General features: G+C 40.6%; 2 protein-coding genes, 1 long non-coding RNA gene and 1 pseudogene across 9 annotated transcripts; all 4 read left to right on the forward strand.

The window, feature by feature from the left end:
* Nucleotides 1–7,192: 7,192 nt before the first annotated feature.
* LOC134223619 (uncharacterized) lies at nucleotides 7,193–8,752 on the forward strand. Its single transcript, XR_009982654.1, has 3 exons — nucleotides 7,193–7,302; nucleotides 8,394–8,484; nucleotides 8,650–8,752. It is a non-coding gene; the product is annotated as an uncharacterized LOC134223619 (long non-coding RNA).
* A 4,149-nt stretch (nucleotides 8,753–12,901) lies between these two features.
* Nucleotides 12,902–61,246, forward strand: LOC134202422 (RING finger and transmembrane domain-containing protein 2). 7 transcript variants are annotated; one of them, XM_062677435.1, is made up of 4 exons: nucleotides 12,902–13,023; nucleotides 23,194–24,922; nucleotides 24,981–25,196; nucleotides 60,146–61,246. In XM_062677435.1, exons 2-4 carry the CDS (start codon nucleotides 23,303–23,305, stop codon nucleotides 60,377–60,379), a joined length of 2,070 nt encoding a protein of 689 aa, XP_062533419.1. In that variant the 5' UTR covers nucleotides 12,902–13,023; nucleotides 23,194–23,302; the 3' UTR covers nucleotides 60,380–61,246. The 7 variants fall into 7 exon arrangements, with proteins under 7 accessions (XP_062533419.1, XP_062533421.1, XP_062533413.1 ...); XM_062677437.1 differs by having other exon boundaries at nucleotides 12,916–13,007; XM_062677429.1 differs by having other exon boundaries at nucleotides 12,925–13,073.
* A 15,827-nt stretch (nucleotides 61,247–77,073) lies between these two features.
* LOC134223684 (uncharacterized) lies at nucleotides 77,074–79,819 on the forward strand. The gene is given in 2 exon segments (XM_062702901.1): nucleotides 77,074–78,902; nucleotides 78,905–79,819. Coding segments are annotated over 2 exon segments (1,299 nt in total). The 5' UTR covers nucleotides 77,074–78,334; the 3' UTR covers nucleotides 79,636–79,819.
* An 11,687-nt stretch (nucleotides 79,820–91,506) lies between these two features.
* Nucleotides 91,507–92,272, forward strand: LOC134206346 (uncharacterized; annotated as a pseudogene).
* Nucleotides 92,273–144,179: the final 51,907 nt, after the last annotated feature.

Raw genomic sequence — 144,179 nt, forward strand, 5'->3', positions numbered from 1 at the left:
GCAACTTTTTAATTTTACCAATGGTTTTGCTAAATGTGGTTGCATTTCGTAAGCTCGCTGGTAGGTACTGCCTGCGAGTGACGTTTCGCAAACAAATATATATTTTTGATAAGTACATCATTTTTTTTTCGGTCTTTTTTATATAAGTACATCTTTGTTTTATTCACAGATGCACCGGTTTGTAGGCCACTACCAGTAGTCGATGGATGGCAGTGCCGTTGATGATGTTGATCAACTTGAGCTCCTTGAAAGATGTGGAACCGTGCTGCAGGTACTGCTGTCTTTGTTATATAGGGGAACGATTCGGCACTTCATCCCATAGCTCCTATTTCCATCCCATCAAAACAAAGTAATAAAAAGGAATTTGGTTTGTTTCTTATTTTTGTGATTTTTTTCACCTGTGAGCACGCGGGTTAGCAAAAAGAAGCGACAAGATTAGTGTTGTATTTCTTTGTTTTGCGATTAGATGAATATATGTTCAGTGAGATGAAAATCGGAACAGTTCCCCTATATGCCATACATTCAGTTCAAACATTTACAAAAATGTTGGCTCAATATTTCGGCAGAAAGAAAAAAATAGAAATGAAAGTCAAAACCAAAAGTTTCCAAACCTGAAAGCAGCGCCGTAGCGTGTGGTTGGCAGGGTTGGCCCCCGCCAAGGACGCCAGACTTTAGGGGGGCGCCGAAATTCAGAATTTCGCTATGTGAAATATGACAAATTATTCACAAATTCACTGGTTCAAAGTAATACAGATTTAACCTCTTATCACGATTCTCTCGGGGACTACATCCATAATAAATCGTTTGACGTATTTTCAGAAGGCTCTGTTCCTCAGAAAACCGATACAGGTTATTACCGAATGGTAACACTTTGTGTATGGTGTTGAAATGCTGGGAAATAATTTGTCAAGTTAGAGTCTAACCGTCATTCCAAAACGGGTAGGCGATGAATTAAAGCGGTGAATGTTGGCAATGTGGTTGGGAAATGAATACGGTTACCAAAAATATGAGCTCCAGAGGCTTCGATGAAGAAGGCAAAAAAGGAAGAAAAAGATCAGTCGAGGTACGAGATACTAAGAATCTACAGCCAATTCGCATCTTTGAAGTTTATTTCATTCCTCGTGAAACTCGGAATTTGGAGATAAGTCCAATATTGTGACGTTCGGGAACGAACTAAGTGGGAATCCAGCTACGTGCGTGTGTGGTGATTGCGCCTTTTCGACGCCTCTGTAGGTTCTATTAACACGAGAACGCCATCTTGCAAGTCGGCGTCCTGTTGCCGGTAGTTATCCGCTTGCCTAAGTGCACCTCCGGAGCGAATACTGCCAGGAATTACCAGGGGTTGCCAACTGTTGGCCCCAGTTCTGCGAGACGACTTCCGTGGACCAAAGCTATCCGGTCGGCAGACGACTTCCAGTGAGCGGTGCGTAGTGTACAAGCCACCGAGAGAACCACCGAGCCTGCTAACATCCTGCCCATAGGTGCCGGGACTTCTACGTATTCCTGAAGGTACTTTCTCGTCCGAACCGACGGGCGGTAGCACGCCACGAACGCCATTTTGTCATACGGCGTCCTGACAACGACAGCTATTGTTCGTCCCAGTTTTTCTCACAGAGAGAGAGAGGCCTTTTGCGCCCACCCCGGAAGCTGCCGTTGGTCAGACCAGCAGCTTGATGTCTAGGATAGTCCCTTTATGGGACAGCAAGAACTCCCGGGGTCATAACGTTTCAAGGTATCACGTATCGTCAGCATGCTCCCCTAATTTGGAAATGTCTTTTTCATAAATTACTTGATGGAAGAGGAAATGGAAGGAAAAGGAAGGAACAGAAAATGCAAGGAAAGGAGCATGAAAAAGAAAAAAAGGAAAGAAAAAAGAAAGAAAAAAAGGAAAAAAAAGGGAAAGGAGCACTAGATAAGGACTTAAATAAACCAAAGCCGAAACACAGAGTAGACTAAAAAAGCGTAAATCAAATTCATATAGTTTTTGTTCGGGCCTAAAAAAATCAAACCTTTATCTAATGGTAAGTACTGATAACAAATTTGTGTGAATTTGAGATAAATTAGCTCATTTTATGCAGACAAACTATGCGATCGCATTTGATCCAGTGTAATCTTTATAAACTGGTAAAGGTTAACGGGGTAAGTATTTGAAATGATGGTATGCTGAATATAAGAATATGCATCGAGGGATTTCAGTAACGACGGCAACTACTTTCGTCAAAGTTGAAATTTATTGGTTCAACCAAAACAACCAGTGCCACCAAACTACCGTCAGACCCACTCCAAAAATTTATATATCTTGATCCGAATAGGCCCGTTGGTTATTCTGGCCATCAATCAATACACTCCGGAATTGTTTTGTTCTTGATACGACTTGGACCAATCGCTATTCTCACAATCAACCAATTCACTCCAAATTTGAAGTTCATTGAAAGATCAGTAGTAAACAAACCACCGACCAAGTCACTCTGGAGTTGGATTTTTCGTCATCCAAAGGTCATCCAATCCACTCCTTAAAAGGGTTCTTCTTGATGTGACTAGGTTCGATAGCATTCAAACCACGAACTGGCACAATTGAGAGCTATTTTATTAACCTAATTAAATTCTATGAACTATTGAGAAATGGACTGTATATTTTTATTTCGTTTTTGAGGACGGCTACTGTTCTTGTCTTGAATTATTGAAACAAGATGTATATTTATCCAGACAGTTTCGACACAATGGTGTCTTCATCAGGAACAAATACCGTATTTTTCCCTGATGAAGACACCATTAACTGTGTCGAAACGTCGGATAAATATACATCTTGTTTCAATAATTCAAGACTGCGTAGCCGTCCTTAAAATCGAAATTAAATCCTATTTTTTCGAGAATCCACGCACTACTGGATCTAGTTTGTTTTACTTGCATTTGTTTATTGAATCTTTCAGAAAAGTGTTAAACTTCATGGGATTTCTAAAATGTTCTGGTCTTTTTATAACTTTTACTTCCTACCTATTGGAACACATGCAGGTTATAAAGGCTTTAGGAGTTCATAAAACAAAAATTCATTAGATCCTCCCTCAAAAAAAAGTTAATTTTTAATCTCCCTGCTCTTAACACGCTCTTTGTTTTGAACATTTGCAAGAGTGAGGGGCGCCCAATAAAGGTTTCGCCAAGGGCGCTGGGCATCCACGCTACGGCTCTGCCTGAAAGAATATGTTTCTTACGCACCAAAATTTCATATCTTGTTCCAGCAAAACAGTTTGCTGGTAATAAACCAGCAATACAGTTATTTGCTGAAATCCAGTAAACGTTCATAGAATTTACTGAAAATCAGCAATAGTCATATTATTGCTGGAAATCCAGCAAGCGTGTTCATCTGTCAAATTCAAGTCACGGGGAGAGATAAACATTCGCGAAAATAGCACGTCCGCCATATTTTCTACGATTCCAAAAGTTCACGTGTAAGCAGCTATTTCTTTAAATTTGAAACATTTAAAATGGAGCTCTGAACTGCAGTCTATTGTCCAGACGTTGAAATTTGAGAACTGAGATCTCGAAGAATTGTTTGGTAAGTAAAGTATTAATCGCATTTTCTTAGCAGGTATTAGGCAGCAGGACGAGAAAATGGCCGACACATTAAAGTGCTTTTTTTGCAAATGACTTGTGGAAGGATATGTTGACGGTTTGCGGCGACATATTAATTATCACAGCGACAGAAAAGACTTCAATAAAAATCTGGTACATTACACTTGCATGCAACCCGGGTGTAGGATGAGCTACAGGAAGTTTTCCAATCTGAAACATCATCTTATAACAAAACATCCCCTCCCTAGCTTATCAGAGCCAAGCCCCTCAAAGCTAGTTTCACAAGGAAAAGTGGAAGCCTACGAAGCATATGACGAAGAAGCTAGCACTGGCCCTTGTACAGACCCTGAAGAATACGAACCGGAAATAACTCGTTTGGAGTCATTGCGCCAGTTTGTTGCTATTTCCGTGTGCCGTATGAAAGCTGACATTTCCCTAACTGAAACTAGAACCAGCCAAAGTATGTCCTTCTGTGAAGCGATAATAGGTCAAATAAACGAATATGTATCACACACGGTGACGGCATTCCTTGACCAATTTGCTACTCACATCGAATCAGAACAAGTTATCAAACTGCAGAACAACCTTATAATAGACAACATTTTTAACGAGGTTTCTACTCCAGTAAAACAACAAGCTTATCTCAAAAAAACAATTCCGGAGACAAGAACCATTATGCTGAAAGAACGGAAAGGGAAACGTTTTGTGAAAGGAAAAGAAGCTACCGTTAAGGTAAGGATATTTTAAATATAACCATAGTAAAAATAGTAATAACTTATTTTTTGCAATTCCTGATCATAATACCTGGTTTACAGTTGACATTTGAGTGATGAAACGGCCTACTTTTCCATACAAATGAAATGGGTGCTTTAATGAACATTATGCAACTCAAATGGGTTGCATAAAATCCATTAAAGCACTCATTTGGGTGCTATAATGGAAAACCAGTATTAAAACATTAGTTACATGACCACATTTAGCTTAATTGGCTTGGGTGAGTGTTCAAACAGTGTGTTCTCTATGTTACGTAATAAATGAAATCATTTGATGAGAACGACATCAAATTCTCCAAAGGCAGGTTTATCTATCGCCTTATGGTCTGTCGAACACACCATGGGGCACGATAACATGGAATCTGTTTGTTTTCTGCAGCAACATGATTTTTTGGCAAGATTGGTCATGTTAAGTAAATAAAATTGTAGTATTTTGGTACAGATTTATCATATTTGAGTACATTTTTGGTTATTGCAAAAAATAGCGTGTGCAACTCGTTGCAAAACTCGATTTTTTCAGCACTCGTAGTATTCATCCAACTCGGCAAGCCTCGTTGGATAAACGTACAACTCGTGCTGAAAAAATCATCTTTTTGCAACTAGTTGCACAAACTACTATTTTATATCTTTTTCAGATTTATAATACTTTTCAATACATCTCTATTATTGAATCGTTAAAACTGGCTCTGAGATTTTCTGAAAATCGCAATGTTTTGTCAAAGCAAGATGAAACTCTCCGTGAGCCTGGCATTCCTCCAATATATGCAAGCAATACAGATGGATACGCGTATAGGAATAGTGCTTACTTTGAGAAATATCCGGATGCTTTGAGATTAATCATTTATGAGGACGACGTTGAGCCATGTAACGCATTGAGCTCCAGATCAGGAAAACAAAAGATTGCTGCTTTATATTTCAAAGTGCAGAACCTACCCACACAGTTTAATTCTTCGACGAGATCGGTATTCCCATTGATATATGCGAAGTCTGCAGATGCCAAACGTTATGGCTATAACAGAATCCTAGCACCGCTCATCGTCGATTTAAAAAAACTAGAAGTTGGTTTGAAGGTATATTATGGTCAAGAGGAGTACTTCATGCGCGGAGCGGTCGTTGCTATAGCTGGCGATACATTAGCCGTTCACGAGCTGTTCGGTTTATTGGGACCTTCCGCCAATATGTTCTGTCGAGAGTGTACCATAACCAGACCTGAATTCCATGAAGATCCAACCATGAACGCATACCCATCACGTGACGAGCAATGGTACAATACTAATCTTGATCTTCTTCGGCGGAAGTAAATTTCACCAACAGAATGCGGACTGAAACCAGCAGGATGCATCTTAAATGAGCTTAAAGTTTTTCACATAACTAAAAACCATTCATTCGATACCATGCATGATCTGACGGAAGGGGTGATACCAATCACGATACAGCTAGTTCTTTCTCGATACTATAAGGATAAGAATCTTGGATTTACTATAGATTTTATCAACCATCGACTAGCAACTTTCAATTATGGCTACCGCGATCGTAAAAATAAGCCATCATCCAACATAACAGCGCAAATGCTGCTTCAACCAAAAACTCACAGAATGCGACAAACGGCGTCTCAATATCTTCTTTTTCTAAGAGCTTTTCCGTTTCTTTTCAAACACAAGGTAAAGATGATTGCCCATATATGCCTCTGATTAGTTGCCTTATCAATATAACTCGCATATCGTGTTCGCCAACAGTGCCGGATTTTCTACTTGCGGAACTTGAAATTGAGATCAAAATATTTTACAACATGTTTTTTTGTTTGTTCAAACGACGACCGAACAAATTACACCATCTGTATCATTACCCACAATGCATCAAAGAAATGGGACCATTGCAACAGTACGATTGTCGTGTTTTTGAACAAAAAAACAAGAATATTAAAACACAAATGAACGCAGCAAAAAATTTCAAAAATGTGTGTCTCAGCTTGGCTAAACGACAACTGTTTGCGCAAGTATTCAGTATTGCAGAGCGTCCTTTCAATAACTCATTAACTTTCCAATCTGGAAAAATGTGTTTGATGAAAAATTTGAAATCAGCTTCCATGTTGGTTTGTAATCTAGAAGACAGATGCTTTTCTCCAAAAGAAATAGTGTTCAATGGGGTCCAATTTCGCGTTAATTGCGTCGTATCACTTAAGACATCCAACATGATTGGGTTCCCTACTTTTACAGGAAGTACAGGAAATTGTTGTAACAAACGACAAACCTAAGATGCTGCTCATATTGTGGGAAACAATTAACTTTGATGAAGTTCTGCAAGCCTACCAAGTCGAAAGTACCAGACAAGAAGTGCTAGTTACACTGGAAAACATACATTGTCACACTACATTCGCGTTTTGGAAAACGTATAATAATATCATCAATTACATATCGCTAAGAATATACAACAATGATTATTAATATTTTGTAATCAACGATTGAAACAACTTTTAAATAGTTCGAGAAGATTGAAACGATTGAAACAACTTTTTAACAGTTCGAGAAGATATCGTTGATATAGAAACATTTTCACAGCTGAATGAGATGGATTTTAATCTTTTAAACCTAAACACTGGACAGAGGAAAAAAATCAAAAAATTCAGGGGCAAATTGCCAATTACTCAAAGCATACTAAAAAAGAACACATCGATAACGGAGATTACGAGGAATATGAATACATCGAGTATGAAGACGAAATGGGAATTTCATTGGAAAAGATAATTTTATTACTAATTATAAATACAGCAGTGAAGTACTTAATATAATATGACTACTAAAAATCTTTTTCAGGAATTTGATATTGACTGCTTATTCCAACAGACACCAGAAGGAAGAACTATTATCGAAAAACTACATGAACAAAAATCTGTCGACATCAAATTAATCAAAGCGATCACAACCATCTCAAGCGACTATCTCATCAACAGATTTGAATAGTAAGTAAATTTAAATCAAACATAATTCACAATTATTATGGTTGCTTGCTTTCTACTTTCTATGTGACTATTCCATGTGTAAATATGGGATACTCATTGGTTTTAGCATTATCAAAATTTTACTGAAGTTATTCTCCTAATTTATTTGCACTAAAAAACTACAAATGTTAATACTTAATGCTATAACAAAAAATATATTTACATTCAATAAATTGTTCATTAATCTGATGTCTATCACTAAAAATATTACTAACTTGATCAATTTTATATCCAATAAATATGGAATAACACAACAGCTTGAAAGTTGAAACCACAAACATGAAGTAGTCTATTAGCATCCGCACTCTGCTGGCAGTTTTTGTTGCCATAATGCTACGTTTAGACAGGGTAGTGCTACGTTTAGACAAGGCAAGTGAATTGAGCAAGTCGCTTGAATCGGACGCGAACTAAACATGTAAACACCTTAATTCAATTCACTTGAATGAAAAGAAAGTTGAACATGTTCAACTTTTGGTAAGTCAATTGTATTCAACTAAGTTGTTCAACTCACTTGCCCTGTCAAAACGTAGCATAATGCTACGTTGTGACAGGGCAAGTGAATAGAACAACTCAGTTGAATTCGATTGATTCTGCCAAAGTTGAACATGTTCAACTTTCTTTCGTTCAAGTGAATTGAATTAAGTTGTTTACACGTTCAGTTCGCGTTCGATTCAAGCGACTTGCTCAATTCACTTGCCCTGTCAAAACGTAGCATAAGAGAGTTGAACAACTCAGTTGAATTCAATTGACTTGTTTAATTTTGTTTTCGTTCAAGTGAGTTTAATGATGGTATTAAGCCGTTCAATTCACTTGCCTTGTCTAAACGTAGCATAAGGCAATGTATTAAATACTAAGCGTTGGTCAGAGTAAACGCGACGCGCTGTGTGACGCGACAGCCTTTAACAATCCTTTACATTCGTCATATCACAAGTCTCGTTTATTCTGGCTTCACCCTATAGGCCGCGGCGCGCCGGCACGGCATCAATGTAGGCATAATCAAACAAAACCAGGAAAAAAACATAAATTTATGAACTTACTTGTCTCATTCACAGTCATCCAAGTGCTCATCATAAAAACATTGTTGCAAAATCTCTGGTCAATAAATATGATGTTTTGAGATCGAACAGCGCTGAAGTGCCACAGGTACGTTTGCTATTTTTGTTGCTTGTGTTCTCGCTTGTTTTCTTGTTTCCAATAATATGCACTCAACTGTGAACAAGGTGAACACTAGTAAGAAATGATTTTATTTACCACCTACCATACCTTTCTTGAACATTAAACCTACCATACCATTATTAAACATTTTAGAATTCATACGAACATTGCTGACCATAAAGGATAAAAATCCATCCTGAGGCGTTAAAAGTGTCAATAAAGGATCGCAAAAATTGCAAACCTCCTGGAAGGCATCATTGAATGGATAAATGTAAATGGCTTTTGATGTAATTGTTATCATTATATTAAACACTACTTTTCTAATCTAATCTAATCTAATCTCATACTTGCGTAGTCAATACTTGACAGCATCCTGGAAAATGACGGTTTCTGAATTCCGTCATTTTTCTTTTCATACGGCCAGGCCAACTACGCAGTATGTACCGCAGAGATGACTCCTAGATATTGAGCGACTTCAGGAATACCTAAAGTCACTTAATAGCTTGGAATCGAGAGGAAAGGAAGAAAGCGTGGACCTCCCGTACCAAACGCTTCCAATAATATAGATCATGGTTTCCCAAACTGTGGGTCCCGACCCCCAGGGGGGTCGCGAGTGGATTGTTGGTGGGTCGCTTAGAACAAATATTAATTGCAGCTCGATTTTTTTTTTCAGGATCATAATTTCAAGTCCAAACCGCATTCTATTTTAAATATTCATCACCACGCTATTTTAGAAAACATTTATGCCTAAAAGCTGTCATCTTAGTGAAGTAAAATAAAAACGTTAACATTTTGACAAACAATATCATGTTCGTCATTTTTTGCCATTTGTACATGTAAGGTACCGTGAATATTTTTTATGTGGAAGAATCCGAAACAGATGACATTCTAATTCAATTAATGCTTAATACTAGATACTTGGTAAAATGCATTTTTTTCATAGGTGGGTCGCGAGACATATTGAATTTTGCTAGGTGGGTCGCATACCCAAAAGTTTGGGAAGCTCTGGTATAGATACCTAATATATAATAAAAATCGTGTGCGTATTTATGTATAATGTATATAAGTTTGTTTATGTGTGTATATATGCATGTGTGTATATGAGTGTGTATGTGGGTTTATATGTGTAGTGAATGTGTGTGTGTGCTTTTGTGTGGGTGCGTGCGTATTTAAATAAATTTACAGTTTATCAAAACCTTACCACGCACTGAACTGATTAACTTTATTACCGGCCGCGCAATGCAAAACACAAAATTTCGGCAAATCGCGCGATCGTTCTGCCGTCCGAAACGAGAGCCAACACGCACTGCACTGATTAACTTTATTATCGGCCGCGCAATGCAAAACACAAAATTTCGGCAAATCGCGCGATCGTTCTGCCGTCCGAAACGAGAGCCAACACGCACTGCATTAATTAACTTTATTACCGGCCGCGCAATGCAAAACACAAAATTTCGGCAAATCGCGCGATCGTTCTGCCGTCCGAAACAAGAGCCAACACGCACTGCATTAATTAACTTTATTACCGGCCGCGCAATGCAAAACACAAAATTTCGGCAAATCGCGCGATCGTTCTGCCGTCCGAAGCACGAGCCAACACGCACTGCACTAATTAACTTTATTATCGGCCGCGCAATGCAAAACACAAAATTTCGGCAAATCGCGCGATCGTTCTGCCGTCCGAAACGAGAGCCAACACGCACTGCATTAATTAACTTTATTACCGGCCGCGCAATGCAAAACACAAAATTTCGGCAAATCGCGCGATCGTTCTGCCGTCCGAAACGAGAGCCAACACGCACTGCATTAATTAACTTTATTACCGGCCGCGCAATGCAAAACACAAAATTTCGGCAAATCGCGCGATCGTTCTGCCGTCCGAAACGAGAGCCAACACGCACTGCACTGATTAACTTTATTATCGGCCGCGCAATGCAAAACACAAAATTTCGGCAAATCGCGCGATCGTTCTGCCATCCGAAACAAGAGCCAACACGCACTGCATTAATTAACTGTCTCACCGGCCGCGCAATGCAAAACACAAAATTTCGGCAAATCGCGCGATCGTTCTGCCGTCCGAAACGAGAGCCAACACGCACTGCACTAATTAACTTTATTATCGGCCGCGCAATGCAAACCACAAAATTTCGGCAAATCGCGCGATCGTTCTGCCGTCCGAAACGAGAGCCAACACGCACTCCATTATATTAAACACTACTTTTTGATATAAAGAAGGATGATGTCGAGCAGTATACATTGGGCTATCGGAGCAGCACAAATCCGGTGTTGATCATCAAAGCCCAACTGTACTGTGAAGGAGTTTGTTTTATCCGTATTGGAAAACGTTTTTTGGTAGACCCGAAATTGAGGAAGCGTTCGGAACATTAATTAGGGACACATTACTTTTTCAACTGTAAATTTGATGCCGCACATGCTAACTTTTTCTCATTTTTTACGGGGGCTATTTTGAACATAACTAAGCCATCCACTACCATGAATGATTTCATCGTAAAGTTGAAATAAGCTGTTAACTGTTTTTTACCGATTTCACATGAATTGATAAATAAAAATTGGTGCATATGAATGGAAAATAAATATTGTTAAATGAGTTGCTTTTCTATGACATGTAACATCAATGAATTAGGCAAAAATCTTTACAGCCACTTTCATTTATTGATTGCATTAACTGATACATGTCTAGATAAGTTATCTCATTCTCCTAATTAATATATTCTTATATCCAGCATTTCGCGCACGGTAATGTCTGCCGTTTTTTGACACTGCCTAGAAAAGTGTCAAAAAACGGCAGCCATTACCGCGCGCGATATGCTGGAAATTAATTGCACTTTCTGGTTTACAGTATGCTGATATTTCAGTAATGTGATGAAATTGCTGGAAAAACAGCAAATTATTTTGATTTTAGTTTTACTGACCGTCCAGCAAACCATTATCGACATTGCTGAAAATACAGTTGAGTATCTGTCATTTTTATGATTGTTATGTTTGCTGTAACAACAGCAAAGTAAATTTTGCTGGATGAATTGCTGGTTTTACAGCTCGGCAAAATCCAGCAAAATTTTGCTGGTTTTCAGCGAGAAAAATTTGGTGTGTACACGCACTGATACTGGCTACCAGTCAATTCAAAGTACGAGAAAACAGTGTGGCCATTACCCAGCTCGGTCGTTGATTTTCCAGTATTTGTTTACATTTCGACTCACCAATATTTGGATGTACACTTTATATTACATACGAGAATCGAGAGATAAATATTGGCTTGCGAGCAGTGAGAACCCCTCAACATGAAAGTGGAGATGGAAGAAATACGGTGAGAGTACGATTTTATAGCATTAAAATAGACTGACACATTTTGTTCTTTTAAAAATATCTAAGAAAACGATGTAAAAATGAAATAATGAATATTTAGCGTCTTAGGGGAAAATGTTACAAGGTTAAAATACTTCAAATTTCCATTTTCTTCCGCTATATTCATATGAATATAGCGGAAGTAAATGGAAATTTGAATTATTTTAACCTTGATGTAAAAATGTTAATATTTTAATCTCATAATCCTATGAATTTCCGTAAGTCAAGTATCCATATTCCATATACAGATGTACTCGACTTGCGGCTAGCTGCAGTTTAGCTGGAATGCAAACTTCATAAAAAACTGTACTTGTTTCGACTATAATTTCTAATTCTCATTCCATCTAATCAAGTCGGCTGTCTGCGGCTTGGATTTGTTCAAGAGAATCACCCGACATGCAACGTATGATTTTCACCTTTTCACATGCAAAATATGACGTATGACGATGGTGAAAAAGAAATTAGAACGATCCATTTTTCTTCACTGTTCCATTATTGTCTCATACGTTTATTTTGACTAATTTTAAATCTTATCATCTATACAATTATTTAAATCTTTGATTTTTTTGCTTCAAATATTTATTCATCATGTTGTGAATGTTTCTTAAATCGTGCATCAATCAAATTTGATTTTTATTTGATGTGGGTTGTATTGGACGAGTTTTAATATGTTCTTTATATGCTGCAACATGTAATATGCCAATATCAACACCATCGGTTATCATTCTCTTATTCCATCTTGGATTCACATAGTAGCAACGTGACTCTCAGGTGAGACTGAGTGACTGGTAACCAGTGTTACCATTTGATTGAAATTAATTTGAACAACCCAAAGAAATAATGCTAAGATAAGAAACCTATTTTCAAAATTCATAATTTAACATTATTTTTGAGTCTCAGTTTAGTGTTTTGAAATTCAAATGAGGCATTTTCTAACCTCAAAAAGGAAAGATCTCGAACTATCCTGCTACTCATAGCTTTAAATATATCGCACGCGGCCAAGACGAAACCGAATACAACATTGCGCCAACACTGCCATACAGTGCGGCCACAGAGCAGTCAGAGTCTGACAGTCCACAGCGGTATCTCGTACCAGTCAGTCAGTCCAACGAGTCCCAGAGTATAGAGAGCGAGTGTCGCGTTCATGTGTGAGTCAGATAGTAGGTACATACAGCAGGAAGACAAAGTTGAATCATGGTGACAAATTTTACACGGTCAGTCTGAACTTTCCAGATGCGATTTTAGTGTTGTTTCCAGTGAGTTTTTTCGAATGTTGGCGACCTTGCCAGTTGTTTTTTGCATTAGATAAGTAGATAATTGCAGATAAGATAAATGAGACTGTCCCAAACGGTGGCTAAAGTGACCCGTGGAAGCGACTAGAAATCGAAGAAAAAACAGGGTGCGTTTCAATGGTGTTATGTGCATAGATGGGTGAATGATGACGAGGCTTGTGTGGTGTACATTTTTCTCGCTTAGCTCAGCTTAATAATGCTATATAGGTTTACATTATCTGCAGACATAACAAATTCCAGAGCCCCAGGAAAAAAAAAACACATTTCGATCTGATACCAAGTGACATTATCTAGTGCTATGTGACGAAATATCGTTATTATTGATGAAAAGTTTATCCCCCTAATGGCCGAATTGTGGTGAGGTGATTGTGTTTTGACAGGTGGGCTCCTGTTTGCAGCTCGAAGATCAAACACAACTGCAGGTGACGATGATGTCATGCAGTCTGTATCTGTACACCTATGTACAAATCGTAAATAAAAACGGATTATCTTATCAACTCGCATCATTCGGTGGTCTCCCACTTCGTTGTTTTCTAATTTCGAAACTGGTTCAGTGTTGTTGAGCAAAAAGTTGAACGATTTGCGCTACAAAAATAGTACGAGGCTTGGTTCAGTGTGTTTTGTTTACATAAATTCTGAAAACTAAACTACGTGTATGTAAAATACCGAATTGAACAATATTATCTCTAATTCGATGAAATCGTCGGACAAACAGTTTTGCTCCTTGACCTCACTTCACCTAACGTAAAAAGTACACGTGATTATTTTCAATAACTATAATAAAACCTCGAATAAAACTGAATATGCATATTATAACAGTTCGAAAGGCAGACTGGTATACAATCTGATTGCATTGTGTAACGTGGTGTAACAGTTCAATAGATAAATATGTACTAGTCCCACCATTTGGGCTACTGTTTATAATCGACTGTTATTTTATTCCTTTCACAACGATAATAAGCAATTTAAAATTAGTCGTTTTGGCCGTGTCCTCAAACTGCTAAATGCTACGTAAAAACAAATACCAGAGAGCGATTCATGGTCCAAATACCAAAAACTTCTCTTATCTGATATGATAAACGGAATGTTCAAAACAGTTTCAGGAGTAATTTGGGCTTATTCTACGAGTAGAGCGACGTGCGACGACTCATCTCACGTCGTTCGAGCAATCTCACGTCACTCCACTGGCGTTTCTAAGCTGGAGGTCATGTACTATAGTAGGTATTTATTTCTACGCTTTTAGCCAAATCAGTTTTTTGCCTTTCTCGTACAACAAAGTTGAACCGAAGAGCTATCATTTTACTCCACTTTCCCCAAAGACCCAAAAGACCGCATGGGAATTATTGTGACAAAACGTAATTCCAAGGCCAGCGTATCGCAATCTTTTCCGTGAACGACTTGAAATGTGCTCTGCCTTCAATCGCCTCTACTGTCGCCTCTCCACATCTCAATATTGAAGGGACCACCGAGATAGGGAGAGTTTGGAGGGAAAATTAAAATGGGTACTAGATCCAAAAACGCTCGTTGCTATGAAAAACGACAACAAAACAAATGTCATTTGCTGTTGTTGATATGTTTGTTATTTTTCAAAAATGGTGTAGTAGCCTAAACATTTGAACATATCGACATAAGGAGAGTGAATCCTGTACAAAATATGATCAGAACACATCGAGATAGAGAGATATCTATATGGGGAGGTTATCGAGATGTAGAAAACCCAAATGTATGTAGATTGGAGGGACTGATGAAATCATCGACATATGCCAAATTCGTTTTTAAACCTGGGTCAGTGCCAACCCGAACCCTGAATAAAAATAACATTTTCAGTTCCATCTGTCATTGGATATGTTGGTGTGCGTAGCATCGTGTTTGTTTTGATTCGAAACATACAGTCACTCTCAAAATTGAGCGTACAGCATGGATTAGATGAATATATTCGAAATTCCAAAGAAAATTTAATTGTTGGCTCGGTTGTTTTCAATGCATTTCAATATTCATCCCTTCCTTCAATGTATGCGTACATAAAATGGTTGAAATTTTTTCTCTTAAGTTCATTTATTTGAAAATAATCTCAAAATACGCCTATTACATGTTACAAAATTGAGCGTACAGCAAACTTTTTTCTATGAAACTTCTTATTATAAACACGATTAATGTATTTTAATATTGTTTTTTTCATGATTATATTTATAATAATAAACATCCGCTACTTAAACATTCACTGTTTTGAAATTAAACCATGTTTTAATCAAAATGGCGAACAAGTAAGATGTATAAACAATGCTATTTAACAATTCAATGCTGCTGGGCAAAATAGATGCTTTAAGATATGGATTTCGCCAGCATCGTGTCTTATATATGATAGATAATCGAAATCGAGCGAGACATAAGATAAATTTGGGAAAATTCAGTCGGTAAATGATGAAAAGAGATGTAAACATACAGAGAAAACGACAAATGTTAGAATGGCATATTTCAAATTAAGTATAACTTTATTTGAAAGTCGATGTACAGGTAGCTTATAAGCTCAGGACACTCATTAATAATAATATTAATAAAAGAGCAACACACGGATACATTATAAGATGTCATTTTATATTTGAAGACTCAGTCACCGTAGGAACAAATTTGGTTGAATCATTTAAATTCACCAAGATATCATTAAAAAGCTGCCGAACTCTTAAACAAGTTTATTTTTACTCGCCACATGGAAATCATCCAATTGTATCCCTTATGGTAACAGATCGTGGAGTTTAATCCAAATTTAATTATGAAATTACGATTTTAAGCTATCTTTTCAATATTCAATCAGAAGTGCTCTACGGGGTTGAAAAGCTGTTTTTATGTTCGGTACCTTAACATGCACCTTGTACTTTTAGAATTTAACTGTGAATGATTGGATTCAATAATATTACTCTTATTGATAGACCTGAAACAATAATCGAGCTTTAAAACAAATTTAAGTTAAAGACATTCATTTCATTTATTTAGTCTACATCTATACAGATAACACTGAATCAACAATTTGACGCCACAATACACGGTTCGAGGCCGCATCTCTCCATCCTCGAATACGCCCCACGCTCGCCAAGTCGTTCTGCACCTGGTCTGCCCATCTCGCTCGCTGCGCTCCACGTCGTCTCGTACCTGCCGGATCGGAAGCGAACACCATCTTTGCAGGGTTGCTGTCCGGCATTCTTGCAACATGCCCTGCCCATCGTACCCTTCCGGCTTTAGCTACCTTCTGGATACTGGGTTCGCCGTAGAGCTGGGCGAGCTCATGGTTCATTCTTCGCCGCCACACACCGTCTTCTTGTACACCGGCACGGCAAATGCTGGGTAAAGCGTACCATTGGTACTTCGCGTACCTGAAGGAATAAAATAGACCCCATCTCGCGGTCCTTAGCCTCTTACCCAGCAACTCCTATCCCTACCTCCCCGCGGTGCTGGCCGGGATACGAGCAACCTTAGGGAAGATCGGGTAACCAACCCCGGTGGGAACTATGGTCGTATGCTGACAGGGAAGGGGGGTTTGCTCCTCTCCGGAGGTGCAAATCTTATTGAGCGTCTGTTCTCCATGTCAGGATCGGCTCACAACAGCGTCTGTTCTCCATGTTAGGGGCGGCTGATCATCGTCCGAGTGCCAGCGAGGGACTCTAAGTGAAACTGTGCACCATGGTCCACCGGAAATAAGGAGGAATGGTCCTCCGGAAATTTAGGGGGTTTGGTGTCAGGCCCTGCAAGCCAGCCTTTAAAAATCATAAGCAACGAACAATCAACAAGTTAAAGACATACTGAATTTGAATTATGTCATTCCTAACATTTGTCGTTTTCTCTGTATGTTTACATCTCTTTTCATCATTTACCGACTGAATTTTCCCAACTTTATCGTATGTCTCGCTCGATTTCGATTATCTATCATATATAAGATACGAAGCCGGTGAAACATACAAATTAAAGTATCTATTTTGCCTAGCAGCATTGAATTGTTAAATAGCATTGTTCTTACCTCTCACTTATTCGCCATTTTGACCAAAACATGGTTTAATTTCAAAACATTGAATGTTTAAGTAGCGGATGTTTATTATTATAAATATAATCATGAAAAAATAATATTAAAATACATTAATCGTGTTTATAATAAGAAATTTCATAGAAAAAAGTTCGCTGTACGCTCAATTTTGTCCCATCTAATAGGCGTATTTTGAGATTATTTTCAAATAAATGAACTTAAGTGAAAAAAATTCAACCATTTTATGTACGCATATATTGAAGGAAGGGATGAATATTCAAATGCATTAAAAACAACCAAGCCAACAATTAAATTTCCTTTGGAATTTTCGAATATATTCATGTAATCCATACTGTACGCTCAATTTTGAGAGTGACTGTATGATCCATGTCAGTCAAGGGCCTCATACGCCTGTCACTGGCGAACAAATCTCGTGTACTCTGCATCGAAGCTTGGAACCAGTGTTAGGGCGCAATCGTTAATGCGAACATTTCGGTTAGTTACTGCAAATAAATTCTGTTTCGAGTCCCTTTAATCAAGCAGGTATCTCAAGCGTACCACATCGTTATATTGCTGCATGATTGAGTGTTTAATTTTGATAAAATATCGAGAACAAAAGTGTGCATAAAAATTGCCTCGCCATAACAAAAAGGTGGTAGCGAATTAACACTGTTGTTTACATTTTAGAACCAACACATGTCGGGGTAGGGATTCAGTGCTCCGCCTTCTCCCCCTGAGTGCAGTGCACTGCCAGTGCGTTGGCCTAAAAGATATTTTAGTTACCAGATAAAGATTGTCGCTGTCCGGAACATCTTTTGCTGGCGAGGATAGGGGATCTAAAAGTCAACGAAGGAAAAATACATACGATTTGACAGTTAGGTACCACACATGTTTCGGACAGCAGAACAAAGGGAACCAAAACGACAATCTTTATCTGGTAACTAAAATATCTTTTGTTGGCCTTGACTAATCAGATCATGATAAATAAAGATGTTTAAGTGCGTGAACTGATTTTTGCGGATAGTAGAATTTACTTTTGGGCGGATATAGGGGGGATGGCGGCTTTGGCAGGTTTTTTCTATTATTGTCAGGGGGGTTTCTCCTATGTATTTAATTATATTCTATTATAATCCGGTGCATATTTTTATACCAAGAATTCCGTATAGAATTAATGTAAAGGAGATTTTCTATTTTACAAGAATTCATCTAATAAAGCTATGTCCATTTAGAATCCGGAATAATAAAATCATCTGTATCTCGGTAACGGATTGACGCACAAATAAGGTTAATACATCAAAACAAGGGTAATTTACTGTACTTTAAGGAAAAATTTTTAGTACAAATAATTTCTTCTTGTTCTAGTTAAAATTCGCACCTTCTTCTTTATTCCTATCATCAAAAGTTGCATACCTCCGGAGTCAACTTCCTTGGCACATTTGTTCAACATTTTGGTCATCTGAGTCGCGTCCCGAGCTGTTTCTCCACTTTTTCCACTTTTCTTAAGCTTCCGCTTCATTACTGCCCAAAATACCTCGATGGGCCGGAGCTGTGGGCAGTTGCGTGGATTTATGTTTTTATCGATGAAATCTTCGTTATTATCGCGGTACCACTGGGTGACTTCCCGGCTGTAGTGGCAACTCGTCAAATCTGGCCAAAACTTCACGGGACCTTTATGGGCTTTATGGAAGGTCGACCGCGGTTTATGAGACATTTCTCCTTGTACAGCTTCGAGTCTATCGTCTTATTCGTCACAAACACTTAGGTCTTTGCCCCACAGTTGCATATCCCTTGCCACAATCATCCGTTTTTTTCGCAAGTTTGTCCAAAAAGCAAACTAAACCCGAAAACATATCTAAAAATACATGAGGAAAAATCCGCGGACCAAATTTCCGAGGTGTGAGGCTACCTTAATGCTAGGAGTCCCTTCTGAAATTCCTAATCTTTCAATAGTCCAACATGGAAAACTTAAGAACGTTTTGCTCCGGAAGTTCCTTCAGGAATTCCTCCGAAAGTTCATTCAGGAATTTCTCCATTAATTCATCCAGGAATTTCTTCGAAAAACTTCCTGCTTCCTGGAGGAGCTTCCGTAGGATTTTCTGAGTTAGCTTCCGGTGAAACTCGTGAAGGACTTCCGGCTGTGCACCTCGCCTTCTTGTTCCCGTCGGATCGTTGTCGAGAACCATTTTCACCGGATTACTGTCCGACATTCTGGCTACGTGCCCGGCCCACCGCAGTCTTCCGATTTTCGCGGTGTGAACGATGGATGGTTCTCCCAACAGCTGATGCAATTCGTGGTTCATTCTCCTCCTCCACGTTCCGTCCGCCATCTGCACCCCAACATAGATGGTACGCAACACTTTCCTTTCAAAAACTCCAGGTCTCGTGTCCGTAGAGAACTACCGGTCTAATAAGCGTTTTGTAGATAGTCAGTTTAGTACGGCGGCGAACTCTATTCGATCGAAGCATCTTACGGAGTCCAAAGTACGTACGATTTCCAGCCACTATGCGCCTCCGAATTTCTCTGCTGGTATCGTTATCGGCGGTCACCAGTGAGCCCAAGTACACGAATTCTTCAACCACCTCGATTTCGTCACCACCGATAAAAACTCGTGGTGGGTTGCTTAAATTATCCTCTTGAGCCTCTTCCTATCATGTACTTCGTCTTCGACGTGTTGATGACTAGTCCAATCCGTTTAGCTTCGCTTTTCAGTCTGATCTAGGCTTCCTCCATCCTCTCAAAGTTACGTGCCATGATATCAATGTCGTCGGCGAAACCAAATAACTGGACGGACTTCGTGAAAATCGTACCACTCGTGTCAATCCCTGCCCTTCGTATTACTCCCTCCAAAGCGATGTTGAATAGCAGACACGAAAGACCATCACCTTGCCGTAACCCTCTGCGCGTTTCGAAGGGACTCGAGAATGCCCCTGAAACGCACATCAGCCAATCGTCGCCTTGATCAACCGTATTAGTTTATCCGGAAATCCGTTTTCGTGCATTAGCTGCCATTGCTGATCCCGATCGATTGTATCATATGCGGCTTTGAAGTCGATAAATAGATGATGTGTAGGCACGTTGTTTTCACGGCATTTCTGCAATACCTGAAGTACGGTGAACACCTGATCTGTGGTAGAGCGTTCACCCATTAATCCCGCCTGATGCTGCCCCACGAACTCTCTTGCAATTGGTGTTAGCCGGCGGCATAAAATTTGGGAGAGTACCTTGTAGGCGGCGTTCAGCAATGTGATTGCGCGGTAGTTGCTACAATCCAGCTTATCGCCCTTTTTGTAGATGGGAAACATGACACCTTCCATCCACTCCTGCGGCAGAACCTCATTCTCCCAAACCTTGGTAATCACCCAGTGCAGCGCTCTAGCCAGTGCCTCACCACCGTGTTTAAACAGCTCTCCTGGAAGATGGTCAACTCCAGGGGCTTTGTTGTCGGCCGATCTCCTCCTGGATTTCCTGGAGATTCGGAGCTGGAAGTCGCATGTCCTGCGCGCGTGCTTCTAGGTTCATCGCCAGTCAGGTGCTCTTCATTGTGCTGCCGCTACTTTTGGATCACCTCACGCTCGTTTGTAAGAAGGTCCCCGTTTATGTCCTTACACATAACGGGCTGTGGCACGTGGCCCTTACGTGAACGGTTCAACTTCTCATAGAACTTTCGTGCGTTATAAGCGCGGTACAGTTCCTCCGTTTCTTCACGGTCTCGATCTCGATCTTCCTGCTGGCGCTTTTTCCTCCGGAAAATCGAGTTTTGTCTGTTCCGCGCCCATTTGTATCGTGCCTCGTTCGCCCTCGTGCGGTGTTGCAGCAATCTCGCCCATGCTGCATTCTTCTCCTCAACTAACTGCTCACATTCGCCGTCATACCAGTCGTTTCTCTGATCCGGAGCCACCGTGCCTAGTGCAGCGGTTGCGGTGCTTCCAATGGCGGATCGAATATCTCTCCAGCCATCTTCAAGAGATGCTGCGCCTAGCTGCTCTTCCGTTGGGAGTACCACTTCCAGCTGCTACGCGTAGTCTACCGTCTTGTAGCCGCCTAATGTTTAGCCGCGGCGGACGCCTCCGACGCGTGTTGATCACCGTCGAGAGTTTTGAGCGCAGACATACTGCAACGAGGTAGTGGTCGGATTCAATATTCGCACTGCGGTAAGTGCGTACGAAGTACGTGATGTCGGAGAAGAATTTACCGTCGATTAGAACGTGGTCGATTTGGTTTCCGTTACTTGATTAGGTGATTTTAATGTGGCCTTGTGGATATTCTTGCGGGGGAAGAAAGTGCTTCGGACTACCATTCCGCGGGAGGCTGCAAAGTTTATGCATCGTTGGCCGTTGTCGTTCGATACGGTATGCAGACTATCCGGTCCGATGACCGGTCTATACATTTCCTTCCTTCCTACCTGAGCGTTCATGTCACCGATGACGATTTTGACGTCACGAAGTGGGCATCCATCGTATGTCTGCTCCAGTTGCGCATAGAACGCTTCTTTCTCGTCGTCGGATCTCCCTTCGTGTGGGCAGTGCACGTTGATGATGCTATAGTTGAAGAAACGGCCTTTTATCCTCAGCTTGCACATCCTTGCATTGATTGGCTGCCAATTGGATGCGTTGACGCATCTTACCCAGCACTATGAAGCCGGTTCCCAGCTCGTTGGTGGTGCCACAGCTTTGGTAGAAGGTAGCCGTTCGATGCCCGCTTTTCCACACGTTCTGTCCTGTCCAGCAGATTTCCTGCAGCGCTACGACATCGAAGTTGCGGGGATGTAATTCATCGTAGATTATCTTGTCGCAACCTGCGAAGCCTAGCGACTTGCAGTTCCATGTTCCCAGCTTCCAATCGTGATCCTTTATTCGTCGCCTAGGTCTTTGCCGATTATATCGAGTCGTATTATCTTCTATGTCGTTCGTAATAGTTGTTTTTAAAGGCGGCTTATTGGGCCTGCGCAAACCTCCTGTCTCGTCGGAGGGCCGTCGTGTCAGGGCTGTTTAGCGTCCCACCTAACACCAGGACTTGGGCTTGTGCGCTTTGAGCGGCACACGGCTGCTTTGGCGGAGCCTACTTGCGGATTCATGCAGCTTTTTATAGAGGTTTAACAGGGCCCACTGTCAAACCCCACCACATCCTAGGCAGGCGCTGGCCTGAAAGATATCGCCAGTGAATGCATACAATAATTCAAGGCAGAATTACAGAAGTAATTTTTGAAAGAATTTCCGAAGAAAATTCTGAACGCACGAAAGAGTTTTTTGAAGCATTTCAAAAGATTTCTGCATATTATTTAAGAAAGAATTCTATTCGATATTCCTCAAATATATTTTTCTGAGAATTCTTAGCGGATTTTGTGAACGGGTTTCAAGGGGAATTCCCAAACTCATTTCATCCACCGACCTTATTTAGGACACAATGAACTGAATGAACTTAGGAATAACTTCCCTAACAATTATTTTTGATACTGTTCCACGAACTCTATTGCAATTGGTGCTAGTCGATAGCATAAAATGTGGGAGAGTACCTTGTAGGCGACAATTACTTGCTACAATCCAGCTTGACGCACATTTTGTTGGTGGGACACATTTTCCATCTATCTTCCATTGCCAAATCTGAGATTCGTGGTCCGACATAGGATGTTTTCGGATGGAAAAATTAACGACTACCTGGACATAGTGTATCCAACTGCAGCAACCGGAATCTCTGGACTGACTTCGGTACTTGGCCGGTCATCCGCTGAAGTAAGAAAGCATTATCGGGGTGGTATAGATCCGTCGCCGGGTATCATCTTAGGAATAAGGAATTACTTTCACAGTCTTATATAGTATTGTTCACTTTACCGAATGGTTACGCAATTTTGAAGATGCACTCAATTAGGTATCTGTTTTACTATTTGGTGTCTATCGTGTAACTTCACAAAAAAATCCAAATCTTTAACGTCCTTGATAAATAAACGGAAACGTCATTACTGAGAAAAGTTCTGTAGAATATTATTAGTTGCAGGAAACATCCTATAATTAAAGTATTCTTTTATATTTCAGATTTCTACTATGATAACAATATAACGAATACAGCTTAACCTGACGCATCCGCTGGCAACAATGCTTGACAACAAAGCCGTATAAACCAGAACAAACAGCAGCGCGTAAAATGTCCGATACCGTACCCGAGCCGCCAAAGCAGCATTCGAGCTCGAGCACTGAGATATCATCGCAATCGCCCTCGGCTCCCAGTGCGGTGGAATCGCCACTAGCAGCTTCTTCGCCGTCGTCGACCGATTCGCCCGCTATCATCGAAACCACCAACACTACCCTGACGTTGGACGATCAAGGAAAGCCACCGTTAGCCACAGAAGAAGATTCCAGTAGCACAACTAGCAACATTCCAGCGGTCACCGTGACCGTTATCGAGAGTTCAGTTTCAGCGCGGAACGGTTCCTCAACGATTGCCTCATCCATTCCGGTTGAATCGACAGTTACGGCCACGGTCCACCAGCTCGCGATCACCGTTGAGCGACAAGCATCAACCAATTCCACTGAGGGAACCATGTCGAACAGTAACAACAATAGCAACGCCGGCGGTTCCGGATTCCGAAATTCGTTTAACGGGCGAGTTCCTTTCGCAAGAATTCTATCTACCGGCAGCTCCGGTGAACGGCGAACGATCGGCAATGATGCGGGACGTGTCTCAGGAAACCTAAGCAATAATCTGTTGAATGACATTTTTGCCTTCGTGCAGCAAGCGCGCAACCCAAATAGTCTATTCTCGTCGGAAAGACGAAATCTATTTCTACAGTCCGGCCGATCCGTGTCCCACATGCCAGGAAGCAGCACACCACCGATCGGTCACGCCACCACCGGCAATCCAAGCGATGTAGTTATTGATCTTGACAACGCTACCGGACCGTCTCTCCGTTCGTCCAACAATGAAATCTATCCTATTTCGACATCCTCGTCTATCAACAGTGGCATCCGGCCAAACTCCTGGATGCCTACCAACGCAACAGATGATGACTCTGCGGCCGGGCGCGCATCCATTATGCCGAATTTCAACTATCACCACCATCACCATCATTTCCACAACCACCAGCCACTGTCCACCATTCACCCCCACCAACATCTCCCGCACCCCCAACCAGTACTTCTGCAACAAATGCAAGCAGCTCAGCAAAGTCAATCAGCTTCCTTGGGAGCAAGCGTCCCCGTTAACGGAGGTGCAGCCAACGAACTCCCTCAACGGCCGAGCTCTCCAACTAATCCAAATCCTAACAATGGCACTCGCAGCAACAGTGTCAGCTCCAATCAGCCAACCGATGAGGCCACTGTCCATGAGGCCCTTAACCAGATACCAGAGGCTCGGGCCATGATGGACACATTTGCCCGGTACATCCCTCTGTTGTTCATCCTGGTCACCAAACTGTGCTACGATCACCTGGACGGCATCGTTCACTTCCTCGCCCTATTGATGACCTTTTCCCACGCTAATTGGGTTGTGCGCCAGGAGATATCCAAGCAGGCTCAGAAACGAATAGTGGTCCTGCTACGTGAACTGCTGTTCATCGGAATCGCTCTGGCCGTCGTCGGTTTTGTTCTCGAGCGAAAGAACATCTTCCTCAGCATCCTGTTCATGCCGGATCTCTCCGAGCCGCAGAGCCTCAAATCCCTGCTATTCTCCGTGTGTATGTCCGATCTGGTGCTCAAACTGATCACCATCATTGCCAAGATCATAATCACCCTAATGCCTCCAAGCGTGATCGAGTACAAGAGTCGGGTAAGTCGTTACATTTCGCCTGTACCGGGAAAACCATATTGATCTTTTTCTATCGTAGGGCAAAATATATCTGATGGCGGAATCGCTATCCCAGTTATACCGTGCCGCCGCTCCCATCCAACCATGGTTGATATTCCTGTTCGAGTCTTATTCCGGTTCTGAAAAGATCGTCGGCGTCATTCTGTCCGCAGTATATATGGTTGCCAAATCATCAGACTTGCTCGATCGCATTAAGTTCTGCAAACGGTCGGTTATCAAGCTTCTGCAGAAAACGGTGAGTAGTGAAAAATTACCTGCGCTAAGTTACGGGTCCATACCCAACGTAACTTCAAAAACCAAAGCCCAACAACCCACCTCTCGTAACGCTTTTTCTAGAATACTAGCAGATTGGAGGGGTTTCGGAAAAGTCTACGAAAGTCTACTAGGGGAGGGGTTTTAAATGGGTACAAATATTATCCATTTTGGGATATTGAATGGAACTACAGCAACCATTCGCTAACTGGGCTAGAACATCGGTCCCAGTTAACGTTTCAAATTAAAAATCTGGCAAATTCTGGGGAAAATATTTGTCATTATTCTAACTAGGAACGTGACCTTATTAATTTAACCAACATTGAAAATTTCATTTTAAGAATCTTTCTATGCTTTTGCTTTATGTTTTTCAACATTAATCGTCTTGCAGGGAAATATTCTGCTGCCAACATATTTCTCAAAACAATTCATTGTCCGTAAGGAAAAGAAAGCTTTATTACCTTTTAAGTATTTCGGGACATTCAGATCTTAACTCAGGAATTTCTGAAATTTGGCAGTAAGGGTTACGGTATTGCTTGCATCGCGGAACTTTCAATCGATTTCCATATGTTTGTATTGGATTTACACGTTCTCTACCCAAAAGACTGAATCATCAAGTGAAATTTCCTCAAAAAAAAATCCGACATTGGGTTTGTTGACGCATTATTGATATTAATTCATTTTAGCAAACACCAGAACAACTAAAAATAATCTGATTTTGAGCGAATTTGGGTTTAAAATGAATTTACAATGTTGTGAAAACTCATATGTGAATATGTACATTATGTGGAAGATAATGATTTGAAAAATGTATTGGAGGTAACCACTTTCCCTTCTATGGGACTCGAACCCACGACCCTCAGTACGCTAGACTGGTGCATTAACCAACTAAGCTACGAAGCGTACTGAGGGTCGTGTCTAATCATTATCTTCCACATAATATATGAGCATATATGAGCTTTCACAACATTGTAAATTAATGTCCAAGTCGGGTGGTTTGATCCCAGAAATAATTAACAATTAACTTTGATTGAACTTAAAAATGAATACAGAACACCAGAAGTTTGAAATTTATTCTTTCCTTGCTAATTTGAATTTTACTTTTTGCGCCTTTTCCGAGTTTGTCGTGGCGATTCTAATACACTATAAACTATAACGATGACTAGTCGATAAAATGATTATATTGTTCCTGTTTTTCGAATTAGAAATAACTTTATTAAAAAAAACAGCTTGTTTACAATAGTTTAATGCGCTTTCATGAATTCAAAATTCGTTCATTGTTAATGTTTTCTATGAAAGCGGGAAAGAATAAAATGTAAATATCCCGTGACCTCTCTCAATGAAAATGAAAATCTCAGTACTGATAGCAGCAACGGAAGTGCAGCTAGGCGCAGCTTCTCTCGAAGATAGCTGGAAGAATATTCGATCCGCCATTGAAAGCACCGCAACCGCAGCACTCGGGCACTCGGCACTGTGCCCCCGGATCAAAGAAACGACTGGTATAACGGCGAATGTGATCAATTAGTGAAAGAGAAGAATGCAGCATGGGCGAGATTGCTGCAATACTGCACGAGGGCGAACGAGGCACGATACAAATGGGCGCGGAACATACAAAACTCGATTTTTCGGAGGAAAAAGCGTCCACATGAAGACCGAGACCGTGAAGAGATGGAGCAAAGGTACCGCGCTTATAACGCACGAAAGTTCTGTGAGAAACTGAACCGTTCACGTATGGGCCACGTGCCACAGTCTGATATGTGTAAGGACCTAAACGGGAACCTTCGTACGAACGATCGTGAGGTGATCCAAAGATGGCGACAGCACTACGAAAACCACCTGAATGGCGATGTGGCAGACAACGGTGGCGGTATGGAAATGGACCAGGAAAGCTGTTTAACCACGGTGGTTAGGCACTAGCTAGGCTGGGTAATTACCAAGGTTTGGGATTGCCGCAGGAGTGGATGGAAGGTGTCGTGTGTCCCATCTACAAAAAGGGCGATAAGCTGGATTGTAGCAACTACCGCGCAATCACATAGCTGAACGCCGCCTACAAGGTACTCTCCAAATTTTATGCCGCCGACTAACGCCAATTGCAAGAGGGTTCGTGGGGCAGTACCAGGCGGGATTTATGAGTGAACGCTCTACCACAGATCAGGTGTTCGCTGTACGTCAGAAATTGCAGAAATGCCGTACGTACATTGGACTCCGCAAAGCGCTTCGATCAAATAGATTTCGCTCCGTAATAAACTGACTGAAGACCAGATTATTTAGAAATGAGGCACTTTCAAATGCGTGTTTTTCTTAGCTTTAATTTGATCGAAAAACTTTCTAAGAATGGAACAAAAGTCATGCATCTTTATTTCAAAGAAATTCTCACAGTTTCCTGTTGACGCCGCTTGTCATTCGGCGCACACCTTCACCTTCTGGCTAGCTGATTCCACCAATTCTTCATACGGCCAATGTCAGCGACTGCTCCCTTCGTCTTCAGTTTCTGGTTAATAATCACCCAAAAAAACTCTATTGTATGGAATAATTCGATGGATTCAGATTTTTTGGGATAAATTTGATTCCACTATTGTAGTAGGGAAAGAGCTTTGGTTGTGGGCACCCTTTTGTCCTTGTTCCATAACTTTGGCCCTAGTTGTTCTTATGCTGACATTTGTATACCAATAGAAAGCTAGACTGATAACCTTACGACTAGCGAAAAAAATAGTTTGATTTCATCGGTTTAAAAAAAATGACAATTATGAAAATTAGACATTTTTGGACAATTAAATTGTGTGGTTCGGTTGTGGGTTCGCTTAAAAATTCAGCTAAAAATAAAGTAGCATGAATAGAAACTACCCAGATTTAAAGAAATAATTTATTCATTCTAATGGCCAGGAGGCACCAAAAAATCAGATCAATCCACCTAGCAGTGATGATGCCTCCATCGGTGCATTAGGGAGGATAGTGAAAAACATCACATAAGAAAAGTGTAAAATAGCACTTTAGGTAAATGGTTTTCAATTTTTCATCGATTTACGTTTTATTGATATGCCTCACAGTCAAAAAATCCTGATTAATCACCCTAGCGGTAATTGTGCCTTTCTCGTTTATTGCAAAAAATAATTTTTTGGCCATAAATTTTGATCCCATTGTCCGATTTGACCAATTTTCAATAGGAAACAATGGGACAGGATTCCCCGTCGAATGCAATTTGTTGCAAGCAAACCAGTCAACGATTTGTTTCAAACAGTGTGGATATAATAACTAGACATACCGCAATCGGGAGTGACAATTGGTCTGGGGGGTGAGAATGGGTCATCGCTTTCACCGGCAGTCTGGAGGTCGTACAGCAAAATCGTTCAAAAAGGTCACTTATAATTTAGACTTCTTGCCCTCAGATACATTCAATCTATTCTACAAGCATTCTAAGTAGTTGAAACAGTGACCCATTCTCACCCCCATTTGACCCATTGTCACCCCCGACGACGGTACCCAAGGAACAAAAATATGAATTAAATTCATTATTTAAATCAATTATGTGTGAATAATTAGAAAAAACTGCATAATAACGTCATTTAAAATATGTTAGGGGACAACTAAAACGATTTTGAATGATTTGTCAATATAATAAGGGTGCCCATAACCGAACCAATAAAGGTGCCTACAACCGAATATCACAGCCTTTTTGGAAAATGAAGAAAAACAATTTTTCGCTAAAATATTAATGGCAATCGTCATTGAGCCTCAAAATAGATTAAATTTACTGTATAAATATGCATTGGAACTCACTTTTTGAATCAAATTACTTCAATTTATGACACTTTGAAAAAGGCAAAAAAAAGTGTTGTTTTTTTTTTTGCAAAAAAATGATTTGTTCTAGTTCAAAGTAGAGATCTCACTCCGGTTTGATATTGAGCACAAAACATCATATTACAATAGCAAACTAATAACGGTTGTCAGAATGACAGCATCTGTTATCTGTCAAAAGATACGTAGGGGTGCCCACAACCGAACCTCCTCCCCTACCTTTGTAGTACTTCCTTGCTACAATGGCAGCTAAATCTAGCCAAAACGTAGATGGGCTATCGTGGGACTGAATTAAGGATAAAATCCGGCTTTTGACGCAGATGGATTTTGCAGGACTGTGCATAATTATTTTTCGTCCCTCTTTCTGCATGGTGAATATTTTGAAACCACGTTACTTTTAAACTGTGAAAAAAAAATAAACCGAAAAGAATGGTTTACTAATGATCTCAAAATAAGGCACCTTCATCGAAAAAATATTTGGTAAGCATAATAGCGGACACATTCCTACATATTTCATTTATTTAGTCTACATCTAAACAGATAACACTGAATCAACAATTTGACGCCACAATACACGGTTCGAGGCCGCATCTCTCCATCCTCGAATACGCCGGATCGGAAGCGAACACCATCTTTGCAGGGTTGCTGTCCGGCATTCTTGCAACATGTCCTGCCCATCGTACCCTTCCGGCTTTAGCTACCTTCTGGATACTGGGTTCGCCGTAGAGCTGGGCGAGCTCATGGTTCATTCTTCGCCGCCACACACCGTCTTCTTGCACACCGCCAAAGATGGTCCTAAGCACCCGTCTCTCGAATACTCCGAGTGCTTGCAAGTCCTCCTCGAGCATTGTCCATGTTTCATGTCCGTAGAGGACAACCGGTCTTATTAGCGTCTTGTACATGACACATTTGGTGCGATGGCGAATCTTTTTTGACCGTAGTTTCTTCTGGAGCCCGTAGTAGGCCCGACTTCCACAGATGATGCGCCTTCGTATTTCACGACTGACATAGTTATCAGTCGTTAGCAAGGATCCGAGGTTGACGAATTCCTCGACCACCTCGAAGGTATCCCCGTCTATCGTAGCACTGCTTCCCAGGCGGGCCCTGTCGCGCTCTGTTCCGCCCACAAGCATGTATTTTGTCTTTGAGGTATTCACCATCAGTCCAACTTTTGTTGCTTCACGTTTCAGGCGGGTGTACAATTCTGCCACCTTTGCAAATGTTCGACCGACAATGTCCATGTCATCCGCGAAACAAATAAATTGACTGGATCTGTTGAAAATCGTACCCCGGCTGTTACACCCGACTCTCCGCATGACACCTTCTAGCGCAATGTTGAACAACAGACACGAAAGTCCATCACCTTGTCTTAGTCCCCGGCGCGATTCGAACGAACTGGAGTGTTCGCCCGAAATCTTCACACAGTTTTGCACACCATCCACCGTTGCTTTGATCAGTCTGGTAAGCTTCCCCGGGAAGCTGTTGATGACGGATAGCTTTGGGCGCAGTTTAACCATCACCAGATAGTGGTCAGAGTCGATGTTAGCGCCACGATATGTCCTGACGTCGATAATGTCGGAGAAGTGATTCTGTCTGCAGTGGTGATCTCCAGGTGTACCGATACGGAAGGCTGTGTTGGAAGTAGGTGCTGCGAATGGCCATATTCTTAGAGGCAGCGAAATCAATTAGTCGTAGGCCGTTTTCGTTCGTCAGCCGTTGTGCGCTGAACTTCCCAATAGTCGGTCTAAACTCCTCCTCTTGGCCAACCTGAGCGTTCAAATCTAATATGATGATTTTGACGTCGTGGCTTGGGCAGCTATCGTACTCACTTTCCAGCTGCGCGTAGAATGCGTCTTTATCATCATCAGTGCTTCCGGAGTGTGGGCTATGGACGTTGATTATGCTGAAGTTGAAGAACCGGCCTTTGATCCTCAACCTGCACATTCTCTCGTTGATCGGCCACCACCCGATCACGCGCCATTGCATGTCGCCCATCACTATGAAAACTGTTCCCAGCTCGTGTGTGTTGCCGCAGCTCTGATAGATGGTTTATCTCTAAACGTTCGCACCATTGATCCCTTCCAATAAACCTCCTGCAGCGCTACGATGCCGAATCCACGGTCCTTGAGCACATCGGCGAGTATGCGTGTGCTCCCGATGAAGTTGAGAGATTTGCAGTTCCACGAACCGAGTTTCCAATCGCTAGTCTCGTTTCGTCGCAGGTCTTACTCTTGTTGATTGTTCGTAGCGTGATTTTTTTTTTGGCTGGCTTGCAGTGCCTGACACCAAACCCCCTAAATTTCCGGAGGACCATGGTGCACAGTTTCAATTAGAGTCCCTCGCTGGCACTCGGACGATGATCAGCCGCCCCTAACATGGAGAACAGACGCTGTTGTGAGCCGATCCTGACATGGAGAACAGAAGCTCAATAAGATGTGCACCTCCGGAGAGGAGCAAACCCCCCCTTCCCTGTCAGCATACGACCATAGTTCCCACCGGGGTTGGTTACCCGATCTTTCCTAAGGTTGCTCGTATTCCGACCAGCACCACGGCCCGTGGTCCACTGGAAGGGAGGGATAGGAGTTGCTGGGTAAGAGGCTGAGGACCGCGAGATGGGGTCTATTTTATTCCTTCCCCGAGCAACACACATGTTGAAAATCAGTTGATGATACTCATATATGACAAAATTTAGTCATATATGAGTTATTGCAACCAAACCAACGTGAATTGTGCTGCTAGGGTCAGGTACGCGAAGTACCAATGACCAATGGTACACTTTACCCAGCATTTGCCGTACCTACACAACTGGTACCAAATAGTTTTTCGTGAAAAGTTCCTACTTTTGATAAATCACGCCTTAGATGTCTTTCGCCATAAAAATGTTTGGCGGTTAACTCATGCTGGCTATTTGCGAATATACTATAGCGCATGAATGCTGGCAGCGGCGGGTGAAAATCAGCCACTGCCAATAATTCATTATGAAACGCTGTTTAAAACTTGCATATCCAGGCGTGGTAGCGGGTCACTTTTTAGTGACTTGGTCACTTTTTTCGGGTTAGTCACTAAAAAGTCTCTTTTTTCGACCTCAAGTCACTAAACTCACTTTTTCTCACAAAAAGTCACTATTTTCAACTATTTTTAAACTATTGACTACGATTTTTTTATAAGGTTTTATGTATCCATCGGAAGATGCTTTGTTCATGGCGGAAATAAAATTACGGACCTTGGAAAAATGATCGCTCTGTAACTTCGCCAGCCATTTAACTCGCTGCTCTTATTGGCATTTCACCAGTAGCTATTTGAAGGTGTTTTACGTCACAATTTATAAATTGGTATACAGTCATGCAAGCAGGAGACCTGTCGATTTCGAGTTTTTTTTAACTAAAACTTTATGCAGTATGGGAAGGTGGGGAGACTTGATTCTCTCCTGTTTTACCAAGAACTAAAGTAGTATTGTTATAGCGTATTTTTATAATAGATCCTCTAGACATATGATCGTTATGTTGCGAGCTTTTTATTAATTGACAACCTTATTTACTCTATTATTTACTGTGTTTTGTTCCTCCTGAAGATGTTTTTAGTGGCCACGCAAAATTAGAACAACTTCTCCCAATAATGACCAAATGCTATCATTTTTTAACTGCACAAATCCATATATATGCTAAATGACCTTCATTGATAAAATGCCATCATTCCATCACAATTTCAGGATATTTGGATTTTAAGTTGTTGCCTCAATTTGAGCAGACTTCCCTCATTGGGCATCTATATAAAAATTTGTCTAAAAATTCAAGAAAGTATAATTAGTTCTCAAGCGGCTATATTTTTTTTGTAGATTTGACAGATGTAATGAAGGGTTTGCTCTAGAAAAAATATTTATTCAGTATCATAGATATCACAGAAAGGCGATCATCAAGTCTGCTCAATTTTGAAGATTGCATGCGCTGTCTAATTCCATAGCAAAAATCTTTCATGAATACGCACAGCAAGATGGAAAACCTGCGTATTTTGGAGTAAAAATATTGAAAAGTTCAGATAGCATGGTCCTCATTACAAGCAGGAGGTCGAGGGTTCAATCCCAGGCTCGTTGTACATGAATCTCCATAATTTTTGTATCGTTTTCTACTAAAATGATCCGTACTGTTGTTCCTGTCGCACTAAAAATTCAAAAAACTTCCGTTTCACCTATGACAAATCGTAGAGTTCTCTGCATATTTCTTAAGTAAGTGTTCAGCTATTCCAATAATCGAAATTTTCACTCATTCTCACGAGAAGAAAATGCTCATTCACGAAGATTTTCGCCGAGAAATAATTTCAGAAAAGAAAAAGAGGTGTTAAGAGTGATAACCATATTTCGCTCACTTCCTGTGGCGTAAAAATTTGATTTGCTTGCAGACTACTCACAGTTTTGAGTTGTCCTGCTTTTTACAGATATTGAGTGAAATTTCCGTGGGGTTAAAAGAGAAGGCAATACAAATTAACTTAGTCACTAAGTAGATAAAAGTTAGCGAGTACGATTTTCGTTTCTCTTCTGAGTTTGTTCTAAGAGAAAAGAGTGGTGAGTGAAAGATGTTTTCCACCACAAATTACGAAAAAAATATTCTCCTTCGATCCAAAAACGCCTGATTTCGTCTCATCGAACTTGCAACTGAAATTGAAAGGCACTTTTTGGTCACTTTTTCTGCAACTGAAAGTCACTATTTGGTCCCTTTTTTCGTCAGCTTTGTTCACTAAAGTCACTATTTTGAGTGGCTTCAGTCGCTACCAGCCCTGATATCCGACCACTAGGAATGCCACTATCTCTAAAAGTGTGCCATTTCTAAATGATCTAGGCTTCATCTACAAAACGCTTATTAGACCGGTAGTTCTGGGTACACCCCGTTAGGCATAAGTACGTTAGGCATAATGGACGTTAGGCATAACGGACGTTAGGCATAATGTACGTTGGGCATAATGGACGTTAGGCATAAAATGACCCAAAGAACAGCCCATGGCATTCAGAAGGCAGAATTATGCCAAACGTCCATTATGCCTAACGTACATTATGCCTATCGTCCGTTATGCCTAACGTCTATTATGCCTAACGTACTTATGCCTAACGTCCTTATGCCTAACGTACTTATGCCTAACGTCCTTATGCCTAACGTCCTTATGCCTAACGTACTTATGCCGTCGTGGACCCGGTAGTTCTCTACGGACACCTGGACGATGCTCGTGGAGGACCAACGCACACAGGGAGTTTTCGAATGGAAAGTGCTGCGTACAATCTATGGTGGGGTGCAGATGGTGGACGGTTCGTGGAGGAGGCGAATGAACCACGAGTTGTATCACCTGTTGAGAGAACCATCCATCGTTCACACCGCGAAAATCGGAAGACTGCGGTGGGCCGAGCACGTAGCAAGAATGTCGGACAGCAATCCGGTGAAAATGGTTCTCGACAACGATCCAACGGGAACAAGAAGGTGGAGGACGATTTGCGAACCCTCCGCAAACTGCGTGTTTGGCGACGTGCAGCCATGGACCGAGCTGAATGGAGAAAACTTTTATACACTGCACTCCTTGATAAAAGTACAATATATGTAACCGAAGCGTAGGATAAATACGAGAAAGGCAAAACGTAAAACCCGGTTTTGAGCATAAGAAGACTGAAAGCCATAACCTCAAATGACACCATCATAGTCGATCTCTACTAGAAAATATATCAGTAAGGATTGTTCAATATCTTTAAAATCCCTAGAAAACTCTTGTAGACCCTTGTTAATAAACTAATGCAAATTTAAAAACATGAACAAGGTTTAAACTTTGAAGTAGATCAGTCGACATTCGGAATCGCTAACGGACTTTTTTTGGATAAAAAAAAGCTATCCCACTGAAGTGGTTCTAAAACAATCCAAATCGGGCTTTGCTTGGTCGGTGGTTTGAAGGAACTGTTGGACTTAGTTGGCGCACTGCTGTAAACCATTACGGTTCTAGAAGTTCCTTGATGACTCAAAATGGAACTACACTGGATTCTGTTTTTACACGATTTACATTTTCTCAATTTTCCACTCATCCTAAATGTTAAACGCATATTTATTATCATGTGATTTTTTTTATTTATTCTGAATTTTTTGAAATAAAGATTGAGGTCAAACGATAAAAAAATACGAGCGATAAAAAAATCGTGTAAAAACAGAATCCTGTGTAATCCGATCCTGGTATCAAACTTCTTGATTAATTCTATGCTTGCTCTGGGTAGATTACCAAAAGCAAATATTCCATAGACGTTTGGACATTCTAGTCTGATTGTTATAAATTGGCCCCTTACCTCACCCAACCAGCGGATGGCAGATTTTAATACAGTTCTGCATAAGAACCTTACAGAAACTGTATAATAATTGGGCATATACAATTTCGGAAGATTTTAATACAATTATTGTATTGAAATAATACAGATTTGTATTATTTTACAATACCGTCCCATCCCGATTTTGGCAACACCCGTTTTTGGCAACATTTTCTTCCCGATTTTGGCCACCACTCATATTACCGCTCATTGCAAACAATGTCTATTGAAACTTTTCGGCTCTTTTTATTCACGTTTTCCATGTCCCTATTCACACTACCCTAATCTAACCAGCCCACCGTAGAATGTCGTATTTTTTGGCATCTCACTGATTTTGTCGTCGATAAGCTGACTAACACCGTTGTACATAGTACAACGCCTACTAAGCGAAGCCCGCTGTTTAGATCACAATGCAACCGATACTGCATGAGTGATCCAGGAACAAGCGACCCCCGTAGGTTTAATTGCTAGTGTCTAGCCATCAAGTCGTTTTGCTCATTACGCGCCTCTTTTCTGGTATCAGCCGAGAAGCCGTAATTTTATCCGTCTTTCTGCTGAATTCCCGTATAGAAAATAAACAACTTTTTTTTCAAAGCCTCTTATTTTTTTAAAATTACGCAAATTTGTCTCTCCCCTTTCATACGGGAGCTTGGCAGAAGGAAGGTCGTGTGATATATGCCATCACAAATATTGCCCTCCGCTCGCTTTCAAATCGACTTCTATAAAAACATTCTTCATGCCTGCCGTATCCTAACGGAACTATCAATTCTCGCTTAACTTTTCAAAAGAACCTAAGTAACATTTTTTTCATGAATTAATTTGAGTACTGCAATCAAAAGCTTTCATGTTGTTCTGTTGATTGCGCTATTCAAATTAATTCATGAAAAAAATGTTACTTAGGTCCTTTTGAAAAGTTAAGCGAGAATTCTATACTTTCGCCTCTAATTCTATCATGAACATGTACGTCCAAGTTTGGAAGATGATATTAGCATTTCCATATCAAGAGTTCTATTGTTAAAATATCGCGCGATAGGCCACAAAAGAGGTCCATTTTATATCAGTGGAGATCGTTGTTGCATGAGGTAGTGCGTTTCAAGTGCAAGTTAGAAGACGCCAAGTAAATTATAATCAATATTAGCAAAAAGGTTTCAAAACCCATTGTTAAAGTCGCTGTGATAAAAAGAAACTGAAACAGGAAAGCCAGGGAGCAAGATCCGGCTTAATTCAGAAGGTATTGGACTCGAATAATGAGGAATTGCTTCCACGTGCTAACGTGCCTTCTTTTGTTTCATGTAGGGCTTAAGAAAATTGTTATGCTTCTATCCACACTATAAATCACGCGCAGAAAGTGGTGGAATCAGGTAAATATGAGTTAAACTCTCTAATTTGACTTAAAATAACCGACACGTTGATAGGTAGACCCGCGTCAACGTGGGTCTTTGGTTCGGGTTGGACAACAATACGGGAGCTACTCCTAGCTCGGAAAATTGAACTGCGCCCATCGTTACCACCCTCGGAAAATCATAACGCTATTTCTGTAGATCTCCATGAGCGGGGACATCTTTACCCCGGTAAAATAGCGAGAACTTCCACCCGACTACGCTCCGTTATCAGCGTAACGGTAAGAGGCCGCGGGTCACCCGAACCGTGCACGTCACACTCAACTAGTCGTCGAGACGCCCGAAAATACGACAAGACTGTTTGCGCCTCAAAGTGACGTCACAAGAGTGTCATCGTATGTGAGTCCACCGTCGTCAGACCAGTCGTACCGCTGTATTCGTTACCATCGCCAGCTAACTCTCGGCGTCGTCGTTCACGAAGGTAGTAGCCTGGCGACACCATCTAACGCGACAAAGGTCGCAATACAAGCTTTCGTCGTCGAGTCACCGTCAAGCCGCTAGTAGAAAGTTTGTCGCCACGTTGTCTCGAGTGTCCGAGCACCACGACACTAGATCCATTGCTACATCGCCGATCGTGCTACACCACGGGATCGAGCTACGTTAAGGTCAGATCCACCCGTTATTATCTAAACCTAGAATAAGTAAAACTAATGTTAAAATAAGTAGCTTTAATGACAGAAGATCGTCCCGGGACTTAGGCCAGAAAATTGCAATATAGTCTGTACAAAATGAAGTGGCCCGCATTATTTCTTGTAATTACGATCTTTTTTGATTGAAATACGGTTTCTAGTTTTAAATTATTTGAATATTTTGAATTCGGAATTTTTGATTTTTTGGTACCGATAATCTGGGATTTCTTCTAGACTCCTGTTTGTGGACACCGCTGAATGAGCGTGAGCGTTTGAGCGAATTAAAACCCGCCCGTAGAAAATAGTCTCGAGCTGGCACTCTTCCTTGCGGCCACAGCCTTCCTTCATGAAAGTGGCGCTTAAGCTGTGCGCTGATACTAAAGCCGACGTGAACCGTTACAGTATAAAAAGCTTACAGAATTGTATATGTCCAGATTTTATACAATAATTGTCAGATTTGTTTTTTGGGTGTAGGGTAAGACGGTATAATATGCCCCCCCCCTACACACTTAAAATAGATTTCGCTGTTCAGTAATTGTTTTGACGAAAAACTACGGTAAACACAAAAAAATACAGTATGTTCGGTTAACGAGAATAATTTTACCGGAAATCGGTAACATTTTGCCGAACAAATTGTAATTTCAGAATGATTTGACAGAGTTTGGTATGCATACTTACAGATCGTTCTGTAAAATCGAATTATTGCCGTACATGGTAAATTTTGTACTGAACATACTGCAAAGCCAATTAGGTACTACAGAATTTCGGTAAAGTGCTAATCTGTCAAACTGTCAAAATCTTTTTTGTTCAATCAGAAGCTAGAGGTTGCTTCGAAACATCAAGAAACAGTCGACCATTTTTTTCGGAATAAAAACAGGTATATTTCGATCTTGATCGTTTAATTCGTTCATCAATGCAATTGTATTTTTCAGTTTCTTATTTTGGCAATGCAGTTCTTCTACAAAAGTTTTGCGTCTTCTACATTTTTACAAAACAGCACCTTTTTACACGTAATCAAAAATATTCTTCCCAAGCTCAATGGCGTGAAATGTGTTTTAGTTGTTCCCAATACAGAAGCCGTGCTTGACTCTTGTTACATTAAATGATAAATAAAGAAAACAATTAAAAACATTAATGTTTTGGAACTACAAGTTGTTTTCTTTGATAACCTTTAAAAGCATAAAAAATACATATATTTTACCTAATTCAAAAAGAAAAGAGAACCGAAACGTTCGGTAATTTAACTTTTTATATTACCGAACTGTACGGTACACAATAAAAGTACCGAACGATCTGTAATTGTTTCATTTACCGAACTGATTACCGTACGTTCAGCTGTTGAAAGTTCGGTAAAAACGAACAGTGGGTAATGTCTGTGACATAACCGCTAAGTGGACGTAGGACTTGACTTGACCATGCCTTTAAGATACATAATATGTCCAAATTTCTCACATCAACTATTTTGGATAAATAATCGGCGTTGCATACCATTCCTTGGCAAAATCTTCTCATCAAACCGACATAGAAATCAAATCTACCTCGAACAAGAATCATCAAAAACAATTCAGGAAGTATCTGTCCGGTCACGGAATATTAGCCTCGAACGAGGCAACCTTCCCACTGAAGGACTGCCTGAAATAAGCCACAAGTTGGCCCAGCAGGGGATGTAGGGCCTTCTAATCCGTGCGATAGCGACTGAAGGAGAACATTATTTTTAACTCTTAGAGCCTTGGAAAAGGCTGTTTGCTTCGGCTAAGTCCAAAAAGTAAGAAAACGATCTTTCAAATAACCGCGAATTTCTAGTGGTGGTATAAAAAAGACTGAATGCTCTGCGAGCGAATGCACTTTTCTTTTATACCTTATTTTGAATCTTCTCTGCTTCCCAATTGGTGGGCCAATCAGCCAGTGTCTTGTATCCCGCTTCTTTGTCAGCCAAAGCGTCATCATCATCAACGCGTTCGAGAAGGGCTTCTTCTTTTTTACGCTTGTTGCTCGCTGCTGGCGTCTATTTCCTAACGGGACTTTTCGCTAGATACAGGCCAATAAGCCGGGCAAGTGAGCTTAGAATTGCAGTTCAGGTGAGAAGTACGTGTTCTTTTATGAGACAACATTGTTAGTAGTAGATGGAAGGAAACACCCGGACATGGGATTTCGGGTGATAAGATTTAGAATTGGTAACATGGGACGATCATTCAGTCATGTTCGCTTTGTGTGCGGTCAGTATCAAACAATGTTTATCTACATATTTTTTTATCAATGCCAAAAAATCCAACATTTGATGAAAAATTGATTGATAGTTTATTAATGTTTGAGCTGTTATCGGTGTTTTATTTTAATCCAAATATCCAAATATTATGGGAGAGATTTGGACATCTTATATTTTTTTTTGCATGGTCAAGCGAAGTCCTTCGTCCACTTCGCGGTTAAATCAGAAAAATTATCCACTGTAAGTTTTGACGCTATTTATGAAAATCACGCATAAAATTTTATCACTAGAATATTGGATTTGTCACCCAAGTACAATTTCCATCCCGAAGGGAATTGAAAGCTTTGATATTGATCTCTATCATTGGCTCTCAGAAGAACCGTTTGTTTTTTTGGACATACATGCTGCATCATGTGGCTTTTCATCAGCCTGTCTCGGCTCATCACCGATGCCGGCCGGTCTCGGCTCGACTCTGCTGCTGCAGCCGGTATCTGCTTAGCATTGCTGCTTTGTGGGGCTGTAGGGTGGACTGCTGCTGTACTGGCTAGGTTTCTGCTGATGATGGTGGCTTCGATGGTGTCGAGCCGAAGAAGCGGTCGGTGCAGACTTCATTCCCTGCTAAAAGGTGTGAGTGCTGCTCAATCGATGATGCGGTTGCTTCGCTTGTCCCGGTCAGAATGAAAGGAAAAATCGTGTTGCGCTATTTTATGGCTTCTCGGCAGACCCAGCGGCTGCTCATTCGCTGGTGTCTGCACCAATCAGAATGTGGTAATGGAATGATGCAAGAATTATGCGGTACCCATATTTGTAGGTTCCCTTGATCTCAATGTATTTCATTGAAAACAGTTTCATGCCTATTGAAACAAGTTTTTCGGGTCTGATCAAGCATGGACATGAAAGGCATGCTTGAAATCTGTCGATTGAGGGGCTTACCGCAGAAATTCGTCCATTGAGACGAACGCTATTAACGTTTAAAATCTTTCAACACAGCGTAACGCGGTCGATTTGAATATTTTGGAATGACACCCGGTATAGTAAAGAGAGACGTAAGTCCTACGTCAAAAACTACCGTATACTGTAAAATATTCTAAGTGTGTAAGGCAACTCCTTGATAACTTTTTACTTTTCAACGCAATTTATGCAAAGTTTGTGTTATTCGGTAGTCCAGGAAGTTGCGTTGCCCGTGTGTAGTCACATAAAAATATTCTAGAGAACACGTAATAAAGCTTTTCTGAAAAGTCGTGAAAAAATGGATTTCAAAAAGTGCCTGGACAATACGCCCCACCTTAACCGAATACGTTTCATAGACCTTTATTAATATTTTATCAATCCCATAATAAAAAGGTTACAAATCCTAATGTGCTTGTCATTAAAAAACCAACATAAGTACATTTAAGCAGGTTTGAATTACATTTCAATAGTTTCCATATAATTTGGAAGCAACTGCTGCAAGCTCGCCGCGCTTGTGTCCAGTTGGTAAGGGCATATCACCCTGCCTACACTGGGGCGTTTTGTCCAGTAAAACATATTCTGCAAAAACGTTACATTTTTGAAGATGGAAGCAATTTAATATCATATTAACCATTGAGAAAAGTTATTTTGTTGCCCAACTGAGTGTTCCAGTGCAGGTTTTGCGGACAGTATGCTAGCGTCGCTCCATAATGTTGAGTAAACAAACATTACAAGTTACATCAAAACTGTAACTTTTTGTATTTTGCTACTATTTTCATTATGTAATGCAAAAATACTTCCATATTCACATAGTATGATAGTTTTACAAATATTTATAGGTACCAACTGATTTTGGCTCTTAGGTAATTATAGTTTTCTAGAAATCAAAGTGGGGCGTTTTGGCCAGGTGGGGCGCATTATACCGTCTTATCTGAATAACAATGTTCTCATAGTGTCATTTTTGCTTTCGGCGCCCCCTAAAGGCTGGCGCCCTTTGCAGGGCTCAATCCGGTCAACCACACGCTACGGCGCTAAATCGAAGTGTAAACACTAGAGTGATTCAAATTTTGTCTTCTTTTTCTCATCTATGCCCATTCGATTGCATTTGCCATTTTAATAATCCTCCTAATTTTTTTGCAAATTTGGGTGTAATTTGATTGATCCTTATATGAAATCCGGTTCCGTTAGGTGGTTAGATGTAATCAACACATTTTTTTTTTAATCTTTCGTTTATTTTGGAGGCTCAATTGCCGTGAAGCGTTACGGAGCCGAAATCAAGTTTAACAATTCATTACTTAAATCTTATACATAATGTTAGTTTTGGGGAACCGAAAGACTCGCGGTTTGGTCGAGGTTAGAAAATACAATAATATAGTAGGAAAGGAAGGAAATTAAGGGTGATTAAATAATTACGCTGCTGATGTTCACATAGTTTACTTTCTTGGCGATGTTTCACATCTGTACCGGGACAAACATCTTTTTGGGAGACAACACTGCGAGGAAGCCATCCGAGAGGGGTTAACGACAGACATTGAAATGGACAAAAAGAGGAAGACATTCGATATGGGGTACGACAGAGAAGGGGGTGTGCAGACTAAGATCACAATCTCACATCAGCAACTTTCACAAATTGGTGGACGAGGGACATGTATTCGAGATCAAGGCCCGCCAACACTTCCCTAATAGGCTTTGGTTGTTTTCCTCGGACCCGGAGATGTTCAGTTAAAAGCAGATCTGGGGCCACGATTCTCCTCGCACGCCCACACGACATGATCAATGTCCTGATAATCCTCGCCGCAAACACAGAGACTGCTTCCCGAGAGTCCCACTCTGAAAAGGTGTGCGTTTAAAGTGTAGTGATTGGACATTAGACGACACATGGTTCGAATGAAGTCTCGTCCTATATTCAATTTTTTGAACCATGGACGCTTCGACACCTGCGGGCGAATAGAATACAACCATCTACCCATCTCCCCATTTGTCCATTTCTGCTGCCAGCTGATCAAGGTTTCCTGACGAACTAATGAGAAAAAACCATCGAAGGTGATTTCCGATCGTAAATATCACCTTCCATAGCGCCCACCTTAACCAAAGAATCCGCTTTCTCATTTCCCGGGATCGAGCAATGAGAAGGGACCCAAGCCATGGCGATTGTGAATGACCGTTTTGATAAAGCACTCAAAGCTTTCCTTATACCGTTTAGAAGATACGCTGAGTGCTTAACCGATTTCATTGATCGTACAGCCGCAATGAACTTAGGCTGACGGTGAAGATGAAAAAGTGGTCAGGAGGTAGGGATGTGATTTGTTCGAGTGAATAGTGTATAGCTTCCAGCTCAGCAGTATACACGGAACTAGGCTCTTCGTGCTTAAAGCAGGCGCTATGTAAAACTTCGTAAACACCGAATCCAGTGAAGTAATCCATTTTTGACCCGTCTGTAAAAAGGCTTCTCTCATCACTTGCTTGCAAATAATGGAGGTATGACCTCCGCTCGAAGAAAGTCTGGTATTCCATGAACCTCCTGCTTCATGGACAGATCAAAAGTAACAGAGGAACTGTAAGAGTCTAAGAAGTTAGCACGATTGGTGTCAATCGAAGATGGGCTTACCTCCAGCGTCATATACCAGTGGTAAATACTCATGAAACGAGATTGAGGGTTTTGTTCAAGCAGCTTCTCGAAGTTGTTAATGACCAATGGATTGAGAACCTCACAACGGATGAGGAACCGGAGCGATAATTCCGCGAAACGATCTGTCAGAGGCAGTACTCCCGCAAGTACTTCCAGACTCATCGCATGAGTCGAGTTCATACAACCCAACGCGATACGGAGACAGCGGTACTGAATCCGTTGAAGCTTCAGCATGTGTGTTTTAGCCGCGGACTGGAAGCAGAAACTACCGTATTCGAGAACCGACAGAATAGTTGTTCGGTACAACATGATAAGATCTTCGGGATGCGCTCCTCACCAAGTTCCCGTTATCGTTCGCATGAAGTTGATTCTTTTCTGGCATTTTTGTGTCAGATACACAATGTGCCTCCCGAAGGTACATTTAGAGTCGAACCAGACCCCGAGGTATTTAGAAGACATGCTATGAGTGATTGCCTTACCCATCAGTTGGAGCGGAAACTTTGCCGGCTTATGTTTTTTGAAAAGACAACCATCTCAGTTTTCTCCGGAGAGAATGTGATACCCAGCTTTAAAGCCCAAGTAGACAAATTGTCCAAAGTATCTTGCAATGGTCCTTGCAGATCAACCGCTGTTGGCCCCGAAACGGATACAACACAATCATCTGCAAGCTGTCTTAACGAGCAATTTGGCATGAGACATTCATCAATGTCTCTGACCCCTAAAATTGTAAAGAAGAGGACTTAAACATGAGCCCTGAGGGAGACCCATGTAGCTAATTCGTGAAGTTGCCGAGTCACCATGAGAAAAACTCATACGCTTCTCTGACAACAAATTATACAAATAGTTGTTCAAAATTGGTGAAAGTCCACACTCGTGGAGTTTGTCAGATAAGACATCGACGCAAACTGAATCAAAAGCCCCCTTAATGTCCAAAAACACTGAGCCCATTTGCTCTTTTTTAGCAAAGGTAAGCTGAATTTCTGAAGAAAGCAACGCAAGACAGTCGTTCGTTCCCTTACCCCTGCGGAAACCAAACTGTGTATCTGACAACAAACCATTCGATTCAATCCATTCGTCTAGCCGGAAGAGAATCATCTTCTCCAACAACTTCCGAAAACAGGACAACATCGCGATGGGGCGATACGAATTACAATCCGACGCGGGTTTTCCAGGCTTTTGGATGGCTATCACCCTCACTTGCCTCCAATCATCCGGAACAATGTTGCACTCCAGTAACTGGTTGAACAAGCTCAATAGGCGCCTCTTCGCGACGTCTGGGAGGTTTTGAGCAAATTGAACCTTATTCTATCCATCCCTGGATCGGAATTGTTACATGAAAGGAGAGCAAGTGAGAATTCAATCATCGAAAAGAGGCGATCCATATCATCCCTAGCAGCAAAAGCATCACGTGTCATTTGCTTCACCGGCACCGAATCCGGACAAACTTTTTTTTTGCGAAGTCAGTATCCAACGTGACGAGCTTTCATGATTTTCGTTTACGGACGACGCGTTGCGCATTCTTCTCCCGACGGTCCACAGAGTTTTCATTGAGGTCTTACGCAATTAACCTTCAACAAAAGTTCGCCAATATCTGCGTTCCTTCACTTTGACCAGCAGCTTGATCTGGATCTCGAGCGCGATGTACCTTTTGTGAAGAACGATCGATCCGTGTTTCGAAATTCCTTAAACGCGTTAGATTTCTCACGATAGAGCTGTGTGCACGCGATGTCCCACCACGGACTATGTGGTTTTCTACGAACCGAAGCTCCTGGCACCGGCCGGCGTTGTGCATGGAGAGCGCTGTCAATAGCCAACTGAGATAGAAACTGGTACTCTTCCCGCCGTGGAAGTGTTTCTATCGACTGTATGCCATCAATGATGGCCTCCTCATATTTCCTCCAATCGATGTGCCTTCTGAGGTCATATGAGAGGTCGATAGAAGCGGATTGATTATGTCCATTGGAAATTAAAACTTCGATCGGCAAATGATCACTACCATGGGGATCTTGGACCACCTTCCAAATACAGTCCAACGATAATGAGCTCGAACAAATGGAAAGATCTAGACGGCTATCTCTTGCTGGAGGTGCCACTCGTGTAACTTCTCCTGTATTCAAAATTGACATATTGAAGTCGTCGCAGAGGTCGTATATCATTGTTGAACGGTTGTCGTCGTACAGTTCCCCCCAGCCTGTTCCGTGGGAGTTAAAATCTCCCAAGAGCAACCGTGGCTCGGGCATAACCGAGCAGATGTGCGAGAGATCTCTACGAGATATCGCGGTGTTTGGAGGAAGATATATCGAGGCGATACTGAGGACTTTTCCTCGAATAGTCACCTGACATGCGACAGCTTCGGTGCCTGACATCGGCGCAAGATCGACTCTATAGAAGGAGTGCTGTTTTTTGATCCCTAAAAGCACCCCTCCATATGGATTTGCCCGATCGCAGCGAATGATGTTAAAATCGGGAAAATGAAGGTTTACATCTGATGTTAGCCATGTTTCACATAAAGCAAAACATCGCATTGTAATTTGTTAACTAAAAATTTGAAAATATTTAATTTTGGAAGAATACTTCGACAGTTCCACTGTAGAATCGAAATCATATGAGCCTTATCGACGAAATTAGTCATCGAAGGATACAAATGACTCGAGGAGGGGCATTTATGAAGCCAGCTGATTCAGGAGCGAAGTCAGAATATGAAGAACAGTTTTGACCATGTTCTTCACGGGGTCGGAAGCATCGAAGAAGTTGAGAATGAGCTCCACGATGCCAGAAAGTGTGAACATTGAAGCGCTCTGAGGTTGTTGTGCTCGCTCTCTATGCTCTCTTTCTGGCTGAGAAATCGCCAAAAATGGGGCATCTGGGATTTTAGATGTCCCCGGAAGCGGTGGAAACTCTCGTTCATCCTGATGTGAAACCACAAAAGTTGAACGTTTCTGAGTTCCATCTGCGTTTGATTTCGCCATGTTGGAATGGGGCTCTCTTTGAGGCTGTTTCCTAGGCTTTTTCGAGGGACGCTGGCTTTGTTTTACTCGTTTCCTCGTTGAGCCTTTGAAAACAAAGGCCCCATTTCCAACTTCGGAGTCAGAGCTACCTTGATCGTCCAAAGAAAGAGACGAGTAGATGGTGTCAGATACAACTGGTGAAGCGGCCTTCCTCAGCATTTCGGCGTAGCTACGTCGAGAACGCTGCTGAAGAGAACGCTTCTGGTGGATTCGGTGCTGTATGTACGTCGGGCAAGCTTCAAGAGCATGTGGAGGGCCTTCGTTGCAATAGACACATTTCGGTGGCGTTTTGCACGCGCCATCCACATGCTTCTCTCCGCACGATGCACAGCGAGGTTTATTGCAGCAGTACTGAGCGGTGTGGCCCAGCTGCTTGCAATTAACACAATTCATCACCTTCGGTACATACAGCCGAACAGGTAGACGAAGTTTGCCAATCACTACGTAGTCAGGCAGTGCGGACCCGGAGAAGGTGACGCAAAAAGAATCAGACGGCGAATAAACCCGCTTCTCTCCCTCCTGCGACACCGAATACATTTGCTTGCAATCCAGTATCGCAGCAGGAGACAAAGAAGCGTTCTTGAAACGACCGAAACCTTGTTTCAAATCGTCGCATGTCATACTTCCCTCCGTCACTACCCCCGCGATCTCACAAACTGCTGACGGTAAATAGACCTTATATTCGAGAGTGGCAATCTCGTTGACCTTTTTGCGATCACTGACCGTGACGCGAAGCTTACTGGTCCCAACCAGGTCAATGGTCGTGACAGAAGAGAATCGCTTTTCCAAATCCTTGCTGATCTGACTTATATTCAACCGCTTGCCTTTGGGTCGGAAGAAAACAACATACGGCCCACTAGAGTCAGGAGGGTAGGCCTTGTGGCAGAGAGTCGTGGAAAAATCATTGGTGTTGTTAGTGTCCATTTTATTTTGACGCAGAGCATCAGAAGCCATCAAGGCGTTATTTGACGATGAAAACGATGTTCCCCCGCCATCATCGCCTTCGCGCATTGCAGGCTTTATATGTCTCGCAACAGCGAGGCACACACAATTAAACACTCATCGTAGTGGAAAAATAACGCAAAACTAATTAGCAAACACACAGGAAAACGGATTATCAAAGACAGACGTGGTTCAAATAATCAAAAGAGGGGAAGAAAGGGGTTACAACGAGAGAGAGAGAGAGAGAGATCAAAAATATACTTAGCTTAGCCTTCACACTACAGTGTCACCGGCTGGGGCTTGTAGCAGCACACACCGAACAGACGGCCTCTCGCTCGTGCCGCGATCGAGGCTACAGCTGCGGGTGTCGGGACAACAGCGCCTGTGTTGGTGGAGGCGTACGATCAGTGATGATGGTGGTGGAACTGTCGGCGTTGGGCGATGATGATTTCGCCTGCGTGACGATGGACGCCGATGAGTTTGCAAAAAGGTCTGTTTTTGCGAAAAACGATGGTGACTTTCGAAATGTTTGCTTCAAATAAGCACTGTTACCGAACGGTAACATTTACTTATTATGTTGTATAGAGTGGAAAGATAGGGAAAAATGATGTGAAGTTAGATTCAACCGCCAATTTAAATTGGGCGGGCGATGAATAATATGGATGAACCAGATGATGTGGTCTTGTTGGTTGCCAAATTTGGCTACCAAAGTGAGCAACAATATGCAGCTATAGAGGCGGAAATATGGGCCGTTAGCCTGCACTGGAAAGCCGATGGGGTAGAAGGAGAAACAAAAAAAGGGAGGATTCGAGACACGTTCGTCATTCGAGGAAGAAGTGCTCCGTTTTCCCAAGAATTCGCTAGTCCGCGTGTGAAATCCGGTTTCGGACCGGGAGTGGAGATTTTTGAAAGTTATTAGCCAGCACCGTCCCACTACTAGCCGCCGGGGAATTCCGGAATAAGTTTATTACTTATCCACCAAGGTATCCGACCGCCATCTTGTCCGTGGTGTTTGGTGACGCAGCCCAGCGAATACTCAACGCTGCTCGCCGTGTTGGCCCTTCGTGCCACCTGATTCCCATCACCGGCCTCCGTGCATTATTATCTCGGCAAAGCAAACTCCATCTCGTAGACCGCCCTCCTGCCACCCGTCATCATTGTATGTGCTGGCCATTCCCGCCCATCGACCACCTCGTGGGATCCGACGCTCGATTACCGGTGCCCGAATTACCGGCGCTCGGTTACCGGCGGTGATCTCCGACACAATAACGCTGGACTCGACGACATAAATCATCGCGCAATTGCCGACATCATCCGCAACACGCTACCTTTCTACGTGTTCCATCGTGGTGCCAGTACCGGTCCCGGCCTTCCCACTGTACCGTACCGCCCGCACCGGTCATCGTTGAGCTTTCGTCTTCGTGTCAACCATCCTTAACGTCCCACCAACGTCGGGTAATTTGTCGCCCTGCTACCGGCTGAGAGCTCCGACGCTAGTCCCAGTATCCCCGTCAAGACAAGTCGTCGTGCCAACCTTCCGCATCAGCTGCAACGCGGCGCCTGGCGCCTCACTACGTGCTTCATCGTGAGGCTACTGCTGGAATCGGTCGCCCCGCTATACTCAATCGCCCGCCCCGATCGGTCAATAAACCAGAAAGGTAAAGTTCAATTAAATTTGATTGTTCTAGGATTTCCACTCTTCGAAAACTCCCCACGCTCACACACCCTGGGACCCGGGATAAAAGAGGCCTTTCGCGCCCATCCCGGAAGCTGCCGTTGGTCAGACCAGCAGCTTGGGGTCTAGGCGAGTCCCCTTCCGGGACAGCGAGGAATCCCGGGGTCATAACGTTTCATTGGCGCCCAACGTAAAAGTAACCTATTGAGGTTCCTAGGAGGGAAAAATATCTTCGGATATTTTCCTCAATTAGCGTTGGGGAGTTTTCGAGATTAGAATATCTCAAATCCACTCTGGTCACATTAGGTGCTAAAACAATATATTTTGATTTGCCCGCTGGTGAAGCTCTGGTACTAGTATCGATTTGGGGAGAGCACATCGCGAATAATTACAATTAGTCACTTCCAAGGGTTAGGTTCTTTCCGATCTGGAAGCAAAAGCTTGAGACCTTTAGGTGTTTGAATAACAGACGAACCTGAACAACATAACGATTAAAGGTCGGATGTTTGGGATTATTCTCGTAGGGTTAATGCCCTAAATACCTTCCACGACTCTTTATTCTTCCCCGTTTCGAACCATGCCACCTCGCGTGTCCGTGTCCGGACCGGACTTTAATGTGCTTTATCGCGGAATGCGGGTAGACCATCTGTCACCCGGGGAGCTTGATTACGAGCTCCTGCTTCGTAATGTCGTCATCGCGGACGACGAATCGCGGTGTAAGCGACGCAGGAGACTGAAGCAAATATTGAAAGATGAAAGAGAAGGTCACGAATTTATTATTCATTATGATCAGGATCCGGAGATCGACTTGGATGCGTGTAGTTATTTTTTTAGGGAACTCGAACAAAAACTTGCTAGAACCAGCAATATGCAAATTAAGAACACGTACAGGGCTCGGCTACTGCATTTAGGTCATCGACTCGCCGTGATAAAGAATCACGCAATCGGAGAGCTAAAAGTGAAGGCCAGCGAAGCTTTCAGAAGCGTGTTGAACCTTTTCGGAACACTTCTGGTCAGACGATGCTTTTTTTGCGGAATCTGAACTGGAAGCCGATAGTGAGGACGAACTTCTTGATGAAGCTGCTGGAGAAATGGAACCACCTCCAACCCCGGCTCCCAGATCGAGACGGTCATTAGGCGCAATTCCTAAACAACCTCAATATGTAACAGTGGAGCAATTTAATCAAGCAATGACGGATATCGGAAGCTTGTTTAAGGCTCTATCAACCCAAATCAGTGGGCTGAAGGAAGATATGAAGGGACCTCCTCCACCTACTCATGCCCCAAAACTCAATAGCACAAATCCATTCCTTGAGCCTCAGGAAGCTCCACAAGTACTTCCTGCGGCTCCGCGAGTAAATTGGGCCGATTTTGAAAGTGGTGCAAGACCTATGACAGGTCCAAAAACCATTCGTAAGCAAAGTACTGCCTTTCCGGAGTCCACCTTGGTAGGTGCCGAAGCACTGAACAGCTCTTTCCAACAAAGATTAGATGATTTGTCATTTACATCTTCGATTGTCGGAAATGCACCTGGTCATACTAGTGCACCTCCCAGGCCTCCAACAGTTCAATTCCTACCACAGCCCTATCCGGTAGCTCCACAACAAAGGGGCACCCCTGTTTCCCAGTGGAAAATAAGAAAATACACGGGAAACGATCAGGGTCTCGGTTTGAATGACTTTCTGTCCCATATTCAACAGTTGGCCATATCCGAACGTGCGTCGTCTGATGATTTGTTTGATTCGGCCATTCACTTGTTCGATGGCGCGGCATTGAGCTGGTATACATTGGGCCGAAATCGAAACTCACTTCTGGGTTGGTTCATGAGCTCAAAAATGAGTTCCGACACCCAGATGTAGACTCTGTTCTCCGTACAAAAGTCTACCAAACGCGGCAACAAAAGGGCGAATCGTTCCAGCAATTTTATTTGCAGGTCGAAAGACTCTTCCAAGCCATGAATCAAAGAATGTCGGAGAAGGAGATAGTCGAGGTCCTCAAAACAAATATGCGGTACGATTGCCGGAAAGCCTTAGTAGGCAGAAACGTTCGAACCCTGAAAGAATTATTAAACATAGGCAAAGAGTTGGATGCAACCGACTTCTCAGTTTTCTCGAGGGTATTTGGGAGCAATAAACGGGAGACCTGTGCAATATTCACAGGGGGAAACGGACCGTCTAACACCAGGACTTTCTACTCTAGTAGCAGAACCGCAGATTCGGGGAACACCTCCAGACAATTCTTAAACGGAGGCAAATCCAACGCCAATGGAGCAAAAGGACAGCCAGCAAAAGGTTCAAATACGAAAGTCGATTCAAAACTCTATGAAAAGGAAATGAAAATCGTGACGTCACCAAAAGAACCATTGGCAGGGTCGAGTACCCCTAGTGCTCTTTTGAAGATGCTTGCCAATTATTCCCCTCCCGAAGAAGGAGAATGCTTTAATTGCGGAGAAGAACATGATCTCGCGGATTGCCCTATACCTCGCAGAGTGTTCTGCGATGCGTGCGCTTTTAAAGGCTTTACCAGAAAGAACTGTCCATATTGTTTAAAAACCAGTTGAGGAAGTCCTAAAGCCGCATGAACTTCCCAATGCGCAGAATGAAGACGAATTTCTCAACTGGTTAACTGAGCTAAGTAGTTTTTATGAAATAATTACAGATAGACCAGAAGAGGAAACGTCTTCACCTCAAATTCATAAAATCACTCTCAACAACTTTCATGACGATCGACCCCATGTCAAGATCAATATCTTCGATGTCGAGGTCACTGCCCTACTAGACTGTGGAAGCCATTTAACTTTCATAAATCAAACCCTGTTCGACAAATTCCGACGGATACAAATCCGAGATCCAACAAATCCAGTTGAGTTACAAACAGCTGATGGATCTCCGTTAGCAATTCTCGGCGAAGTACTCATGCCTTACACCTTCAAAGGTAAAACAAGGGTACTCTCTACTCTGGTAGCTCCGGAGCTGACTAAAGAATGCATATGCGGCATGGACTTCTGGCGAGTCTTCGGAATCTATCCAGCCATAGCCTCCATAAACTATTGTTCGCCTGACTCAACACCGATCCCCGAAACACCCAAAGTAGTTCTGACTTCGGCTGAACAAGAAGTTTTAGAGCAAACTAAACAACTATTCAAAGTTGCCCAAGGGGAATCGTTGGACACAACCCAGCTTTGTGAACACACAATCACTCTGGAGGAGGAATTCAAGAATTCCAAGCCCGTCAGGTTGTATCCTTATCCAATTTCACCAAAAATTCAAGAGGGATTATTCTCGGAGTTGGAAAGGTTGCTCGACCGAGGGATCATCGAAGAGTCAAACTCCGACTGGTCACTAAACATCGTTCCCATTCGTAAACCTTCGGGAGCAATACGTTTGTGCCTAGACGCTCGTAAGCTCAACGAGCGAACCGTACGTGACGCTTATCCCCTTCCGCACCCTGGACGAATACTGAGTAGATTGCCCCGAGCGCGTTATCTTTCGACCATTGATCTCTCGGAAGCATTTTTACAAATTCCGCTCGCAAAGCAATCACGGAAATATTGTTCATTCAGTGTGCAAGGGAAGGGGATGTTCCAGTTCACCCGCCTTCCATTCGGTTTAGTCAACAGTCCAGCAACGCTGGCAAGGTTGATGAACCGAGTGTTAGGCCAGGGTGCACTGGAACCGTATGTCTTTGTCTACTTAGATAACATCACAGATATACGAAGATCACATACGGTTGCTCGGGGAGGTTGCGAGACGTCTCCGGAGGCGAATCTGTCCATTAAGTTGGAAAAATGTCATTTCTGTCTCGCGGAGATCCCTTTTCTTGGCTATATCCTATCTTCTCAAGGGTTACAAGTTAATCCTGAAAAGATAAGACCGATAGTCGAATACGAACGGCCAACGTCCATTACGAAACTTCGTCGGTTTCTAGGTATGTCCAATTATTATCGGCGATTTATCGCCGACTATAGTCGGACAACCTCCGCCCTTTCAGAACTTCTTAAAACGAAGTCTAAAAACCTGAAATGGACGCCCGAAGCCGAGGAGGCCTTTCAACAAATAAAAGAAAAGCTTATTACAGCTCCGATTTTAACCAGTCCGAATTTTGAACAAGAATTCGTGGTCCACACTGACGCCAGTGATCATGCCATAGCTGGTGTCCTTACACAAAAAGTCGATGGACAAGAGCGAGTGGTTGAATACTACTCCAAAAAGCTTACCACCCCCGAAAGATCATATCATGCTACGGAGAAGGAGGGGTTGGCGGCTCTCCTCTCTATAGAGCACTTCCGTGGTTATCTGGAGGGAAGTCATTTTGTGCTGGTGACAGATTCTTCGGCGTTGACGTTCATCATGCGTTCGAAGTGGAGAACGTCATCACGTCTCAGTCGATGGAGCCTGTCGCTCCAAATGTACGACATGACCATCATACATCGTCGGGGCAGGGACAATATTGTCCCCGATGCACTGTCGCGAAGCGTGATGGTCATATCGAAGAACTCCGACAGTGATGGGTATAATTCGCTCGTCAAACAAGTTAAAGAGTCACCAGAAGAATACCCGGATTTTCGCCTTGAAAATGAACAGCTTCTTAAATACGTTTTGAACGACGATCTTACCGATCATCGTTTTGATTGGAAGGTTGTGCCTAGTCCGGAATCCCGAAAGGCAATAATCAAAGCAAACCACGACGATTTTATGCACATTGGAGTGGATAAAGCGATAGGAAAGATTCGCCAACAGTTTTACTGGCCGTGTATGTTTCGAGATGTTCGAGAATACATTCGAAAATGCTCGGAATGTAAACAGATAAAACCTCCCAACTCAGCCACCACCCCTCTCATGGGTGATATGCGTCCAGCTTCACGCCCCTGGCAAATTATTGCCCTTGATTATATAGGACCCCTACCACGCACCACTACAGGAAGCAATACATATTGGTGACGTTAGATCTTTTTAGTAAATGGGTCCAGTTGCACGCTTTTCCCAAAATATCTTCCAAAACGCTTTGCTCAGTTCTAGTCGATCAATGGTTTTTAAGGAATTCAGTTCCTGCCATCGTACTAACTGATAACGCCACGACATTCACTTCGCGTGAGTTTAGGGATCTGTTATCGCGGTATGAGACTCAACAATGGTTAATCTCGCGTTACCATTCGCAGGCGAATCCGGTTGAACGCGTAAATCGCGGGATCAACACATCGATTCGTTCATATGCTCGAGACAATCAGAGAACCTGGGACTCTCGATTGTCAGAGATAGAGGTCGTTATAAATTCCACCATTCATTCATCCACCGGATTCAGCCCTCAAGAATTGTGAAAGGAGAAGAGATCATGCTTAAAGGGACAGATCACTCTCGCTTTGAAAAGAGGGAGAATCATCCATCAAAGAGAGGGTGTTTCGAATAAAGGATCAAAACCCCGACTGTTTACACTTGTGCAGAAAAATTTGCAAAAAGCACATGAGGCCTCGACAAAAACCTACAATTTACGCACCAGAAAACCTGCTAAACCATTTGAAGTTGGTGATGCAGTATATAAAAGGAATACAAAACTGTCTAATGCTAACGAGTATTATAATTCGAAGCTGGGTGCCCAGTATGTACCTTGCACAGTAATAAAGAGACACGGGTCATCGTCCTATGAGCTGGCTGATAGCCACGGCCGCAACATTGGTGTGTGGCCGGCCAGTCTGTTGAAATCCGCCTAACCATTGCTATTGTTAACGAGCATGCTGACGACGACGCTGAACCGTATCAGGTAGCTTAGTCAGGGCTCTGGGAAAAATAGAATAATAAATTGTGAATAATAAATCCACGACCAGCCATTAGTTTATTTCCAAATTGCAAAGCTACCTTTTGTCCTGTAACCCTTTGCCTAAGGCAATCGCTTTCATGAGGCGATCCGTGTAGGATATTTCGGGTAATTAGGAGAGCTGTAGAAGCAGTTAGAACGTTATTTCCGTCTTTAAGAGGAGACGTCCTCAATAAGAGGGAATGAGCAAAAATACGCGCGCGCGGTTTAAGTTCCATCATGAACGACGACTAATCTCAAACTAATGTCTGGACATGTAATTTCCGACCTCCAGATAGGCATATCGGAGAAACTCTCCCAACTGAGGTTGTTAATATACCTAATCGTAAATTATACATAAGAAATACACCGGTATATGTATATTGAGGTACTAGAATAAACAATTAAATTGTCTAGTGTGTGCCCATAGCACAAAAGCGTAATTGTTATGTCCTATTGTTTCATTATGTACTAATGTTCAATGTGTAGGGATCATCAGAAAGTTGATCTCTCCAAGATAGATTCTCGAGCTAGTAGCGTTCGGTCTTTCGCGAATATCGTTTCTGTCCCGCGAGACAGTCGGTGGCGGATACGAAATTTGAACCCCGGCTCGTATACGAGGGGATAGAGGGAATGTGGAAGTGTAATCCGCGATAGATGGGTCGATCCACCTTAGAATGTCACAAGAGGTTGTGATATGAGAAGATTGAGCCAACCCAAAGGAATGTTTTGACCTTCGAACTCTGAAATTCGCGATGGGTTCCCATTCAAACTTGATCTAGTTATTATGGTTTTTACTAGTGTTGAGGCATGTAGTTTTTTGTTGTTTTGGTATCTAATGTTTAGTTTTTTTCGGTTTGATTGTTGTGTTTTCCTTGTTAAAAAAAAAAATGTGTAAATTCCCATTTCTTCCCTGACCAGAGGGGGATTGTTACCGAACGGTAACATTTACTTATTATTTGTATAGAGTGGAAAGATAGGGAAAAATGATGTGAAGTTAGATTCAACCGCCAATTTAAATTGGGCGGGCGATGAATATGTGGATGAACCAGATGATGTGGTCTTGTTGGTTGCCAAATTTGGCTACCAAAGTGAGCAACAATATGCAGCTATAGAGGCGGAAATATGGGCCGTTAGCCTGCACTGGAAAGCCGATGGGGTAGAAGGAGAAACGAAAAAAAGGGAGGATTCGAGACACGTTCGTCATTCGAGGAAGAAGTGCTCCGTTTTCCCAAGAATTCGCTAGTCCGCGTGTGAAATCCGGTTTCGGACCGGGAGTGGAGATTTTTGAAAGTTATTAGCCAGCACCGTCCCACTACTAGCCGCCGGGAATTCCGGAATAAGTTTATTACTTATCCACCAAGGTATCCGACCGCCATCTTGTCCGTGGTGTTTGGTGACGCAGCCCAGCGAATACTCAACGCTGCTCGCCGTGTTGGCCCTTCGTGCCACCTGATTCCCATCACCGGCCTCCGTGCATTATTATCTCGGCAGAGCAAACTCCATCTCGTAGACCGCCCACCTGCCACCCGTCATCATTGTATGTGCGGGCCATTCCGCCCATCGACCACCTTGTGGGATCCGACGCTCGATTACCGGTGCCCGAATTACCGGCGCTCGGTTACCGGCGGTGATCTCCGACACAATAACGCTGGACTCGACGACATAAATCATCGCGCAATTGCCGACCGGCACCCCGCATCATCCGCAACACGCTACCTTTCTACGTGTTCCATCGTGGTGCCAGTACCGGTCCCGGCCTTCCCACTGTACCGTACCGCCCGCACCGGTCATCGTTGAGCTTTCGTCTTCGTGTCAACCATCCTTAACGTCCCACCAACGTCGGGTAATTTGTCGCCCTGCTACCGGCTGAGAGCTCCGACGCTAGTCCCAGTATCCCCGTCAAGACAAGTCGTCGTGCCAACCTTCCGCATCAGCTGCAACGCGGCGCCTGGCGCCTCACTACGTGCTTCATCGTGAGGCTACTGCTGGAATCGGTCGCCCCGCTATACTCAATCGCCCGCCCCGATCGGTCAATAAACCAGAAAGGTAAAGTTCAATTAAATTTGATTGTTCTAGGATTTCCACTCTTCGAAAACTCCCCACGCTCACACACCCTGGGACCCGGGATAAAGAGGCCTTTCGCGCCACCCCGGAAGCTGCCGTTGGTCAGACCAGCAGCTTGGGGTCTAGGCGAGTCCCCTTCCGGGACAGCGAGGAATCCAGGGTCATAACGTTTCAGCACACTTTCACTCAAGCACTTCAGCTACGGTAAAAAAACCTGGCTTCGAGGAAAAAAAACGGAAGAATATTCGACCGTACGCGGATTATGGACTGTCTCGCACGGATGCTCGACGTGGAAAAAAAATGTAATCAACACGTTGACAACATAGAATACTTCCTAAGCTAAAAGACAGGGGCAGCAGGGACAGCAGGGACAGCATGATGTCCAAGGGCTTGACGACCCTCCCCAGCTGTCTGCGAGTCAGGGAGAACTGCCTAGGGCGTGGTGGGATTTAGCAGTGGGCTCTGCTAAAATCCCTCCCAAAACCACAAGTGCCCGTAAGCGGACTCTATCAAAGCGACTGTGTGCCGCTTCAAAAGCACAAGCCCAGGGAGGAGTGCCAACTGGCATGTGGAGTGTCCCTACTTCGGTAGGGTAGTGCGTGAGCTGCTTCGGCAGGGAGTGAGTGATCTGTTTGTGCTGAGGCAGGAGTGTCATAGCGAGTCGCCGCCGCTATGGCAGCCTCGAAGCGCAGCAGAAGTCTGAGTATGGACTGCACATGCTAAGGTAAGAGTGTCGTAGCGTTGCTACCGCTATCGACACCTCGAGGCATGGCAGTGGAGTGTTAGAATAAGTTGTGGAGTGTACCTACTTCGGTAGGGTAGCGCGTGAGCTGCTTCGGCAGGGAGTGAGTGATCTGGTTGTGCTGAGGCAGGAGTGTCATAGCGTGTCTCCGCCGCTATTGTCACCTCAAAGCGCAGCAGAAGTCTGAGTATGGACTGCACATGCTGAGGCAGGAGTCGAGGTATCCCATCGACACCTCGAGGCATTGCAGTGGAGTGTTAGAGTGAGCACCTGAAAAAGGGTCACATGGAGCGAATGGTCTTTGGAGAAGCTGCTTCGGCGGCAGGGTAGCAGTGGGTTGTACCCACACACCTACAGTTGTGCACATGTGGTGCATGGGGAGTGTCCCTGCTTCGGCAGGGTAGCGTATGGTCTGCTTCGGCAGTGGTGTGATTGATCTGCTCGTGCTGAGGCAGAGTGTCGTAGCGCAATATCTGTAGGCCCAGGCAGTTACCGCTATTGACACCTCGAGGCATGGCAGCGGAGCGTCCGGGAGAGCATCCAAGTAAGACTCAAATGGAGTGAATGGGGTGCGAGCACCCAAGTCAGTCTCGCGTGGGACGAGTGCCTGTGTGAGCGATAATGAGTGAGTACGCTTAGTACTGCCGTCCCCAGAAGTAGTACTGCGAGGTAGTTCCTGGGGAAACGATGGTGGAGCCAAGGGAGTTTAGTCGGTATTACCGGTATGGTCGAGTCCGACACTCCAGTACACTTCCGTGTGGTAGTTTGGCAACTACAATGCACGTGTACTGGGTTAGTGTGTAAATGCATTCTCCCTTGAAAAAAAAAAAAAAAAAAAAAAAAAGCTAAAAGACAGTCGTTGTTGCGAAACGATTTGTCGTTTGGAAGCAAAAATGTTCTTATTGATATTCGTTAACGTGTTAAATTAAATTTCCGACGATTCATTAATTTCCTTAATAACTTTTCCTGCAAGCATCAAATCGTTTCGCAACAAAGATGGTCTCTTTATTTGTAAAAAATCCTATGTTTTCAATGTTCTCATATTTTTTTAGAGCTTAATGAAAAGAGTTGGTAAACGGTTTTCCATAAAACTTACTGTTTTCATAGTAATTTTCATACAAACTTCAAACCGCGCGTGCCCACTCAAATTACATTCAAATTAGCTGACAATTTAGGAGGATTATTAAAATGGCAATGGTAAGTGTTTAAGCATCGGGAAGCAAAAAATGTCAAAATTTGAATTACTCTAGTGGACACCCTTTAATGATTTAATTATGTTGAATGCAGCTATCCCCGTATCGAATCATAAAATTCTAAAGCCGTACTTTCACCCCGCATGATCATGACGAATCAATACGCCTTAAGCGATATGCATTCCATTCGGAAATATTTTATTACCAACGATAATTGATACAAACGGTAGCCGGTTGCACATCTTTTTAAGATTGTGTTGACCTTGCGATCGCAAAGATGAATGAAATCGAATGGAAACACCAAACACCACGAACATGATTAATTTTCACGACCCGAAGCGGATAGGTGAAATAATCGCAATATGGACTTCAGTCAATGGCTATGGTATGATCCCTTTCATCCAATATATTTTTTAGAAAAGTTCGTTCTTTTGAGAAAATCCACATGCCTTTCGTCTTTCGAACTTTTTTGTCTACTACTTTTCGTCGCTTTTCATGCGTTGAAGTCTGTGCCATATTGGTTGCTGCCCATCAAACTTCACTCACCACGTGCGTTTCGGCATCCCCAAAACGAAAATTCAAAGAAAGTGAAACCAATTGGCGATCGTTTGGCCTTTACCTTTCCCGCATCTCGCCACGCTTACCGCGCAAAACTGCATCGCGTAGCGCCGAACACAAAACGGTGACCAACCACGAACTTCGCGATCACATCGAACCGCCGAATTATCCATCTTTAGACCAATGCAATAGTGACGGGCAAAGTGCTGTTGCAAAAGCCACAAAAGTGGCAATCGAATATTGAGCAACTTCAGTGTGTTCGGTGCGACGCAGTATCCGGAAGCATGGTATAATATTTTTGTTTATGGCAAATCTCACTCCATATTCCTTTATTTTGTCCCATTTATCGTAATGCATCATTTATTAAGAAATGTTCAAGACTGAACAAAATTAATGGAACATAGTTTAAAAAAATATTTTGATCTTTTGAGTGGAATGTCTTCATTTGTCTTAAGACGAGTTAATATCCACTCAAGTGGTGGACAAGTAATGGCAGGTAAAGGAATATGTTTTCCTATTTCATCCGTCATTTGTTCGAAGGCACGCCACTGTGAGCCCCGTTCGCAGCGCACATGGCAATGAATATTAAACAACGAACCAACTGTTTCCAAAAACTATCGTCTGTGTTGGCTGCTGCGTTTGACCGATGCATTGTCTAGTCGCGATAGTTGTCCTTTGGCCATCAAGCCGGATCAATCGATGATCAGTCGACTGCTTGGAGTGGTAGAGCTGGAGTTGTCATCCGTGTTGCTTCGTTTCCCAGTGAAGCTTCCCGGTAGAAGAACACAGAATGGCCAATCCAAGCAACGACTCACCGACAACATCTACATCCGCTATTGGCTCCAGAACTTCTACGGAAGATTTAGACGACTGCCCTGGATTGTCTCCCAAATTCGTCTGGATATCACTGCCGTTCCAGTGGTTTGGTCGCATGGGGCGGCTATACATGGTTGTCTAAAAGTTTTGTCTAATGTGTTTTGAGCCGCTAATTTCAACACCGTTATTTTTTCTCAATATTTCAGAGCTACGGAACGATCCCATCTAAGGAGCAACTGCAAGCCTGTGGAGGACAGTGCCCCATCTGCCACGACAACTTCAACTCGCCGGTGCTGCTCGAGTGTAATCACATCTTCTGCGAATTGTGCGTCGGAACATGGTTCGATCGGGAGCAGACCTGCCCGCTCTGTCGGGCAAAGATCGTTGACGATCCCTCGTATCGGGACGGTGCTACCACGTTCTTCTTGCAGCTGTACTAAGCCGCGCATCGATTGGCTTTTTGCCCGCGTCAAGTGTATTACAGTCAAACGGTCCATTCACAGTATAGAATTGTGCGCAGACTAATGACAATTCCGTTTGTTGAGTAAACCACAAACAGCGTTTGTTAGTTGTTTATTATAGATTATTTTAACAGAATTTTGGAGGCACGATATTGCTCCTAGATCGGCGACAAGGAGTTTTTCGACGCTCCAGAAAAGCTCATACACGTTTATCCGACTGAACTTTTTGGGTCAAACACAAATTGTAAGCAAATACATGAGTTTTATCAGATAAGTTTACCCTTCATACGTTTTGAACTACACATAAAATACAAAGCAGTTTACACAGATAGTGGTATATAAACAAAATCGTTTTTATTGTGTTTTTGTATTGAACTTCAATTCGATTATTAAAGTGAGAAATCAACAAAGAAAAAGAAACAGTTTGCGTGCTGGGAAGAATGTGATGATAGAAGTGCTATTTGAACATTGTAAAATTGACTGAAAAAAGAATGTGTTATAATTGCGTGTAGAGGTAGCATGAAACGGTATGCTCGGATGTTTCAGATTTCTTCCCATTTTCCATGGTTCAACGTAATCATGAACTGTGGACAACAGTAGGGATCTGATACATCAGAATCCAGCCAAAGTAAGCTATTCTATCTTTATTACCATAATCAAAAGAATTAATTCGTGAACAGAAGGCATCGATAAGTGAGAGCGGCTCTCCCATTTCTGATCGGGATGTTAAGAAAAACAGTGAACATTAATCGAACGAGGAAAATAAAGCAAAACCTATACATACCTATGTAAATTATCAATTACAAAACATTATTTTCAAAAATAAAAACAAACATTGCTAGTTAAGATATTATTGTTAGCAATATGGGGTATAAATTTTGGGTATTCAATCCTGAACTTCAAAGAAACTTCCGTACTAAGTCTGGTTTGATTTTGATTATTTGACAGTAATTCTAATTTAAAGTTGTTTCAGACGAACTAATGCAAATAGATCACGATACACTTCTTAGCAACTTTTAGACGTAGAATAGACACAACCGAATGATTCCGCCACTACAATAGAGCCGTTAGCCTCCTATTTCCAAAGCCATATTATAATTGGCACTTGACATTACACGTGCACGCGGGGTGTGAGAGCCATTTGGCGCAGAACATTAAAACCAGCCAAAAAGAGATTTTATTGTCGTTTACAGTTTCCATTGACCTAAAACTCCATAGAAGTGCCATGATCCTCGATTCGTCACTCGCTCCATGGAGAGAATGAGAATAACTAGGGTCGATGTACCAATTGTCGCCATACATAAGAATTTTTTTTTAAATAGGTAAAAGGCATGTGGGTGGACTTTAAATATCAAGCGAAAGGTTTTACTTCCTGCTCCTTAGAACAGCCGTGAAAACCACAATAAAATTTGTTATTATCCTCGAAATCCATAATAGGAACGCATGCACCACTTGTAGCCCTCCAACTTCGATTAGAATTTTTTTATATTGTTAGGAGAAAATACGGCTTTGGAAGGGTTTTGTTCTATTATTGTCAGGGGAGTTTTTGTCGACCAAATTGGATGAAATTTGGCCGCAATATTCTTTGATATGCAAAGAATGTTTAGGCCAAATTTGAGCATAATCAGTCATAAAAAACCCCGCTGACAATAATAAAACAAAACCTGCCAAAGCCGTCTTCTTCTTCTTCTTATTGGCATTACATCCCCACACTGGGACAGAGCCGCCTCGCAGCTTAGTGTTCATTAAGCACTTCCACAGTTATTAACTGCGAGGTTTCTTAGCCAGGGGTGGCATTGTGCATCTCGATTCGAACGTAATTCTATCGAGTCGAACGTGTTTGGCATTACGGTTTTCGATTCGATCTCGAAAACGACTCATCGTTCGAGTTTGCTCGAGGAGGTACAAGAATAACGAGTTGTTTTGGCATTATGGAAACTCGACAGCACACTGAAAAACGACTCAAGTCGAACGAAAAACACTCGTCACCTTTATAGCTTTCGAATGTTGTTCGAGAGTTATTTCTTGCTAAAAGTTTTTAATTATATTTGTTATTATTTCTCTACGGGAAGAGAATAAATGTTTTATTATTGTCTCTTGAGGAAAAGAATGTCATTAGTATACCTACTTTTATAGTTTCCAGACAATATGAAATCTCTAATTATCCCGAAATCCGCGTAAAAACGACTTCAACTAAAATCGGTTTTTTGAAGTTTTCACGTATTTCTTGACGATTTCAATAAATCGCGTGGAAAATCTATGAGGAAAATCTGCGTAAAAGCGTGTATATTCCAAAATCTACGTAAAAATAGATGAGTTAAACAAAAAAACGCGCATGAGATGACCCAAGTGCATTTAACTAAAACACATGGAAACATCAAAGTAATTTATTATAGAATCCTTCTTTAGCTTTAAATTATTTAGCTCAAAATTGGATCTGTGGCATAAACTCGAATAAACATAAAACTTAAAATTTGTGTCGTAACAATATCTCAATTTACAAAACATGTCGTATCGGCATAATGTTTTAATCGGTTGCAATTGGTCAACAAATAATATTGCTTTTTAAAGTCATTGAGCACAATTTGCTTGTTTATAAATTACTGCACTAATAGAAATCAACACATTTTTATTGGCAAAAATCTAAAGTAATTTACAAATAAATTTTATGTGTCCGTTAATAACCACCCGCTTTAGGATAATCCACATGAAGGTTATTAGTTAATAACGGTTATGTGTATTTCCACAGACATGCTATGCGAATTCAGATAGCCATTTTAAGAGAAATGCTGTAGTCAAAATTTATGTTTGCAACACATAATGGATATGATTGGATTCTTTTTGTCTTTATTAAGGAGACTTTCAGCACGAGGCTGGCTCGTCTCCGTGATTGGATTTTTGTCAGTGTGCCAATTCATGCCCTGAAGGATGTTTTTCTAACAGGCAACATGCTACACGTGGATGAAATTACTCTTATTCTCTTTGTTTACTCACATTCGCCATGCGCTGAAGGTTGTCTCTCCAGCGGGCGGCATACTAAACACGAAGACAGCTATCTCTTATTCTCTCTGTTTATATTTAGTTTGATATAACATACTCGATGGAACTAGTACAGCACCATTCGAAATCTTGTATTGCGACTGAATGAAGTCGAACGAAATACATAATGCCGCATTTTTTTCGAAACGAATTCAAAAACTTACGAATCGAGTGATTCGAATCGAGATGCGCAATGTCACCCCAGGTTACCATTTTTGCATTCGTATATCATAAGGCTAACACGATGATACTTTTATGCCCAGGGAAGTCGAGACAATTTCTAATCCGAAAATTGCCTAGACTGGCACCGGGAATCGAACCCAGCCACCCTCAGCATGGTCTTGCTTTGTAGCCGCGCGTCTTACCGCACGGCTAAGGAGGGCCCCCTAACGGCCAAAGCCGTCATTCCCCCTATTTTGAGTTTTAAAACATAATATTTCATGACGGCCTTTAGGAGGCGCTAGTGTGTTTTTAAAATTTGATAACCTAACTACTATGTACACTAATATTCACAATTAAAACTTAATAACCTAGATTAGAATTACCGCCCTAATAAGCCTGATCCGAATGCAAGCAACGCACCCTAAACCTTTCTTTACACTCACCAAAGCGTCCATGTAAGGTTTTTATCCTAGCCAGACTGTGGACCTCGGATATTCTTGTCCTGGGAGGGGTGTTGAAGATCATCCTCAGAAATTTGTTTTGTTTACCGCAGCTGTCCCAGACCGGCATACCGTATTCGATCACAGGGAGGATGATTTGCTTGTAGACAGCAATATTATTTTTCAGGGACAATGATGACCGACGGTTGATCAAAGGATACAGTAGTTTCAACAAGACGTTACACTTTGTCACCGTCTTGTCAACCTACTGCCTGAAAATAAACTTGCTGTCGTGGGTCAAGCCAAGGTAGCCAGACTAATTGGCCCATTCCACAGTCGTGCCATTGAGGATGATTTTGCAGTCCCCAGGCGGAACATGTTTAGGGGATTTAGAGTGGGGGAAATGATGACCTGGGTCTTCGCCGCGTTGATATAGATCTTTCAGCTGGTGAGGTACTCTGTTAGGGCATTCAGGCCTCGTTGGAGTTTTGCCACTAGCGCTCTGATCACTCTACCATTGTAGACGATGGAGGTGTCATCTGTGAACAGAGACAGAATGCCGCCTTCTTGAGGTTCTGGCATATCGGAGGTGAACAGGTTGAACAGCAGGGGCCCGAGGATACTCCCTTGTGGGACGCCTGCGACCATGTCGTGCACATTGGAACTTGCTCCGCAGATTTAGACCCGGAATGGCCTATCCGACAGATAGTTGCGGATGATTTTCACTAGGTACCTGGGAAAATTTCAGCGATGTAGTTCTTACACCAGACCATCATCCCGGACATTGTCGAATACCTTCTCGACATCGAGTAAGGCCATGGCGGATGTGTTGGAGACATGCTTGTTCTGTCTGAGGACGTTAGATACTCGGGTCAGTTGGTGTACGGTTGATCGACCACGTCGAAAACCAAACTACTCCTCGCGCAAGATGTTATGTTATTCGGCAGACTTAAGTAGAAGGTGGTAAATTGCTTTTTCAAACAGCTTGGATAACCCTGAGAGAAAACTGATGGGAAGATAGCTTTTTGGAGAGGAACGATCCTTCCCAGGCTTCCTGATGGGAATGACTTTCGCATACTTCCTAGACGATGGGAAGTAGCTGAGTCGCATACACTGATTGAAGAACAGCGAAAGGTGCTCAAATAATGGAGCACTCATGTGTTTGAGCTCGAGATTTAGGATGCTGTCGCAGCCTGGGGCCTTCATGTTTTTTTATGTTCACCAGCTGAGATCTCCAACTCCTCCGAAAAGTCGTTGGCAGTCAGATTGATGTTGTTCGCAAGCTCGCTAACGGCTGCTTCATGTGGACTGATGATGTTCTGTCCAAGATTATGTGAGCTGACGAAATGGCGCCCTGTTTCGGCTGCCTTCTCTGCAGGAGTTATCAAGCGATCCTTAGAGTCATTGTTGTCTAGTGGGATCAAAGGTGGAATGGGTCGAGGCTTGTATTTTAAAATTTTGGTAAACTTCCAGAACGGCTTATCACAGTCTGGGAGAGCGCGGATCTTATTGGAAAAATCACTATTTCTGAGGTCCACCATTCTGGCTTGGATAATTTTAGTTATGCGATTGCACCGGGTCTTAAGCGCAGGTACCCCAGTACGTTGGTACTGTCTGCGAGTGACATTTCACAGATGGATCAAATCAGGGTCAGGGTGTTGCTTACCTGCTGGGCCTTTGGTACATTCTGTTCGCGGGCTAGGGAGAGCGCCTCCTGGATGACGTGCAGCTGCTCGTCGACGTCTTCGAATGACACCGGATGCCGCGATGTTCTCGTCCACGCACCATTGAAACCAACCCCAGTCGATTTGGAAGTTTGCCGGGTTAGCTCGTTCCAATTCACCGAAGTTCCAACTTCAGCCACCACAGGATAGTGGTCCGAGCTGAGTTCCTGGAAGACTACCGGCTGTGAGACGTGATCGTTAATGTTCGTAATGAAGAGATCGAGTGTTGCATGGGTCAGGGCTCAGGGTGTCAGGTCATTAGGCCGAAGGCCGTTAAGCCGAAGGCCATTTGGCCGAAGGTCATTAGGCCGAATGGACATTAGGCCGAACGGTCATTAGGCCGAATGGCCATTAGGCCGAATTAGCAAAAAGAAGCAAGAAGTGAAAAATGAGAAGTTCTTTCTTCACCTCACCCCTTCTTCCTTCTCCCTTCTTGAATCTTCCTTCTTCTTTCTTCCTTCTTCTTCCTTCCTTCTACCTTCTTTCTTATTCTTTTTTCTTCCTTCCGTTTTCTTCCTTCTTTCTTCTTTCCTCTTCCTTTTTTCTTCTTTCTTCCTCCATATTTTTTTATTTTTTTTCTTCCTTCTTTCTCCTTTCTTCTGCTTATTCTTTCTTTTCCCTTCTTCCTTCTTCTTTCTTCCTTCTTTCTTCTTCCTTCTTTCCTCTTCCTTCTTCCTTCTTTCTTCTTCCTTCTTTCCTCTTCCTTCTTCCTTCTTTCTTCTTTCTTCTTCCTTCTTCATTCCTTTGGAGTTCCTTCAGGAGCTCGTCCGGAAGATCCATCAGAAATTCCTCTAGAAGATCCTATAGGAATTCCTCCAGATGTTCCGTCAGGAATCGCTCCGGAATCTCTTCCAGAAATCGCTCCGGAAGTTCCTTTAGAAATTCCTTTGAAAGATCATTCAGGGATTCCTCCGGAAGCTTCTTCAGGAATTCCTCTGGAAATTTCTTCAGCAGTTCCTCCGAAAGTTCAGGAAATTATCTGGAAGTCCTTTTACGAATTTATCCAGAAGTCCTTTCAGGAATTCTTCCGCAAGTTCCATCAGGAATTCCCCCGGGAGTTTTCTTCAGGAATTCCTTAGAAAATTTCTTCAGAAATTCCTCCGGGAGTTTCCAGGATTACCTCCGCAAGATCTTTAGGGATTTTTTCTGGTAGTTCCTCAAGATTTTTTTTTGGAAGCTCCTCCAGGAACGCCTCCGGAAGTTCCTCCAGGAATTCATCAGGAAGTTTGTTACGGTTTATTTTATCTTACCTGTAAGTGACAAATGTTTGAATGGAATTGTGTTCGTACCATTTCTTAATGTTCTGTGTTTGGGCCTGAAGATAGGCAATTAAAATTAAAAATGAATAAATTCCCAGACACAGACTCGATATTTCTAGCCCCAAATGGCACAAACTAAATCGAGGTTCCCAAATAGGATCAAAATTTTTTGTCAAAATAGAGACAAAATACAAAACGCAATAAAAAATAAAAACACATTTGCGGGATTTGACTGATGGACCAAAATCTTATAGGGAAACCTCGTCATATCTCGCAATGGGTAACACATTGGACGATTCCTTCAGGGCACAGAGAAAACGTCAGTTATTTTAATTTGTTGAATGTTGTGTTAACTGTTTATTTTTGTATGTTTGTAAAATAATTTTATTGTAATAAGTTATCCAGGAATTCTTTCGGAAGTTACTCCAGGAATGCCTCGGAAAGTTCCTACATGAATTCCTCCTGAAGCTCCTCCAAGGAATTCCTCCGGAAGCTCCTCCAGGAATTCCTCCAGGAATTCCTCCGGAAGTTCCTCCAGGATTTCGTCCCGAAGTTCATCCGGAAGTTCCTCCAGGATTTCTTCCGGAAGTTCCTCCAGGAATTCCTACGGAAGTTCCTCCAGGAATTCCTACGGAAGTTCCTCCAGGAATTCCTCCGAAAGTTTCTCCAGGAATTCCTCCGGAAGTTTCTCCAGGAGTTCCTCCAGGATTTCCCCCGGAAGTTCCTACAGGAATTCCTCCGGAAGTAGTTCCAGGATTTTTTCCAGAAGTTGCTTCAGGAGTTCCTCCGAAAGTTCCTCCAGAAGTTAGTTCAGGAATTCTTTCAGAATTTTCTTCAGGACTTCCTCAAGATTTTTTTTCAGAAATTCCTTCATAAGGTCCTCCAGGATTACCTCCGAGGAACTTCCGGAGGAATTCTTGGAGGAACTACCGGGGGAATTACTCGGAAGAAATTTCGGAAGAATTCCTGGAGAAACTTCCGGAGGAATTCCTGAAGGAACTTCTAAAAGAAATCCCGAAACGAATTCTATGCAGAGCCAAATGATCTTTATTTGGAACTCCTGGGGAATTTTAAGGGAAAATTATTGTATATTCCTGGTAAATTTTTGGTTAAGACTTTCTTAGGTTTTCCATGTTGGACTCTTCAAGGACGACGAAGAAACTCCTAGAGGATTTCCAGGACCAATTTCTGGGAGATTTTCAGCAGGACTTTCTTTGATGAATTTGAGGAAGATCTCCAAGAGAACTGCTTTTGAATGATTATCAGGAGGGGTTGCGAGGAATTTAAAAAAAAACATTTAGCAAATCCTGGAGGATTTTTATTACAAGCTGCTAAGGGGCCGTACTCCAATTACGTAAGAATTTTTTTTTACGTAAGCATTTTTCTTCCCAAGTAAGCATTTTTCTTCCCATGTAAGATTTTTCCCATACAAATATTTTTTTATTTATATGGAACGTAAGAAAATGGCAGACCCCCACCCTCCTCCCGTAAGTGCTTTAGTGTACGTAATTAGTGTACGACCCCTAAGTGATTTTCATACAAAACAAAACTCTTGCAGGAATATTTATTGGAATTTCAAGAGGAATTCTTGCACATTCAATGCTTATAAGTTTTGAAATAGTCTTATACTGGCCCTAAATGACAATTTGGCGTAATTTAGTGCTAATGATTACTTGGGTATTGTGTCGCCAACACTAAATTGTATTCCGACTTCCGACGTTTTACTTCCGATCTTACCTCCGACAAAAAACAAAATTTGACAAAATTGTCGGAAAAGCGTTGGTAAGTGTGGAAATCGACTTCCGAATTTGGTGCCAGCGACGATGTCGAACAAACTCGATTTTGTGGCAGATTTTATTTATCTGTGTGAATCTTGTTGGAAGTGGGCCTTGCTACCAGTTCATCAGCGTCATACAAACAGTTTTGGTCGACTAAAATAAATACTCCCCCTAAACAATTAAAAAAATCCCATAAGAAAATAGAAAATTGCCAATAAAGAAATCAGGGTATGAGCAATAAATAATTATAAAATTTCCACAAATAAAACAAAATTTCCATAAAACAAAAATAAATAAGCACTTTTTAAAGCAAAAATAGCAATTATAAAAGAAGAATTCATAAAGAAATTAAAATGTTCCACGAAAAAAGTACAAAATTTCCATAAATAAATCAGTATTAGCAATAAAAATAACAAAATTTTCCACAAAATAAATATATTTTTCCATAACAAAATAAAATTTTCCACGAAACGATAAATAAAAGCAATAAAAAATAAGAAAATTTCCATAAAGAAATATAAAAAGCAATCAAACTAAGCATTTTACCTTCTTTAAAAGCGTTTAAAATTCATGTAAAATTTCATCAGCCTTATTGGTTTTTTGTATTTTTTATCGAAATTTTCTTGTTTTTATTATTGCTCTTTATTGATTACTTTGTGGAAAATTTTCAATTTTTTTTTAGAAGAAAATATTTATTTTTGGAAAATTTTGTATTTTTTATTACTAATATTGATTTATTTATGAAAATTTTGTATTTTTTGTGGATCATTTTGATGTTTTTAATGAAAATTTTTCCTTAATTAATTGCAGTTTTGCTTTTAAAAGTGCTTATTTATTTTTGTTTTGTGGAAAATTCTTAATAGTTTATGGAAATTTTGTTTTATTTGTGGAAATTTTATAATTATTTATTGCTCATACCTTGATTTTTTATTGGCAATTTCCTAATTGTTTATGGAAAATTTCTAATTTTAAATGGAAATTTTATTTAGCTGCCGTTTTGGTCTAAAGGCACAATATTATTAAGGCACAGCATCGCTTAAATGTCCAACTTTTACAAAACAAAAGGTAAAGTGCTTTTTACGGGTCCACAATGAAGAAGAAAGCATTTTAGAAGAATATTTGAAAGATAAAAAACAAAAAAAAAAGAGAAATTGAGATGTACAAGACATTGAGGCAAAACGAGCTCAATAACTACATACAGAAGTTTCCCATGTCTATAAAACATCACACACTGAATTTCTTGGAAAACTCCCTTTCGAATAAGCCTTTAATATCTCCCGAGAGTTAGTTATCCTATTTTGTATAAAAAAAATTACATTTAATAATCTTTCAGGCTTGTATGACCTCAAAATCCCCTATAATTCAATATGTTTAATGATATATATGAATATTTGTTATGTTTATCATATCTTTGACATATATCAATTAAATTAATATATCGGCATCGGTGCTATTCAAAATGTTTGAAAAATCGTTATTTACTCAATAAATAACCAAATAAAATATTTGCGAAACGATTTAGGTACTTTATTGATTTTTGTTCGGCAAATATTTGTCAATATCTGTTCAACAGTTTGAGACAATAATGTCAACAATTATCTGTAAATATTATTATTATTTACAGAATACATGAAAATTTCACATAAAATGCACATTGATGCTTATTTGACCCCAAAAATCCTCTGATTTTGCTGCCCTTCTGTGGATCCACAGTGAAAAGATAAACATAATTTTAGACCAATGTCATAAAGATAAAATGACAAAAAAATATGCAAACTCGTGATATATGGGACATTGGGGCAAAACGAGCTCAAAAATTACATACAGAAGTGCTCCACGTCCATGAAACAGCATCCACTGAATTCCTTGGAAAATTCCCTTTCCAAGAAGACCTTGGTCTCTTCTGTAAGTAATAGTAATGAAAGTTATCAAACTCTCATCAACATCTCGGCATGAGCCACCAAACGCATTATACCCACGTCAAATCCGAAACTCCATCCTTTCAGGAGATCAAAGCAACCATCCGAAGCATAAAATGCAACAAGGCTGCCGGGGACGATCGCATTTCATCAGAGATGCTCAAAGCTGGCCGCATGTTATCTGCGCAAATGTTGTATCACCTATTCTGCAATATCTGGGAAACCGAGACTTTTCCGGCCGGCTAGATGCAGGGCGTCTTAGTAAAGGTTCTAAAAATCACAAAAAATGGGATCTGACTGTTTGTGACAATTGGCGGGGCATCATGTTACTGTGCATTGTTCTCAAAGTTCTGTGAAAATTTATACTAAATCGAATACAGGAAAAAATAGATTTTAATTAATTGGTCTAGCGAAGCTAAATATTTAGGACTTCTGCTAGATCAAAAATTAACTTTTAAAAATCACATTGAAGGCCTTCAAGCCAAATGTAACAAATATATTAGGTGTCTATATCCACTTATAAACAGAAAACCAAAACTTTGTCATAAGAACACACTTTTGATTTACAAACAAATTTTTAGACCTGCCATGTTGTATGCTGTGACAATATGGACTAGTTGCTGCAATACCAAAAAGAAGACACTCCAGAGGATTTAAAATAAAATTTTGAAAATGATTCTGAAGTTGCCTCCGTGGTATAGTACCAATGAACTTCATAGAATTTCTAATATTGAGACATTGCAACAAATGTCCAACAAAATAATTTCCAATTTTAGACAAAAATCATGTGATCATATTGTCACGCTCCGTATAATCCTGAAGCAAGTCAACGAATTCCATGAGTCCCTCTGTCTGGTATTCATTGACTTCGAAATTCGATCGTATGAACCACGGCAATCTGTGGGCGCCCTTTTACGCAAGGAGATTCCGGCCTCATCGAAGCGCAGTAGGAAGCTTTTATGTGCAGAGTCCTGCATAACGGATCTTCGTCTGACCGCGTGATGATGATGAGATCACGGTGGGTGTGATTGATCGTGTACCGTGGGGCATCGAAATCCGTACGCTTAAGCACCTTAGTATATGAAAAAGTCATTAGAAAATAGGAATCGAATGTAAATAAAACGTTTGTCATTGACACAGGCGCATGAAGGCTTCTACTTTTGAAGTGTTTCACATTTACTCATTAAAAACTACGAAAAACATGATAAAATAATGAATTGAATCAACTACACCTGACTCGAAATCCGTCCACCGTGGACGGATTTCGAATCAAAGGATCAAAATCCGTACATCTATTTCTTAACTAAATATTTAAATTGAAACAGTCTGATTGACTAAACTACCACTGTAAATAGTTCGATACGCACCTTGAGAAGCGGTCCCTTCGATGTGTATTCCGCTTATCTTATGTAATGATTTGGAATTAGCAATTAAAACACAGTTAATTTTGGTGCAATTATGCTCTACCCGAAAACAAAATGGCGGCACAAACTTTGCGTTTGGTGGGTGGAGATTTGTTTTTGATTTTTGTTGTTTTAATTTCAAAGCCTTCTTTCCAATTCTATGCCCTTAAAGCTTACTGTCAAGTATCTGAACATGATAAGATTCATTATTTCTACATTAATTACCTTTAAACTCCTTTAATTTATTGATATCTCATGAGGTGGACGGATTTCGGTGCAGTACGGATTTCGATCCCGCATGGTATCAAACGGTGGGCTGCTCTGGCACCCGCCTGTCACTATGGCGCATTTAAATGACTTCGATTTGGTTGATGATATTGCTCTACTAGGGCAACGGCGGCGCTCTGATATGCATCGGAGTAAGCTGAACCACCTGACAGAGCCCTACGGAGGGTCTCACCATCAACGTCAACAAGACCAAAGCGTTAAATGTCAACACGAACAATCCCTCCAACTTTACGTCAGCCGGGCAAGCAATGGAGGAGGGCATAAACTTTCGATACCAGCAACAATTTTGAAGATTCTTCTGCGTGTGAGAATAGAAGAATATCTCAGAACAGTCTTGTTGCCTTCGAAGACGTCGAAAATAAACAAGCGTTGCAATTTATGTCTGGTTATATATGGTATTGACTAATGTCCTTGCTCAGCGGTATCGTTCTATTTTGAGCGGAGCACTTGAAACATCTCACGCTTGTGGATTTTTTTTTCGGATACGGATTTTAAACTATAAAATAAGAACCCCTCTTATTGAAATGCAAGGTATTTCGGCACAATTGAAATTCACATACATAGTATTTATATTTGCACATCTCTCATTCAGATCTTACTCAATTTTATTAAGTATTTAGTTATGGTTATTCTTAAATTATTAGGTGGAAGGATGTAAAATGAGGAAGCTAATAGCTTATGGTCGAGTATAAAATATAATTCTGTGATTCATCACCGTGTGGTTTTCATACTAAAAGGAAACATAAATGGAAGTACTAATGATATTTCTAGCATTAAAAATAAATCTATCAGTGAGAAATAAACTTAAAACAATACCACTTTTGTGTAATATAATTATTATTCTAAAATATGCTTTGTCAGGGTGTTTGTGTGAATTAGAGTGAACAAGGGAAAATAATCGATTTTTTACATTACCAATTCGATCTTAAACCTTTTACGATAATGTGTCATAAACGTCTTTGCATGGAAAACCAGTTACAAACGGGTTACTGCACACGGCGATTGAAGTTAGTATTGATGTAGTTTTTTTTATTTTTAATTATTCGGGTTTTCAATTATTTTAAAATTCTGATTTCAATAGTTTTTTGTTTATGAAGGTTCTTGACAGTTTATTTTTAAATATTGAAAAACTATTTTTTAAATATTTTGAAAAAAAAATTAAAAACAATTTCAAATGTTCTGCACTGAACAATGGAAGATCTTTCCCACCGGAATATATCCCTACAATTTAGCTTTGTACGTAAACTGAAAAAGTCCAAATTAAACAGAACTGTCTTTCTCGTATTTTGTCAAGGCACAACTGCTCGCGTTAGTCTAGTCTACATTTACACAACCAGTTCTTGACAGAATCCTACAAGGAAATAATTTCGACTATATCCATCACTTTTTACTTTATTTGCATTTATTTGAATACCTACAGAATACGTGGAAACCAACTGTGAATTTTTCACAGTTTCTAGATACTAACAAATACTAGCGAAAAACTTAGTCTTATCTGTAATGAATTATTCAAATGGCCCTTATTGGAAAAGCCGAACAATTGAATCATTTGTTTGAGAATCAAATGTTGTTTGGACATGTGTAGTTCCTCAAACTGAAAAAATCAATTATTTTTTATCGAAATTTGATGTTTCGTGCCTTTTACCAATATAAGTATTTTAGACGAGAATTCAATGTATACAAAAAGAACATATTGGGAAAAAATCACAAATTCAATTTATCCAGCAATCTATTCAAACAATAACACACATCATTGCAACCACACTAAAACCACTAATTATGGTTTTTGAAAATCATGGATACTAGCTTACAATGGCCGACATAATAAAGTGCCCTGAAACCGTTTTCATATAAAATGGTCAACATTGAAGATCTAGATCTCGGTTGCCCGTGAACCGATTTTGCTGAAAATTTGACCTGAGCTCAAACATAACTTGAATTGTACCATGGCTAAGTTTCGACCATACTGATTCATATAGGAAACAAAATTGCAGTGAAACAAAAATGCCAGAAAATTAGATTTTGAATATTTTGAAAATGCCAATTTCTAGAGCAAAGGTATTTACGGCAAACTTTTTGTATTGTCGCATGAACATTGAACATATCGTCGATTTATAACCCATCGAATTCTAATTTTTGAAAAAATTTGGAGGAAAAATCGTAAAGCCAAACACCGCAATATTTTTGTTTGTGAATCAATAGATATGGTAAACCGGTTCAAGGGCTACCGAGATCTATATCTCCAAAGTTGACCATTTTGTTTAAACAACGGCTTCTTGGCATTCCATTATGCCGACCACTTTAACTAGGAGGATTATGCTACGCTCCTCGGGTACTCGACATCCTCGAATGGGGCACAGTTTTTAGTCTAGTGCCCTGGCCCCTAAGCCTAGGTTTAAGCGCCTTCACTCGCTTTTTTTTTATAGAACAATCATTCTGAGGATTACCAAATCAAGTTTAAAACTGGGACGACTAGCGAAACTAGGGGTTCTCTGGCAATCCATACGTTTAACTTAAATTTGATAGAGTTGTACTGTATAGCGGATCGTCAAATTAGATTAGCCCTCCGCTGGCGAAATGAGGTTTGACGTTTTTTAACTTAATTCAGAATACATACATCATTGAAGCATTGAATGAAACAACAGACCATACAATCATAAACGCACACGCAACCGTATACTCAAAAGTTGCTTAATGCATCAAGCTGTGTCGATTGATACACAACGATCGTATTCAGTCTGTATACTAGTTATAGTCTTCCACAACTTTTCAAAAACGACCAAATTTTGTATTCATTTACAAGAAATTTTGTCGCAGCAAAATAAACTCAACATAAATTTTTAGAATTTTCCGTCACACTTAATATTTTCCACAGAGATCTCAACATTTTATGATCGCTTCCAGAATTTCAGCAATTTTTTTTTTGTGTGTGGAGGATCAATAAAAGTAACGTTTCGATTTCGGAGAAAAAAAAATTGCTGGGAATCAGCTTAAGCGGTGCCCGATTAAGCCGAGTTCAAGAGAAAAATCTAGTGTGTTGACCAATGAAAAATGTTATTTTTTTATTTATTCTTTAATCCAAAAGAAAATGATTTTTTTTCCTAATTTCAAAGAAAAAAGCAATTTTGAATTTTTTTACAAGAAAATGCAATCCAAGATTACATCTTTATGTATTCACCACGGTAACATTACATGGCGACCGTGACAGAGATTCACAATTTTTCTCCAGAGTTTCACGAGAGTTATCAGATTTACGGATACACACATTGAACTGCATCGTTCTAATTAGTTCATGCCCGTGAAAGCCAAGCCCAGCAGAACGATAAAGCAAAGGGCAAGACCGTCAGTTAAACCAATTCGCAGCTCCAACTCATCAGCAAAATTAAGTATTTTTTGTAAATAACGAAATGTTGGTAATCAAAGGGCATAAAGCTCGGATCAATTTGTTCGAATAGAGAATTCAAAATCTTGACGTCGACGCAATCGGGTGCACCCCGTTAGCCTCATCGACCTAAACAAAAATCTCTGTTTTTTCTTGCAACCCGTACTACAAACTCTTAGGCTTATTATTTCATCGTAGGCTTAGAGCAAGTTCCTAAGTCCGCAGCGATTTCACTCTTGTTCTTAAGCTTCACTCTTGTTGTTAAGCTTCGCTGAAGCTTAAGTCAACATGTGTTTCAACAAAGTGAGTGAAGTGTTTCAATAAAAACTATATGGTACCAAGTCCCGGCGTATTCCACAAGCGCACAATTCCTGCTGATGCCACATGTGCATCCACACCTACCGATGGAAAGGGCAACGACAATCAATACATAAGGTGTAAGCAAAATTTCTTGCGAATTATTAGTAAGCATTAACGAGTTTTTTTTTTCTTCTTTTTTAAAGATGCTTTTAGCCCTTGGCTGGTTCATCTCTGGATAAGCATTAAAGAGTTCAGTTTGTATTTTTCAAACTTCAAGCTTTTTTGAAAACGCCAAAGTTTATCTACTTGAACTAAGCCATCTCTGGCTGTCTTCAGAAGAAAATCCAGTGCTATCACTAGTCAACTTAGAGATTTGCGGTGTTGGAGCGCGGAAAAGTGCGCTGATCGGAACTGTGCACCCCCGGATAATAAGACTTCCGAAGACGTTGTTCCGCAGTACAATCCGTACTTCCTCATCAATAGGACTTTTAGGACCTACACGCTGCCCCACGGCATTTTGTGTGTGTCTTTATTAAGGAGACTTTCAGCCCTAGGCTGGCTCGTCTCCGCCCCACGGCATTGATGTGCCTCCTCACTGTACGTCTATGAGTAACAAACCATAAATACAAATAATTAAATAAGTAATCAAATCATAGTTAAACAAAAGTAAGTGCTAAACTAAGAATAGTGAAAAAATCGAATTCGAAGATCGAAAAAAAAATCCACAGATTGTCAGATTTTCCTGACTTTAATGGTAGCCCTCGTGATTTAACCAAAGTGGGCTTTAGACGTCGAAGACGTCCTAGAACTCTTCGACGATCTACGAGACAATTTTCAATACCATCTTCTGATCAAGACGATCAGTGGCGTAGCCACGGGGGTGGTTTTGGGTATAAACCCCCCCCCCCCCAATAACAAAATTTTTGAAAGAAATTTTTTTTTTCGAAAAAAAAAATGTTCAGGAAACCCCCCCCCCAGACCAATTTTCTGGCTACGCCACTGAAGACGATTAAGCGTAAAATAAAGAGTGACGATGACCTAATATTTGTCATTAAGGCGTCATTAGCATTAGATCACAAATGTATTCCTAGAAGCCTAAAGTAGATATAAAACATGAAACGGCATTATTGCAAGCCTTATTACACCAGAAAATGTAAACACCTTTCCCGACACTGTAACACTATTCAACGACACCGTCGATACGGAATAGGCATACGCAATTGCTGCTAAAGAATTAACTGCCGAGCAGACTATTTTCAAATTCATCAAAACCAGACTTATAGGCTCAGCGCGATAACCATAAGTATGATCAAATCAAATCAGATTGTTCAAATTTATCAACACAACCAATAAGTCCGATACTCAAAATGTTAACCAAAATTAGAACCTTATCAAAGTTTCGAAATTATCAAAACTAGTTAAACTTCCCACAATAAAAATAAAAATAAAACAAATTTCAACAAAAATATAAACGTCGCGTATTCCCCGACATGCAAAATGAACAAATGAGCAATATGAACATATTTTCAATTTTGAACAATTTAGAAAGAGAACGCTTATCTACTAATAACTTTTACGCACATAAAATAGAAAATGAACAGACGGTAAACTGTAATAGAAACACTCATTAGATATTTCTCTACTTTCGGTATTCCAAAACAAATCACCTGTGATCAAGCGACAAGCTTTCGGAATATATTATTGCATTTTGCTAGTACTAGTAACAGCAATGGAATTATAGAAAGATTTTAAAACCTAACTAAAACTAGAAACCTTGACTGATAAAACTGAAACCTTTACTAAAGCTTGCCGTAGCATTGTATAACGAAACAAAACATTCTATAGATAAAATAGCACCCAGGACCGTCAAACTCACTGAACCAGTTGAAAATTGTTAACGATCAGACTAAAACCGTACAAACAGCATTGGATAACATTGAATTACATATTACAAATAAAAGCTCCAACACTCTTTGGGGAAGAGTAAAAGAATTTACAAAAATAAAACATATGCAAAATGTAAAGGAAAAATATCTCTTTCAAATCATTCGTTGCCTGACCACGGTTGAGAACAGGTGTATTTCGCGATCGACCCGTTCAATAACGTCAACAATCCGAACGATCCAGTAAAGCTGCAATATCAGCAATCGCCGGTGTGTAATTAACCGCGTGCAACCAAAATAAGCATCCGATAAAAAACGCAAGTAAAACTGCCAATTCACACGTAGCAAAACTACGTGATGAATGAGCACCAGTTCCCCCGCTGGGGGGAACCCTCCGGCGGAGGTCCCGCCGGAAAAGTGATGGTACTGGAAAGGAAGGAGGAAGGTAAAAACTTTCATGGAGTGTTTCCCGTGTTAGTGGAAAAATTCATCCAAAGCTACTGTGATCCACAGTGCAAAAAAACACGCGATGGAAATTTTTTTGTGACGGTGAAGAACGAATGCCAGGCAAGAAATCTGGCTAAAATGGAAAAGATGACCGACGGAATAACGGTCAACGTTTACGAACACAAAACCCTAAATTCGTGCAAAGTGGTCGTTTTCTGTCGCGATGTTAGGGAAGATAGTGATACGGATATACTAGCGATGCTCTCGGAACAGGGAATAACTGAAGTGAAGCAAATTATGAAAGGAAGAGAAGAAAATAAAACCTCCACGGGAATTTTTGTCCTCACTGTCAAAGGCACCAAGCCACCAAGTGAACTGAAACTAGGTTACATTGTGCTTGAAACTCGACCTTGGTACCCAAATCCGCTGAGGTGCTTCAAGTGCCTCAAATTCGGACATACAAGTAAGAACTGTTCCAGTGAAAAAAATGCAGCAAGTGCGGTGAACTATACCACGAAGAATGTACCAACAGCGAAAAATGTATCAACTGTGGAAACAAGCATGGCGCATTCTCTAAGGAATGCCCTACCCTGAAGCAAGAAAAAGCCATTACAAAAGTGAAAGTGGATAAAAACATCTCTTTCTGGGAAGCAAGGAAAATTGTGGAAAACGAGGGTAAATCAACATATTCGGATACCCTTAAATCATCACTGAAGACTGATGAAAAAATCGCACAACTGACCGAACAAAACAATCTGTATCGTAACCAAATCCAACAGTTAGAAGAAGAGAGGAAACCACTAGCAGAATCCATCAAACTAGACTACAACACTCATTACGAAAGTCTGCTGAAGCAATACCAGGACGAAAACGAAAAAAAAGTTCGGAAAATGGAAGAAAACTACGCAGCCATCCACAACAAATTTGAAAAACTTGCATCAGTATACCAAGAAGAAAAACAAAGAAGAAAAAAGGCAGAGAAAGACCTCGAAAAACTCCAAGAAAATTACGCTAAGCTAGAAAACATACTAAAACAACACGGATATAAATCCGCCCCCAAACATAGAAATCAAGATAACCCCGCGCCTTCACCGCCCAGGAAAAAGAAAGCCAACCACAAGATGGCACCAGCCAAGGAAGTGGATTACGTCGACTCAGAATCTGAAAACACCGACGGTCAACCCGACGAACACATGGACCAGCAACCCTGATACAAACAAACCAGAATACCAAACACCACCAAACTCGAATCCGGATTATCTACACAACAACAAACAACAACAAAAATAATGACAGAAATACGCAATGGAATTGTAATGGAGTAAGAAGTCAATATGAGGTTCTTCAACTTTTAGTCAGCAAATTCAAACCAAAAATCATTACACTACAGGAAACAAGAACCAACTCCTCACAAAACTTTCGCCTAAATACGAAATATTCTACGAAACCTATTCTACCCACCGACCATCTGGTCAAGGTGGAACAGCAATAGCAGTTAAAACGGGCATCAAAGCCAAACAATTGAAAACGAACTCTACCCTCGAAGCGGTCGCTGTAGAAATTAACATACCACGGAAAATGAGAGTCTGCAGCATCTACCTATCACTAAACCAACAAATCAACAAAAACGAATTGGAAACTTATATTATGTTATATTATCTGGTGACTTCAACGCACACCACAACAGTTGGGGCTCAAAAAAAGAAGACCAAAGAGGAAAAATGATCGACTCAATAATAAACGAGAATAATCTAATTATTCTAAACGATGGATCTCCCATTTTTATACACTCAGCAAATACTAATAGAAACACCAACACACCATCATTCATTGACCTAACTTTGTGCTCTGCTGACCTAGCGGATAAGCTAAACTGGATTATTGTAGACGACCAACACGGCAGCGATCATTTTCCAATCCTAATAGGATTCGAACAATTTGAACAAAGAAACCGAGCGCTAGATGGAAAATAGACACCGCAAACTGGAACACTTTCGAAGAGGAAATTGAAAAGCTTATTCCTCCAAACTCCAATCACTGGATAGAAGAACTAACGGAAGCCATCAAATCAGCAGCCTTACGATCAATACCAAAAACCTCAACCAAAGTACCCTCGAAAGCGGCTTCATGGTGGAACCCAACAGTGGCAGAAGCCATCAAGCAAAGAAGGAAAGCTCTAAGAAAAAAGCAAAAATCAAACCCAGGCGATCCCCTCTACCAAGCAATTCACGACGAATTTCTAGGCGCCAGAAATAAATGCCGGAAAATCATCAAAGAAGAGAAACAAAAATCATGGGAAAAGTTTGCTTCCTCCATCAACGAAAACACTCCAACTAAAGAAATATGGAGCCGCATCCGTGCAATATCTAAAACAGGACAACCAGCATCAAGAACATGGGCAATTGCCACTGAAAACAAAATCATATCAAAACCCTGAAATTGCCAACAACTTGGCAGACCACTTCCAAAAAGAATCTTCAAATAAAGCATACCCCCACAAATTCAAAACCAAAATGCAAAAAGAGGAAAGCCGGCCTCTCAATTTCAGAAGCAGCCGCAACTCAAAATTATGCCAACCATATTCAATGAGTGAGCTTCTACTCCAGCTGGACAGACTTACAGGAACCTCACCAGGCCCCGATGAAATTCACAACGCAATGCTCAAACACCTACCGTTTTACGTCAAAAAGAAACTGCTAGAAGCCTACAACGAAATGTGGCTCAACGGAACTTTTCCAGAACCATGGAGAAAATCAATACTGGTACCGATACCCAAACCAGGAAAATGTCAAAACACAGCTAACAACTTAAGACCAATCTGTCTATCTAGCTGTGTGCTCAAACTATTTGAACGCATGGTAAATAAACGCCTGATGAACCACTTAAAAACCAACGGAGTTCTTGGGAAATACCAATACGGCTTTCGCAAAGGACACCAAACAATTGACGTCATCTCCCAAATCGACAGCTTTGGCAGAGATGCCATTAAAAACCAAAAACAAGCAGAAATAATATTCCTGGACCTAACGAAGGCAATGACCGCACCTGGTGCAGACGAATATTTAAAAAACTAGCAAGAGCGAAGATCTCCGAAAACATGGCTCAATTCTGCAAGCTTTTCATAGAACGAAGAGAATTGCATGTGCGGTACGAAGATCAACTATCTGACACAAAAACCCAAGAGAATGGCGTCCCACAAGGATCCGTTCTCGCAGTCACCTTTTTCCTACTAGCCGTCGACAGCATCAGAGACTACCTCCCGAAGGACACCTTTTTAAAAATGTACGCAGACGGGCAAAAATGACGCGGGCAAAATACAAAAACTCTAGATTGCATACAGAATTGGAGCGACGCAACTGGATTCCAAATCTCCGCACAAAATCGGGAATCATGCACATTGGAAAAAGGAAAAACTCCAAAACCAATCCCCGCCAAAACTGGATAACAAAGAGATAGCAATCACAAACAACCAAAAACTTTTAGGAGTGTGGCATGATCGTAACCTCAACTACAACTACCACACAAAAACGACTAGAGACGAAGTCAAAAACGGTTAAACATCATGAACTGCCTCAACAAAACCAATTTCGGAGACAGGAAAAACCTACTTTATATCCTGCAGATGACTATTCTACCAAAATTACTATACGGAGCTCCCATAATAACTTGTGCAAACAGACAAAACATTCACCGGCTAGCACCATTGTATCACCAAGGTATACGCATCAATCAAGAAAACCATTGATTACTGCACAAGGCAACAAGCCAAGGGAATACTTGAATCGGATTTACGAATCATAAATGACACCAAAAACCTAATGAACGAACTTTCCATCCCGCATATGACCATTGAAAGCGAAAAAACCCCGCAGAAACACTAGCATAGGAAAAATGTGTATTCCAAGTTAACACCGGAATTCCTGACAAACTTCCCCCGGAAGCAAAACAAATTCAATTCAAAGAACTTTGCAACACCGATTACCCATATCATCGTCACATATATACGGATGGATCAAAAATACAGCCGTCGCCAACAACAACTCTAGTCATCCCTGGATAATCAAAATCAGGAAAATGCTACAAACAAAAAACGGCACCACAACACTGTGCTGGGTCCCAGCTCACGTTAATATAACCGACAACGAAAAAGCAGAACTACTAGTAAAAGAGGGAGCACTCTTTACCGAGATAAAAGCCCCGTATGAAGATTTCAAACGATTGGTCAACTCAAAGATATTATCCAGCTGGTGCGCCACATGGAACTGCAGCACCGCCAAACTAAGAAGGATAAAAAACACCCCTTTATGGTGGGCCTCATCTTATGTCAACGATAGATATGTTAACCGTGCAATCACCAGACTAAGAATCGGGCATACCAAGCTCACAAACGGCTTCCTCGCAAAAAAGGAAGATCCACCGTGCCCATCCTGTGGAATAAGGATCACAGTAGAACACATTCTTATCGACTGCAGAATATACGACAAATAAAGGCAAAAGTACCTACTGTACACATCGCTACAAGAGATACTAGGTGATGACACCAGCAGTTTGCAAAAAACTGTCAACTTTTTAAAAGAAACAAAGCTGCAAACGCTGATTTAACAACAAAGCAAACCAACCACGAAACTGATGAACTCAACACCCGACAAACAAAACCTAAGTCAGCATATCCAGCATATATAAGTTATGGAATATCGAACCTGCTACATCCGTAGCAACAGTAACGAACCCACAACCCGCATGGTAACGGACATTCGACACGTCAATTGGAACACCACGGATACGCTGAGACAGCAGGAGCTCGAGGGTTCAACACCTGAAGAGGACAACGTGGCCGATCATCATCGACGGTATTGATTTTTGTCTACTTAGCAGGTAATAGTTTATAAAAGGGTTAGCGATAGGAATGCAAGGGCAGTCTCGATTCAGTGCTAGTTGCAGAGATATATCATATGTAATTAATTGTAATCCACCGAAGTTTAAGTAAAAGTGTAATAGTTAATAATTAAAGTGAAATAAATATTTTTTTTATTATACCGCGGAATATCACGGCATAATTGGCGCAGTCTAACGGAGTTTGAGTGGCTAGAAGTGTTAAAAGTGTTTTTGGAGCGAACATCTAGGACAACTATAACGCATCTATAGCAAGAGGAACAGCCCTAAGTCGCCGGCAGACACCGATGACCCAGCTTTAGCTGTTTCTGAACGAATATCAGGAATTTGTGATCATCTGGAGGACTAATCCCGCCCTCGGAACCTACTACATCGACGCAACGCACATCGGACTCCCTGATGAAAGGAACCATCTTGTAAGTACCCAAATTATTTAATCCAACCACTACTAAAGCGGCTCAATTAGAAAAAGTGAATCATAGTAACAGGGTCAAGAGCTTTAAACGGGTTATTATAAACATAAAAAGTGATCACGAAGCGTAATAATAGACTTACGCAGATCAAATTTTCACGCTCACATACCGAGTGAACGAACTAAGCAGATCAAATTTTTCTAAGCTCGATAGCGCATATAGAGAGCGAAACGAAAATGAACGATCAAGCCTCCCAGCAGAACGCTATGGCTAACTCGCCAGCGTCATCTCCTGCTGAACTTACGAAAGAGCAGTTAATCGCTCAACTAAAATCCCTTACGGAAACTCAAAGCAAAATGATTGATGTAATTAACGGACTCCAACGAAAGGCCGAGGATCCGACACCCGACCCCATTAAGAATCTTCCACCCTTCAGTGGAAATAAAATAGAAACATACGCCTGGGTGGAAGACGCGGAAACCACCTTGCAGTTATTTGAACCTTATCGGAACACACCCATGTACACTCAAATTGTGAGGGCAATTAAAGGAAAAATTAAAGGAGAAGCAAAGGAAATGTTAATAGCCGCGGGTGATCCTTCTGATTGGGATTCTATTAAAAACACTCTTTTAAATTCTTACGGCGATAGGAGAGACTTACCGTCCCACATCCTATCATTATTTTATGCTAGGCAAGGGAAACGTTCTCTTACCGAGTACTATAATAAAATTAAATCTATCGACACGTCGATAAAAACAACTGTCGGATCCCTTGAAGACTACAAAATGGCTTTAACAGAAGTCAACAAACTCATTAGCCTTATGACTCTAACCAGATTTGTAGATGGATTAGGAGAACAGTTATCTATGGCCGTGAGGAGCCATAGGCCAGATGCTTTAGAAGAAGCCCATAACATAACTCTCCAGTACTCCAACGCGGCATATCGACAAAAACTCGATAAGCAACCGAGTGGTCAAATGCCTAGCTCGAGTAAATGGAAACCCAATAACGTGACACCTCCTGCCAAACAAGGCACATTCAACCACGATCCACGAAACAACGCAAAGAATCAGTCCGGTAAATTTAAACACCGACCCGTTATGGATGAGGACGCCTCAATGCGGACTCATATTTCGAAAATGCAGGTGAATAACCATTCACACAGAGCGAACGAGTTAAAGGAAGAATCTGACGAGGAGGAAGACATTCAGAATGAAGTAGTAGAAAATTCTCGGATGGATTCAGAAGACGATGATTTTTTCGTGGGAGATGAGATAAATTTTCATCTTGCTCGAAAATATAGTCAAAGAAAATAATGAAGAATAACAACTTCCTACCATACATTTCAATATTGACCACAAAAGGCGAACTGAAGTTTTTAGTTGACACTGGAGCAAATAAAAACTATATTTCACCAAACCACGTGAATATTGAAAATTGTAAGGAAGAGCCCAATTCAACCATATCGAATACAAACGAAAACCAAGAGAAATCATATTCAATATTTCAAATTCTGCAAACGTACAACAATTACAAGAGGCAGCTGACAATCTACAGACAGCAGTCAAACTGCAACTTAAGAAAAACAAACAAAGACACGAAGAGAAGTTCGGAGACAGACAAGACCCACCCGAATTAAACCCAAACGACAATAAATACGTTAAAATCTCACAGCGACAGACAAAAGACAAAGACCCGTTTAAAATAGTTTCAATAAAAAATGACGGCTTTCTAACGTTCAGAGACGCACACAACGTCAAAATCCACAAAAACAGACTAAAGAAATGACCATAACCAAGTACATCCTTTCCAATTTCAGACTTCTCTTAATTCATTGTGCATCCACAACAGTCTATAGAGACGTTACGAACGACAATGGACTAACGGTATTTAAACTTGATACAGTTAGGATCAAATTAGGGTATGAACGAATTATAAAGAAGATCAGTATAAGCTCCATAGAATTGAACATTAACCATATAGAAAAAATAGCCAAATCTTTTTCTATCAAAGATCATTTACACGAAACTCTTTCGAGAAAAATTACAACAGCCAGGGAAAAGCTAACGAGCCTGCAACCACACAGACAGAAGAGAGGTTTGATTAACGCATTAGGAACGGTAGTTAAATACATAGCAGGGAACCCAGACCAGGAAGACTTAGAAATCATTCAACATAGCCTAGGAACATTGCAAAATCAGGAAAATAAACTCATTAATAACCAGATGAGACAAATCAAAATTAATAATAGCTTTCAAGACAGGATAAATAATGTTACAAACACGATCAGAAAAATTAGTTCACAAATATCAGCATTAAGCAACGCGTTGAGGGAAGATGCTACACTAGAACAGCTAAACCTAATATTCAGTATAGATAACCTTATCCATGCTTTAGAGGACATAGAAGAACAAGTAGAATTTTCAAAACAAGACCTCGTAAACAAAAACATACTTTCATTAGAAGATAAAAAATACATTTATCAGAGACTAGTCCATCAAAATCTGAAATTAAATTTCATAGATGAGATCTTTCAGTTTAGTTCAGGTTTAGTTCAGTTTAGTTCAGTTTAGGTACAATCAGCAAAGACAATATCGTCATCCTAGTGAAGATACCGATACTGGAGGATAACCCATACGAGCTGCTACAAATCGAGACGACCAACATAAACAAAACGAAAATCAGCACAGACGTAAAATTAGTAGCGAGAAGACATCAACGTATAATTCCACAACGACATATATGTCAAATCTGCGAGAAATCTACACCATTGGAAGACGAGTGTATCTACAGAATCCTAACGCACCAGAAACCGAGATGCCAAATACAGGAAACAGACGAAATGCCCAGCATAAATGAAATCAAAAGAGGTATCACATTCCGAGTTTGCAAGTTGCCGCGATCAGTTGTGTTCGATATGGATCAGCAGTATCAAAAGTGCAAGTAACGTAGACCAGTACCGCAGTTAAGTGCATTAGCCCACTCGGAATAAATTTTTGCTGACAGCTTAGCTTAGCTTAGCTTAGACTGACTGTACATATCAATGGTTGCTACTCCGTGATTGATCAGAACTGGTGCAAATTGCACTACGATCCAAGTGAATAGTGGTTGGGATTTACCAACTATTTTCGAAGTGCACGTTTCAGCAGCTCGCAAATGTTGATCAATAACGGCGCCGGCCAAGTCCTTACAGTCAGTTGGGAAAGGGAAGGAATGTGAGTGTGTGGTAATTGTTGCTACTAGAGACCGAGAATACCTCTGCATCTCCACATTTACCACGGGAAGGAAGTAGTGTTAGTTGGGTGGGGTAATCAGTAACACAGATCAGGATTCACCATGGAATGTGATGTGACCTATGAAACATCTACACAGCAGTATTAGCATTTCCTTAATTTGTTCAATTGTTCATTCTTCGCGAGAATAAACAATCAATCGCTCAAAGTGAGCGATTGTTCATTTGAATTTCGGATTAGGCGCCCGCGTTATCATTTCATTAACGTAAGAAAAGTAAAAAAGAAACGGGATTTAAATTGAAAATAATTGATAGTAATCGGAAAGCTAATGTTTTTCAGCAACCCTTATTTTATCTCTATTTGACGTTAAGTAAGAATGTAAATTTACGTTCATTTTACATGTCGTTTATTGTGCATTACTTTCGCGCGAGTGTGTGTCACTTGTGTTGACCAGTATACCGTAATCAGGATCTCACTGGTATTAATCCTGATGTGCCGGTTGGCACTCGTGTTGGGCTTGTGCGCTTTGAGCGGCACACGTTCGCTTCCCAGTCTACATAAAATCGCACATGGTGCAATACAAGATGCTAAATTGGAGACGATATACATACATGCTGTGTGGAAAAGTACATCTATCGCCTGCACTCCAGCATCCTACACGACACCATATACGTTCATGTGGTGACTGGGTTTGATAGGGCCTGCTTATGGACACATGCAGCTTTTTGTAGAGGTTTAACAGAGCCCACTGTCAAACCCCACCACATCCTAGGCAGGCCCCTAACTCGCAGTGGCCATGGGGAGGGGTCGTCAAGCCCTTGGACATAGTCCCTGCTGCCTCTCACTCGGAATAAATTTTTGCTGACAACGGAAAAAGTATTACGTCCATAGACTGTACAAGTTAGGCCGGCATATAGAGGGCAACTCGATGCTCCCCACAGGCGGCCCCGATGGGGCCACCGATCCTTTACGGGGAAGCAATTTCCCAGCTTTGAACCAGAAAACAGTGACGGGGAGATTTATGATACTGAAAAGAACAGACGAAGGAGAAACGCTTGAAAAAGTTTCCCCTGTTATAATCGAAAAAACAATCTCATATTGGTGCGCAAGTGAAGTTGAAAGCATAAGAAGAAAAATGACAAGCAAGCGGATGCGCTGCTAAAACTTAAAAAAATCGCGAGTGACGTTAACGTGAAAGTGATCGAACATGGATCGTTGAACAAGAGTAAAGTCGTATTCTCGTATTATGATACGTATGTTATGGATGATGAAGAAATGCTCCTCTCCCTTCAAGAGAAAAACAAAGATCTTAAAATTTCTAAAGTTGAACGGATTATTACGAAACGCGGAGGAATGATTAAAAACACCCGGTCGTTCATATTAACCCTCAACGAGTTGAATGTGCCGCCGTACATAAAGATCGGATTTCTACGTATCGCAACTCGGCCGTACTACCCACGACCGACGCGATGATTTAAATGCCTGCAGTATGGTCATATTAGCAAAACATGCAACGAAGACAAACGTTGTTTTAACTGTAGCGAAGTGTTCCACGGTGACGATTGTGACAGAGATACTAAGTGCTTGAATTGCATCGACCAAGAAGAAAAACAACACCGACCAGGCAGTTTCAAATGTCCAGTATGGCAAAAAGAGAACAAAATCATACGGCTTAGGGTGGACCAAAACCTTTCATTTCGGGAAGCCAAACAAAAAGTTGAAAAATCAGAGACAACATCTTATGCTGATGCTGCCAAAAAAATCTTGAACAAAAATTTGAGGACGAGCTTAAAAAAAGAGAAGAGCGCTTCAAAAAAGCTTTAAATGAACGAGACGAAAAAGACAAAGAGCGACAAGATCAATATAAGCAATTAATTAACGAAATGAAAGCCCGGATGGAAAACATAACCAAGGAAATGAACCAAATTAAGACCAAATACCAAGCCGAAATACATAGAAATAATGAGTTAGTAAATCACATCAAAACTCAGGACCACACTATTCAAAAGCTGCAGAATAAACTAAACGTACTGATAAACAAACCCCACTGATAAGAAAACTAGGAAAACTAAGCAATATGAAAATGTCATGGCCTCCCCGCCCAGGAAAAAAGGAATCAACCTTGAAAAAGGCGAATATAATAACCAAGATGACACCGACGACAATAGTGATATGGATGCCCAACAAATCTTCGATGATGATAATCTAAATACTCGGGGATCGAGCTCTAGAAATAGAGTAAGCAGCAAGTAACCGGATCAACTAACTCAACTATGGCAAACCGAACAAAAACAAACATAATCTCTTAGAACACCCAAGGACTTCCCTTTGAGTAGACAAGAATTGCAACTCATTATCAATAATTTGGAGCCATCAATCATTTGCCTACAAGAAACAATGTGTAAAACTGATAAAGTAGCAGAGATACGAGGATACAACGCTATACACCGACAACGCCAAACTTCAAACAGAGCAGCAGGAGGAATAATTACCGCAATAAAAATGGTATAGACTACACCGAAATTTTATTAAATACTCAAATGGAAATTACAGCAGTCAAAGTCGAAAGCCCAATCAATGCAACGATTTTAAACATATACATACCGCCAAATGTAGTAATACCGAAAAATGAAATAACTGGAATATTGACACAAATACCGAAACCTTTCATCATGACAGGAGACATGAATGCACATCATCACCTCTGGGGCAGTGAATTTATAAACAACAGAGGAGAAATACTAGAAGAAATATTCAACGAAATGGACCTCATGGTATTAAATAATGGAGATTGTGCAAAAAAAGTTCACAAATTCATCGACCAAGCCGGTCTTACTAAGTACATCTAATGAAAAAAACAAGCAGCTGAAAAAAACGACAACTGTTGAAACATATGTTCACCAACTGTAGCACAACCAAACAATAACAGCCAACTAATAGTAACCACATACCTACCAAGTAAAGTAACAAACGAATGAAAAGAGGAGAACTTGAAGCAGATAGGAAACCAAAAGGATCCCGTTATAGAGAAACAGGAGATGCACAGCAAGCGCACGAACAGCGATGAAAGGAAGCGTACAATGCAGCAGTCCAGAACATATAAATGCAAAAGTGTTCAAATACCATATTACTCAATTTATTATATCTAAATCTACAGACCTGAATAACAATTGTTAAAGGTCTTAAATAAACAATAAAAAAAAAAGAGACCAAGATGAATTTGTTCGTTAAACACATAATTTCAACCATAGAATTTGGAAGCTTAATTACGAAGAAGTTCGTCAATCAGTATTTTTCCCAGAGATGTTATCGATTGTTAAGACTTTCGCGAAGGAATGCCAGGATTGTAAATTTGCTAAATATGAAAGGCATCCATTCAAATTGAAATTGAAATACGAGAAGAACATATGATAAACCGTTGGAGAATATTTACATAGACGTTTATATTACAGAAGGAGAGAAGTTCTTAACAATCGTTGATTCTTTTTCCAAATTTGCCCAAATCTACAAAATCTGCAACGAAACCAGCGAGGAACTATCCGAAACCCTTATCAAATATTTTAAAACTTTCGGGATACCTCAATCAATCACCTGTGATCAAGCTACTTCATTTCGAAGTCAAAATTTCAGAACATTCTTGAAAGAAAACGGTGTTGCCGTTCACTATGCCAGTAGCAGCAATAGTAATGGCATCATCGAGAGGTTCCACAACACTCTTTTAGAAATGTATTTAGCGAACCGACGCAAAATTATCAATCTGACCCTCTATCAAGGGCTTTCTTTAATAACAGCCTTATATAATGATGCCAAGCACTCGACAACAAACTTGACACCAAGACAAAACAACACATCATACAAACCGCCAAAGACAATATTGCTAGAGAAGCTGATAGACAAAATGCAAAAATAGTAGAAACAGACAAAGAGTATCAGGACATAAGAACTAGGGAAATTCTTGCTAAAACAAAGGCCAAACCATCCCCATACGGTCATAGGTACAGATTAGTCGAAATAAAGGAACAAAACGATAAAACAGTTACCGACACTACAGATATAAAAATCCATAAGAAAAACTTAAAAATATAATTTAACTTACGAGACGTTACTCTCATGACTCCTTTTCAGACTATGGGTCCTACTCTGGATATCAACGGCTTGGACAGACATCCGTATATACGATCTGACCCACAACCCCCTAGCAATCATACCTCTAGGACAAGCCAGGATTAACAAAAACTACGTCAGAATAATACATCCTATAAATTTGACAGATATCAAGGAAGCTATAGATTTGTTCAATTATGCAGTTAACAGTTTTGATCTAACCGATTCGCTTTTCGAACAAGTTATTAGGAAAAAGATAGCCAAAATCAATCTGACATTCGATAGAATTACGCCTCAGAATAGATTCAAGAGATGGGAATCACTCGGTAGGGCTTGGAAATACGTATCAGGGAGTCCTGACGCGGAAGATTTAAAAGTTATAAATAGCTCTATAAATTCCTTTATAGTCGCAAACAATAATCATTTATTTCAAAACCGAATGAAGAACCTCACAAACACATTCAATTTTCTGATAGATAATGCGCAGAAGTTAGAAAACGTTACATTCAAAAGTTTCGATTTACTCAATTTTGTATTCAAATTAGATGAATCATTATATTATTTAGAAGTCGTCGAGGTATCTCTTACACTGGCCAGACGTAGCATACCAAGTAGCCGCATCATCCAAGGAGAAGAATTAGAAGCCATTCATCGAATTCTTCGCAACGACGACTTTGGACTTAACTCGGTGGACAGCATTTTGAATATTGCAAGCTCTTACGCAATGTTCAACAAAGATAACATCATCTACGTACTCAAAATACCCCAAATCGAAGGAGCATAATATACGCTCAACTTTGTCGAAGCAGTAATTGCAGATGGTTACCGCATTCATGTACCAGCACCATTTTATCTGAAAGGACAAATTCCACTCATCTCGCATGTTCCATGTATCAAGCTCAGAGCTCTCTTTGTATGTAACAGTTTGGAACCACTCACAGAGTGTATGCAAAAGTTAATCTCCGGAAAAACAGCAGATTGCCCTTTAGAACGTATTTATGGAAGTAAAATCATACGGAAGATTAACGATGGCAATATTGTAATCCACGGACACAATATAACTTTGACATCCAACTGCTCAATTACCAGGTCCCTCAGTGGTCCAAATCTCATTCAGCATTACTTTAAAACTGAATGACGTCGAATATTCCAGTACTAACTTGGAGATACCACCCTTCACACCAATTACTGGAATTAAGGAATAAATCCGACCAAAATCATAAACCATATTCCATTGGCACATTTACAGGAACTGCATTTAGAGCATCGCAACCACATAGAACTCCTAAACCTAACAACAGAGAACATACATTGGAAACTAGACATCTATGGGTGGATAACCTCCGCAACAGCGACAACGTTACTGATCATCATATTGGGAACAGCCATAGCCATGACATTTAAATTCTACATTTTGAAAACACTCTCCGCATGTGAAGTGAAGGTGAAAGTATCCCCTGCCCTAAGTCTGAAAATTCAACTCGACAAATGCGAGTTTTTGAGACACACGGTCTCTGAAGAGGGGGTAAGACCGAACCAAGAACAAGACAGAAATAATAAAAAACTGGCCTTTGCCAAAGTTAACACCCGTCTTCCGTGGGAAGATAATTAACATTGCACCGTCGATACCACGACCGTGCAACTGTCATCATGTAGCTAGGGACAAATGGGTTTTATGGTTATTAGAATCGATTTAATAAATCAGTCTAGCTCCAACTATCATACAACTCGTTTCGGCTTTTTATTTTTGAAGAGACCCTAGGTCATCCGTTAACTGGCGCCCAAATAGGGACCCGTAGTCGCGAGTGGGAAAAGTATAAGTTTAAGTGTCGATGAAAAATCTTGGAAAAAGTGTTTGCAGCAGAAATCTTAATAAGTAAATAGTGATCAGTGAAAATCTTCAAGTCGACGGTAGAAAGAGCCGTGCTGCAAATAAAAGTGATCAGTGAATAGTAAAAATCTTTAAGTGAGTTAGTCCCAAATAATTTCGCCAACGGTCCAAAGAGCTGGACTGTGAATTGTGAAAATTCTGGTTCAAAGAGCCAGCGTCGATACCAATGAAGCGAAACGCGAGACAACGAGGATTCATCCCAATCGGCATTAGGGTCCGCAGTAGCTTCTGGCAAAAAGGATCACCCCGAAGTGCCTGCTCCCGTTTCCCCCACCGAAGACGAAGGTCCACGAATTGGAACCAGTAGCGATGTACCAGCAAAATTAACCTGGAGACAATTTCAAGAAAAAAATCATATATTAAAATAAATAAAATAAAATAAGGTAAAATAATGGCATCTCCTATGACTTCCGAAGAATTTATTAATTTTGGAAAAAATCCTGATCTGGTAAGGGATATCAGACCATTTTATGGTGACCCGACTAAGTTAGTTGAGTGGATTTCAGATGTGGAATCCATACTTCGTGCATGTCGAGATAAAGGAGCAACTGCAGCTCAGTTAAGAGTTTTGGAGAGAACTATTCGAAGCAAGGTCGATGGTGAGGCTGCCAATATTTTGTTCACACATCCTGGTCCGAAAGAAAGGATACTTTAATCCTATATCTAAGGATCAACGAGACATTAAAACCCTTGACTTCCAGTTAACTTCAATAAATAAGCTTAACAATGAGAGTCTGAATTCTTATTATAGTCCTTGATAATAGCACAAATTCAAACAGACAGTAAAATGAAGCTGAATGCAGCAGCTCATATCACGTACTTCCAGGAGAAGGAGCTTCTAAAAGCAGCTAAACGACAGTTTTTCGGCACTCCGGCAATTTTGCCCAACAACCTCGCGTTTATTAACTTTCAACAAGGCGAAACACTGAATCCCATAATCAGGCAGACTAATGGTTTGCTGCATTCGACTAAAGAGAACTGGATCATGAGGCACCCATCTACATCACAGACGACATCAAGTGACCCAATTTTTCTATATTGGATAGAAGTTTTAATGGCAACAAGAAACAACTGAGTTGGTGGCTAGAAACAGCGGAAAAAACATTAAATAATTTTGAATCGCTGGTGTCTCCGGACACTTTTCAAATCTATTTAACTATTTAACAAATAAAATTGAGGGACACGCCAAATATGTGCTCTGCACTAACGGATACCCTACCAGTTTCGCTGAAGTAAAACGGATCTTGCAATCAGGTCTTGGAGACAAGCAAGATTTATCCACTCATAACTGCAAGATATGGCATAATAATATGGACGGGAATGTCAGCAGACACTACCAGAAAACAAAACATCTAGTACACAACATCAAGTCGCTAGTCAAGCAAAATATCAAGTACAATGAACATTGGGAAGCAATGAACGAATTTATAGATGAATATAGTTGGGCAGCATATGTAATCGGGTTGCAGAAGTCTTATTTTGGCTACGTGCAAGCCGCCGATCCAAAAGATATCGAAAGCGACTATGCTTTCATTTGCAAATTTTCTTCGAACGAATCAAACAGGGAATTAACGCTCAATCAACAAATAAAACAAAATACATAATATAGCACCACGGGGTCAGAGAAACCAACACCATAATAAGTTTAAACAAAAGGGAACTTAGGAATTACAAAATAAACAGAAACAGGAAAATCAACAGAAATCGGAACCCATGGACATTGGCACTGTCCGCAGCCGCCTCACACTTAATAAAAATAATATAAATAATCAAATAATAGAATCCGATGAAGAAGAAATAGAAGAAGAAAACTACGCAGAAATTTTTTGCTCAATGGAAGGAACGGACTCCGAAACTTAGATCACGACTTAACGGTGATTGGCTAGTGGACAAACCGTCTAAATTGCACGAAAACTTGAACCAGGCATTTATAAGGCCAATAATAGCCAGACTTCATTCTTAGTGCGGACTAGTGATAGCAAACCTCCGCTGTCAACGGAGAACGTCAGCAGTAATCACCAGCGGACGATCGTATTTCATTGCAACATTAAGTCGAAGGCCCTGTCCCCGGCACTACATAAGAAAATGTCATTTTACAAGAATCATTTCTACTTTATGACTTACTTTATGACTGTATCCAGGCAAGGTGACAGCGCCGAGTATGCGGATTCTCTTTAGCATACTCTCTCTCTCTCCCGATCAGTGCATCGATCACTGATTGGTTACACAATACATAGGCTTTTAGATACCTCCAGTAAATAAGAGCGAGGTTAAACTAAGAACTTGAATAAACAACCATTGATGTTTTAACTACCGAGTGGAATAGTCCTTTTTACTCGATATCACACCCAAAGGAAGAAACATAATAACGAACCGAAAAGTAATTCCACATGGCGACACGTGCAGACTCTAAGTCTCCTCAAGACTTAGAATAGTTTTAGCCACAAGTTGGCAAAAGTTCAGTCAGTTCAAGTACAACAGTTACCTTTAATTAGTGCTACAAAGTGATTTAACTTACAAAAAGTGACAAATCCAGTTATGGTTATGGGTAAAAAAACTGTCAAAACAAGCAAACCAGAACGGCAACGTGCATCTTACAACTACAGTGGAAAACCAACAAATCCACGATGATGACCGTGGTTTTGCTAATTATCTAATACATGCATTCATCTCTTAGACTAGGTGTTCCGTGTTTTTTTTAACACTATCATCCTTATTTGCTATGTTACGCTTTTAGTTATTATTAATACATTTCAATTGCCTCTAGCAGTTAGAATTTTTTCCTCTGGTTAAATTGAACCATGTAGGAATTACAATGTTTTCTACTTAAACTAAACTTAACCTATTTTATACTAAGGGTACAAGGAGTTAATCGTTGCAATAGAAGATTGCAACGATTTTTGTCTAAAATTGGAAATTATTTTGTTGGACATTTGTTGCAATGTCTCAATATTAGAAATTCTATGAAGTTCATTGGTACTATACCACGGAGGCAACTTCAGAATCATTTTCAAAATTTTATTTTGAAGCCTCTTGAGGGCCTTCGTGCTGGTATTGCAGCAACTAGTCCATATTGGCACAGCATACAACAGGGCAGGTCTTAAAATGTGTGTGTAAATCAAAAGTTTGTTCTTAAGACAAAGTTTTGATTTTCTGTTTATAAGTGGATATAGGCACTTAATATATTTGTTACATTTGGCTTGAAGGCCTTCAATGTGATTTTTAAAAGTTAATTCTTGATCTAGCAGAAGGCCTAAATATTTAGCTTCGCTAGACCAATTAATTGGAACCCCACTCATAGTGACAATATGTCTGCTAGAAGGTTTCAAATAAGAAGCTCTCGGCTTATGTGGGAAAATTATAAGCTGAGTTTTGGAAGCATTCGGGAAATTTTCCATTTTGCAAGTAAGTGGAGAAAATATCCAAACTTTTTGCAATCTACTACAAATGACACGAAGGCTTCGCCCTTTGGCTGAAAGGCCCGTGTCATCTGCAAACAAAGATTTTTGACACCCTGGTGGTAAATCAGGTAAGTCAGAAGTAAAAATGTTATACAATATGGGCCCCAGTATGCTGCCTTGGGGACACCAGCCCTTACAGGTAATCTATCAGATTTAGTATTCTGATAGTTTACCTGCAGCGAGCGATCTGATAAATAATTTTGGATCAGTTTAATGATGTACAGAGGAAAATTAAAATTCATCAATTTTACAATCAAACCTTCATGCCAAACACTGTCAAATGCTTTCTCTATATCAAGAAGAGCAACTCCAGTCGAATATCCTTCAGATTTGTTGAGCCGAATTAAGTTCGTAACTCTTAATAACTGATGAGTGGTTGAATGCCCATGGCGAAAACCAAATTGCTCATCAGCAAAAATAGAATTGTCATTAATATGAACCATCATTCTATTTAAAATAATCTTTTCAAACAGTTTGCTTATTGAAGAAAGCAAACTGATTGGGCGATAACTAGAAGCCTCAGCTGGATTTTGTCCGGCTTCAAAATTGGAACAACTTTGGCGTTTTTCCTTATCTGGAAAGTATGCCAATTGATAAAATTTGTTAAATACATTAACCAAAAAGGACAAAGAGCTCTCAGGAAGTTTTTTGATAAGTATGTAGAAAATACCATCATCACCCAGGGCTTTCATATTTTTAAATTTTCTAGTAATAGATCTCACTTCATCCACATTGGTTCCCAACGAATTCTCTTGATTGAGAATTTCTTCGAAGCTCCGTGTAACCTGATCCTCAATTGGACTAGTGAGACCTAGACTAAAATTATGGGCACTCTCGAACTGCTGAGCAAGTTTTTGAGCCTTTTCGCCATTTGTTAACAAAATTTTATTTCCTTTTTTAAGCGCTGGAATTGGCTTTTGAGGTTTTTAAGAATTTTGTTAATTTCAAAAGGGTTTCGAACTGGGATCCAACTTCGAGACATTATTCTCAAAGTTGGTATTTCTCAGAATAGCGAAACGTTTTTTAATTTCATTTTGCAAATCTCGCCAAATAACTTTCAACGCGGGATCGCGAGTTCTTTGGTATTGCCTTCTTCTCACATTTTTAAGACGGATCAGTAGCTGAAGATCGTCGTCAATAATAATGGAGTTGAATTTAACTTCACATTTCGGAATTGCAATGCCTCTGGCTTCGACAATTAAATTTGTCAAAGATACGAGAGCATTATCAATATCACTTTTGGTATCGAGAGGAATATCAACATCAAAATTCCTATCGATATACGTTTTATATAAATCCCAATCTGCTCTATGATAATTAAAAGTAGAGCTGATTGGATTATAAATGGCTTCTTGTGAGATTTCAAATGTCACAGGAAGGTGATCAGAGTCAAAGTCAGCATGAGTTACCAATTGGCCACACAGCTGACTTGAATCCGTTAAAACTAAATCAATTGTAGAAGGATTTCGACTGGAAGAAAAACAAGTTGGTCCATTGGGATATTGAATAGTATAATATCCCGCAGAACAATCTTCAAATAAAATTTTACCATTGGAATTGCTTTGAGCATTATTCCATGAACGGTGTTTGGCATTGAAGTCACCAATTACGAAGAATTTTGATTTGTTGCGAGTCAGAATTTGAAGATCAGCTTTCAACAAATTCTTTTGCTGCCCATTGCATTGAAAAGGCAAGTAGGCTGCAATGAAGGAAAATTGTCCAAAATTTGTTTCAACAGAAACTCCCAAGGTTTCAAAAACTTTGGTTTCAAACGAAGAAAATAATTTATGTTTGATACGTCTATTAATGACAATGGCGACCCCACCACAGGCGCTGTCAAGACGATCATTTCTGTAGATAAAATAATTTGGATCTCTTTTAATGGAGAGTCCTGGTTTTAAATACATGTCAGTTATGATGGCAATATGCACATTATGAACTGAAAGGAAGTTGAATAATTCATCTTCCTTACCATTTAGAGAGTGGGCATTCCAATTTAGAACTTTCACACAATTATTTGGATCCATTGAAACGGAGTCCGATAACAATTTTTCGTGTGTACTTTATACCAACCTGAACAGCTTCAGGAATGGTATTTGCTTTGAACATTGCATCAATCATGTGATGCAATTGTTCAGTTAAAAAATCAAAATCGGAAGCAGTCATGCTACCTGAATCGGCAACATGACCGTTATTTTCCGTTGGGACATGGGTATAAACCTCATTTTGAGAAGAGAAATTTGGTCTACCAGCAGCGATGTTTGCATACGTAGGTACATTGGAAAAATTTGAATTTACTGAAGTGCTTGCTACCCGTTGACGAGCGGCAAAATTTGTTTGTGAATTGTGGTGGGTATGAATTGCTCGACCGGTAACCGGTTTCGAAATTTGAGCGTTTGAAAAATGTCTACCCGTCGAATCTGGGATCCGATTGGAATTTCCGTCATCAATTTTGCACGGGAATTCAAAACTTTTTTGCGTGAAGGGCATTCCCAGAAATTGGATTTATGATTGCCCCCACAGTTTGCGCACTTAAATTTATTGGAATCTTCTCTCACAGGACATGCGTCCTTGGCGTGAGAGGTTCCACCACAAATCATGCATTTAGCATCCATGTGACAATGTTTGGTTCCATGACCCCACTTTTGGCACTTACGGCACTGGGTAGGGTTTGGAAATTTCCCCAGGCCTGCGGAAATGTTCCCATGTAACACGGACATGAGACATAATACAGGCCTTTTCCAAACTTTTCATATTATTTAGTTCACTTTTGTTAAAATGAACTAAATAAAATTCTTGAGAAATGCCCTCTGGGAAGTACCAGAATGGGATTTCTTTTTCATCTTAATTACTTGGACTGGTGAAAATCCAAGTAATTGAGAAATTTCAATTTTAATCTCATCCAGTGATTTGTCATCACTGGGGAGACCTTTCAAGACGACTTTGAACAATCGCTCAGATTTGTCGTCGTATGTGAAGAATTTATGGCGCTTCTCAGTTAAATAGTGAAGAAGACGTTTGCGATCGTCAAAGGATCCCGGCAAAACGCGGCAGTCACCCTTCCTAGCAATCTGAAATGAAACCTTGATCCCCTGAAGGTTACTCAAAATCTCATTCCGGAAGCCAGAAAACTCGGCAACAGATACCACAATTGGCGGAATCCTTTGCTTTTTCGCATGAATCGAATCACCTGGGCTAGAGGTAGATTCGATTTGCTCAATTTCATCATTAATCAAATCGAACTGATTGTTCAGTTCGATTGGAGAAGAATTATTTCCGATATTAGAGTTAGAAGGAATATCTGAATTCTCCAGCTTCCTTCTATTTTTTCCGCGCTTGGGCAGGACGGTCTTGAAACCTTGTTTCTTTGAAGGAAGTGGAGAATTCAGAGACTCCCCCTTCCTCTTGTTTTTATTAATGCTCATGGCTGAGCGTGGAGACGTGACCTTCTAAGAGGTTTTTCCCAGAACGGTGTCCCTGCAGGATTACCACCGCTCGCCGGAATTTTACTTCCGCAAACGGGTCCAACGTAAAACGAAGGCACGGGTCCTTGCAAAGATCGTAACGGGATCAGTGGGTACAAATAGCGCTGAGAAGCACTGTTGAAATTAAAATAGCTTCGGGTAGTATTAAAAACTTCCTTCCGCAAAGAGAGAAAGAACCGCACAGCACGAAAGCACGATGCGGTCTGTGTGGGAGTGCAATTATTCATCATGCTCCATAGTGCCCACAAAAAGCGCGAGAAGAGAATCGCATTAAAGGAAGCGAAGTCTATCGCAGCATTAAATGTTGTATAAACTATTCACCAACGAAGTGCAGTGAACCAGTGCAGATAAAGAATTTTATTCAAACGGAAGTCAACGAATGCAGGGTCACAGATTTCAACGATTAGTGTCATGGTACTTGCGAACCACTGATTCGTAACATGCTCCTAGTCAATAAATCATATACTCAAATTACTCATTTCGATCAATGCACTCCAATATGCAAGCTATGAAATTGCAACCATATGAGGCGCCCGAGCCACAGTTATAGAATTCTCTTTCTTTCGCCACCAAAATTGTAAGATGAGCACTTTTTACAAGTGTCACTCCAGTTGTCTCTTTTCTATCAAATACAGCATGTGGATTGTGTAAGCTATTTAAGACGTGATCGAGAATACATGGATTCAATTATCGACCAGCAACTAACGGTGTCTCTTCAGTCCCTACTGGTGACTATTTTCATAGCTCACCATAGTAGGGATACTGAACTAAAAGAAAAGTCCTTCTCCATGATTATTACATGACTCGCGGAACAAACCTGCAACATGATGAACCGTTCAGGTAAAGTCAAATACCCTTTTTTTTTAATCGTCATAGTGTGTTCCTGAAAAATGGCATTGCGATCAATGCATCAAATATTATTGGATTTAGACGAAGCGATCGCTAACAAGAGAACAATCAGTTTTCAAGCAAAACGCAATATAACTAGGTTAATCGACCTACTAGAAAAAGAACGTTTAGTGCAAATAGTGAATCGTAACAAACTAAATGTGACGGTGAAGCCATCAAAAGAAGCATACAAATTCGAACCAGTTGTCACAGCATCAACAGTGAGAAACAGAGAATTACATACATATGTGCTAAATCTTATGCCCACGATAACAGGAAGATTATTAGTGACAAACAGTCAGGGCATAATGACACACGTGGAAGCCCAAGAAAAGGGACTAGGTGGTCAAATATTCGGTCTAGCATACTGAATTTCGTGCTGCAAGAGTGAAACAATTGAGGAAGTGCAGTTAAAATGGGGAACGAAAAATCGTCACCGAAAGTGAAAAATCATGGTGATCATGATTTATCAATTATAAATAATTAAGAAGTGCATACCGAACTGCACTTAAGCCACGATGTTAAACTTAATATAATCATCGGTTTAGTGGCAGTGCAACTACTCCTGACGATGTATAAGTTGCTAGTGAAACGTGAGAGAAAAAAAGCTAAGCTAAGCTTTCGGCCAAATCACTTGCCAATCTCAACGAAGTTATTACACAGTGAGTCTGATGAAGCGGAATCTGAAACAGCAGCAGCCACATCGACTGTATCCACTCCACGAAGACGACGAAAGCTGCCGTAGGATGCGATTTTGAAACAACCAAATGGCAACAGTTTTATCTTCATCTGGTGAGTCAAACGACTAAATGTTCTCTTAATATATGGAAATCGAAAATGAATTAGATAAACATATTGAAAGCTTGATAAAAATTAAAACCAATTTTTCCAAAAATCCATACCGTCGATACCTACATAAAACACTTATAACCAAACAAAATATTGTGCGCGACCTATATAAAATTATTACCGATTTTTTGTTGAAATACGAAACTAAAATAAATCCTTCTAAATTTAATTATTATGTTAAAACAAGCAGAAACATTTCGCTAGAAGTACTTCATATGATAGATTTGAAATTACATAATTCTAAAAGGGGTCCAACGCTTAAAAATATTGTACAGTCAATAATATTTCGCATTCGATTAAAAAGACAATTTCAAAGTTCAAGTTCTAAAATGGCTAGTGTAATAGAAATTATTAAAATTATTACCTCCCTTATCCCTACTTATGATGGCAATGGGGAAAAACTAGTAAGTATAGTAGCAGCTTTGAATGCCTGCAAACCGTTAATTACAGATGGTAGTAAGCAAACCGCTCTTAACACAATTTTATCGAGATTAGAGGGAAAAGCAAGATCGGCTGTTGGAGATAATCCACAAGCCGTCGATGAAATTATTCAAAAATTAAATGAAAAATGTAAAGGAACTATCGCACCAGAAACTGTTGTGACGAAATTGAATGCCACAAAACAAAGTGGTGAAGTTACCAAATTCACCCAAGAAATTGAAAAACTTGCATTAGAACTCGAACGAGCTTACATTAATGAGCACGTTCCAGTAGACACTGCTTCCAGAATGGCTGTTAAAGCCGGAGTAAAAGCCCTTTCTTCGGGTATACGGAACGAAGAAACTAAAATATTGTTGAAAGCAGGACAATTCACTTCTTTGTCGTCTGCTATCGAGAAAGTAACAGAAAATGAACCATTAGCATCATGCAAAGTTTTCCAAGTCCGTACAAACAATTCAGGGAATAATAGGTACCCTAGGTACACAAACAGTCAGTTTAGGGGAAACAGTCGAGGAAATTTCAATAGCCATATGAATTTCCAAGGATATTCCAGAGGTCAAGCATACTCTAAAGGCCGTGGGAATTTCAGAGGTCACAGATACCAACGAAATTTCCACCAACAATCAACGCGAGGAAATAACAGAGGTCACTTTAATAATAACACATCAAGAATTTATTATAATACATCAAATTTACAAGATCAGCAGCATCCTGCTGGACAAGTGACGCTTACAAACCAACAAACTTCGTTGGGGTTTCGTCAACCATTTCAGCCCCAACAACATCAACAGCAATCCAACCAAGTTGCTCTAACACAACTAGTGCCCAGAGCTTAAGTAATATATTTGCTGTTCATACAGCGTATAGCAATTTTGTAACTCTACATCTAGAAGCATCTGAAAAATGTAGAACATTTTTAATTGATTCGGGAGCAGAAATATCGTTAATCAAATATGGGAACATTAAGTCCTCCGAGCTAATAAATCTGAATGACAAATGTAACATTACTGGGATCAATTCCAATTCTATTCAAACTTTAGGCTCCATATCTACATACATAGAATTACCAAGTGGATCCAAACAACGACAAAAATTTCAACTGGTGTCATCCGACATACCTTTACCAACAGATGGAATTTTGGGTCGTGATTTTCTTGTTAATTTCCAATGTGTTATTGACTATACTAACAGGATACTAACAGGAACCAGTGATTCAGAACCTTTCGAACTAATTATTGAGGATAATCTTCAAGGTGAACTTGTATTACCTGCTCGTTGTGAAGTCTACAGAAAACTTGACGTTAGCAATCTTAAAGGCGAATACTTAGTTACTTCACACAAGATAAAACCAGGAGTATTTTGTTCAAATGCGATAATTAGTCCAACATTTCCAATAGTTAAACTGGTTAACACGACATGCGATTCTATAAAACTTCCAAACATGATACCAAATAATGTTACTCCGCTACAAGATTATGACATTAATTCATTTAATAAACAATCTCAGGATATGAGAATTGGAAATTTATTCGAGGAATTGAAATTGGACAATATCAACGTTGATGATGTTGCTAAAGAAAAATTGTTAACATTATGTGCAAAATATAACGACATCTTCGCATTACAAACAGATATTTTAACCCATAATAACTTTTATAAACAAAAAATTAATCTCAAAGACTACAGGTCCCTACGGGTCCAGACTACATAAAAAACTACAGGAGTCCCGAGATACACAAAGAAGAAATAAACAGACAAGTCAATAAATTATTAGGTGATGGCATGATTCAACATTCTACATCACCGTACAACTCTCCACTTCTTTTGGTCCCAAAGAAGTCAAATAATGATAAAAAAGGTGTTTAGTTGTCGATTTTAGACAACTGAACAAGAAAATAATTGCCGATAAATTTCCACTTCCAAGGATAGATGAAATACTTGATCAGCTGGGTAGAGCTAAGTATTTTACTACGCTCGATTTAGCGTCAGGATTCCATCAAATTGAATTGGAAGATGATTCAAAACAGTATACAGCGTTTTCTACGACATCTGGTCATTATGAGTTCTGTAGGTTACCATTTGGTCTCAATATATCACCAAATAGCTTCCAGAGGATGATGACTATAGCACTTAGCGGTCTCCCTCCGGAATGCGCTTTTCTTTACATTGACGATATTATCGTCATAGGATGCTCGATAAATCATCATTTATCAAATTTGGAAACAGTTTTTCAATCACTTCGAAAATACAATCTCAAACTAAACCCAGGCAAATGCAATTTCATTCTGAGCTTAACCACGGTAGAGTTCAGTCGAGTTTATTTTACGTCCGAGAGGAGTCATATTACATACCCAACCGCGCCGGTTAAAGTGCCCGTCAACAGAATTGCAAGGTAAACGTTCGTCCAACGGGTGCGAATTGAACCTACTATAGTGCCGGTCGGTGAATAAACTCTGACAACAGAAAGTGAATACAAAACGAGTGAACGATCATTCAAATTTTAACACATGAACTACTCTAGTTTCCCCCGCTTGGGGGAAACCTCCGGTGGGGGCACCGGAGGCAAAATAATTGTCCTGGAGAGAAAAGAGGAAGGCCGGAACTTCCACGGAGTATCTCCAGTGCTCGTGGACAGAGTCTTAAAGGCTTATTGTGGAGAAGTGGCCAGTGCAAAAAAAAAAACCAAAGACGGTAGAATTTTTGTCAACGTGAAAAATGAGAACAAAAAAAAAACCTAGGAAAAATCGAAAAGCTTTGTGACGGAGTAACAGTTACCGTGTATGAACATAAAACACTCAACTCATGCAAGGTAGTGGTTTTCTGTCCAGATGTGAAACATGAAAGCGACACCGAACTTTTGGAAAGTTTATCTAGCTAAGGAATAAGCGAAGTGAAACAAATCGTGAAAGGACGAGACGAAGGTAAAACCCCTACGGGTATCTTCGTCCTGACTGTGAAAGGCACCACCCTCTTAACCTTCTGTCTGTGCTCAAAAAAACTTACGTTGTCTGTGCTCTGGGGTCAAATTGACCCCAAATTGAAATTGCTATAACTTTTTTAATGTTTGGCCAATTTTGGATTTATGGGGCTGTTTCGAAAGATAATTTAATCATCTTTCAGGTCGTTACCAAAGATTGACTATTGGTGGGCGGATACATCGCGGGGAGGGGTTTTAGTGAACATAGGTATAAAACCAGTGATTTTTCATGATTATTTTACTTATATCCGAAAATCCTACCCATTTTGAACTGCACCTTTTTTAAAAAGATTATGCAGGAAGGCATGTGCTCTGGCATGAGGCGTTGATAAGTTTAGAACCCGGCCGCCAGGTGGTGGTATATTTGAATTCATTATTTTGGACTACTTAAGATATTCCGCAATATATATAATTCTCCTCAGTGTAAATATTCTTATCGCACAAATTCAAAAATTGGAAGACGTACTCATTATATTGAGCACCGCTTTGTAGTGCTAGACATCCTGAACAATGTTGCCGAATACAACTTGAGTTTAGGTATGAGGGATCTCAATCTAAAGCAATATTTCATATATGCAAGAATATTGCAAGTACGCTAGCGCCGCCTATTTGTAAATTTCCTAATTATTGTGACCTGACAGTCCATTCCCACCAGACGAACATTATTAAAGACGTCATCTTTACAAATTTCAAATTTGTGCGATAAGAATATTTACAATGAGGAAAATTCCATATATCGGAATTACTTGAGTAGTCTAAATTAATGAATTCAAAATATACCGCCACCTAGCGACCAAGCTCTAAACTAATCAATGCCTCATATCAAAGCACACGCCTTCCTGCATAATCTTTTTGAAAAGGTGCAGTTCAAAATGGGTAGGATTTTCAGATATAAGTAAAATAAGCATGAAAAATCACTGTTTTTGTACCCTTTTTACGAAAACCCCTCCTCGCAATGTACCCGCCCACCTATAGTCAATCTTTGGTAACGACCTGAAAGATGATTAAATTATCTTTCGAAACAGCCCCAAAAATCCAAAATTGGCCAAGCATAAAAAAAGTTATAGCAATTTCAATTTGGGGTCAATTTGACCCCAGAGCACAGACAACGTAAGTTTTTTGAAAAAAGTACTCTGTAGCGCATATTTTCAAGATTTTTGAAGTGAATTTGCACATAGGAGTTAGATCTCGGCGAGTTTTACCAAACTACCAAAAATTAGGAGAATCGGTTGAAAACTAAAAAAATGGCAGCCACTCAAAGTGGCCTGGGGTCATATTGACCCCAGAGCACAGACAAAAGGTTAAAGAAGTGAAACTGTGGTAAAAAAAAAAAAACTTCCGTGGTACCCATCTCCGTTGAGGTGCTTCGTGTGTCTTAAGTTCGGGCATATTGGAAAGAGCTGCAATAGTGTGAAGAAATGTAGTAAATGTGGAGACCAATACCACGACTTATGTGATAATCCAGAAAAATGTGTGAATTGTGAAGGCGCGCATGGCGCTTTTTCCAAAGACTGTCCAATATTAAAAAAGGAAATGGCAATAATCAAAGTAAAAGTGGACAAAAACCTACCATTTTGGGAGGCCAAGAAGATAGTGGAAGACCAGAATAAAACGTCGTATGCAGACCAGATAAAAAACAAGAACAACCAAGAAATGGAGGAAAAGATCAAGTCGGTCAAATTAGACATGAATAAGCAGTTTGATGAAAAAATGGATAAATATAAAAGTGATATGGAAGTAGTTGTGTGTTGTTTGTTGCTTTGTTAAGTACATGTTGATTAATACTCCTGTATATAAATTTGAACTGCTACTGCTGTAGAACCAAATTATTGCCATATTACGATTGATTCGAGAGTATAAGTTGCTCTGCATAAGTGGATATTATTATTGTGCTACTAATCGTCGTTGGATCAATTTAATCTGTGAAAAACAATCGTGGTCATCATTCAGCTTTGCAAGAATTTGTTAATTTTGGCTCCGCACACATTCGTATCTATTGTTCCTCTCTACATTCACTCATCATCAGAAGAGTGTGTTTATCTGTTTGTGCTGTAACTGAGACGCGTAGAAATAGATTTGCTGAGGTGTGCACAACCGCAGTATGGAATCATCAAGTTGTCATGAATGCAAACAAGGAATCACACGTAATGATCCCGTCGTTAAATGCAGCGCTTTTTGTGACAATGCCAACCGGTACCACGCTGTGTGTGTAGGACTTTCTGTCGAAGAAGGAATTGCTTGTCTCCACCGGAATATTTTTTGGGTGTGTAACAGATGCCGTAATGCGTTTGAATCTAAACTTTCCCGCATTCAAAAAGAAGAGCTGATGCAAAAGATAATGACTATCTTAAGACTGAAATACGCAAACTACACTCATCGATAGAATCACTAGTACAACAATTCGATTCATTAGGCTCGTCACATGCTAGCAAACAGAAAGATAGTTGTGTAATTCATGATGCATATGAAACTCCACCGTTACTCACGTCTACGAGGATCGAACCAGTAGCACATGCCGACCAAACTGCTAATAAATCGTTGTTTGTCTCTAATATAGCCAACGATGTCACGGAAGATGAAGTAAGGGCCATGGTAAACCAAACAGTAGGATCGGATCACGTTATCTCAATAAAATGTCTAATATCGCCTTGGAAGGATAAGTCATCATTGGACTATGTGTCATACCAAGTGATCATTAAAACAGGCAACTCTACGCTACAAAACTACAACTGGCCAAAGGGGATACGCTGCCGTGAATTCAAGAGTCGTTTCGATGTAACCTGGCGACCATCACGGAACTCAAATCAGTAACGTTAACATACATGCTACGAACTATCTGGTGAAAATTATATCATGATCGAATTTTAGTTTGTTTTGAGATGTTAGTTTTTTTAACACTATGTTCTACTACATACACATCATTGGGGCAACAAAAGCCTGTTGATTAGAAATAATAAATAAATAAGTAGTTATCCGCACAAACGAAGAAAAACTAAAGTCAATGGAAGAAAATATGAATATGGTGAACAACAAATTTGAAAAGGTACTACAAGCCTACCATGATGAAAAGCAGAAGAAGAAAACTGCAGAGAAGGAACTTGCTAAACTCAAGGAAATCAATACAAAACTCGAACACACTCTGAAACTCTACGGATATAAGCCAACATCTAAGCATGCTAGGAGTGTCGATATTTCAGTCAAGGATGTTATCGATCATTTAGTAATCTGCGTTCGATCATTTAGTAGTTTGTCAATAACTCATTCCACAGGCCTAATTTCAAAATGTGTTGTATGGTGGACTTTTAGTGCGAAGGTTTTTCTACAACTCTCTTTAACAGATCGATGTTCGAATTCCACTATTAAAGGAGTTACGGTGCTAGTTTCTATACTTATACTAAGTGATAACAAAATATGCAATCATTTAGTCTAAGTTACTGCTACTAGCGCTATAGCTCCGTTATTAGTGAAATTCAATCAACGAACTGTTAGGCAGAGTTGTAGATAACTTTTGCACTAGTGCACATTTTGAAATTTAGCTGGTGGAATGAGCTTTTTACAAACTACTAAAAGATCGAACGCAGATTATTAAATGATTGATAACATCCTTGAATTCAGCTTCATCGCCCCTAGAAAAAATAAAGGAAGCAAATTAATGGGGCCATGTGAAAATGTGGAATATGTTAATTCGGAGTCTGACGAATCAGCAGAACCGAACGAAGATGAACAAATACAGCCTTGAACTGGATACACAAACTAATCAAGCACTTGCGAATATGCAGATACACAAAGAAAACTGTATTATCTCATGGAACATAAGAGGACTTAGACAAAGAAGAGCTGAACTAAGTCTACTCATGAATACATATAATTCTATAGTGATATGTATCCAAGAATCTATGTGTCAAAAGACACACAATCGACCATCAAGGGATTCTCCACGTATCATCGCCAAAGAACTAATGGAACAAGGGCAGCAGGTGGCGTAATAACGGCAGTTAAAGAGGACGTCGACATCAGACTGTTAGAATTGAACACTAACCTAGAGGCAATAGCTGTAAGAGTTGGAGCACCATTGAATGCAAACATGCTAAATGTATATCTGCCTCCTGGAATAAACATTAAAAAGAAGAATTACCAGATCTACTCACACAAATCCCAGAACCGCTCCTTCTAGTGGGCGACATCAATGCTCATCACCCACTATGGGGATTAGATGAAACATGTGCTCGAGGAAAGGTAATTGAATTAGTAATTAGTGAAACAAATTTAATAACAATGAACAATGGTGAGAAAACATTCATTAATAGTTCAACTGGAAAAGGCTCATGCATTGACATCTGTTGCTGCTCAAGCCAACTAGCAGGAATACTTGACCTCAGAGTAACATTGGATCGTCATCTCACATACAAAATACATATTGAAGAATTAAAAGCCACTTGTACACAAAGAAATCTGGCCTAAAAACTATCGCCACACAAACATGGGGAGGCGATAGGAAATCATAATTAAAATTTACAAAGCCACCATACTGGAGAAAATATTATACGCAGCACCACTACTACATTCCATAAGTGAAACTACAACCAAACAACTAGAAAGTGTACATAACCAAGGACTACGAACAATCTCCGGAGCTTTTCGAACCAGCCCTATCGAAAGTATACAAGCTGAAGTTGGCATACCCAACCTCAGATTCCTGATGAACCAAAGACTAGCAATTTTCGCATCAAAAAGATAAACAGCGCACAACATTCTCCCAACCACGAAACGGAAGACCAAGAAGAAACTAACAGTTCAGGGGAACTATGGAACCAAGCAGTAGTTCCTGAGCCTAACAATATTCAAAATAGAAGCAGAGAAATACTGGAAGAATTAGAAACTGATTTACCACCGTGCAGAACTATGACATTTCCTTCTATTGCACCATGGAATAGGAAAACATACTTACCGACAAAACATTAGTATCAGCCAGTAGACCAGAGAAGAATCATATTGAATTGAGGAAAATCTTCGCGAGTCGAATGAGTACCAAGTACAAATACCACACGCCAATATTTACTGATGGATCCAAAAAGGACTATAGAACGGGTTTCAGCATAATCATCGAGGGTAATGTCATACGGAAAAGAACCCATGGCCAACTCAGCATTTACAGCGTCGAAAGCCTTGCTATAATAGAAGCACTAAAATGGATCATAAACCAAGGAAGAATAGGAGCATATATTCTATGTACTGACTCCTTAAGCGTCATCTCAAGTTTAGACAAAAAGAAGATAAAAACCAGCACTAAAGACGAGATTGTCAAACTGCATAACGAAGCAGCAGAAACTTTCTGTTGGTTACCGAGCTACATTGGAATCCCTGGAAATGAAAAAGCAGATACTGAAGCAAAACGTGCACTATTAATGAATACTATCACGCAACAAATAGTAGATCACAAAGAAATCAAGACCATCATAAAATCAAAGATGACTAATAAATGGCAACTGGAATGGGAGACCACAAGAAATAATAAGCTACGAGAAATAAAAAATACCATCTTACCCTTTAAAGAAGTATTCACAGGAATCCGCAAAAATGATGTAATATTAACTAGACTGAGAATTGGCCATACCAAACTCACTCACTCATATCTGCTCGAAAAAAATGACGCACCAAAATGTAGTAAATGCAACCAAGCACTCTCCATAGTTGAGTGCCCAGGATATGATGACGAAAGAAGAAAAGTCGGACTTCAACCAAACATGAGAGAAGCCTTAGCTGACGATACCGAACGAGCAAAAAAAGTACTCCAGTTTTTCAAACACATTTCGCTGATCGACGCAATATGAAAACATTGTATGGTGCACAAAAAGTGATATAAAATTATGGGAGGTGCCTCGCCGTGGCACAGTCCAATCAAGTAGACCTACAAACAACTACACCATGGGAAACACCGAAACGAAAGACCAGAGCCAGGATGTCAAACAAATTGGTGACCAACAGGTCACCGTCATCGAGAACCAGGAGGTTCATACGGAATACCACTCCCAACATGAATGGAAGCTGACGGTAATCATGATAGCGGTCCTGATACTATTGGCCTTGAAACTCCTCAAAATCGCGTGGAACTTCTGCAGAAAAGAGGCGCTAAAAACAGCACGATCCATCGCCACGATTCAACAGGTGTAGCCAACGCAACGTAGCTGAAGAGACCTCGAAGACCCGAATACCTGAATACGGCGAGAATCATCGATACCATGAGACGACAATCCCAAGTGTTCAAATAAGATTCAGTGACAAAAAATGACATGTAAAACTTTGTAATACATTTGAAGACCCTAATAATACTTTAAAGGGTCTAAAATACAAAAAAAAACTCCTTGTACCATTAGTATAAATTATGTTAAATTAGGTTGTAATTCCTACATGGTTCAATTCAACCAGATAATAACTAAAAATGAAATGTATCATAGCAAATGAATGCATGTATTAGATAATTAGCAAATAAAATTAGTAAAAAAAAATATTACACAGAAACCAATTCAAGCTATTCACCGATCATAAGCCGCTTGAGTTTATCAAAACAATAGAGTACTAAATCTGAGAGTTGAACTTCAGAATTATCAATAGAGAGAATATAAACAAGGAAAAACGAACATTGTGGCAGACGCTTTTAGCCACAAAACCGACGACTCAACTGAAAATAACGCAAACATAAACGAAAGAAGACAAATGTTACAGACCAATACATCAGACGATGACGAAATGGAACAACCTAATGACATTTCAGATAATACATCTGAAGCCTAGGAATCTGTTCATTCCGCTGACAACTCCGACGACTATTTCATTAAATCAATCGAAAGACCAATAAACTATTACAGAAACCAAATCATATTTCGCACAAGATTGAACATAGAAGCAACTGAATCATCCTTCACGAATCATAGAAGAGCGACAATAAGTATGGAACACTACATCGAGACTTCAATGACAGCATATATAAAACCCAGATTAATCCACCTAGCGGCGATGGTGCCTTTCTCGTGCATCATAAAATGTACTGATAAAATCACATAGGAAAGGTCAAAAAAAGCACTTTAGGGGAATAGATCGCATGTTTTCTATCATTTTGCATGTTTTTGCATTAATTACTATGCATTGCCACCATCCTTGAAAAAAATTTTTTTTCGGTTTTGAAATTTTTTTTCCAAGGGGGGGAAAAAACAATGATTTTTCAATAATTCCGAAATGCAATGTCCGATCAGGCCAATTTTCAATAGCAAACAATGGGACCGCATTCCCCATCGAATGCAACTTGTTGCGAGTAAATCGGGTAATGCTAAGTTCCAAAAAGTGTGTCTACAAAATTTGTACACATACACACATACACACACACACATACATACATACACACAAACAGACATCACCTCAATTCGTCGAGCTGAGTCGATTGGTATATAACACTATGGGTCTCCGAGCCTTCTATCAAAAGTTTGGTTTTGGAGTGAAATTATAGCCTTTACGTATACTTAGTATACGAGAAAGGCAAAAAACCTCAGTGCAAAAAAAACTGCAATTCTTGCCCCTGGAAACCTTATACGTTTGTTTTCGATTAACTCATACAATTTTCTATCAAGGGTCTATTCTTTTTCCAAATTTCCGCAAATGATCCCTATGGACACTAAGAACCTAATAGACGTGAGAAACGCCCTCACCGAATGTTTGGGTAACTATGGAGTACCAGTACAAATATTACAGACCATTAAACAACATTCCGATCCATTCAACTTAAGAATTTCTTAAGTAACCTTGAAGTTTCTCTTGCCTAAGCTTCATCTTCAGAAAGCAATGGACAAGTCGAAAAAACGCACTCGACCATAATAGAAATTTATAACACAAAGTTTCCGAAATGAACACACCAGAACTAATCTCAATTTGTATTTCTTTATATAATTCCAGCGTACACTCGGCAACACTGTTCACACCGAACGAGGTTTTTTTAATCAACGGAATCAGATTGACCCACAAGATATTTTTGGAGAGGCCAAAGAATTGTTTTCAAAAGTAAAACAAAACATAGAAAGATTCAATCTAAAAGTAATTCTCATAAAGAAGACCCGCTGATAATCGAAGAAAGCCAAAGAGTGTTAGACCAAAGCTAGATCCTAGAGCAGTTCCTACAATAGCTAAACAAATTAAACAGAAAACTTTCGAAAATACTAAAGGAATAAAAAGACATGGGTAAAATTAAACGAATGAAATCACTATCACTATCATTGTTGCAAATAATACTTTCACTTCAAAGGAAATATACATCAATACAGTTCAGCTAACAGGAATATTCCCGAACTTATCGATCAACAAAAAACTAATCCAGAAACATAACCTATCAAATCTGACCAGGGAAACTGCAAACAATCGACATCGAATTGACCACATACAACTACAGCAATTCGAGCAGAAGAAAAGGTTCTATGGACTCTTCGGCGGTTTTTCAACCACCTCAATAATTATCATAACAATAAAAATTCTCTGTTTCCACAGGAAAAAAGTTATTTTCACTATCAAATACCCTAGGACGAACAGAGTCCCTAAGAAGGCGCAAGGAGTCATCGTTCCCCAATCAACCGAAAACGTTCGATCTTACCACCCGGAGGAATTGCGTGATAGCGCACTCAGCACCGACCAAACCGATAGATCAGTAATAAAGGAGTCAGACCGCACGAGCAAAGTCCAATGACCAGCGACCCCGATGTGATATAGTTACAGTCAGGATTCCCCTGACGCATGCATCTACACACTCAACTGACCCAGTTCCTAAAGTGTGACAGGATGCAAGTTTAGCATTTCCACACGCCCGACAACTGTGACATCAACAGCAGCGTATCGGTTGATCAGCATTTTTAGGCTATTTGCTCGATCAGCAAATATCATTATTAAATAGGACCAGACAGGGCATCAGGCAGTCAGTTATTTATTATCGGTCGGTGAACGTAGTTAGTTCTTAATTAATTTAATTATCAAGTGTGTATCAAGTGAAATTATCGAATGTACTTAGTGAATAAATATTTTTTTAATGAACTGAAGAACGAAAGTGATTATTGGCGCAGCCGTCCGGAAACGATTGAAGTGAAGTGTAAGTGATAACAGTGGCAGATTACGAACTAAAAAACGTAATTATAAGTGGTTCCGCGAGAGCATCCACGACTGAAAGATTAGGCAGATCCGTCGCACGGAGTTGAGGACGCCCCTGCTTACACACACCTGGATTACCAGCAACGTTCAACCTGGACCTACGGACACGAATGCAAAGCCGTAAGTTTTTTTTTTTTTCTCTTTATTCTCTCCAGAAAATTACTTGCGAGGAGATTATCGTACTATCAGATAGGCGCATAATCTCTCAAAGGAATTGCACTACCAGATAAACATTTTTTTTTGGAACCAAGCCAAGTTAACGTTTCCCCCCCTCCACTGCGTACTATCAGATAGGCGCACACACTTTACTATACAAGTCGCACTACAAGATAGACGACTCATTTGTTGCAATTCAATTTACTGTCAAATAGGAATTGAGTCAAGCCCCAACGGCAACTAATGCCAAAAGTAAAAACTGCTTTGAAGAAAGCACGAGGACTCCTTCGACCAGAGTTCGATAGCAGCTCCGATTCGGAAAGTAGTGGCAAATCGGAGGAATACGCTCACGTACCGATTGACAATTTGTTCATTCCGATCGATTTGATTACGATGGCTCTGAGCAACAAAACTCTTAGAGGCGATCGCCCAGCAAATGGCTCAAATGATGCAGCCCATAAATAATCTCACTGCGAAGCAAGCGCAATATGAGAATCAAATTCATAACAGGGCATCCACTAGCCAAGCTACCGACAACGGAGGTAGTAGAACAGTGACGGTCGATCCATTTAGGATACCCGACCCAATCAAACTTTTGCCAAGTTTTAATGGCAACAAGAAACAATTGCATTGGTGGCTAGAAACAGCGGAAAAAAACATTAAATAATTTTGAATCGCAGGTGTCTCCGGACACTTTTCAGCTGTAACAAATAAAATTAAGAAACACGCCAAAGATGTGCTCTGCACTAACGGCAACCATACCACTTTCGCTGAAGTAAAACGGATCTTGCAATCAGCTCTTGGAGACAAGCAAGATCTATCTACCAGCTATGGCATAATAATATGGACGGCAGTGTCGCCTCTAGCCAAGCAAAATATCAAGTACAACGATCACTGGGAAGCAGTGCACGAATTTATAGATGAGTATAGTTTGGCAGCATATGTAAGCGGGTTGCAGAAGCCTTATTTTGGCTAAGTGCAAGCCGCCGAACCAGCAGGGACAGCATGGACCATGTCCACGGGCTTGACGACCCTTCCCCAGCTGTCTGTGAGTCAGGGAGAACTGCCTAGGGCGTGGTGGGATTTAGCAGTGGGCTCTGCTAAAATCCCTCCAAAAAACCACAAGTGCCCGTAATCAGACTCTATCAAAGCGACTGTGTGCCGCTTCAAAAGCACAAGCCCAGGGAGTGCCAATTGGCATGGGGAGTGTCCCTACTTCGGTAGGGTAGCGCGTGAGCTGCTTCGGCAGGGAGTGAGTGATCTGTTTGTGCTGAGGCAGGAGTGTCATAGCGCGTCGCCGCTATTGTCACCTCGAAGCGCAGCAGAAGTCTGAGTATGGACTGCACATGCTGAGGTAGGAGTCGAGGTAGCTATCGACACCTCGAGGCATGGCAGTGGAGTGTTAGAGTGAGCACCCGAAAAAGGGTCACATGGAGCGAATGGTCTTTGGAGAAGCTGCTTCGGCGGCAGGGTAGCAGTGGGTTGTACCCACACACCTACAGTTGTGCACATGTGCACTCAGCGAACTGAACTATCGAAATTCATAACTGGCGCCTTATGAATATTCGACCGATTATTCCATCAACAGTGCTTCTTATACGCAGTTACCTCCTCGAATACCCAAGCGTCGATGGGCGTGTGGTATACATACCGGCCTCCCGATCCCGACGTCCATGGTTCGAACTCAGTCTGCCGCACTTTGCTTTTTTTTAAATGAAAATCATCATTCATAAGGCAACATATTGAAATTCATACCGATTCCTTGTGGCAAATTTCCATAAGGCGTTTTATTGAAAATCGTACGTCCATTTTCCTCAGTGTGGTGCATGGGGAGTGTCCCTGCTTCGGCAGGGTAGCGTGTGGTCTGCTTCGGCAGTGGTGTGATTGATCTGCTCGTGCTGAGGCAGGAGTGTCGTAGCGTAATATCTGTAGGTCCAGGCAGTTACCGCTATTGACACCTCGAGGCATGGCAGCGGAGCGCCCGGGAGAGCATCCAAGTAAGACTCAAATGGAGTGAATGGTGTGCGAGCACCCAAGTCAGTCTCGCATGGGACGGGTGCCTGTGTGAGCGATAATGAGCGAGTACGTTTAGTACTGCCATCCCCCAGAAGTAGTACTGGGAGGTAGTTCCTGGGGGAAACGATGGTGGGGCCCAAGGGAGTTTAGTAGGTATTACCGGTGTGGTAGTTTGGCAACTACAATGCACGTGTACTGGGTTAGTGTGTAAATGCATTCTCCCTTGTAAAAAAAAAAAAAAGGCCGCCGAACCAAAAGATATCGAAAGCGCCTATGCTTTGATTTGCAAATTTACTTCGAACGAATCAAACAGGGAATTAACGCTAAATCAACAATTGAAACAAAATAATTCAGCACCACGGGGTCAGGGAAACCAACACCATAATAAATTTGAACAAAAGAGAACTTACGAATTCCAAAATAAACAGAAACAGGAAAATCAACAGAAATCGGAACCCATGGACGTTGGCACTGTCCGCAGCCGCCTCACACTTGATAAAAATAATATAAATAATCAAATAATAGAATCCGATGAAGAAAAAATAGAAGAGGAAAACTATGCAGAAAATTTTTGTTCAGCGGACGGAACGGACTCCGAAACTTAGATCACGACTTTTTACCCTACATCAAAATTTAAAACTCTAGGAAACAAATTTTTAAGATTCTAATAGACACAGGTGCAAATAAAAACCTTTGACGTCCAGGAATTTTTAGAAACAAAGCAAAAATTACCTCACACCACAAATATTAACGGAAAATCGCACATTTCCCATAAGGGTTAAGCGAAACTACTTAGTCCGGATCTCCCATAGCTCATATTTTACGAATTGAATTTCCACCCATCATTTTATGATTGGCTCAAAATCACTTTCCAAACATAAAGCCCGAATAGATTACGAGAACAGCTATTTAACCATGAATAACAAAGGCATTAGAAGAAAAGAAAAAACTTTTAACCACATTGAAATGCAACAATAACAGCGATTGGCTAGTGGACAAATCGTCCAAATTGAACGAACACATGTTTATTGAACCAGGCATTTATAAGGCCAAGAATAACCACACTTCATTTCTAGTGAGGACTAGTGATAGCAAATCTCCACAATTTAAAAAAAAGTAATTACGAACCCACTCCCTCTCTCATCAAAACACCGGTCAACACCCTGGAGCATAAGCTGACTCGAATCGAAAAGCAACAACAACAAATAGCCACATCCATCAATCTGTTCCACCCGGCAACCGAATGCAGCACCGATGTCAACGGAGAACGGACGACGACGAAATGGAACAACTTAATGACATTTCAGATAATACATCTGAAGACTTGGAAACTATTCGTTGCGCTGACAGCTCCGACGAATATTTCATTAAAGCGACCGAAAGACCAATAAACTATTACAGAAACCAAATCATATTTCGCACATCAAGATTGAACAAAGAAGCAACTGAATCATTCTTCACGAATTACAGAAGAGCGACTATAAGTATGGAACACTACAACGAGACTTCAATGACAGCATACATAAAAAATACTAAAATGAAAAAAAAAGACTGCAATTCAACCTTATTCAAGAAACTTATAAAAATCATTTCAGAAGTAGAAGACGTGACCAGCCAGCGAAGATAGGCAAAATATACTCATCAAGAAGGAGCACGAAAGGGCACACCGCGAAATAGCAGAATTGGAAAATCGACTGAAACGAGCATAATTCTTCCCAAAGATGCACAACAAAATTAAACCAAAGTAACCTAGAAGTTTTTCTTGCCTACGCTTTATCTTCAGAAAGCAATGGGCAAGTCGAAAAAACGCACTCGACCATAATATATATTTATAACGCAAACAAAAACAAATTTTCCGAAATGAACACACCAGAACTAATCTTAATTTGTTTTTCTTTATATAATTCCAGCGTACACTCGGCAACACTGTTTTGCACCGAACGAGGTTCTTTTTAATCAACGGAATCAGATTGACCCACAAGATATTTTTGGAGAGGCCATAGATTTTTTTTCAAAGGTAAAACAAAACATAGAAATATTCAATCCAAAAGTAATTCTCATAAAGCAGACCCGCCGATAATCGAAGAAGGCCAAAGAGTGTTGTACCAAAGCTAGATCCTAGAGCAGTTCCTACAGTAGCTAAACAAATTAAACAGAAAACGTTCGAAAATACTAGAGGAATAACAAGACATAAGAGTAATAAGAGTAAATTTAAACGACTGAAATGAAATTGTTCACAATATTATTGCTTATATCAATCAAACAGGTATACTAGGCAAATATTTAGAAATTACCGATCTTTACCATAATCCATTACTAATGCTTCAAGAACAAAATTGTTACATTCAAACAGGATTTAATAAAATTTCGCATCCAATAAACTTGACAATGTTGGAGATAAATGTTGCTTTGTTTTTAGAGTTTTCAAGGAAAATTGATCAAAGTTTCCCAATGTCAAACCTCTTGCAAAAAGTAGGCGCTAGCCGATAATTTATATAAATTAAAACCAGTCAGAAGCAATAGGCAAAAACAATGGGACAACATTGGTAGTGGTTGGAAGTGCGTAGATGATTTACGGATAATCAACAGTACATTCAACTCACTAATCGATCAGTCTAATGAACAAATTAAAATAAATCAGGTCATCAACGAAAGGATTTCGAAGATAACCAACACCGTTAATCAACTTACATCAGTGAGCAACATTCTTCTTAAAGATACCGATGCTATCACCCTACTTTTATCCTTAGATACGATAAACAACATCCTCAAAGAGATTGAAGACGCCATCCTAAGAGTTTGTGTATCACTGTCAAACAGTAAGGTACTAACACTTAAGGAAATTTTACTGATTGAAACGATTATAACCAAACAAGGGATACGGATAACGACTGACTCTCAGAAGAAGCACTAAGCTATACAAAACCTAAAATAGTTAGCAGATCTGACACTCTGATATCCTGGAAGTTCCAAAAACCAACAACAATTGCGAAATAATCAGAATCATACCACTAGCTGTTAACAACACATTCATAACAGATAGTCGCAGAAGTAGCTCTACACAACAATTCATCCTGAAAACAAAATTCACCAATTCCACGACTTTCAACCTTTCTCAGATGTATGCCTTTTCCCAATCATAATGGGGCTGGAAAGCCAATGTTTAGCACTATGGACAAATTCCACAGATATGTTATAACCCTACCCGGAAACAAGGTACTTTTGGCAATGGGAAAGATGAGCACATCAGCTCAAACTGTGAACTAGGTAAGGTTTATATAAACCTTACAGGAAATTTTCTATTGCAAGTTATCACCGAACCAGGCCACACACCGCAGCAACAGCCGCGCCGGTGCACCAAGGCACCAACGCGCATATTTTCTGTTGACGCCAGGGGTCAGCGCACCGCCGAGTAGACTATGATCATACTTGACGTACAACGACAGCTGACGAGGCATATAGCATGTAAGCATTTGTTGTAATATAGGAAATCAATGAAATAGAATCAGTTTAAGTTTGAACTCCATCGGGAGTAGTCGCATCTTTTTTAAAAAGCATACCGAACGACTCCAGATGTAACTGGCGCCCGAACGCGGGACCCGTCTTCAGCAACAGATAAGGTTTTAACACCGAAGCCGCCTTGAGCTTCCACCAGGAGCTCCATCGACCCCAATCGGCCCAATCAACTTGGATCGCTGTCAAATCGGCGGAATCGCGTCTTTGGAGTACAGCGACTAGACGCGCTGAATAGGACATCCCAGCAACCCAGGATAATTACGTGGTCATAGAAGTCAAATCGCTGCCACCGACAGAGCGATGAATACTCTGCTTCTGAGTACACTGTGAGTATTAATCCACAGGAAGAAATAGGTTTAAGCTAACACCGCACCGTCTGCTGTAAGTGCGTAATAAAGTCAGTAAAGTTGCTCAAACTAACTTAAAATCCAACCAAAATTTGATCAAAATTTAAACCAATACAAACGCGAACTCGCCTACTAATAACACAGGGGTTAGCCCGGACCACACGTAAGCGACCCGCTAAAATATCACAGGCGCGAACACTAACACAAAAACTAAAACAAAACTAAAACAAAGTGCGTGAGAATTATTTTGTTTACATTTGTCCCAGCTCAACCTCGCGCCGAGCCAATGGATACGAGTTCCCTTCGCACCCAGCTAGTTAACTACGGAAACCGACCGACAGCACAACGCAGAGGTGCTAGTGACTCTATGAAGGCACAAGATCCCCATGCTAAACGATCCGCACATACTTTGGAAGAATGTCAGAGCTCAGCAGAATATGAAAAATGGTACGACGAGCAACTCGAACTGAGTAAAGAATAGTTTAATGATGAAGAGTGCGTAGAGGCACTTGAAAACATTAACCTTAACGATGAACAGGCCGATCCAAATCAACCTGATCAGCCTGAAGAAGCAGAGGACACCGAATGGGTCTCGAAATGGTTCGAGTAGAACCCAAAATTAAATTTCTACCATACATTGAAGTACCCACCTCGAAAGGAACAATTAAATTGCTCATCGACTATCATTCCATTTGATTTGAACATTTTTGAAAAAAATAGAATTTCTCACCTTAATGAGATTGAAAAGAACTCATTGATCCCAATTTAAAAAAAAAACACAAAGAAGTTTTCCATAACCCTGATATGACATTGTCTTGCACAACGAATGTTGAATGTGGAATAAGAACCACAGACGACATTCCAGTTTATCAAAAAACTTACATAGCATCATTCCACTCATTTGCCAAAAAATCATTTTGGTTCAAAAACGCATTTGAAATCAATTTGGGGGCAATTTATTGCTTATATATAAAAGAGTGTAAATAATGTTATGCGACAAACGTTAATTCACTGTTTTTAACGAAGGAGAACAAAAGAAAACCTACGATGATTCAAATGGATGATTCAACTCATCCATGAGTTTTTAGGTGCTGAGTTGGGTGCGTTTCAACTCACACTTGATTTGAATCATCCATGAGTTTTGAGATTTTGAGTTTTTACCAACACTGCCCCTACCCGATTGCTTACAAATCGGAAGTCGAGAAACAAATGGCAGGGGTTCAGCCAAACCGCACCAAGCGGCTTTTCGACTAGATTGTGATATTTTTATCGTACAAGGACAACGGAAATAATTTTATATCAATTTAAGCGTACATCTGCAGTAGGATATCCTCAGTTATGGGGTTGAGGGATATCCGATACGATTTGCGATCAAGTAAATCTGCTAAGCGAAAGTTTGAGCAGAAAAATCGGTAATTTTTCGTAGGCGCTTGGTGTGATTTGGCTGAAGCCCGACCAAATAGAAAAACTTCTTAACGACAGTGGATGTAGTTAAACTTCATCCGGTGCTAATCTTGAAGCTCCGGCCACAAATCAATCCAACTCTAATTTTAATGTATTTTCATGTATTGTATTTATATTTTAATGTGCAGCATTGTTGCACAAGACGATCAGACGCAGCACAAGCATAAATGTGCTGGCAACGATCCATCGGTGAACATTGACCGATGGACACGGATTTCACGGCGATCCAACTAAGTTGACAGATTGGATCGCAGGAGCTACACCCGTGCAGATAAGTGTTTTAGAGAGAACCGTTAGACGGAAAGTTTACGGCGAAGCTGCAAACGTATTAAATGTGAATAATATTTTAACCTCGTGGCCCGATATTAGGACACTTTGATCCTTCACTATAAGGATCAAAGAGCTATCAAAACGCTAGATTACCAGCTAACATCAATTAAGAAATCATCGTCTGAATCTCTGAATTCCTACTTTAGCCGTGTGAACGAACTATTATCGCAGATAATAGCCCAAGTCCAGACGGACAACGTAATGAGTTCAAATACTCTGCAGCCCATATTAACTACTTCCGGAAAAAAACGGAAGACTCATTAATAAGAGGACTTGAAAAGCCTCTTAGTATTTTGGTAAAAAGCAGTAATCCAAACTCGCTTGGACAAGCGTTTAATTTTTGCATCGAGTATCATAATATGGATATTCGTTCTGCACCTTTCAAAAATGAGTTTGGCGGACAACCAGTCCCGATGTTACATCCTAGCTGGTCCACAAATTACAATCGACAGTCTTCTACAGCATATAAAAACACAAGTAGGTCAGAGGACACATTCCTTTTATTTAGGACCCCTGACCCTATTAAGAATCTATCCACATTTTCTGGAAACAAGAAGGAGACGCACGCCTGGATAGAGGATGCGGAAAACACTCTCGATTTATTCAAAACTTACAAGAATGACCCCATGTATGGCCAGATCGTAAGGGCTATAAAAAGCAAAATAATTGGTGAAGCTAAGGAAATATTGATTGCTGCAGGAAATCCCAACGACTGGGATCAGATTAAAGATGTTATTTTAAACTCCTACGGAGACCGACGAGACCTTACGTCTCATATACAATCGCTATTTTATGTTAGCCAGGGAAGGAAAACGTTAGCCGAGTATTACAACCAACTTAAGAAAATAGATACAGTTTTTATGGCAACAGCAGCCTTAATTGACGATCACAAACTTCCACGAAGGCCATTAACAGTTTGATTAGTCTTATGACACTAACGCGATTTATTGATGGGTTAAATGACGAACTATCCATAAGGAGTTACAGGCCCCAATCTTTAGAGGACACATACGCTATCACAATGCAATAGGTACTCGAACGCGTTCAGACAAAAATTAAATAGACAGACAATGGACGTCAAAAATACAAAACCGAACACTTTCAAGAACGACAATAAGAACGTACAACAATACGAGAGAAAACCAACCCTTCAGGAAAACCTTCTGAAGATATTTTCATGAACGGAAAGAAAAACGATCGTTGCGTTGATGCATTTTCCAAATTCGCAAACGTAATCGCTCTTGAAACAAGAACAATCATAAATCTTAAAAGAGCCATCACGGAGCAACATATTTGGCAGACCCGAAACTATAACTTGCGATCAGGAACCGGTACTGACATCGATCGAATTTATCGGATTCATGCTAGATTTAGATATTGAAATTCACCATGCTAGTTCAGGCAATTCAATTAGAAAATGAAAAAAAATTAAAAGGTTCGCCAAAAGATTTAAAACCAGGAGAAAACGTTTATGTGACAATTAATTAGAGAATCACCAAGGATAAAGATCCATTCAAAATTTCTAAGGTTAGGGAAAATAACGACACGGCGTGAAACTACACAAGAACAGAATTAAAAAATAAACAAAAAAATAATACACCTGATTTCGGCGAAAGTTTATTATGACATTGTCGTAGTACAGTTTTCCAAAAAAAATCCAGTTTCAATATTTCTTCACCCGCATAATGATACAATCCATTTTACCGTCATAAATTAAACACTCACTCAGCGTGACACAGAAACCTACAACCAAATCCCTTACTTATCAAACATGCAGTCAGTAACGAAACCTCTGAAAATTCTGAACATTGAAATGAAAACTTCTGAACATTGAAATCGAAGAAGAACAATAAACTAGTGAAAATAAACACGTTGAACAGTTAAGTGAACATCTAAAAAGTTTATCAAAATGAGTGAAAAAATGAGCTTATTGCTCACTGTAGCAATTTTGCTTTCAGCATTGGTAGAGGGATACGTGCTGTGGCTATCCCTGAAAGAAGCGTTCAGTGACATTCAACTACTACGGTGAACAGCCATTCATCAGAACAAATGAACCAGACAATAAAAGTGCAAAGTGTGTGCAAAACTAACATCGATCAGAACATAATGCAGTGCAAAGTACGTGGAATCGTAGATCGTGATCGATTTCAGAAACGACTAACTTCAATTGTGCGTGATATCAACCGTAGCCAGAACCAGCTCAGGCAGCAAAAAAAACACAGTGACTATGGATTCAGCGAGTAATAAACGATAAGTAGACACAATTCAAATTTATTCCAAATGTAATGCCAAGGAAAGTTATTATTGAAAAAGTAGAGAACCTCCAAAAGATAGAACAACATTTTAGAAAATCAATAAATCAAAATATTTCAAGTAACACTTTGGAAACCGTTAGTTAAGGCCGTTAGTTTATTTGTCGAAATAGATGAACTTTTGTTGAAATATCAAGACGAAATTCCAGATAAAGATTTTTTTACTTTTATCAAACAAGCTAGAAACGCCCTAGAATATATTAAAGAATGTGTCCGAGTTCGGAGAGGTACCAAAGTTCGTAATCCAAATCAAGTAAAAATGGCCACCGAAAGTCCATTTGATGCCAAGCTAGCTGCATCGGTTTTAATGCCATTCGACGGCGACGCCGAAAAGTTGTCAGCATTTATTGACGGTGTCAAATTTTTGAAAAATATTTCATCTCAATCGCAACACAACACATTAAAACTATTCCTTTTGACGAGAATTTCAGGTAAAGCACGAGATGCATTACCTAAAGATATCGAAAATCGTACCATCGATGCGATGATTAATCAAATCAGTCAAACGTGGACTGCCGAAAACACAATATTGCCAAGAGGTGGAAATCCTCTGCAATAAGCTAACAAACGTTTAAGTGAGGGAGAACATTCCTCACGTAACTGCGAAAAAACTAGCCACCAAAGCAGGATTGGATACCTTGATTAACAGTGCTTCCAATGAGACTGAGAAAATAATTTTACAAGCAGGATCATTTTCAACAATTGAAGAGGCGATCCAGAAAGTGAATGAGCTACCGGATACTGTCGAATCTAATCGAGTCTGAAGCAATTCGAACAGATCAAGGTACAGAATACAAAGGTATATTTGACTCAGTTTGTAGATTGCTCAAAAATTGACCACATACTAGCAACGGCTTATCATCCACAAACTATAAAAGCGTTGGAAAGAAATCACAGATGTTTAAACGAATATCTGAGAATTTTTGCCAACGACCTTAAAGATAATTGGGATGAATGGTTATCATATTACTGTTTTAGTTATAATACTACTCCCAATTCGGAACACAACTATACCCCTTTTGAAATAGTTTTCGGAAAATCAGTTAATACATTTGTTCAGATAGAATTAAACCAAATTACTCCAATATATAATCACAACTCATACTCAAATGAAAGTCGATATAAACTACAGCTTATACACAATGAAGTAATCAGGAAAATAGAAAACGTCAAATATTCTAGAACCGAAGAAGCAAATAAAGATATAATACCCACAAAATTACTTGAAATTGGAAAATAGAAAAAAAAAGATATTGTACAAGATGGCCCTTACATAATCATAGATCTAGAAGAATCGAATGCTACTATCAAACATCATACAACTGCAAATATTTTAAAAGTGCATCGAACAAGATTAATTAAATCATATCTCAATGAAAAAAAATGTAAAAAACAGAATGCTAAAACGACCGCCTAAATTTTTATATTTTTGTCATTATTCTTCTTAAGGAGGGAGGTGTCGTAGTACAGTTTTCTAAAAAAAAAACTAGTTTCAATATTTCTTGATCCGCATAATGATACAATCCTTTTTACCGTCATAAATTAAACACTTACTCAGCGTGACACAGAAACCTACAACCAAATCCCTTACTTATCAAACATGCAGTCAGTAATGAAACCTTTTCCTTATTTCCATAACCTTCTCAAAGTGCTTCCATATGCGCGCAATAAAAAACACGCATATGCAAGACCCAAACAGTTTACCAAACAATGCTAGCGCGTCGTTCTTTCATTATTGTTTTAAACCATCAGCCTTCTTCCTATTTTCTGTTATGTCCAAACTTACTTCTTAAGTTCCAAATGAAAATAAAGTCATTCCTATTCTCAACTCTACATCGCGTAGTCGCGTCGTTAATCTTCATATCCGAAGTCCGAGATGCCTCAACATATCTACAAAAATTAGACTCTTGACCATGGAATTGGACACGGTTCGGATTAAAACAGGGTACGAACGCCTTATGCATAAAGTAAATCTAGAGGAAATAAGACAAAATATCCACTATATAGAAAATTGAGCAAATACTTTAAACATAACCGATCACTTAGAACAAACTTTACAATTTAAAATTAGGAAAGCTTACGGAAAATTGGCAGGATTTTATCCAAAACGATCTAAGAGAGGGTTTGTCAACGCATTAGGAGAAGTTATAAAATTTATAGCAGGAAACCCCGTTCAGGAAGATTTAGATCTTATCAATCAAAACTTAGAAACAATGGAAGGAAATAGCAACAAAATTCTAGATAACCAAATAAAACAAGTCAAGATTAATAGCCTTTTACAATCAAACCATTAATAAAGTTTCGAAAACCCTCAGATTAATCAAAGAGCAAATACAGCTTCAAAATATTGAATTTACAAAAGACCTCGAGTTCATAAACCTAATTCTGAACATAGTGTGATATAGTTTTCGCACTTGGCAACAAATCCCATAAAGCATTACCTATTCTCAATAAAAGTCAAACACCCCTCTGATTTAGCAATAAATCATTTTCACACGAAATAAAGCTCGCTTCAGTAACTAAGGCACAAAGCCGTCCATGATCATATTTCAGATCGACCGTTTCATTCCAGTTGCTAAGGCCTGGCCGATACATTCCTTCTCCGACTTTCCGATCATTACTCTCCTGTTCTCTCTCAGTTACCATATCGATCACGCGATTGGATACCGAATACATAACGCATGCGCAGGTGTAAACTTCAATAGTCTCCAGTAGAACGTCTACCTTCAAACGAACCGTATTATGTCTAGTTGAATAGTCTGAAGAATCCAAACTCTTAGCATATCACATGGCGACCGTGACGTGTGGTTGGCCAGTGTGCAAATAGTGTAAATTGTAGTCGCACAATTACAATATTAGTGAAACCGAGAATAAAATGGGGAAGACAAGCTCTAAGAGTACGTCAAACTCGGAAGACCCCCAAGTACGAATCTTAAACCAGTTACAAGTGAACGAAGAACACCACGTTGATCATGAATTGAAGATCAACATTATATTAGTGCTACTGATTGTTCTATTCGTGATATTGGGAATTAGGCTCTTTAAAGAGCACACCCAAAAACAGGCCCTAAAAGCGACGAAAAGTGTAGCGATGCTGAACCATGTTTAGCGGACAGTTTTAAAACAAAAAGTGCAAAGACTAAACGGTAACAAGTGACAAAAAATAAACAATAATAAAAATAACCTGTGCAAACCTGTGAAGACAAACGGAACGGATTCTACCGTGGAATGAAGCAAAACATTAGCGTGCGTGGAACAAGAATGACAGTGAAACTATCGGCGGGCACCGAGTAGAGTGCCTCCGCCGCCGAACAACGGGAACATCAACGGTACAGCAACTAGTCTGCGTGCGTTGAGAAAAGCGCCTCCGCCGCTATAAACAAATAACAAAATTCAATCTCGGTATGTGCTTTATTCATATAACTGAAAAATTATATATATGACATATGTGACAAAAACATAATTTTCTATATCCAAATAAAATCAATATGAATCCACACAAAATTGAATTATTGCTTAGTCGAAATCACACTTAAACTAAATTTTAATATAAACTTCATTCATGTTTCGCGTGGGCATATAAAAGACTATAGATTTGTAAATTGTTGTTAATGTGCTGTAGCAGCGTTGTTTGTCTTGCCATTAAATGGACATAGAAAACTTGAAACTAGAGTTAGATAACGTGATTACACAAATAAATCTCATTCTAATAAATTTTTCAAAGATACCTAATAGGGAATACAGTAGAAACTATTTAAATTGAAAAAAAATAAGACAGCAAAACATTATTACTATGTACATAGTTGACAAATTAGCTGAACACGAAAATAAGTTCACGTCTGCTGAAATAAATTTCTACAATTTTCATCCTTTCTTTCATGGGATCATCGGAACGAGAATATTAAACGCTTCGAATGCAAAAATAGATCTCGGATCTAGCATGCTACAGTTGAACAAAGATAATGAAACATTGAACATCCCACTTCTGCCATATTCGCCCGAGCAATCAATTACAAAAACACTCACTCCCATCATCATATGTGCTGTTTTCTTTTTATTTCTTTGCCTTAGAGGATCTAAGGTGAAAGTACGGATAACCCAGCAGGAACAGACCCCGAAGGACGAAACTACGATGGAGACCATTCGTCCGGAGCCTCATTTTTTAAGAAGGGGCAAGTTAACTCTCGACTTCCATGGGAACCAGGAGACGTGCCGCCAAGGTAAACATCGAACCGTGGAACTAACGCAAACGACCATCCAGATAATATAGAAGCAGACCATTTCTCAGACTCTGAAACGGTACATTCTGCTAACGCATCTAATGATTACTATATCAGTTACACAGAGAAATCGTTACACTATTTTCGCAATAAAATAGAAACGCAAGAATAGAAACGACTATTACCGAGACTCCGTTTACAAATTATCATAGAGCAATTATTATATTGTCAAATATAATATTGTCAAAAACAGTTTGACGAGAATTCAATTCTTAACGCTCACTTTTTTAGATTACGGCAGTAAGTCCATCGAGGCATATGGTAGCATTGAAGGTATGTGGAGTAACCGGAGTGATGGCTCGCTTACGGTGACCCTAAAGGAAAAATATGCAAAAAGGATTCTCGATCAAATGAAAACGCTCGGGGACAGCACCCCGGTAATAGTCAAATTGGATACAAGACTGAACAGTGAACACGTTAAGTGCAGTGATCGTCTGTAATCAACTGACTAACCTCGAAGAGAAGGAAATTCTGTCTGAACTGGAAAACCGAAATGTGATCAAAGTGGAACACATTTCTCGTTCAAATGAAGACAAAAGAGAAACACGGTCCTACTGATAAAAAATACCCTGTTTTTGTTGTTAAAACAAAAATTGATCAAAATGTGTCCTATCAGGCAGCTTGTCGAATGGTGGAATCTAGAATGAACAAGAATAGCTACGCTAACAAACAGTGACATAGACAAAACTATCGCAAAGGTACAATAGCGTACCAAGTGGGAGAAAGAAATGGAATCGAAGCTAAAATACATTTCAGAAAAGATGGAACAACTAGCCAAGAAAGAAAACGATATGAAATAATGGTACATCAACATAAAAGCAAAAGAAGCTGAATTCAAAGGGTATGTCGAGAAAAAAAGGTGAACTCAACCATCTGGAAACACATTGCAACTACCTCATGAACGAAATGCAGGAAAGGGATGAGCAAATCACAACCCTCAAGCAGCACATTGAGAAACAGGAACAGAAAATCATACACATTAAAGAAGAACACGGCAAAAAGGCTAAACTGGAGAAAAAGCACAAAACATCAGTTAGCAACGACGTGACCCAATTCATAATTAACTGCAAACGCGAGCCGCTTTATCAGAAAAATCCCACGTTCACACCCGATTCCCGTTAATTCATGGCTCACGCCATATAATCACTTTCTCGGAACCAATATTGATTGCCAGACCCGAATTATCAACAGACCACCCAAATCACAGACCCTAGACGCAGCATATTTTAATAAACATAAACATCCGATTGTTCCCACACTGCAGTTCCCATCTAAAACTAACCTCATAGCAATAAGATGATTAGCAATAAGTTTCAAGTGAACCTCGAATAAAGAAGGAGCCCTGGCTCAAAATATATTTTTTTGAATCTTCTGAAAGGAAAATTCTTAACTGGCGCCCGAATAGGGACCAGGAGTAGTGCAAGTAAAAAGTGAAGTTTAAGTGATCTAGAGACAAACTTAGTTGATCCACAACGTTAGAGTTGCGTGGGCGCTAAGTCGAAAGAAACACCATATCACCAGGAACCAGTGATCTGTTAGAGAATATCACAACTCCTGACTTCACTCCAAATCTTAGCCGGATCGCATCACGTAGCCGTACGGACTAGCGCCACCAGTAGACCAGGATGGCTAACCACTCGCGCTGGCTGAAAAGCATCACGCCACCATACTGAGAAGGAAGAAGACACGCTTCTGGTTCCAACCCAACGAGTCTCTACCATATGAAAAATTATTAAAAGATGGAGTAACAGCTGTTACGAGTAAAATTAAGGGTTGGGCGAAAGACATTATTTGTTTAGCCGGAAACCCATTCGATGAAATTAAAGAAATTTTGGTAAGCGATCTTGGCGACCGCCAAGAATTGACCTACTACAAAAGCCAACTGTGGCAAACTATGATGTCGGACAATATAACAGTTCATAAACACTACAATAGATACAAAGAAATTGTGCGAGCATCAAGACGCTTGCAAAACAAAAATATAAGTATAAAAATAAATATTTATTAAATTAATAATTGGTGAATACAAGTTTTTTTCCCCGACCCGAGGCCTAAACACTTTATTGGCGCAGCCGTCCGGAGTGAGGCTGAGTGGTTGCGCGTATCAACAGTGAATCGATTCGTTGAAGTGATTCCGCGAGTGAACGTCGTTGCCGACCGGACTTTGTTGGAGTTGGCAACATGGAGGCGCATCAGCAGAACCAGGCGATCGATATCGAGGGCGATCATCGAACCTGTACCTACCGAGGCAGTGCAGATTTAGCATACTTGTAATGTAGTTAAGTTGCGGATAATAAATCAGTTGGTGAAGGTCGTTAGACGTTTAAGTTTTTTTTTAAGAACTCCGTGTTCTCGAATTATTAACTCGCGTAAGCATCGACGGACTGAAAGTGTAAACTACCGTTTGAGTCGAGGATCCCCCGGCGCACATCATCTGGAGCACCAGCATCGTCAACCCGAACCACTAAGGACACGACAGCATAAAAGCGTAAGTAGCTTTTTGTTTCTGTAGTGGATAGTTTATAGTCATTGGACCAGATTTTTCGCATTACCAGATATACGCAAAACCTCCCAGTAAAACCGCACTACCAGATAGACGATTTTCTGTCCGGTTTGATGCACTGATAGTGCGTGACCGACAAACTGGTGACTCTACGCCTACCGTCGCTCATATTAACTTACAGCTACTTGCGAGGAGATTTTGCGCACTACTAGATGATTCTTCCGTCCCAACTTGACTCTATCTGGTAGAGACGACAAGTCGGATTTTTTTATTTATAGAAAACTCACTAAAACTAAAGCAAATTGCACAAAATCCTGTTCGCGATACGCCCACCTAAAAGCGACGACGAACAAAGTGACAGCAATAGTGAAAGGTTAAACGATTCTGGGAATTTAGGTCACATACCGCTATCAAATCTGGACATTAACTTAGACAAGTTGTCGCTTGACGAAATGCAAGAGCAGGAGCAACAAACAGCGACACCTGAGCAGCTCAAATTGCGAATTTAAATTCAACCGTGATGCAGATGTCATCAAAACAGCAATCGCACGAAACCATGCTGCAGCAGAACATGGGTTGTATGAATATCTACGAATGCCATTCGGGCTGAAGAACGCACCAGCACCCTTACTCCGAGAGATTATTGGGAAAATATGTCTCGTTTATATGGATGACATTATTATTTTCTCAGTATCACTATAACAACATATCGAAAGTGTTTATCGCATTAGAAAATGTTAATTTGTAAATTAAACTAGATAAAAGTGGATTTCTGAAAAAAGAAGTCGCTTTTCTAGGCCACATTGTTACAAGTGATGGTGTTAAGCCGAACCCTGATAAGATTGAAGCTATTCAGAATTGGTCTATCCCAAAAACCCTGAAAGAGCTGAAAAGTTTTTTTGGTATTTTAGGATACTATAAGCTACAACGGACACCAACGTCAAGAATTACGCCACCATCATCAAGTTACCCCGCAGCCTATGTCTCCACCAGAACGCATAGCATGAACCCAAAGTACGATAACCCGAATGATGAGACCAGCAAATAGAGGACGTTAGCAACAACCGGCTCATCGAACGAAGAAAGTGCGGTTATAAACAAAACTTACTTTTGGCTAGGTCAGACTATCAGTGCAACACATTAAGGCTTGATGTAAGCTCAATTAATAAATAAAATTCATTCCGTGTTCAATCGTGCTAGGTGAAGGTAGTTAGCTTTTTTTAAAAAAACGCTGCTCCGAAGCCCCGTAACTTAACTGGCGCAGTCTAGGAAGGATTAGGGTAAAGTGCAACGAATAGAATTAAAACATACAATGATAACGCCCTACAAGTTTTATTAGCCGGTTTGAAAGAACTGATTGGCGGGAACATTAGCGCACGTCAACCAAAAACTCTTAAAGAGGCTTTCGATGCTTGTATGGAGGAACAGAACTTTTTAAGCAAAACAGGATGGGTGATAAATGTCCTACAAAAAACATCAAAAGAGTACATTCTAACTTCCGATAAAACCAAATTATACATTTCCTAGAATGCCGTCTGCAAATCGCATTCCACTACCTCCCAGGCCACCGGCCTTTTACCCTCCAAATATTCCCTTTAGAAACCATGCGTACAGACCATAAAATCCAAATTTTTAAAAGCCCACTCCAATGGAAGTTGATAAGTCATTAATAAGCAAACAAATTAATTACATGAATAGACCGCAAGCTAGTCGTTTTTCACATTTCGGGAAACAACAACCACATTTGGAAACCAATCGTTTGTTCCTCGGCAACCTTTCCCCGCAGCATATCCCAGACCTTTCGGAAACCGCGCGTTTCCACCACACCAGTTCAGGCAAACTCAACCTCCCAAATTTTTTGTAGAAGAATTGACGAACTTAGAACATGATGATCCACACTACCAGTTTTATCCAGAATACAATCAATTTTATTCTGACTACTATCAATTTTATCCACCCAACGATTACAGTGATACCAGAAATAGAAGAACCTGCTGAATCAGAAACGCAAGAAGAATCTTCACATGAAAAGATAAATTTTTCGATGGATTCAGAAACCAATCCAGAAACATAGAATCTAATAATTACATACCGTACATTGAAGTAAGCACAACCTTTAAAACTATTTAAACCCCGAAGTAATAAAAAATCTTTTTTTAAAACGCTACCCCGAAGCCCCGTAGCTTAACTTATATATTCTATATATTCTTTCCAGCCAAATTCACATTCACCGACGACTCTTTGAGGTCAACCGAGGACGCCTGACACTTGGGGGAGACGTTATATCGGTTCCGGCTACCATCCAACGCCAACACGCTCACCTGACCATAGCAACAGCGAACACCCAGAACCAGCCAATGGCAAGCGCGGAGTCATAAACGGAGCTACGCAAAATTCCACAGTCAAGAACAAAGGTTGCATCGGAATCACGCCACCCGGAGGATTGCGGAATCAGCAGTTTTTAAATTAATAAAAGTGATCGATAAACAAGTGACAGTTTAAGTTTTTAGTGTGACGTTGTAGAATTCAGTTTAATTTGGTAAATATTTTTTTGTTTTTATAAAGTCTCGGCGAATCAACGCTTTGCTTACAAATGCAAGTTTGTCCAGAGATAAAAGAATTAAAACTCTGCCATAAAAGAATTTAAATTCCGCGAACAAGTACATTACTTCACCTACGGGGAATAATGGAAAAAGTAACGGAATATTTACGAGAAGAAAGATTTAAAAATGTGCACATATTATTAATGAGAAACAAAAAAGCGCTTTATTTAATTGTAAATTTGAAAAATCCATAGATAAATGGAATGCCGAAATTATAATTATCGGGGATGATGTTAAAATAGTAAGAAAAGCAAAGCTAGAAAAAACAATCATTAATGACCAGCCCGTTGTTGTGAGGCATGGAGTGCGATCCTCTCGTTTAATAAACAATGTGCACTCGCTTGAATGTGGATATATAACAGTAAAGCACATGTGAAGATTGAACAAATCAAGCATCCGAAAGATATTCAATTTGCAAAAATGAGCTAAACGCGGTGGAGGTTGGTACTCGGATTCTGATGGCTTTTCCGCAAACGTGACCTTTAAGTGGTCTTGTTGTGTAGGGGTTATCACGCCTATCTAGAGAGTAGGAGGTTGAGAGTTCGAGTCCCTCCAAGACACATGGACTCTTTTTCGCAAATTTCATATCAATTTGTCCATTTCGAAACATGTGCTGTGCATATGCACAGAAACAGCAACAGTTCATAAGGCTAGGATAAAACAAAATAGATAAAAAATATACATAGGATGTGTGGTGGATATCACGCATATAAGTTAAACACGACACTTCCCAATCGAACTTAAATGACAAACTAACTCTGACTGAGCAACTGACAGAAGTCATTGCTACAGCGGAGTCAGCAGCATCGAAGTGGAACGAACGCAATACGACACCCAACATCAACAATATCCACCTGGACTAAGTGACCACCGGAGGACCATAGTTGCTAGGCATCAAGTCAGCATTTTAAGGTACAAAGACAGGGCACTCAGGCTTTCAATAGTATTAAATAATAAATCATTCCAGTTTCGACAGCGAAAGCTTGTAGTTCGGTCTATCATTTTTTAAAAACCGAAATCCTGTGTTAAGAAACTTATCTGGCGCAGTCGGTGCAGATAGTGAGAAAACTTGTACCGCATTCGAGCACCCGCTAATGAACATCGTGGATTAGTGTCAAGCTCAGTGTCCGCAGAACCTTTATTCGGAAAATCGGTGACCTTCAAAAATTTCAGAAAAAAATCAGTGATCTCTACGAACTCTATAAGTGCTATTCGATCGACAACTGGAACTCAGAACTCATCTTAAATCACGAGCGAACATCGTGCAATCAAGGGTAAGTCTGAATATAATTTAAGAAGTGAATATTTTATAACAAACGAACAGATTCAACAAGTGACAAGAAAATGTATTACCAATAAATATAAAAGTGACAACTAAGCTAGTTTAAAAAGTGAATAACTCCGCTAGCAATGATGGTTCTCCGTAGTTGCATGTCCGAAAGATTGTGAAACTATTGAGAACTTGAGCTACAGGTCCTAAGCCCTGGTAAAGGAGGAAGGTTGCGATGGCTGTTATTCATGGCCATCGTGTAAAGCAAAAATGGATAAACCCCAATGCCAAGGTGTCATGCGACCCGTGCCGAGGGCTGAATGGTTGAGGGGGTTCTAAGCATGCTCAACCGCGAACGGAGCCTGGGGTGCACCAGGGCGAACACCCCAGTAAGCAGCCCTTACTGCACTACGGCGGGGCACTGGTGCACCGGACATTTATTTCCCTAGCTACTCGTGGGACCAAAATGAGTACAAATTCTACAAACAACCCTCAAGGTGACGACTGCCTCTCAGTCGTGTGAGAGCGAAGTGGAGAATACTCTGAGTCAGCTTGGCCTTACTGAAGACCAGCTACTCAGTAGTTCGCAGGAGAAGATGGAAATATCCTGCCCCTCAACGCCTATCTCCCGGAGCAGCACATGTTTCGACAAAGCTGATCCAGATCTACAACCCCCTCATCGACCGACTCCAACCTGCTGGACATGGAAGATAACGAAGATGATGATATAAGGATCATCATCAACCCCAAAAATCTTTAGCAAGTAGCAAAGGATCCGAAGATAACAAGGGTTCTACGGAAGCCAAGGGTGCTCCGAGAAAGAAAATCCCCACACACACGCTCGCAGTGGAAGCAGCTTAGAACTCTCCGGGAGAAGGGAAAAGACCGGAATGAGGCCTTGTCCATAATCCTGAATAAGGAGAGCGAGCCCACTTCCTCAAAACGCTCGAGAAACGACCTAGACAAATCCGCCACAGAACACCCCAAACAAAAAAGGGTGAAGCACCATCTGGATCCGAGAGAGCGCGCCCAACAGTCCTCAAACCGCGCGCCTCAGAAAAACGTGTCTGGACAACAAAACCCACCCAAGAGGAAAACAGCTGGTATCAGCTACAGTGATATGGCCAAAAGCGTGAAGGTCGGGATAATACCCAAAGACTTCCGTCACCGTCCAACTCACTACAGCCCAGCTAGACCTTCTACAAGAAACACTCCTGCTCAGAGTAGTTCAACAGCGAAACAAGCCAATAAAACCAGCCAAATAAACAATAGTGGTACCAAACCAAAGGTATCTAAACAGGGCAAAGGGGGTGCAAAAAGCGACAGTTTGACCACAGAGGCGAAACTGGCGGGCCAGGTTGCTACAGGGAAGAGAGAAAACCCAGACTGTAATACCAAACGACATCCTGATGATCCGCAACATCCAAAGCCGGACAGTCGTCGTCCGGAAAAAGCGGGAACCCCGGAAATGGCGACTAAAGCTCTGCAAGTGAACCTCCACCATGCTGAGAGCGCCACGGGTGTGCTCTGTCGGAGGTTCACCAAAGAGAATTTAACCGTGGCCCTCATTCAAGAGCCATGGGTCAATAAATCCAGAATACAAGGTATTCCACAACACTCATGTAAGTTGGTATATGATGACAGCCAGCTTTCTCCTAGAGCGGCTATTTTATTACATAACAGGATGGAGGTACCTTCCGCCAGAGGGAGTAGAGAGATCTTGGTGGTCTCGGCATACTTCCCAGGTGACGTGGACGAAATCCCTCCTCCAGAAATAGCTGCGCTCGTAGCCTACAGCCACCGACACAACATCCCCTTCGTCATAGGGTGCGACGCAAATGCACATCACACCGTATGGGGAAGTACCAATATAAACACCAGAGGTGAGTACCTGTTACAGTTTCTCTCTTCCAAGAACATTGACATTTGTAATGTTGGTGACAAGCCCACGTTTGAAAACTCCATTCGTCAGGAAGTTTTGGACTTGACTTTATGTAGTCGGTCTATCTCTGATAAAATAAAAAACTGGCATGTTTCTGAAGAAATATCAATGTCAGACCATAAACACATCATCTTCGAATGGGAAGGGGGTCTAACGATGGAAAAAACGTTTAAAGATCCTAAGAAAACTGATTGGGAATCCTACTCAGCTATCCTACGATCCGGAGAGTACATCATAGAAAGTCACATCAAGTCCATAACACAATTGGAAGATGCGTCCAAATCCATTAAAAACAAAATCCTTAACGCCTACCAAGAGAGCTGTCCAACTAAATCAACTAGTTCGAGTAGAGACGTTCCATGGTGGAATAAAACTCTTGAGAAGCTTAGGAAAACTGCGCGTAGGAGTTCAACCGTGCTAAGCGAACCGGCGATTGGAGCCTATACAGAAAGGCCCTGACGAACTACAACAAAGAAATAAGGTCAGCCAAACGGAAATCGTGGATTCTAATGTGTGAAAGCATAGAGAATACACCCGTAGTGGCCAGACTCCAAAAACTCTTTCAAAAGACCACTCCAATGGTGTGGGTAGCCTCCGAAAGACGGATGGTTCGCTCACTGTAGAGCCTAGCGATGCACTGAGCGAATTGTTAAAGATCCACTTCTCTGATTCAATCCCTGAGTCGAGCATCGGCGACCAAGGCACTGGAATTGCTGTCTCAGATCCACAAGAGATCCAATCATGGGTTTCTGGATCTAAAAAGACGCAATAAAGGTTGCAAAGGAAGCTTTCACTCGGGCCAGGGTTGAGAGGGCTGTGAGATCTTTCGAGCCATTTAAGTCTCCTGGCATGGATGGAATATTCCCAGCGTTGATCCAAAAGAGGAGAAAACACTGGTTCCACCCTTGGTTGAGATTTTTAAGGCGAGTCTGATTTTGGGGCACATACCTAACGATTGGCGTCAAATCCGGGCTGTCTTCATTCCGAAGGCAGGCAAGAGAGATAAAACCAACCCCAAAGCATTCAGGCCGATAAGTTTATCCTCTGTAATGCTCAAAATTATGGAAAAGGTACTATGCGAGTACATAAATCACAAATTTATGAAAGCAATGCCTTTGTCAAAAAAACCAATTCGCTTATCAAAGTGGAAAATCTACGATCTCGGCACTACATACGGTAGTTCAAAAAATCGAAAAAACACTTAATGCAAAAGAAATTGCTCTTGTAGCATTTCTTGATATTGAAGGCGCATTCGATAACGCTTCTTATTCGTCTATAGGGTCAGCAATGTTGAGGAGAAAATTCGACCCATGCATTGTTACCTGGGTACATGCTATGCTAGCTAATCGGAAAATCTCCTCTGAGCTTAGCGGTTCATACATCACTGTTAAAGCAACAAGGGGGTGTCCGCAAGGCGGAGTGCTTTCTCCTTTGTTGTGGTCACTGGTGGTGGATGAGCTTCTAGACAGCTTAGAGAGAAGAGGCTTCGAAGTGGTTGGATATGCTGATGACGTTGTCATTATTGTACGAGGCAAATTCGAAAGTGTTATCGTGGAAAGAATGCAATCTGCCCTAAATCACACTTTTTCCTGGTGTCAAAAGTATCAACTAGGCATAAATCCTACAAAAACTTCCATTATCCCTTTCACCAAACGGAGAAAGGTACAACTGAAACCCCTTTCTTGAATCAAACACAATTAGTTTATTCAAGAGAAGTAAAACATCTAGGTCTCATACTCGACGCAAAGCTTAATTGGAACTCTCATCTCCAATCAGTTGTGCAGAAAGGTCTCAATACACTTTGGGTTTGTTCAAAAACCCTTGGTAAAAGATGGGGCCTAAAACCAAGTATTATCATGTGGATATATAAAACCATTGTCCGTCCCAGGACAACTTACGCTTCCCTTGTCTGGTGGCCTAAAACTAATGAGGCTGCTGCAAGGGCTAAGCTCAACAAAATCCAACGCACCGCTTGCATTGCCATCACTGGTGTAGTTCGTAGTACACCCACTTTGGCCCTAGACGCAATGCTTCACCTGCCCCGGTTAGATCAATTCATAAAGCTGGGAGGGGAAAAAAAGTGCTCTAAGGTTAAAGAGAACAAAAACACTGCTGTCGGGAGACCTTACGGGTCTTAAATGAATTTGCCATAAATCCCGCAATAGGAATTTGTAGTGACTGGATGGAAACGGTAGTCAATTATGACTTACCTTACGATGTGTTCATTCCTTCCCGCCAGGAGTGGAAAGGAGGTGGACCCAGCGTTCCAACAGGCTCTATAAATTTCTTCACAGATGGTTCGAAAATGAATAATCTGACAGGATCCGGAATCTATGGCCCTACAACAAAAATTTCTGTCCACTTAGGACAGTGGCCCACAGTATTTCAGGCGGAAATATATGCAATATTAGAATGCGTGTTATTATGCCTGAGGAGAAAGTATAGATTTGCCAAAATATGTATTTTCTCTGACAGCCAAGCGGCACTTAAGTCGCTTAATAACTACACTTGTAACTCAAAGCTAGTGTGGGAATGCATTCTGGCTTTGAAAAACTTATCCATACGCAATCGAGTCTACCTATATTGGATCCCAGGACATACGGGTCTAGAGGGAAACGAGATTGCTGATGAGCTAGCCAGGAATGGATCTAATGAAAGGTTCATTGGCCCTGAGCCCTTCTGCGGGATCTCAGACTGCTCTGTAAAAATGGAACTGAACAAATATATGGTCAGTCAAATCACATCAAACTGGAATGCACTTCCCCATACGAGCCAATCCAAAAGGCTCGTAACGATTAACCCCAAGAAAACCCAACAACTATTAGGTCTCAACAAAAGGGATCTCAACATCTACACCGGTCTAATAACTGGACACTGCCCCTGCAGATACCATCTACAAAAGATCGGAGCAATCCAAACCTCAAATTGCCGCTTCTGTGACGAGGAGAGAGAAACATCAGAACACATCCTCTGCTATTGCAGTGCACTCACTCAACGTAGGTTCAGTTCTCAGCAAGCCCTTTTAGGGCCTGCTGACATATGGATCTTATCCCCAAGGACGTGGTTGCCTTCATAAAGCTAGTCTCGCCAGAATGGGGGAGTCACCTACTGTACCTCAGGATCTCTATTCATCAATAATAGATGGTCTTGAGTTCAGTCGATACCAAGGTATCTCAGTGACAAACATGTTACTGAGATAACTTGCGTATTTCACAGCAAAAGGGTATATCACAATAGTCCTAAAATCTGGACGCAGTGATCTTCACCCGACAAACGAGGAAAAAAAATTTGTATTGCAATTAATCAAATTCAACATCAAGTTAACGTTCTCCAACAGCAATTAGAAGTAAGATAAGAAGCTCAAGGTGCTACCCATGCATTACATACAGCACAATTGGTCGGACAAGCAAACGCAGTTGCGGCACCCGCGCCTATAATTCTGGAAATAGAACAATCGCAACCGATTTTAAAAGCAATACAAACGCCACAAACTATTAGGGACCTCCCATCTTTCGACTGGAATCTTGTGAAACTTCACTCGTTTCTGAGATCTATCGAAAATCTCATGCCATTAGTAAATTCTATGCGCAATACCGTGATGCACATAATTTGGATTCAGGCGATACGTTCCACAATTATCGGTGATGCCGATAATGTGTTAGAGTTGTACCGGACGAGGCTAGAGTGGAATGAAATAAAAACTAATTTAATTACACACTACAGCGATCGTAAGGATGAGGTGACGCTTACAAAAGATCTCACAGGATTAGTGCAAACTGCACATTCTTTCGTTATTAGTTAATCTAATGAACCTCAATAAGACAAACCCACAGATATAATCTTCTAAAAACACTCTTTGTCAACAAATGGAAATAAAAGTGTTCTTAGGTGGACTGAAGGGCCCCTTTTGAACCCATTGTTAGGGAACAAACACCCCCAACATTAAAAGACGCACTTAGACTTTGTTTAGGAAGAAGCTATCTACCACTATGCAAGAAATCCAAACAAACAGATACCGCCTCCGTTTAACTTCCCCAGACAGCAATATTCAAATCCGCATCCCCAGTCCGTGTTCCATCACGGTCGAGTGAGGTAGCATATCAGTGCAATTCATCGTCCGCGTTTATAATTTTCAAGGGGTGTCCGATTACGCGCCCAGTCATACCCAAGCAGGAGAAATTGGCTCAATAATACTTAATTATGTTATGTAGCAGCTTTATGAAGTTCTGCACCATATTATGTCGAAAATATGGGAAGACGAGGAAATGCCTGCTAGCTGGTTGGACGGCCTCATTTGCCCTCTCTTTAAGAAAGGGCACAGACTGGAGTGCGCCAATTACCGAGGAATAACCCTCCTTAATTCGGCGTACAAAATTATGTCCCGTATTCTGTTCAACAGATTGAGACCGCTTGAAGAGTCCTTCGTCGGCGAATACCAAGCAGGTTTTCGTGAGGGCCGGTCAACGACGGATCAAATGTTTACCCTGAGACAAATCCTTGATAAATTCCGGGAGTACAACTTGCAGACACATCATCTGTTTATTGATTTCAATGCGGCGTACGATTCAGTGAAACGGAATGAATTATGGCAAATTAAGCTTGAACATGGTTTTCCGGCGAAACTGATACGGCTGATTCGTATAACGTTGGACGGATCGAAATCAAGTGTGAGGGTTGCGGATGAAATATCGACGTCATTTGTTACCTTAGATGGATTAAAGCAGGGTGATGCACTCTCGAACCTACTGTTCAATATAGCGCTCGAGGGTGCGATTAGGAGAGCTGGTGTGCAAAGAAGCGGTACCATTATCACAAAATCGCATATGCTCCTGGGATTTGCGGACGATATCGATATTATCGGAATTGATCGCCGTGCCGTGGAAGAGGCTTTTGCGCCTTTTAAGAGGGAGACAGCGAGGATCACGATCAATACCAGCAAAACGAAGTACATGGTCGCTGGCAATCAACGTGGGTTCATTAGTGGTGGTGGTAGCGAAATGATGCTGGATGGTGAAAAATTTGAAGTGGTAGAAGAATTTGTGTATCTTGGAACATTAGTGACGTGCGATAATGATGCTACCCGCGAGGTGAAAAGGCGTATTGCAGCTGCAAATAGAGCTTATTACGGACTTCGTAACCAGCTTAAGTCCCGTAGTCTGCAAACGAAAACAAAACTCGCGCTGTATACTACTCTGATTCTTCCGGTGGCTTTATACGGCCATGAGACATGGACGTTAAAGGAGGCTGATCGGAGAGCTCTCGGAGTGTTTGAGCGTAAGGTGCTGCGGACAATACTCGGCGGTAAACAGGAGAACGGTATCTGGCGGCGTCGCATGAATCATGAATTGTACCAGGTATATAAAGGGCTGGATATTATTAAGCTTATACAACACGGCAGACTACGGTGGGCTGGTCACGTTGTTCGTATGCCGGAAGAACGACAAGCGAAGATAATATTTAGTAGAGAACCCGGAAGAGGCCGCAGGCTTCGTGGAAGGCCGCGTACACGATGGCTTTTTGCAGTTGAAGAGGACCTGAGGGCGCTCAATGTTCAGGGCGACTGGAAGCGATTGGCCCAGGATCGAGTCCAGTGGAGAAGGATACTCCATTCGGCGTAGGTTCATCGAAGAGCTGTAGCCCATCAAGTATCAAGTAAGTATGTTATTGATACCATACTCTGTTATGAACTAGCCCTGCATAAGAGGTAGAATACCAAAGGAATTACCAAAAACTTATATGCAGAATACTTAAGCCCATAACAAACTCAGTTATTAAATTGAATTTCAATACCAAATGCATAACCAATTATTATTCTAAGCATGGTAGGCCTCAAGTATTCTGCATATAAGTTTTTGTTATTATTTTTTGTTATTTTACCTCTTATGCAAGGCTAAATCAAACCAATTTCTGTTATAGAGGTTGTCGCTCCTGCTCGGGTACCGGCAAAAGTGATTAATAAGTGAATCGAAAAGTTAATAATCCCATTGAGCAGTTCAAGCGAGTGTAAAGTAAATAAATAACACAGAAAAGTGGTAGACCAATAGATGACAATATAAGTTATTCCCGTGTGGAGAAAACCTCTGGTGGAGGGTCCAAAGAAAAAATAATAGTAATTGAGAGACTAGAGGAAGGTAAAATCTTCACGGAGTGTCGCCAGTGCTAGTGGACAGAGCTATTCAGGGGGCTTTGGGACAGTTCGTCGAAAGGACGTTTGGTCTAAGGGACATTTAGTCGAAGGGACATTCAGTCGAATGGACATTTAGTCGAATGGAAATTTAGTCAAATGTACATTTAGTCGAATGGACATTTGGTCGAATGGACATTTAGTCGAAAGAACATTTAGGCATTTTTGGTTAAATTTCAATAAATAATCCACAAAATACATGAATAAACTGGTTAAACAAATTGAGTGGACATGAGGAAGTTCAATCAGCAGCGGAAGAAACGAATACGAAAGCCAGTGAAAATTTTTCACCTGAGCTAACAGAAACTTCTGGAGACCCTGGTGGATAATAGCAAAATTGAAAACCTACAGAAATAGCAAAATATTAGGTACTGATAGTGAAATACCCTCTATTCTATTTTTTCGGGACATGGTCAAAAACCAATGATATCAATACTTCATCGCAGTCGGCTTTGGAGCATTTCGTTGATTGACATTAGGTCGAATGGAAATGGTTTTCCTATGCTTTTCATTGATACCCTTTCTTTCACTCAATATTTATACAATAATTAGTTCAGTATAAAATTCACTTTCAACCATAATTCGGTAATTATTGACCGAAAATTTAATCTCAACCAAATGGTCATTTGACCTAATCTGCCATCATACGCATATTCGTCCCATGTTTGCTGGAATTTCCGATTCTTTGGACAATATTGGACCTATAATTACATGACTTTTTGGAACCCCGCAATAAATCATTTATTTTTTTAATTGATATTGGCTTAAGTTCATTTCTTTCAAATATCCATTCGACGGAACGTCATTAGACTAAATGTACCAAGGTTATTAATTCAAAAATCCACTTTCGATCAAACGTCATATCACCAAATGTACGAAGGTTCTTCTTTCGACCAAATGCCCTTTCGACAAAATGTCCTATTTCTCTACTGGATTAAACATTTATTTTCGACCAAATGTCCCTTCGACCAAATGTCCATTCGACGTAATGTCCTTTCGACCAAATGTCATTCGACT

This window comes from Armigeres subalbatus, chromosome 1 (genome assembly GCF_024139115.2).
Source record: "Armigeres subalbatus isolate Guangzhou_Male chromosome 1, GZ_Asu_2, whole genome shotgun sequence".
NCBI lineage: Eukaryota > Metazoa > Arthropoda > Insecta > Diptera > Culicidae > Armigeres > Armigeres subalbatus.

What these genes read in the sequence shown, in the direction of transcription:
- LOC134202422 (XM_062677435.1), top strand. Translation starts at nt 23,303, where the DNA reads ATGTCCGATACCGTACCCGAGCCGCCAAAGCAGCATTCGAGCTCGAGC. An exon ending in TGATCGAGTACAAGAGTCGG is followed by an intron (nt 24,923 to 24,980) that starts GTAAGTCGTTAC and finishes TTTCTATCGTAG; the next exon opens with GGCAAAATATATCTGATGGC. An exon ending in TCAAGCTTCTGCAGAAAACG is followed by an intron (nt 25,197 to 60,145) that starts GTGAGTAGTGAA and finishes TCAATATTTCAG; the next exon opens with AGCTACGGAACGATCCCATC.